Raw genomic sequence first — 144,179 nt, 5'->3', positions numbered from 1 at the left:
CCTCCCGCCTGTTGTCTCTCTTGCTGGTTCAGAATATCAGCTCCTCAGGGCAGGGCCGATCTCTCATGATGTGTATTTATAGCACCTAGCACGGTGGAACTCAGAGGTGACTGGGCACTATTGTAGCAAAAAAGCATTATTATAAAGTAAAGAAATTACATTAGTAGTAGTCGTCGTAATAATAATCTTAAGAACAAAGTACTTTTGGTGCTACATCTCCAAAGTGTCAGAAGGTGGCAGTGGTTCAAAACATTACTCTGGTTTGGCTAGAGAGTGATTTGTTTGACTTCATCAATAATGTATTGGGTTTTTCATAAAGGTCAGGAGCGGTACCCTGCTGTGAAGGTGGAACTCTTGAGAGTTGGAATATAAGCAGTAACCCACATTATACTGCAATTTTATACAAAATCTGGTGACCTCGTTGTTGTTGCTCTCACAGGAGGAGGAATCTGGCTTGGTCCCCCCCAGCTATTTTATGTACAATATTGGCTCGCTCATTTCACTCTGGACTCCAATTAAACGGGACACCAAGGACCAGATTTTCACAATCATCAATAGATAAATATGGTGTCCAGAGTGGCCTATAAACTCAGCAACGTTAGGAAATACTTTTTTCTGACTTAGCTAATTATTCTTCAGAATTGTATCCAATATCTTCAGTATATGTACCCAGATTCTCTCCTCCAACTTTGCCAGCTGTCGTCCTCTGCTTTCCCCAGACAAATACATCCCATACACCGGTTTTTATTTATTGTATTTCTATTTAAAGCACATCCAGCTCTTGTCTTATGTTTGAGCTCCACTATTTCAGTTTCTGCTATCCAGGAGCAATGACAGAAAGCAGAATCTTTTCAGCAGGCTTTCCCTTTAAACACTCAAGGATGTGGAACAATAGATAGAGCTTAGTGAATATCTTCATCAACAAGTCCATCTCTGACTTGCGGCGCTCTCTAAGCCATCTGGACCTATTATCCAAATTGCATACATGAAAACCAATGGATGCGAGGAGGGCTTGGCTCCACATTCCTGATTTTAATGTGCGGTCTGGGCAGACTACACCATGGTAGTGCTGTAACTGAATACAATAAATTGGAGCAAAACAGAATGAAAACAACCATTTCACAGTGGAGACTTGAATTTATTCAGCAGGCAGCTCTGCAAAGGATCCAAAAGAAGCAAGTGATGACAGAGGAATTTCATCTAAGGAGTCTTATGCATTTTTATTATTTAAGCACTTTTAACATGCTTCCCTTCAGTGACTGTGGGAGAGATTTTCTGCGATGGGAGGTAAGAGCACTCGTCCAACACGAGTGTTCCTAAATCCCTTACCCTTCTGAAAATCCTTTCCCCTCACACATTAATAGAGTAAGACATGAGATAGGAAAGGGGTCTATTTATTGTTTATTGACACCACTTATTACAGCAAAATGCTGGTGCCAAAATAAGTAAAAAGAATGTAAAATAAACGATCCAACTACTGGAGATGTATACAACTAGGCTGGAATAAGAACTGGAATATTACACGATGGCAGAGTTTCCCAAACTGTGGGTCGGGACCCCCCAGGGCTGGCATTTAGACTTGCTGGGGGCTGAAGCTGAAGCCTGAGCCCCACCGCCTGGGGATGAAAACAAATCCCATGGGCTTCAGCCAAGGGATGAAGCCCTTGGGTTTTGGCTTTGGCCACCCAACCTGGGGTAGTGGGGCTTGGGCTTTGGGTCCTCCCACCTGGTGGCAAGCTCAGGCTTCGGTCCCCACTCCTGGGGTCATGTAGTGATTGTTGTTGTCAGAAGGGGGTTGCGATGCAATGAAGTTTGAGAATCCCTTCATGATGGGAACCAGCTCTACTCTGCAATGGCCATCTAGTGAATAAAATCATGAATAGAGCGGAGAAAGTGATTAAGGAAGTGTTATTTACCCCTTCACATAACACAAGAATGAGGGGTCACCCAATGAAATAGGCGGCAGGTTTAAAACAAACAAAAGGAAGTATTTCTTCACACAATGCACAGTCAACCTGTGGAACTCATTTCTGGGGTTGTTGTGAAGGCCAAAACCATAACGAGGTTCAAAAAAGAATGAGCTAAGTTCATGGAGGACACATTCATCAATGACTATTAGCCAATATGGTCAGAGATGCAACCCCATGCTTTAGGTGTCCCTAGCCTCTGAATGCCAGAAGCTGGGACTGGACGACCATGTCCCAGGTAAATCGTCCTGCTCTGTTCATTCCCTCTGAAGCATCTGGCACCTGTCAGAAGACAGGATACTGGGCCAGATGGTCCATTGGTCTGACCCAGTATGGACATTCTTATGTTCCTAAAATATAGGTTGATCCACCTACATCACTCTGGGCTATGAAAAATTCACAATCCTGAGTGCTGTAGCTATGCTGACCTGGCCCCTACTGCAAATGCAGCTACATCAACAGAAGAATGCTTCCACTGACCTAGCTACCGTCGTTTGGCTACATGGTGTTCATACACTGACAGAAGAACCCCTTGCTGAGCACGCGCTGCTGGGTTATGCCAGCTTAGCTAAGGCACCGTGGCTAAGCCCCAATAGTGCCCATAGTATAGACATGGCCTCAGTCGCCATAGTGTGGTAGCACAGAGTCTGTAACGTACATGTGCCTATATTCCAGATGTGTTATATATTGTAAAGTTTACATATACTTTGTTCAAATTTGTGACTGGAAAAAATATCCCATTCTATCCTTAAATACTTTTCATCAACACCGATACGAAAAGAAATACAAAACATACCGTCTGGTCATTAGGTTCCTTTAGATTACCCTGACAGCACAATATAAAGGGGTTTTAGAGTGAGTAGGAATAGACACATAGACGCTAAGTCCAGAAAGAACCACTGTGATCTAGTCTGACCTGCTTCAAAACACAGGCCAGAGACCTCCGCTGAAATAATTCCCGTTTGAACTAGAGCAGATCTTTAGAAAAATACATCAAATCTTGATAGAAAAATGGCCAGTGGAGAATCCGCCACAACCCTTGGCAAGTTGTTCCAATGGTTATTTAACCTCAGTGTCACATCAGTCCCATTATATTAAAACAAAGCAAAAACAAACCCCAACATCCCAGAACACGTATTGGCAAGAGTTCGGACATTCTCAGCAAATGCTCTCCCTGAACATTTCTTTTCATCCATCCATACCTACGTTATAAATATCAGTTCACAGGGCTGGTTCTCTGCAGTGGCTGGAGTCAGACATTGTTTGGTGAAAACAACTGCATGATTATATATTTGGCAGAGGCAGAGAAGTGGGATTGACAATTGATTTCACATCCTTTCAGGGACATCACCATTTTGTTTCTTCATGAAATCTGGAGATCCTCACTATTTTTCCACAGATCGGCTTGTGAATGTTATTGCCCACATGAAACATCATGAGTTTGCAATTGTGTCTGTACAAAATTGCATGTGGACATTCTGTGGCATCAATCATTGCCTTCTAACCTAATAATATTGGGGTGGGGGGGATGTGTGTGTGTGTGTATTATGTCCAACAAATTCAATGATATGCTTTGAAATACAGGCTAAATGAAAGGGGAGCTTTAAAGTGAATATAATATTCAAACCCAGTGTCCCTACTGCTTAATTTTAAAAATATGTCATCCAGAGAAAGCAATTATTAGTGAAGAGAGGAGTCATTCAAACAGGCAGTTAATTTGCATGCATGCAGAAGAAACTGGAAGGCGAAACTGGAAGGCCGGGTCACTTCGCCTTCAGACTGATGTGTTGAATCACAGCACGCAGAGCCAGAACACATCTCCTTGGCTTCACTTGGCTGGGGCAGCTATCTCTACAAATATCCGATGAGTGCCTTTGAGTGTGGAGTGCCGCTGAACCGAGCTCAAGAGGTAAAATCCCTCCCTAAACAATCCGGTTTGCAAGCGAGGGCTCCCCGTACTGTACTCCAGCAAGTGATGCCACAGCCCTGCCCTCCAAGCCCAGTGTGCAGGCTGGGGCAGAGAAGGTGAGTCATGGAAGGCCATGCACCCAAAGGGAAGTGGAGATGGAGGCAACATAGGGACTTCCCTAACACAACCGCAGCAATTTGGCCTGGCTTTTCCATGGAGACTGAAACCCCTCATGCCATCTACTGCTCCGCACATCCATCTAAGCGCCTGACATGAGCCAACCCTAAATGAATTGATCTTTATTTAGCTGTTTATGGGGCACTCATTACTTATGTAATGAAACATCCCAGTAAAATAAAGCAGCCATTCAAAATCCCCCTGAAAACAAACCATAATGAAGATCACCTTTGAATTCCCCTAATTTGCTTGTGGCGTCAGCACAATGGGAGAGAATAATTGCAGTTATTAAAAGAAATTGCTACAGGCAAAATATGACCCATTTTGTAACACAAAGCCATGCAAAGAGAAAAGGGAAAAAAAGAGAGCCACCCAGTGAGACTTCCCCCCTCCACACGCGTTCCCCCCACCCTTTTATTCTTAGTAATGAGAGACTTCCCCTGTCTCTTTTCTCAAGCACTGCTGTTGAGGTGAAAAAGCAAAGCTTTTGCCATCAGCATAGTCAGAGTGCGTAATCTGCATTTGGCACAGCTTTCTCTAGCGAAACAACAGGAAAGTGTTTTTTTTTTTCCCTCTCAGCTTGCCTCAAGCAGATGCAAAACTGCCCCTCCTTATGTATTGGAAAGAGAAGTCACTCTTGCTTACGGCCCAGATTTTTAAAGGTATTTAGGCATTGCAATACCTATGTTTCATTTTCTAAAGGGATTTGGGCACCGAGGAGCCAACAGCTCATTTACAGTCAATGTATTTCAGGCTCCTAAAGATGAAGACAGGTGCCTAGTGGCTTTTGCCTAACTTGTATTGAAATTAATGAGACGTGGGCACCTAATCTGCTTAAATGCTTTTGAAAATCCCACTAGATGCCTATTTACTTGTGTAAATGTCTAAATACATTTGAAAATCTAGCCTTGAGACACCTGAGAAATCATACTCAGAATCTAAATTTAAGCTGGGATTTCTCAAAAGGAGCCCAAAGGAATTAAGAGTCGAATTGGAGGGGGGGGGGACTTTTTAATTCACTGCCAGAACTGAAACATTGAAATAATTTTATTTTCAAAGTCAAAAAAGGCTCATTCCTTTGTGTGTTGTGTCATTACAGGGGTTTTGAAAATGTTTATTTAAAAAAAAAAAAAAGACCGAGGGAAAATTCTGAAACAAAATAGCCTTCTGAAATGAAAAGTCAGACAGTTTGTGTTGGCACATCCAAAATGAAACAATTTCAACCGTTCCAAAAAATAAAGTACAAATATTATTTTTATTTGACCAAACCAATTGACTGAATTTAACCCAAATTTCTTAATTGTTTCAGTCAACCTGCATCTGCATTTTTTGGTGAAAAAAGGTTTTGCACACAAAAAACAAACCACTGACCAGCACTAATTAGGAGCACAAAGTCCACTGAAATTCAGTAGTTAACTGCTAATTCCTTTAAACTCCTTTGAAGACCCCAAATTAAACACACAAAGAAAATGGCTTTGTACCAGCCACATCAGTGTCACCGTTATGGAACAGCTGAACATGAGGGTTCTGTACCACTAACTATGAACAAAGTGGAATTGGCTTCTTTCTTTCCTAGAAAAACAAAACAAAGGATTGGTGCAATTAGAGGGTGTGCATCAGTGAAGAGTATGTAAGTAGCAGTGTATTCTCCCAAGTCTGCATAAATGGAATAGATCAGATGGAATCAGTCAGAACCGGCTGAGTTCCCGCTGGAATTAATGACAGCACTAACCGGTTTCAGCTAGTTTCTGTACCCCACATTGGCCTGCCTGTTGGAATGAAATGTATTCTGCTAGCATGAAGGTTTCTTCCTCAGACTACTTTCTATTAGAGAAAAGGAAGAGGAACTGTGATAATGTCTGAGATGCTGTTTAAATTCATTTTACGCTACAGGGCCAAGCCAAGACAACACAGATCTCAGCTGACTGTTTACAGGACACCATTTCTTGGCAAAAATGATTGCCAGGCACCAATTATATCACAAGGTTAGCCGGGAATTGGGTGTGTCCGTCCCCCTGCCCTCCTCCAACACACACACACCAGAGTGGACAGATTGCATCTAGTTGTTCTGAGCAAAAAAACAGAGATGATAGAATGATATAAATGTAGAGCTGGAAGGGACCTTGAGCGAACATCTAGTCCTGCCCCTCATGCTGAGGCAGGATAAAGTATACCTAGACCACCCCTGACAGGTGTTTAACCTGTTTTTAAAGGCTGCCAATGTCCGGGGGATTCCGCAACCTTGTTAGGTAACCTGTCTACACTCAGCTTGGGGCATGCAGGATGTAAATCCATATATTGCTAATAAACAATATGCACAAAAATCCTCTTATGGAGATGAGCATATAGGGCCAAAACTTTTTCATTAGCCTGGTGTGAATCCAGAGGAGATCTATGGAACACCCCAGGCTTTACACCAGTTTAATTAGAGCAGAATTTAGCCTACAGCCTGCGTCCAGTATCTTAAGCCATTTTCTAAGGTGAATAAAGCATGTTGCATGGTTAGTTTGATCAATCCTTACTGAGGGAAACAAAAAACCACAACAACTTATAGTCATTGTAATTTCCCCTGCTGTTTACCTTCATATTCGGGTCGTTCCTTCAGATCTTAAAAGCAGATGCCATTTCACTACCTGAAGAATTCTCAATAAAGGGGCTATACTTAAAGGTGAACTGAATTTCTTTTAAAAATAAATATATATAAGACTAAATCTCGAACAGGATATTTGTGTAGATTTAATAATTAGAAAGCTGTTTCACCACACAATCGTTGTAAGTTTTTTTTCCCTCCTTTACTTACATCACTTGCTAACGTTCTGTGGTTTCTCCGAAGGTTAGTGATATTACAGAGAGCCCTAGGTCGGTATTTGTGATGTTGTCATGGCTGAAGACACACCCTGAGTGCCTGAACTCAGATCTTACCAGGTACAGTAGCACCTCAGCGGTATGAACGCCAGAGTTACAAACTGACCAGTCAACCACACACCTCATTTGGAACGGGAAGTACACAATCAGGCAGCAGCAGAAGCAAAAAAGCATATCCAGCACTGTATGGTGTTAAACATAAACTACTAAAAAAACAAAGGGAAATCAACATTTTTCTTCTGCATAATAAAGTGTTAAAGCTGTATTAAGTCAATGTTCAGTTGTACCCTTTTGAAAGAACAACATTTTGTTCAGAATTACGAACATTTCAGAGTTATGAACAACCTCAATTCCTGAGGTGTTCATAATTCTGTAGTTCTACTGTAATTCTTTGCAACTGACCTTTCAATATTGTTTGCCTGGCTTGCCATTTTCTTACTTCAGTTTTACAGTAGGGTGACTCCATTGAGCAGACAGATAATGGTGACGCCAACTCATGGTAATACACTGACTAGATGCCAACTCATGGTTTTATTGACCTCCATGTCATCCCCCATTTGTCATCTGTTAATCTCTCCTCATATGGAAGCTATTTCATACCTTTAATCATTTTGTTGCCTTTCTCTGCACCTTAGCTCAGCAAGGGGTTCTTCTATCAGTGTATGAACACCATGTAGCCAAACAACGGTAGCTAGGTCAGTGGAAGCATTCTTCTATTGATGTAGCTGTATTTGCAGTGGGGGCTAGGTCAGCATAGCTGCAGTGCTCAGGATTGTGAATTTTTCATAGCCTGGAGTGATATTGGTGGATCAACCTATATTTTAGGAACATAAGAATGTCCATACTGGGTCAGACCAATGGACCATCTGGCCCAGTATCCTGTCTTCTGACAGGTGCCAGATGCTTCAGAGGGAATAAACAGAGCAGGATGATTTACCTGACAAACCATCCATGGTCATCCAGTCCCAGCTTCTGGCAGTCAGAGGCTAGGGTCACCTAAAGCATGGGGTTGCATCACTGACCATATTGGCTAATAGTCATTGATGAACGTGTCCTCCATGAACTTAGCTCATTCTTTTTTGAACCTCGTTATGGTTTTGACAGGTTTCAGAGTAGCAGCCATATTAGTCTGTATCCACAAAAAGAAAAGGAATACTTGTAGCACCTTAGAGACTAACAAATGTATTTGAGCATAAGCTTTTGTGAGCTACAGCTCACTTTCATCGGATGCATGCAGTGGAAAATACAGTGGGGAGATTTATATACACAGAGAACATGAAACAATGGGTGTTACCATACACACTGTAACAAAAGTGATCAAGTAAGGTGAGCTATTACCAGCAGGAGAGCGGGGGAGCGGGGGGGAACCTTTTGTAGTGATAATCAAGGTGGGCCATTTCCAGCAGGAAACAAGAACATCTGAGGAACAGCGGGGAGGGGTGGGAATAAATGTGGGGAACTAGTTTTACTTTGTATACTGACCCATACACTCGCAGTCTTTATTCAAGCCTAAGTTAATTGTATCCAGTTTGCAAATTAATTCCAATTCTGCAGTCTGTCATTGGAGTCTGTTTTTGAAGTATTTTTATTGAACAATTGCCACTTTTAGGTCTGTAATTGGGTGACCAAAAAGATTGAAGTGTTCTCCGACTGGGTTTTGAATGTTATAATTCTTGATGTCTGATTTGTGTCCATTTATTCTTTTATGTAGTGTGACAGGGTCGGGCCAGATGGCTCCAGGAGAGTAATAGAAGGCACATATATTAGCCCCAGGTTAAGTAGGTCCCTTTTCCCTGGGTAAGGTAATAGGGAAGGTTCCAGAACAATCAGGAACCTTCTGGATACAATTAAGACAGGCTGATTAGAACACCTGCAGCCAATCAAGAAGCTGCTAGAATTAATTAAGGCAGGCTAATCAGGACACCTGGGTTTAAAAAGGAGCTCACTTCAGTTTGTGGTGCGCGTGTAAGGAGCTGGGAGCAAGAGGCGCTAGGAGCTGAGAGTGAGAACACATACTGCTGGAAGACTGAGGAGTACAAGCATTATCAGACACTAGGAGGAAGGTCCTATGGTGAGCATAAAGAACGTTTTGGGAGGAGCCCATGGGGAAGTAGCCCAGGGAGTTGTAGCTGTCACACAGCTGTTCTAGGAGGCACTCTCGACAGCTGCATTACACAGAGCCCTGGGCTGGAACCCGGAGTAGAGGGTGGGCCCGGGTTCCCCCTAAACCTCCCAGCTCCTGGTCAGACACAGGAGGAGTTGACCTGGACTGTGGGTTCACGAAAACAGCCAAACTGAGGGCTACCATGAAGCTCCAAGGTGAGCAAATCTGCCAAAAAGCGCAATACCCACCAAGGTAGAGGAGGAACTTTGTCACAGTAGAAACTATCCAGGTTGGCCAATGTACATGGCAGAGCGGCATTGCTGGTGCATGATGGCATATATCACACAGGTTGACTGTGCATTGTGTGAAGAAATATTTCCTTTTGTTTGTTTTAAACCTGCTGCCTATTTCACTGAGTGACCCCTCATTCTTGTGTTATGTGAAAGGGTAAATAACACTTCCTTATTCACTTTCTCCACACTATTCATGATTTTATTGACCTCCATGTCATCCCGCATTAGTCATCTGTTAATCTCTCCTCATATGGAAGCTATTTCATACCTCTAATCATTTTGTTGCCTTTCTCTGTACCTTTTCCATTTCTAATAACTTTTTTGAGATGGGGCAACCAGGACAGGCCATGGTACTTAAAGTCTGGGCATATCATGTATTTATATACTGGTATTATGATATGTTTGGTCATATTTTCTACCCCTTTCCTAATGGTTCCTAACATTGTGTTAGCGTTTTCAACTGCCACTGCACTCTGAGCAGACATTTTCAAAGAACTATCCACAATGACTTCAAGATCTTTCTTGAGTAGTAACAGCTAATGTAGACTCCATTTTGTATGTATGGTTAGGATTATGTTTTCCTCTGCGCACTACTTTGCATTTATCATCATTGAATTTCATCTGCCATTTTGTTGCCCATTCAGCTAGTTTTGTGAGATCCCTTTGTAACTCTTACCAACCTGCTTTGGACGTGACTATCTTGAGTAATTTTGTATCATCTGCATACTTTACCACCTCACTATTTACCCCTTTTTCCCAGATCATTATGAATGTGGAACAGCACTGGTTCCAGTACAGATCTGTGGGGGACCCTTCTATTTACCTCTCTCCACACTGAAAACTGATTGTTTAGTCCTACCCTTTATTTCCTATCTTTTCACTAGTTACTGATCCATGAGAGGACTTTCCCTCTTATCCCATGACTGACTATTGCTTAATAGCCTTTCGTAGGGTATCTTATCAAAGGTTTTCTGAAAGTCCAAGTACTCTGTATCCACTGGATCACCCTTGTCCACAGGATTGTTGACCTCTCAAAGAATTCTAATAGATGGGTGAGGCATGATTTCCTTTTACAAAAGCCGGTTGAGCTTTTTTAAAAAAAAGCAGCATTACCTTAGCTATCTTCTAGTCATCTAGTACAAAAGGCTGATGTAAGGGATAGCTTACATACCGTTGGTTGTTCTTTAATTTCATATTTGAGTTCCTTCAGAACTCTTGGGTAAATACTATCTGATCCTGGTGACTTATTACTGTGTAATTTTATTAATTCGTTCCAAAACTTCCTCGATTGGCACTTAGATTAGGAACAGTTCCTCAGATTTGTCATCTAAAAAGAATGGCTCGGGTGTGGGAATCTCCCTCAAATCTTCTGCAGTGGAGACCAATGCAAATGTTTCATTTAGTTTCTCTACAATGACATTATCATCTTCGAGAGCTCCTTTAGCATATCGATCATCTAGCGGCCCCACTGATTGTTTGGAAGACTTCCTCCTTCTGATGTAATTTAAAAAATGTTTTTATATTTTTCTCTCCCTCTTGCTAGTTCCTAGTGTAAATCAGGCCTAAGAAATACTTTCTGGGCCTGATCCTGCCTCCTTTGAAGTCAGTGGCAAAACTCCCATGGATTTCAGATGGGAGCAGGATTAGCACCATTTCTGATATGAAATAGGTGCTTAATTGTAGTGTTCATATCAGAGGATTTGTGTTCTAATCAAGAATGGGCAAACTCATGTTGTCGTATAGTGGAAACCTCTGAGATCTCTACAAAGTTAGACTCAAGCCCAAATGCGATTGGGTTCATGTTCTGTTCTGGAGAATAGGTGGGATGAAAGGAGCAGAGCTGGGTCACGGGGGGAAGGGGAATCCAACTAAAAGGATGAATGGAAAATAAGCAGAGAAGAGTGAAAAACTAATAGACTGCAGGAGAAGCAGCTGGGCTGGGAGGTCAATTCTAATCCCATTTGATTTTGGGGCAGGTGGGACAGTATGTGTCTATCCTTAGGGCTGGGTGAGCACAACACTCTTGCAAGTCAATAGTTCCTAACCCAGCCCCTGGGGGCAGCCCAGCACAGGAAAAAAGTACGGTGTCTCATTGGGGTTCCCTCTGCATGAACTTCCATGCTCAATTGCCCCCACACCTCTTCCCTGCAAGCCATCCTCTAGTAGTGTCTACAGCTGGCCGCTGCCAGCAAAAGGCAACTTCCCAGCCCAGGTCCTAGTGTGCCTGCTGCTCCATCTCCCCACTGCCCCCAGCTCCCAGACTATTAGTTCCCCCATCGCCCTCTGGTTCTTTATTCAGTTCCTGTGACCTCAGGATTTCCTTTCCTTCCCCTGTGCCTTGCGGGTCATGGCTGCTCTATAAACTGGTTAACTAGGCCCTCTCTCGGCCTCCACCAGGGTGGAGGGAAGCTAACTAGTAATGAGCCAGCAAGTTCATTACAATAAGCTGAGAAGACTCATTAAATCATCCATTCTTTAGAAGTTCCCTGGTTGCTGATTCTAATGCCAATTCCCTTGCTTCAAAAACAAACAAATAAAGGAAAGAAAGAAATTTGATTCTTTTTCTATTTGTTCAGATTTATCTTTTAAAAAATCAATCTCGGTGACATTTGAAAGAAAAGAATCCAAACTTTGGGAGCAAATTAGCAAACTTCTAACCAGTTTCATCCAATCTAACATAGATTTCTTTTTTTCTCACTCTCTGTTAAACTAAGTTTCCAAATTGAGGATGGGGGAGGGAAATCAATGTTTTCTGGAGTCATCATTGAAAATGTCTGACTATAATCAAAATATATAGTAAGTGAGAAATGAATCTTAAAATCTAGCCTTTTTATTGGCAAATTTATGGTGACTTTCTTTCTGGTCAATACAGAAAATGTTAGTTGATAATGTAAGGAAGATTAAATTGCTGTATGATGAAGAAACTATAAATTGTGTTACACTGAGAAATGAAAGAGAGATGTAACCGACCTCTATTTATTTCAGATGACAAATCTGCAAATTAGGTGTGTGTGTGTATGTGTTTTGAATAACAGATTTTTTTCCATTCAAATATATGAGAATATTGAGACTTGTTAAGGATGTTTTTTGCCACATTGCTTTGGCATTGGTGAGGCCTCATCTGGAGTACTGTGTCCAGTTTTGGGCCCCACACTACAAGAAGGAGGTGGAAAAATTGGAAAGAGTCCAGCGGAGGGCAACAAAAATGATTAGGGGACTGGAACACACGATTTATGAGGAGAAGCTGAGGGAACTGGGATTATTTATTCTGCAGAAGAGAAGAAGGAAGGGGAATTTGATAGCTGCTTTCAACTACCTGAAAGGGGGTTCCAAAGAGGAAGGATCTAGACAGTTCTCAGTGGTACCAGATGGCAGAACAAAGAGTAATGGTTTCAAGTTGCAGTGGCGGAGGTTTAAGTTGGATATGACCTTCTGGGGTCCCTTCCAACCCTGATATTCTATGATTCTGTGTGGCATCTCATGACATTCTCTGCACTCAGAGGGCCTGATCCAAAGCCACTGAAGGTAACTGGAATTTTTCCATTGACTTCAATGGGCCTTGGATCAGGTGCTAAAAATGTAGAAATAGAACAAGAATAATTAATAGTTATACATGCTCTTCTGATAGTCCAGATTCTGATTGAGGACATACAAATCCACATACTTTATGGGTCCATGAACAAGTAAAATCCCATCCTTAACCAAAACCTTGCATATGCATTTTTGAGAACAGTACATTCATATAAATATTATACCAAAAGCTAGAACCATGACACTGCTCTCTCAAATGCTCTGCACAAGAATGAGTGTGGAAAGATGACACTACAGGTATCAGCAGCAATCTGAGGTTAAGCAATATAAATTCTTGCGAAAATGGTGAACCTTTTCATACCTGATTACCTAAAGTGGATTTAAGAGCCCAAGTTTAGACCTCTAGGGTTGAACATTTTGGTCAGCTGTCTTCAGGGAGAGCCAGATGTTAGTAATCTATTTAAGAACCCAGCATTCATTTTGGGTGACATTCCCATACAAGGAAATCATGCTGGGTTAGCATAAACAAGATATATCATAGAATCATAGAATATCAGGGTTGGAAGGGACCCCAGAAGGTCATCTAGTCCAACCCCCTGCTCAAAGCAGGACCAATTCCCAGTTAAATCATCCCAGCCAGGGCTTTGTCAAGCCTGACCTTAAAAACCTCTAAGGAAGGAGATTCTACCACCTCCCTAGGTAACGCATTCCAGTGTTTCACCACCCTCCTAGTGAAAAAGTTTTTCCTAATATCCAACCTAAACCTTCCCCACTGCAACTTGAGACCATTACTCCTCGTTCTGTCATCTGCTACCACTGAGAACAGTCTAGAGCCATCCTCTTTGGAACCCCCTTTCAGGTAGTTGAAAGCAGCTATCAAAATATATGATTGTGAATGAATCAGTTCGTGCTGAAAATGTAAGTTTGATAATAGGCATCATCTTAAAAATAAGACTTAGGAGCCTACATCTTATTGAAAGTCAGTGGCTCCTAAATGACTGTAATTTTTGAAAGTGGGATTTAGGGCTTCTCTACATTGAGTAGAAATCACCCCCCCACACACACTAATAGGTTGTGCATTAATTGGTCCATGCAGACCCTGCTGGTGTGCACTAAAGGCTCCCCAGAGTGCTCTAACATAGTGCAGTTTCAAAGAGCACAGTGTTAAGATGCACTAAGAAACTTCTTAGTCTACACAGACCAATTAACGTGTGACACATTAGTGCACTTTAGAAATCACACTCCCGTAGTGTGCATTGCTGCATTGCTTATGCTCCTAAGTCCCTTGGGTAGCATTTCAAAAGCACCTAACATTTATATTTAGATGGAGAGTCATCTGTTATAGCCACACTTTATATTAAAGTCTCATTCACAAATAATTTATTAAGCGTTAATAAAGAGTGAATAGATGTTTTAATACATGGGTATTCAAGTGTTATGCTGCCCAACAAATCAATGGAGTGCTTAAAACCAGGGTGAATAACCATCTATAACCACCTCAAACTGATGAGTTAATAACTAGTGCTGGTAGGAATGCATAGTGACATGTGATGGTGGTGTTTGTAGCATGTGTTGTTGAATACGCTGTCTGATCACAACCAAACTGTACTTGAGACAGATCAATTTTGATCAGTTTTTGACAGGAAGGTCTCTGAGGTCCAGGGTGGAGTCTCGTATCACTTCCAAAAAGAGACAGAGATCGACCTGAGTTAAAACCTGACCTTTTCAATCTGAAAATAGTCATTTCAACACAATTCCATTTGGCAAAAACATTTGAAAGGGTTTGGTTTTGTTCCAATATGAAAAAATTTCACAACAACTTTTGAGGTTTCAACATTTGTTTTTATCATTCTCCAACCAGCAATACTTATAACCTTCTATTCCACACACTGGTGATGACTATATCACGCTATAACATCTATCAGTCATTTACTACCTTTTACAATCTAGTGATGTACCACTTTGTTTGCTTATCTGAATATATCTAAGCAATCCACCTCATCATTAAAATAATTTCACTCCCCAAGTTGCATCCGATGAAGTGAGCTGTCGCTCATGAAAGCTTATGCTCAAATAAATTTGTTAGTCTCTAAGGTGCCACAAGTCCTCCTTTTCTTCAAACTAAATCTAATACTCTAAACAGCTGAATTTAAATTCGGGGGGGGGGGGGGGGGGAAATACATTGTGACTGGTTATTAAGAGGTCTTAAGATGTGAAAAGAAAGGTAGAAAATTGATTTGTGTAAAATGAGAACCCCCTAAAAACTTGAACTGAACCTACCACTGTTCTGAGGTTTGACAAAGTTTCAGTTCACTTCTAGTCTTAATACATTTTTGCACACCCCCTTTCTGCTGCTGAGACCCCAGTGGTCTCAGAGCCCTGGCTCCAGTCCAAGCCCGAATGTCTGCATTGCAACTTCATAGCCCTGTGGCCCAAATCTCGCATGCTTGAGTCAGCTCATCCAGGTCTGCCACAGCCCTGCCATGGGTCTCTTATTGCAGTTTAGCCATACCCTGGGTTTCCAGTCTGGCTGAAACCAAGAACTGGAAATCTTACGAGACTTTTGGCTAAGGAGGGGAGACATGTGGAAGTTTCATAGAATCATAGAATATCAGGGTTGGAAGGGACCTCAGGAGATCATCTAGTCCAACCCCCTGCTCAAAGCAGGACCAATCCCCAATTTTTTGCCCCAGATCCCTAAATGGCCCCCTCAAGGATTGAACTCACACCCCTGGGTTTAGCAGGCCAATGCTCAAACCATTGAGCTATCCCTTCCCCCAAGTTTAGTGTGAGTCTCACTATATCTGGTGTTTTACTTAAATCTTCAGCCTCCGGAGTCATGGGATTGGGTGATAATCACAGCTTGTTTTTTCTTTAAGCACATTTCTAGCCCTCATGGTGAAGAGGAAACCTCAAGGTGATCTCTAAAGACTGAGCATACAAAGAACCCAACATTTCTTAGTGGTTTAAATCACATAGTTTTATAGCCAACCTCTTCATCTGTGGGGACCTGTTTGATGTTTGGATGCTTGGGGTTGGCATTACTGAGCAGAGGAGAAAGCAGAGAGATCCAGAGAGCAACAGGCTGCTGCCTTGAGCATTCAAAAGACTCTCCCGCCCCCATCTCCCTGCTTGTCTCCAAACCGATGGTAGGCACTGGCCTGCATTCCCTGCCTCTAGAGGCCCATCCCTGCTGTGGATGACACTGAGACACCTATCTGAAGCCGCTTCAACTCTCTCTCAGCCCTGCCTGGACCCCTTTCTCCTAACTGGGAGAGTATGGGAGCAGAGGAGAGGCAGGAGCCAGGCTGGGCATGCAGGGGCATCCCATCCACTGTCCTCCCACTCCCCCCGCAGTCCTCCACTGAAGCTGTTTCTTCTTCTCTTTCTCTCCTTAGAGCCAGGTGAAGAAAGGGGTGGCAAGGAGCAGCACATCAACCTTGCTCTGCTAAAAGCCAAGGGGAGCCAATCTTGCCCCCAAGCTTCCTCTCCTTTTTGCTGGCTGGGGTGAGCTGCAGTCCCCAAAAGATTGGTAGTTTTGCTTTTCATTTCAATGGAGCCTGCATTTCACCCATTGCCTTTTAGACCCGGATGCTACTTAATTTGGTAAGCTTGAGCAGCCCAACTGACATCAAAGGCTGTCCCCAAAGTGCTTACAGTTAAGCAGGCAGGTATTTCCAGGATTGGCGGCTTAATTTACTGACCTCTCCCCAATTAGGGCTCCCTGGCACACTCTCTTTACTTCACATGCTCCTGCATCATGACATCCCAGTCACGAGTGTGATCCTATGCACGCAAACAGTAGATATACTGGCATCTTCCTCTTGCCCAGCTGCTCTGCTCTGATGCATGGATTTCTTTCTGTTTTTCTTCCCCCCCCGCCCCCCCGCCAAGGAAAAAAACACCACAAAGCAGTAAAACAGGAGAAATCACATAAATGAAATGTGATCTTTTTGCTTCCTTTTCACCGGGCTGCCAAGATAATGATATATTCACAGTTTTTACTTGATGTGTGAAATTTCCAGCATGGATGTGAATCAAATCATTTTATGCTATTTACCCTTTCAAAAGAATTTAAGCATGTTTTTAATAGATGGAGACAATTGTAAAAGGGAGATAGGGACAAAATTATCTGCACTTCAATGGACAGCTCAAGGTGAGAGAGATTGTGGGCATCTTAGTGTGTACAATCTTGCAGAAATAGTTTTACCTAGGTCCCCATTTTGTGCCTAAACTAATTTAAGGAAGGAATTTATACATATATATATATATGCTGTCAATTATTCACAGTTAACTCATGTGATAAACTAAAAAAAAAATCACAATTAAAAAAATAAATCACAATTAATCACAGTTTTAATCACACTGTAAAGCAATAGAATACCAAGTGAAATGTATTAACTATTTTTGGATGTTTTTCTACATTTTCAAATATATTTATTTCAATTACATCACAGAATACAAAGTGTACAGGGCTCACTTTACATTATTATTTTTGATTATTAATATTTGCACTCTAAACATGATAAACAAAAGAAATAGTATTTTTTAGTTCACCTCATACAAGTACTGTATATATTTATCTCTGTATCATGGAACTCCAATTTACAAATGAAATGTAGATTTTTTTTGTTACATAACTGCACTGAAAAACAAAACAATGTAAAACTTTAGAGCCTACAAGTCCACTCAGTCCTACTTTTTGTTCAGACAATCAGGAAGACAAACTAGTTGTCTAATTAGGCAGGACCTAATGCTGCCAGTTTATTATTTACAATGTAACCTGAAAGTGAGAACTCGTGTTTGCATGGTACTTTTGTAGCCTGCATTGCCAGGTATTAACGTGCCATATATGCTAAACTTTCATATGCCCCTTCATGCTTTCGGCCATCATTCCAGAGGACATGCTTCCATGCTGATGATGCTCATTAAAAAAATAATGTGTTAATTAAATATGTAACTGAACTCCTTGGGGGAGAACTGTATGTCTCCCACTCTGTTTTACCCACATTCTGCCATATATTTCATGTTAGAGCAGTCTTGGATGATGATCCAGCTCATGTTGTTTGCTTTAAGAAAACTTTCACTGCAGATTTGAGAAAACTCAAAGAAGGTACAAATGTGAGATTTATAAAGATACCTACTGCACTCAACCCAAAGTTAAGAATCTGAAGTGTCTTCCAAAATCTGAGAGGGACGAGGTGTGGAACATGCTTTCAGAAGTCTTAAAAGAGCAACACTCCAATCTGGAAACTACAGAACCCAAACCACCAAAAAAGAAAATCAACCTTCTGCTGGTGGCATGTGACTCAGATTATGAAAATGAACATGTGACAGTCCGCACTGCTTTGGATCATTATTGAGCAGAACATGTCATCAGCGTGGACACATGTCCTCTGGAATGCTGGTTGAAACATGAAAGGACATATGAATCTTTAGGGCATTTGGCACATAAATATCTTGTGACACTGGCTACAACAGTGTCATGAGAACACCTGTTCTCACTTTCAGGTAACATTGTAAACAAGAGGTGAGCAGCATTATCTTCTGCAAAGGTAAACAAATTTGCTTGTCCAAGCGATTGGCTGACCAAGAAGTAGGACTGAGTGGACTTGTAGGCCCTAAAGTTTTACATTGTTTTATTTTTGAATGCAGACTTTTTTACATAATTCTACATTTTTAAATTCAACTTTCAAAATAAAGAGATTGCATTACAGTACTTTCAATGGGGCAATTGAAAAATACTCTTTCTTTTGTATTTTACAGTGCAAATATTTGTAATCAAAAATAAATATAATGTGAACACTGTACACATTGTATTCTGTGTTGTAATTGAAATCAATAAATTTGAAAATGTAGAAAACATAAAAAATATTAAATAAATGATATTCTATTAGTGTTTCATAGTGTAATTAGTCATGCAATAACATTTTTAATCGCTTGACAGCCCTAATATATATATTATATTGTGTGTAAGAGCATAGCCATTTATATTCAGCTAAAGTCTGCTGTCAGATGGGCACAAACAATTCCCTAGACCTGCTAAAATATGTTGACCAATCCTTCGTTTGGCAAAAAATGTAGCTTTAATGTCGCTGAAACATGTCGCAAATTTGTATCTATTCTGCCATAATGCTTTTTTTATTTTTAAATGCCCTTTAAAAATCAGAAAAGATCAACATATTCCACTATCACATTTTCAAAATGAAATGTTCTGCTTTCTTTGGTTCAAAATGATTTTCTATTTAGAAATGTCCCTTAATTTGATTGATTTAATTATTTTAAATTCAATAACAATGAAATACATGAAATGGAAATGAAATATTTCTTTTCTGGTTGAACAAAATGTTTTGTTCCACCTAAAATTACTCTTTAAAAAAAACGAATTCACCTAAAATTTAAAAATATTTTTTCCCAAATGATTTTTTATTCAACTTTTCTAGGCTGCCAATGAACTAAAAAATGGTTATCATCCCTGCCCTATTTTTATTGTCTTCCAAGGAAACTCCATCTACAATTAGTATCTGAGAGCAAAATTTGTCATTTGGGTTAATCAGTGTGATCTTAATTAGCTATCATAAGTGGGCTTTTCAAATAAATTGGCCTTAAAGCTCCCACCAAAGTCAACGGGAATTCTACCAGCTAGATCAGTGCTGAGTACTCTTGAAAATTCCACCCTACATTCCATTGTAGGTCACTTTTTCCAGCCTCACCAAGCAATAGTTTTCCATTCTCTTCGGGCCAGCTCCTCAGCTGGCACAAGGTGGTGTAGCTCCATTGAGTTCAGCAGAGCTATACTGATCTACACCAGCAGAGCATCTGATCCATAATTCCCAATTCCAAGTAAGAAGACATTGAGCTAACGTCTACTCAGTTACACCACTCTAAAACCAGAGCAGCTTAACCGAATTCAGGAGCAGTGCTTCACACTGACACTGGTATAATAGGATAAAAGATCCAATGGGCCTAACGTGTATCCCAGTTAGACACCTGCAACCCAGCTGAGAACAATGAGAGTTGCACTGATGTAGTGGAGAGGTGGTTGCGGTTCCATGTTTTTCTGAGTGTGTGGTTGGGGATTAGAGTGCAAAAATGTTATCCCATGGGTTGAAAATGTGATTTATTATAATGTGGCCAGATCCTCAACTGGTGTAAATTGCTCTAGCTACTTTGACATCAGTAGAGCTACACCGGTTTACATCAACTGACAATCTGACTATACGTACAAGGAGGTAAGAGCTTTGAGGCAGGGACCGTCTGCTTGTTCTGTGTGTATAGTGCCTAGCACAATGGCTTCCTGGTTGCTGATTGTGGCTCGTAGGTTACAATAACACATACAGTAATAAAGAGACACGGTTAAGAATGTTGTGGGAAGCTTTTCCTTTTGCAGAATCCCAATAGAATCTCCTAGGGATGAAACCAAAAGGGTTCCATACAAATTGCACTAGGAACCTATAGAATTTAACAGAGAAAGTTATCCTCTGTGCAGGATTTATAAATCTTCCAATAGAATTCTATAGAAGGGTTATACCGTACTTTCTTTTTAAATCCTAAAAACAGGAGAAGATTTTTATATTACAGTCCATAGGACTTCCCCAGAAAATATTAATCTTTTGTGAAATTAAAATCTAATCCATATTTTTTGAAAAGTGTATTGTTTCCTATAGCATTAATGTAGGGTTGGTTTTGGTTTTTGCATCGGCTGTGCATGTAACTATATATATAACAGCATACTGGACATATTTTTATTTTTCCAGAAAAATCTTGTAGCACAGCTGCAAAGATCCAAAGCCATTTCCCCATATCTGAATGATCCTGAACTAGCAATTACATTAGATTATCATAGAATCATAGAATCATAGAATATCAGGGTTGGAAGGGACCCCAGAAGGTCATCTAGTCCAACCCCCTGCTCAAAGCAGGACCAATTCCCAGTTAAATCATCCCAGCCAGGGCTTTGTCAAGCCTGACCTTAAAAACCTCTAAGGAAGGAGATTCTACCACCTCCCTAGGTAACGCATTCCAGTGTTTCACCACCCTCTTAGTGAAAAAGTTTTTCCTAATATCCAATCTAAACCTCCCCCACTGCAACTTGAGACCATTACTCCTCGTTCTGTCATCTGCTACCATTGAGAACAGTCTAGAGCCATCCTCTTTGGAACCCCCTTTCAGGTAGTTGAAAGCAGCTATCAAATCCCTCCTCATTCTTCTCTTCTGCAGGCTAAACAATCCCAGCTCCCTCAGCCTCTCCTCATAACTCATGTGTTCCAGTCCCCTAATCATTTTTGTTGCCCTTCGCTGGACTCTCTCCAATTTATCCACATCCTTCTTGAAGTGTGGGGCCCAAAACTGGACACAGTACTCCAGATGAAGCCTCACCAATGTCAAATAGAGGGGAACGATCACGTCCCTCGATCTGCTCGCTATGCCCCTACTTATACATCCCAAAATGCCATTGGCCTTCTTGGCAACAAGGGCACACTGCTGACTCATATCCAGCTTCTCGTCCACTGTCACCCCTAGGTCCTTTTCCGCAGAACTGCTGCCAAGCCATTCGGTCCCTAGTCTGTAGCGGTGCATTGGATTCTTCCATCCTAAGTGCAGGACCCTGCACTTATCCTTATTGAATGTCATCAGATTTCTTTTGGCCCAATCCTCCAATTTGTCTAGGTCCTTCTGTATCCTATCCCTCCCCTCCAGCGTTTCTACCACTCCTCCCAGTTTAGTATCATCCGCAAATTTGCTGAGAGTGCAATCCACACCATCCTCCAGATCATTTATGAAGATATTGAACAAAACTGGCCCCAGGACCGACCCTTGGGGTACTCCACTTGATACCAGCTGCCAACTAGATATGGAGCCATTGATCACTACCCGTTGAGCCCGACAATCTAGCCAGCTTTCTACCCACCTTGTAGTGCATTCATCCAGCCCATACTTCCTTAACTTGCTGACAAGAATACTGTGGGAGACCGTGTCAAAAGCTTTGCTAAAGTCAAGAAACAATACATCCACTGCTTTCCCTTCATCCACAGAACCAGTAATCTCATCATAAAAGGCAATTAGATTAGTCAGGCATGACCTTCCCTTGGTGAATCCATGCTGGCTGTTCCTGATCACTTTCCTCTCATGCAAGTGCTTCAGTGCATTATATAGAGCAAAGCAGCTCTAGAAAGAAATTTACAGACACCGGCATCCAGACCAAGGTCATCTAGCCTTGTAAGTAACACTGCAGCTGGGCAGATGTTTTTGTCTGCCTAAGAAAGGCCAAATTCTTTCTCGCTATCTCGTGTCCTCGCTTCCAGCTTATGGTGGCTAAGTGCACAAGATGGCTGTGGGTTATGTAAAGTCCAGTTCTCTCATAAAAAAGTTATTATATTCTCCAATGAATGTATCTATCAGATTGGATCCATTATGGGAATAAAAAATTAAGTTTTAGTTTTTTAACCATTCCCCAGAATTCAATAGAAAATGGCTAGGCAGCCAGTGTGTTAAGATCAAAACCTATCACACTCACCAATACTGTCGCATTGCTTTGCAATTCCCCATCTTTCTGTTTCCATCTTTTGTCTTATATTTAGGGCTTGCCTACATGGTGGGGTAATGTGTACTAGTGTGTTGTGCATTAATTGGTCAGAGCATATTCGAGTGGTACACTTTAACATAGTGATGTTTGAAACACTTAAACTACACTAGAGAATCTTTAGTGTGCATCAATAGGGCCTACATAGACCAATTAATGTGTGACACATTAGTACACTTTGGAAATCACATCCTCGTAGAGCCCATTAACTCACTGTGTAGACAAGCCCTTACTGTTTAAACTCCTTGGGGCTACAATCATCCTTTGTTCTTTGCTTGCATAGCACCCAAGGCAATGGGGTCCTAACCCATCACTGGGATCCTACTACAGTACAAATAAATAATAAAAAATGTAAAATTTTGTATGTTTTTTTAAAAAAACCTATAGGAAGTATTTCATAGAATCATAGAATCATAGAATATCAGGGTTGGAAGGGACCCCTGAAGGTCATCTAGTCCAACCCCCTGCTCAAAGCAGGACCTATTCCCAGTTAAATCATCCCAGCCAGGGCTTTGTCAAGCCTGACCTTAAAAGGCAGACCTTAAAAGAGGCCATTTCATTGCCTCTTAAATACTATAGATTTTATTCTGATTTCTATAGAATCCTAAAACATTCTATAAAATCATATAGATTTCATTAATGTTGATAGGACTTCTCCATAAGGGATTGGTTTAATGAGGACAACTTTGTAATTAACTGGTGATTTAGCCCTAATTGAATAACTCCTCACCAAGGCTATTGGAGCCTAAAAAGAATAATTGAAATAGCTTTTCAGTTTTCTATACAAATTTATCAATGACCTTTCCAATGCTGATATTTGATGATTATTTCTGTTTTTAACAAGACCGAGGTGAGTTTCATGACATGCTGCTGAACCTTGTAAGTGGCTTCCAGTCATGCATACAGTAGCGGCACAAGTTAAATCTGTACCTGTCATGAGACCTTGCAAAGCTGAATGTCATGTGTTAAAGAGAGTTTCAGCATTGGTGGCCCATTATTTCTCATGGAGATAATATATTGTTGCAGTGTGACATGAGACCAATCAGAAGTTACATTCTGTCACCAGTGCATGTTTTTCTATTATCTCATTCTACAGAGATGAATCTGGAGGATGACAGAATATTGTTCATCTCATTTGTAAGACTTATTTTACATTTCACATAGATCTATGATGTATTCCATAGGGTGCTCTATGAAAGGTGATTTTTTTGAGGGGGGTGCCTTTCAACTTATGCAGACTTTCAGTCTGAGACCAGTGGTAGACATGGTTGAACCTCACAAGGTTTGGAGGATGTGCTTGGATAATCAGCCAAAAGTTCAGTTGCTTATGGGTTCCTCCAAACCTATTGGGGATGGTAGAAGTTTTTCCATTGAGTTTAATGAGCTTTGGATCAGGCTATATATGAACAGCTGAGGTTTTGCCTCCTCCATTTTTCCATATCCCAACCTTAACTGACTCCCTCTCCCTCCCACCTATTTAACTCAGATTTTTCTCGTTTCCATTAAACTCCTCTTCCCCTTCTTCCCAAATCCCCAAACATTTATTCTTCATTTCTGTCCATAGACAACTAACCGAGCAACTTGGTCTGCAGCCCAGTGACATAATTTGACACTTTCCTAATATTTTCTTGCCAAAACCTTTTCTCTCTCAAAGCTCATGCATAGTGATTCTGAGATGAGTCCTGGCTGTGTGCCCTCCTCACCACCTACCTCTCTCACACCAGCACAGAGCTTGGGACCATCCATCCTGAATACCTTAGTGTGGTGTTTCCTCCTTCAGAAGGTTGTTGTTGTTTCTCTTCCATTCTCTGCAACTGGGAAGATTCAACACAGCCAGAAGAGAGGTGAAAGATTGGCTTGTATGGCAGTGAGTGATAATGGCTGTCCCAGTACCTTCCTAGCAATACTCCAGATGTTGTGCCAAAAGTGGTTCCCTCGTTAATATTGGCGTGATTTACAGAAGTACTGAGATCTAAAAGCTGCTTGTAAATTTTTTGTCCAGAAAAAAATAAATTGATAAAAATGGCTTTTCAACCAATTTTTTTTTTCATTTTAGTTACAATTTTCGAGATTCGAAAACCAAACACTTATTGGTAACTGATTTTACCAAAACCCCACATTATATCTGACAACCAACATTTTTCAAGTTTTCATTTTTCGTTGAGTGGGAAGGGGAAATATGGCATTAAAAACCCCAAGAAAAATATTTGGCACTTTTGACAAGCCCTACAAAGTACCCACCGAATTCACTGAGAACCTGTGGTTTGTTCCAGTATAGAATTCCTTGTGTCCTTCTGGAACAGAATGGGACATAAATGCATCAAGAAAAGACTCCTTATAAGATTTTTCCCAAGGAAGGATAGGCTTGTATAAATGCATTCGTTATTTAAAATTATCCTCAGACACAAAGCAGTTTATATGGTTTTGTTCCAAGTTTCTGCACTGCTCTTTCCTCTTGCTTTTGTCGAATGCTTGGTTCAGCTGTTGTGCTTTTTTGTTGCTTCTCATTTTTAATTAACTTTGCTATCTTTTTTTCAAAAATCTGTCCTTTAATCTCTAAAACCTTCTTATTAGGATGGTGACAGCCTCCAAAGAAGATATAAACTAAGCAATGCATCATAGGTGTGAAAGATCCCTAGACAATTAGACACTGAAAGCAAATTAAAATAAATAACATTGACAAGAAAAAAAGTCTTCATTATTATATCTTTGAGGGAAGCGGCAAGTGAAATGTATTACCAACAAGGGATACAATCTGTTATCAATGTGAAGAAACTTAATTTTGTCTCCTCGGGTGTGTCTACACTGCACACTCAGCCCAGGCTCTTACTCAGGTTTGAGCCCATGCCCCCTTTCCATTCACACACAAATCAGTCTAACATGAGTCAGCAAGCGCTAAGGACACAATTCCTAGCCCCCTGTTAGGGGAGTGGATCAGAGCCAAATTCTGCTGAGACTTGGGGCCAAGGCCTGTCATTTTGTAGTGTGGCCTCAGACCTGAGTCAGAAGGTCTGCGTAGTGCAGTATGGATGCATTAGCATGGCTGTGAGACCCAAGTCCAGCAACTGTAAACCCAGGTTTACAATGCAGTGTGGATGCTCAGACATGGCCTTGGAAACAGAGTCCATGGGCTTAATGTGCATTGTAGACATACCCTAATTTTAAATTGGGTATCAGATCATTATCTGATTCATACCTGGAGTCTACTAACAGAAGTTACTGAGATGGTTCTTGAATTTTTAAGGCTTAGTGAATTCATATTACTCAGTGGTGCATACATGAACTGCAAACCAATTTGGGCACAATACAAATAATAGCACCATGGAAACTTACTGCTTCTGTTCCTTCCAGTATGTGGGAGGAAGATTCCAAAGGCCTGAATTTAATGATTTAATATTTAATGGTGAAATTCACCCGATGGGAATTAGCATGATACCTACACACCACACAAGTTCTACATGTAGATTTAAGTGATGTCTAGGCCTTATGCTAGTACAGGGAACATATGTGAACATCCCCTGGTTTTTGTAGAAATAAGTGCTTATTCATGCAGTCCCTCAATCTGAACACACAAATGCACTTTTGTGTAAACAAATGAGATGCTTTTTTAGGTTTTTGGAAAAGTTTAGGACCCAAATTTCATCCTGAAGCTGTCAGACAAGGATGGAGATTGTGGCTATTTCCATATAACACAGTCCTGAAGCTTCTCAGACTCGTTGTAGTTATTAGTGCAAGATCATGTGGTTAGATTAATAGGAGCAATTTAGGTTGATGATCTTACTTCATTGCTTTCATTAGAATGGAGTCGTGGGTGTCGGTGTGCTTTTCATCTACAGCAAACTGGGAAATTTTTCCACATTTGCTGACTTAATGGATGATTTGACTTAAAACTACATTCCACAGTAGTAGAGCACCCTAGAGATATGTTGGGTTGTCATAATATATAAAGCTTCTTCCAGTTCCATTGCACACAGTTTTGCACTGTTCATTGCAGAGCTTGAAACAAGAAAAGACTCTTTTCTTGTCTCATTGCTCCCAGGATGATGCTTAATAACTGGAGAATGAAATATTGAACAGGCATCCCAGAGTTCTGTTACATATTTGTTTTTCTCTAAGAAACAGAGAGGAAAATGTCTACTTACAAAGTCATGTCAGATCAGTATTATGAATGATCTTTATAGAAGACCTTGGGTGTTAATAGTTTACTTGTACAGGTATGAGCTTTTGGAAAGAGAGATGTGCATTTTCTGTGCAATATTAATCAATAAGACATCCTAACCTATGAAGTAGCATATTCGGACAAGTGGGTGAAATCCTGGTCCTAAAGAAATCAATGGGAGCTTTGCTGCTAAGTTGCCTGATTTCAGACACTGGGCCAAATTCAAAGCTGGGGTAAACAAGTACAACTCCATTTATGTCAATGTAGTTGCCCACTTTTACACCGGGACCCATTTGGCTGTATCAAAGTAATAACTCATCTATCAACACCAGGTCAGATTCTGCCCGCCCTCCACTACGTGGTACCTTACTCCCTGAACAGTTCCATTTTCTGAGTGCAACCATTTGTGAAGTAAGGGATTTCTCAAAGAGTGGCAGAATCTGGCCCCTGGTTTGTCCACTGTACAAACTTGGCATAGAAGCAACCTCCATTTGTGTGTAGTGGACAGGCATAGTTTGGCGCCACCTGCTGTTGTGTGTGAGAAGGGCTTCAGCCTGAGTTGCTCCTCTGCTAATGCTGCATTTAACACCTTCAAGCCAGCACCTGCTGCCTTACACACCCTCTGCTACTGCTAACACCCACCATACTTCACACAGAGAGGCAGCTTTAATCTTCACACCTTCATGTTGCAATATACTTGGAGTACTATCCAAACTAATGAGCAAGTGTGTAACCCTGGCCCTCCAACCTGGGGTGCCCTTAGCTGCTATAGCAGCCAGCCTAGACTGCTCACAAACAACCTCTAGTGTGCAATTCACTCCCAGCTATTTCCAAACATCAGCTGCAGCCTCACCTTGGTTAACCCAGCCGGGGTTATACAGCAGGATGACCCCAACACACCCTCAGTCTTAAATTTTCCCCCAGATAGGTATGTCTTGCATTGCCCAGAATACTGCCCAGGACACTGCCCAGGTCTTGTACTGGATAATACACATTTATATTAAAAATAACAGACTTTCATAGAAATAATATGCACACAATTTGCCACCCCCAATGGAATTTTCCAGACATGTCAATTTAAGCACACTGGATTAGTTTTTAAAAGTTTACCTACAAAGAGGTAGATTTAAGTTAGCATAAGTAATGAGGCATAAAAGCCAGAAATGATTACAAGAAAAGTAAACATAAGTTAAGCACCAGTTGTATTTTAACTATGTGAAAATCAGAATGTTTTCATGCTTTTAGCAGTTTTACTGGCAAAACTTCTTGGGTCAGGACCCCTTCTCCTAGAAGCCAATACTATAGGCAGAGAGAGAGAGAGAGAGAGAGTCCCCTTCTTGAAAAAAAAAAACATTTCCAGCTGAGATCGAGGAGCCAAAGATTTTATGCTGAAGGATGTTCCCTGCTGGTTTTGTTTTTTTTTACCTGTTTGAACTTCCATTGTCTTCTCTTCCTACTTTGTGACTCTGTTTAATGCTTAAATGCTAATTAAGCAGATCACACATTCTCTTGTTTAGAACAGACCTGTTTGTCAACTTCTGTTTGAGCAGAGCTGTGGTTTGGAACATGTTTTAATAACATCATACAGGGAAATTGTATAACGTCACATACAATGTTGCCACACTTATTTTATCAGGAAAATACTGACCAGTAAAACGTGAGTTTTCAGATGATACCTTACAAGGCACACCTTATACAAAGATTATTACAATAGTGTGGAGGGTGCAAACACAGGGGTACATTCTGTCACATATGCAAAAGCAAAACTAAATCCATAAATCACATATGTGTATAAATTCAAATCTTGGAGAGGGACGGCCTCTGTGCACAGAATAGGTGCATTGGGGTAGCAGCATGCATGTTTTCCCATATTCTAACACCTAAGTGCCCTCTCCTGGACAGATTGCCTGAAGGGAAAACATAGGTTATAATCCGGGCCCATTCAGTCTTTGGCTTCCCTGAAGACCACGAACCAGTGCAGATCACAAGAAACCCCCGCACCTGGCAGCTCATTAGGAGTTGAGGCCATCCATCTGTTTCACATTAGCCACCGTATAGGCACTATGTAGTACCTTTTCTTCATTACTTCATATCTGGGGTTGATTTGTGCCATCAGTCTCAAAGTTTTAGTGCATATTATCATTCCCCAATGCAACAGGACTCGACTGTGATAAAACTGTGATTCCTTAGGAGAAAAAAGAACAGTGAAATATTCATGTCAAATGATATTTAATCTCTAAAAAAGCTGAGACCTGCAAGGTCTGGTGCAGATGAAAAAACAGATTTGTGAAAGACTTTCAAGGAGCTAACGAGGAACTTAGAATTCCGATGCAATTTCTTTCCTCAAGCCAATTCCTCTCTAAAAGAAGAAAAAAAGAAAATCAGGGCTGGAGAAGAACAGTTAGAAACATTGTCAGTTGTTATCAAGCAGTCCTATAGGAGGATTAGAACCAAACCAAAACCTGACATGTAGCACTTCTGGATCCACAGATACCAAGTTAATGGGGCCATGTCAGAATGGAGATGTGTGCAGAGGTGGTATGATATAGTAGACAGAGTACTGGACTGGAGTTCAGGAGATATTCCCAGCTCTACCAGTGACCTACTGGGTGACCTTGGGTAAGTCACTTCACTTCTCTGTGCCTGTGTTTCTCCTTCACCCTTTCATAGGTTGCAAAGCCAGAAGGGATCATTGTGATAATCTAGCCTGACCTCCTGCATAACACAGGCCAAAGATTTTCCCCAAAATAATTCCTAGAGCAGGTATTTTAGAAAAATATCCAATCTTGATTTTAAAATTGACACTGGTGGAGAGTCCACCAAAACCCTTGGGAAATTGTTCCAATAGTTAATTACTCTCACCGTTAAAAATGTACACCTTATTTCCAGTCTGAAAATGTCCAACTTCAACTTCCAGCCATTTCGTCATGTTATACTTTTCTCTGCTTGACTGAAGAGCCCATTATCAAAAATTTGTTCCCCACGTAGGTACTTATAGAGTATAATCAAGTGACCCTTTAACTTTCTCTTTAAACTAAATAGATTGAGCTCTTTGTATCTATCACTCAAAGGCAGGTTTTCTAATCCTTCAGTCATTCTTGTGGCTCTTTTCTGAACCTTCTCCAATTTATTATCAGCCTTCCTGAATTGTGGGCACCAGAACTGGACACAGTTTTCCAGCAGTGGTTGCAAAAGTTCCAGATACAGACGTGAAATACTCTATTCCTACCTGAGAGCCCCCTGTTTATTATGCATCAGCTATTTTGGCTGCAGCATCATACTGGGAGTTCATGTTCAACTGATTATCCACCCCCATCAACCAGGGACCAATTGTCAAAGGTATTTGGGCACCTAAAGATGCAGCTAGACATCTAGTGGAATTTTCAGAAGGTCCTGGCCCCTAACTCCTTATTGGCATCTGGACACTTGTGAAAATCCCCTAGGCATCTCCTTACATCATTAGGGGCCTAAATACCTTTGAAAATGTGGCCCTATGAGCTTTGAGTTTAGGATTGTCTGTTACTATATTTTTGTACAATTCTGGCACAATGGGGCCCTGGTCTTAGTTGGGGCCTCTGGGTACTTTCGTCATGTAAATAATAACATAGAACCAGTATGGAAATCTGAGAATCTATAAAAGCCGTCACCAATTTCTAGAACAAGAAGCAGTCCTTCTGGCGTATCAAGCTTTGACTGTAAGCAGTAATGTTGAGAATCTTGCAAGAAAGTCTTGCCTCGTGAGATTGACAGCTAATTCTACAGCCTGAAATGGTACAGATGAGCCCCCATTTTACCATTCACCTGACTAAGGGAAGCACAATTTTGTCCCTACCGTTGCAAAAACTTATCAAATTCCCATTGAAGTCAATGAGTTCCACTGAATTCCATTGTAGAAGGATCAGACCTTTGTAGTTAGGTGCAAGGTCCTTGTATCCTCATAACACACTAGCTTCCCATGAAAGGAATAAACATTTCAGCACAATGATGAGGCATTTTAAGTAGTAGGGGATTATCAAAGATTAACCCCTTTATTGCTCAGGGTGTCTAAGAAAAATATTAAAAACCCTGAGGCTGGTACATCAACCACTGAAAAGCTGTGTGTTCCTCTTAGTCAAAACCAACATCTCTCTTTTTCGTTGCCCTCCTGCATTCTTGATTAATCTTAAGGTGTTATGAACACCTGGTCATATGATCACAAAATTGAAATCCAAATGCAAACTTGAAATACAATCTTTTTGAAAAATGGCAATTTTTGCATACTTCGGCTGTAATTTTAAATAAACTTAAAATGGGAGATGTTCGTTGCTGGCTCATAATGATCTCAGTAAGTTAAATATGCAGAAATAACAATGTTCCATGGAGAAGCATAAAAACCCACTGATTACTGTTCTCAGTATATAAAAACCTTTCCCAAAGGGCCAAGAGCTGTAGGATATGTGTAGATTTAACCTTTATACAAGGCAGCAAGAAAACTGAGTGTCATTTGCATTTCATATCTGTAACTTAAACCATTTCATATATTGATGACAAAGCAGTAGAAAAAGGATGAGACAGGTTCAAGCGTCAGTATTAGGTACGGATTTCAGAGTTGTAGGTTTATTACATAGTGTGTGCATGTGTGTGTGTGTGCACAATTTCCTAAGTTTGTAAAAATGCAAACTGAAAAAAAGAGAAATTTGATCCTGTGGCATCATATTGAGACCCACATGGATCATCAGCAGAGTTGGAATTTTTAGATCCATCACACACAGACTTCTGCCACTTGAGGTAATGGAGTAACTGATAGCAGTAGTAGGTTGTCAAGTATCAGAGGGGTAGCCGTGTTAGTCTGGATCTGTAAAAGCGGCAAAGAGTCCTGTGACACCTTATAGACTAACAGACATATTGGTGCATAAGCTTTCACTTCTTCAGATGCATGTAGTGGAAATTTCCGAATTTCTAACCTCGTTATCCCTAGCCTGATTCTTTGCTTGCATATTTATACCTGCCTCTGGAAAGTTCCACTACATGCATCTGAAGAAGTGGATATTCACCCACAAAAGCTTATGCTCCAATATGTCTGTTAGTCTATAAGGTGCCACAGGACTCTTTGCCGCTTTTACAGTAGTAGGTTGTTATCCTCTATGTGGACCAGCATTACAGGAGAGATGAGACACACACGCTTTTCCAGTAGATTCCACAGATATTTGCTGACACACAGCAATGGTGAAAGATAGAAATCTTGGGGTCCATTCGAGGCTCTGGAGAGCAGAGTATTCTAGTAGTTGCAGAACATTCTGCCACTGTTCCTTCCTAACCTATTTCTTCTCCCCACCCAGTTTCTTGTCCCAGTCTCCACCCTTCCAGGATGCTCATATCAGTTACAATCTCCTTGGCCAGCCAGCCATAGTCTCCAATTTTTCCTCCACCCTGGCTCTCAGTCCATGTCTCCCTCCCCAGGTGCCTCATTCCAATCTTCTCCCCTCTTCCCCGGTCTCTGGGCAAGGAGACTGGGACAAAGAGCAAGGTGGGGAAGAGACAGAGACAATGGCCCTGCATGGGGAGACTAATCCTGCAAGTAGGGGCAAATGACTGAAACTGGGTGAGGAGCCCAGGGAGTGGGAAACTGGAATGGGTTGGCACAGCCAATCGTAGTGTCCCATCCCTTGATACTCCTCATCCAATTTGTCTTCCCATCCATGGGTTGGTGGGCTTCCGCCCCTCCTGCTAAAGCCACTTTCATAAGCTGCCAGGAGACTGAGCCAGAGTCTTCAGCATTAACAGATCTGGCATTGTCCCTTTAATGACTCTTCAGTGTCAGCTGATAGGTGACTATCTCGAACCACCTCCTCCTTCTTGCCAGTAGTCCAGGCAAACTCCAGCCCAATAACAAGGATTAATAAGTTACGACAGAGAAGCTTGATATTCAGCACAGCATTGTTATTTGGGCCACCTATAATATCTGTCATGTGTGTGTATACTGAGGTTTAGTGTGGGTAGATGTATATGTATGGTACAGTGACATTTCTTTCTAACCACATGAGCCTTTTGTTCTCATTTTGCTTACCCGTCACTTCCTTTAAATGATTCCATTGATGCAGCTGTAGCCTAATATGACATGAAAGTACAGCCAGAATGTCACCTCATCCACTGCAGAGTCATAGAATCATAGAATATCAGGGTTGGAAGGGACCTCAGGAGGTCATCTAGTCCAACCCCCTGCTCAAAGCAGGACCAATCCCCAACTAAATCATCCCAGCCAGGGCTTTGTCAAGCCTCACCTTAAAAACTTCTAAGGAAGGAGATTCCACCACCTCCCTAGGTAACCCACTCCAGTGCTTCACCACCTTCCTAGTAAAAAAGTTTTTCCTAATATACAACCTAAATCTCCCCCACTGCAACTTGAGACCATTACTCCTTGTTCTGTCATCTGCTACCACTGAGAACAGTCTAGATCCATCCTCTTTGGAACCCCCTTTCAGGTAGTTGAAAGCAGCTATCAAATCCCCCCTCATTCTTCTCTTCTGCAGGCTAAACAACCCCAGTTCCCTCAGCCTCTCCTCATAAGTCATGTGTTCCAGTCCCCTAATCATTTTTGTTGCCTTCCGCTGAATGTTTTCCAATTTTTCCACATCCTTCTTGTAGTCTAGGGCCCAAAACTGGACACAGTACTCCAGATGAGGCCTCACCAATGTGGAATAGAGGGGAATGATCACGTCCCTCGATCTGCTGGCAATGCCCCTACTTATACATCCCAAAATGCCTTTGGCCTTCTTGGAAACAAGGGCACACTGTTGACTCATATCCAGCTTCTCGTCCACTGTAACCTCTAGGTCCTTTTCTGCAGAACTGCTGCCGAGCCATTCAGTCCCTAGTCTGTAGCAATGCATGGGATTCTTCTGTCCTAAGTGCAGGACTCTGCATTTGTCCTTGTTGAAGCTCAGATTTCTTTTGGCCCAATCCTCTAATTTGTCTAGGTCCTTCTGTATCCTATCCCTACCCTCCAGCATATCTACCTCTCCTTCCAGTTTATTGTTATCTGCAAACTTGCTGAGGGTGCAATCCACAGCATCCTCCAGATGATTTATGAAGGTATTGAACAAAACCGGCCCAAGGACCGACCCTTGGGGCACTCCACTTGATACTGGCTGCCAACTAGACATGGAGCCATTGATCACTACCCGTTGAGCCCGACAATCTGGCCAGTTTTCTATCCACCTTTATAGTCCATTCATCCACCTATACCTCTTTAACTTGCTTTCAAGAATACTGTGGGAGACTGTGTCAAAAGCTTTGCTAAAGTCAAGGAACAACATGGCCACTGCTTTCCCCTCTTTCACAGAGTCAGTTATCTCATCATAGAAGGCAATTAGATTAATCAGGCATGACTTGCCCTTGGTGAATCCATGCTGACTGTTCCTGATCACTTTCCTCTCCTCTAAGTGCTTCAGAATGGATTCCTTGAGGACCTGCTCCATGATTTTTCCAGGGACTGAGGTGAGGCTGACTGGCCTGTAGTTCCCAGGATCCTCCTTCTTCCCTTTTTTAAAGATGGGCACTACATTAGCCTTTTTCCAGTCATCCGGGACCTCCCCCGATTGCCATGAGTTTTCAAAGATAATGGCCAATGGCTCTGCAATCACATCCGCCAACTCCTTTAGCACTCGCGGATGCAGTGCATCCAGCCCCATGGATTTGTGCACGTCCAGCTTTTCTAAATAGTCCCAAACCACTTCTTTCTCCACAGAGGGCTGGTCACCTCCTCCCCATGCTGTGCTGTCCAGTGCAGTAGTCTGGGAGCTGACCTTGTTCTTGAAGACAGAGGTAAAAAAAGCATTGAGTACATTATCTTTTTCCATATCCTATGTCACTAGGTTGCCTCCCTCATTCAGTAAGGGGCCCACACTTTCCTTGACTTTCTTCTTGTTGCCAACATACCTGAAGAAACCCTTCTTGTTACTCTTAATATCTCTTGCTAGCTGCAACTCCATGTGTGATTTGGTCTTCCAGTTTTCACTCCTGCATGCCTGAGCAATATTTTTACACTCATCCCTGGTCATTTGTCCAATCTTCCACTTCTTGGAAGCTTCTTTTTTGTGTTTAAGATCAGCAAGGATTTCACTGTTAAGCCAAGCTGGTCACCTGCCATATTTACTATTCCTTCTACACATCAGGATGGTTTGTCCCTGTAACCTCAATAAACTCTCCTGGACTCCTTTCCCCCACATGTTATTCTCCCAGGGAATCATGCCCATCAGTTCCCTGAGGGAGTCAAAGTCTGCTTTTCTGAAGTCCAGGATCTGTATTATGCTGCTCTCCTTTCTTCCCTGTGTCAGGATCCTGAATTCGACCAACTCATGGTCACTGCCTCCCGGGTTCCCCAACACTTTTGCTTCCCCTACTAATTCTTCCCGGTTTGTGAGCAGCCGGTCAAGAAGAGCTCTGCCCCTAGTTGGTTCCTCCAGCACTTGCACCAGAAAATTGTCCCCTACCCTTTCCAAAAACTTCCTGGATTGTCTGTGCACTGCTGCATTGCTCTCCCAGCAGATATCAGGGTGATTGAAGTCTCCCATGAGAACCAGGGCCTGTGAGCTAGTAACTTCCTTTAGTTGCCGGATGAAAGCCTCGTCCACCTCATCCCCTGGTCCGGTGGTCTATAGCAGACTCCCACCACGATATCACCCTTGTTGCTCACACTTCTAAACTTAGTCCAGAGACACTCAGGTTTTTCTGCAGTTTCATACCGGAGCTCTGAGCAGTCATACTGCTCCCTTACATACAATGCAACTCCCCCAACCTTTTCTGCCCTGCCTGTCCTTCCTGAACAGTTTATATCCATCCATGACAGTACTCCAGTCATGTGAGTTATCCCACCAAGTCTCTGTTATTCCAATCACATCATAATTCCTTGACTGTGCCAGGCCTTCCAGTTCTCCCTGCTTGTTTCCCAGGCTTCTTGCATTTGTGTATAGGCACTTGAGATAACTCGCTGATCATCTCTTTTTCTCAGTGTGAGGCAGGAGCCCTCCCCTCTCACACTCTCCTGCTCGTGCTTCCTCATGGTATCCCACTTCGCCACTTACCTCAGGGCTTTGGTGTCCTTCCCCTGGTGAACCTAGTTTAAAGCTCTCCTCACTAGGTTAGCCAGTGCTTGCGAAGATGCTCTTTCCTCTCTTCGTTAGGTGGAGCCCGTCTCTGCCTAGCACTCCTCCTTCTTGGAACACCATCCCATGGTCAAAGAATCCAAAGCCTTCTCTCCAACACCAGCTGCGTAGCCATTTGTTGACTTCCACAATTCGGCGGTCTCTACCCAGACCTTTTCCTTCCACAGGAAGGATGGACAAGAACGCCACTTGCTCCTCAAACTCCTTTATTCTTCTTCCCAGAGCCACCTAGTCTGCAGTGATCCACTCAAGGTCACTCTCGGCAGTATCATTGGTGCCCATGTGGAGAAGCAGGAAGGGGTAGTGATCCGAGGGCTTGATGAGTCTCAGCAGTCTGTCTGTCACATCGTGAATCCTAGCTCCTGGCAAGTAGCAGACTTCTTGGTTTTCCCGGTTGGGGCGGCAGATAGATGACTCAGTCCCCCTGAGGACAGAGTCCCCGAGCACCACCACCCGCCTCCTTCTCTTGGGAGCGGTGGTCGTGGAATCCCCAACCCTAGGACAGTGCATCTCATGCCTTCCAACTGGCGGAGTCTCCTTCTGTTCCCTTCCCTCAGGCAGTGGGAATGGCACTGCAGAAGCATTCTTGGACTCTTCTGACCTGGCGAGGTATTCTACTAATGGTTGGACGTTTAGCACCAGTTAGTATTGTAGGCAAACAATTTTAAGTGTCTTTTTTTTGTCCCTGTCTGATTTTTATTTATGTATTTATTTATTTTAGGAGACGAATGTCATTTTCTTTAAAAGAAAGAAAGAAAGAAAGAAAGAAAGAAAGAAAGAAAGAAAGAAAGAAAGAAAGAAAGAAAGAAAGAAAGAAAGAAAGAAACGCAGTTAATGTTAGAACTGAAGCAGAAAAGTACGTGTCAGCCGAATTCTTTTTATGATGGCTATTACCTACATAAAACACGGCAATGTTAAAATAACATTGAGGGGCTAATCGAAAGTGACAAAAGTGAGCAAAAATAGGATTGAGACTGTCCTTAGCTCACCCTATTGTATCTGCAAGGTCCCCGAATATCATTAATGCTGGCAATATTGACTCCTGCTATAGTTAACTTTGAATCCCAGCCTCCTTTAGTACTCCAGCATTATTTCCCTCTTGTTCAGTTGCTCATAACTTTAGCAGATAAATTCTTTCAGGGCTCAAATATTACATGTTTAATCTCAGCCCAAAGGTGGTTTAAAAAAATGGGGCCAGAATTTCAAAACAGCTCAGGTCTTGTTCAGGCACTTAAAGGATATAGTCATATTTCCAATGACCTCCGTGCCCAGCAGCTCTTCTGGGTGAAAAAAAATGGAAACATATGGGCAGAATGTTGAAAAAAGCCTAAGGATCGGATTTTTAAGGGTATTTAGGTTTTTAAAGATGCCGACAGGCATCCAGTGACATTTTTTAAAGCATATAGCCACCTAACTCCCATTTGTGACTCTCACTAGGTGCCTATCTGCATCTTTAAACATCTAAATACCTTCAAAATCTGGTCCTAAGTGACTTGGATTCACAAGTTCTTTGACTTTTAATGAGACTTCTGGATGAGATATTCCATAGAGTTTATGGGACTTAGCAATAGAATTGGGTGACATTTTTTGACTGAAACTTTTTTTTGGTTTAAAAATGCAGATTTGTGGCCATTGAAACATTTCACAAATTTGTGTTGATTTGGACAAATTGTTTGGGTTTAAAAAAAAAACAAATTAAGATTAAAAACATTGAGAAAGTTGATGTCTCATGTTGACATTTTTTAAACAAAACTTTTAACTTTGTCAGTTTGAAACTTTTTATTTCAAAATTTCCTTTAATTTTATTTTAATTTTAAAACATTCAAAAATGCTCAAAATCAAAACAGAATCTTCATCTTGGGTCAAACAAAATGTTTCATTCGACCCACAACGACCCTTTTTATTTTAAATTTTAAGTCACCCATTGAAAAAAAATAAACATTTTCAGTTCAATCTGATCTTTTTTTTTGAATTTCCAAAGAACTGTACAATCCATTATTTGCCCAACCCTACTTAACAGCACAAGTCCCACTAAAAGTCAGTCAGTCTTCTGCTTTTATCGCACCTGTGTGCTTTAGAAAATCCCACCTAATTATGGCCAAGTGCCATTTTGAACCTCCAATCGCAAGATTTGGATGTCCTGTTAAAGAAGCCCACATCTAAAAATATCTAGGCCTAGTTATCCATGTCCATTAAATACAAATCCAGGAAGATGCAGCTCAATCCCAACATAACACAAGTCTAGGTTGGATATTAGGAAAAACTTTTTCACTAGGAGGGTGGTGAAACACTGGAATGGGTTACCTAGGGAGGTGGTGGAATCTCCTTCCTTAGAAGTTTTTAAGGTCAGGCTTGACGAAGCCCTGGCTGGGATGATTTAGTTGGGGATTGGTCCTGCTTTGAGCAGGGGGTTGGACTAGATGACCTCCTGAGGTCCCTTCCAACCCTGATATTCTATGATTCTATGATTCTATGACTGTCCAGTTCCAGTGGGACATTACAAATGACAATCATAGCCCTAAGTAAATGTCAGGAGATTTCATTTCCAGCTGCAATTGGGGAAATCAGCTGTGTAGAAATATGGCTGATATTTTTAATTGCAAACAGCATAACAAGCCCCACCCATTTTACATTTTCTTGCCATTTTAATTACAATAACTTAGGGAACATAGATTGCACAGCTGGACAATGCTGATTGCTTCTGTAAGTCATTTCAGGTTACAAATATATTCCATAATAGCTAATTACACTAATAAAGTACATAAGTTCATAAAAGCCAATTTTATCAGTCACTAAAAGAATTAAATTCCTACTTGTTAGCAGCCAATGCTGGTGCCGTGGGAGGAATCAGATGCTGAAAGCAGCAAACCCAAGCCAAATGAGGATCAACTTGCCATTTAAAAACAATTCCTCCAATTATTGACCCACCAACCCTCCCCACTGGAATCCCAACTCAGAACCATTTCTTTTTCCTTACTGCCCACCTCTGTCTTGCCTGCTCTCTGTGCTCTTTCTCTGTCCCCCCACCTCCATTTTTGCTTATTAATATCCAGTCAGCTCTGATTTGCTGGCCATGAGATATTATTGACCTTCCTGCTGACACCAGCGTTGCCACCTACCGAAGAGGTCAGAGATATCCAGGACCTTGCAGCTCAGCATCCCAGTGGAGAGGAAATTCATAGAATCATAGAATATCAGGGTTGGAAGGGACCTCAGGAGGTCATCTAGTCCAACCCCCTGCTCAAAGTAGGACCGATCCCCAACTAAATCATGCCAGCCAGGGCTTTGTCAAGCCTCACCTTAAAAACTTCTAAGGAAGGAGATTCCACCACCTCCCTAGGTAACGCATTCCAGTGTTTCACCACCCTCCTAATGAAAAAGTTTTTCCTAATATCCAACCTAAATCTCCCCCACTGCAACTTGAGACCATTACTCCTTGTTCTGTCATCTGCTACCACTGAGAACAGTCTAGATCCATCCTCTTTGGAACCCCCTTTCAGGTAGTTGAAAGCAGCTATCAAATCCCCCCTCATTCTTCTCTTCCATAGACTAAACATCCTCAGTTCCCTCATGATGCACTCTACTTCGCAGAGCCATTTATTCACCCCTGGAGCATCTAGCCAGCTCCTCTGGCCTTTGAGGGTATTTAAGGGAGGCAAACTAGGGCTCCTCCCACCCCCTGTCCCTCTCTTCTCCCTCCATCTCTACTTGCTTTCAATGGGCGCCTCACGTGAGCTGCCCCTGCTCCCTCCCCACAGCTGGAGTCACAGTCTGAGCAGGGCCAAGCAGGGAGTAAGGGAGGCTTTCTTCTTGCTCCTTTTTTCTCCCCGTCCCTGCACTGCATGGCTTAGTGGAACACATGTGGGAAGGGTATGTGGACCCAGGAAGTATTAACTGTTCCACAGATCCCTTTCTCAGGGTTCTGGGGACAGCTACAGTCACAACCCTTGGAGAGTTGTGCTACCAGGGAATCAGGAGGGGTTGATGTGACCGTGGCCAGGTGTAGAGGAATGAGGTGTCCACACAGGATGTGCTCAGTTGGGGTTCATGCCTGGGGATCCATGAAACATGGGGGCAGGTCCCATGGTAAGCCCTGTCTTCTCGATGGCCTGCTGTGAGACAATCTCTGGGTGGAAATGCCGGGGGAGATGTCCATGGAAAATGTCCCTTCCAGTGGCTGCACTAACCATTGGTGGGGAGGAACAACGATCTGGTTCTATGTCACCAAGTCATTTCCGACACTTCAAGCGGACAATGTTATTCTCCATGAACGAGACAATGAAATATTGGCTACCCCTGAATATTTAAAACCTTGAGCTTTAAATAGTAAATTAGGGCAGATGTGCCTGGGTGAGTGCTGTGCTTCAAAGCATTCTTTGCACTAGTTCTGTGCTTTCAGTAGGAACAGTTGGTCCAATATCTAGCCTAAGATACAGTGCGCTATTGTTTTTCTTTAAGAGAATATGTAACCAGAGGTTTATACTTCTAAAATGCACTCCGCTGAATACTTAACCTTGCACTTCAACTCAAAATTTGTTTTATTTTACTGTGATTTTGATGGGAACATAGTTAGGTCATAGAAATTATCCTACTGGATCAGACTCAGGGTCTGTCCAGGCCACAATCCTGCCTCTGGCTGTATCTACACTACAGAGCCTTCTTATAGTGCCTTGTGTAGATAGACTCATAGATTTTAAGGCCAGAATGGTGATCATCTAGCCTGACCTCCTGCACATTGCAGGCCACAGAACCTGAGGTGCCCACTCCTGTAAGAGGTCCATAACCTCTGACTGAGTTACTGAAGTCCTCAAATCATGATTTAAAGGGCTTCACGGTACAGAGAATCTACCCTTTACACTAATTTAAACATTCAAGTGACCCATGCCCCATGCTCAGAGATGCATCATATACCAACAGAAGTCTTTCTGTTGTTGTAGGAGCCCACCTTCCCGAACAATGTTAGCAAGGCCGACAGAAGTCCTCTTCTGTTTCCATAGCTGCAGCTATGCCAGGATTTTTCCACACCCTTGCTGACGCAGCTATGCAAATAGAAGCTTTACATGTTGACCAAGGGCCAGATGCTCAAAAGGAGTTAGGCGCCTAAGTCACTATTTTAGGTGCCGGAGTCCCAGTTTTGGCTCCACCATGATGCACAAAACTCCTGTTTAACCCCTGTAGGCGCCTAAATTAATTCATCACTCAATTTTTCTGAGTACAAATTCCCTAGGTGCCTCTGTTTCTGCCTCTGGGTGTGTGTATGCTGCCTTCCTGTGAATGTCCAGATACCTATCTCCCACTTAGGCCACAGGACAATTCCCAAAGCAGTGGAAGATAGGCATTTGGCTACCTAAGTCATGTGGAGGGCCTGCTCTAGTAGACGTGTTCAGAGACCGCCTACTGAATCAGCTCCTATTCAAAACCCAACTGGAGGAGCAGGACGTGGAGGTGGTCGTGTCCGCTGTATAACATTAACCCAGTGGTTAGCACTCTGGGATGTGGGTGACCCAGGTGAAATCCCCCCCACCCTGCCAGAAGGGGTGAATGAATTTGAACAGGGCTCTCCCATCTCTGAGGTGAATGCTCTAACCACTGAGATAAAAATTATCATTTGGCCATCTCTTCCTCCTCTTCCAGCAGTTTCTTTCTAAAATCACATGTGGCGCCTAGCTCTAAAGAGGGTACTGGGTTCAGCTTCCCAAGTCAAGACAGGCACTTCCCTATAGCCCAGAATAAGGTGTCTATCTATCGGAAAGGGGCAGGGCTTAGCACTCACCCATCTGGTCAGCCTCTCCCATTAGTTAGCTTACACAATGCCCTACCTAGGCTGCTAGCTTTTATGAATGGCTGTCTATGGCATCTATCTCTCTCCATTCATTGTACAGGCACCTCACTCTGGCTTTGTGAATCAGAGGGATTTTCCAGGCGCCTAAAAGTTAGGCAATGTAATGCTCAGTATCACAACACCTAAATCTTCCTGAGCATTCAGCCCATAGCCACTGACAGTGGCCAGTCCCAGATGCTTCGGGGAAGATATAAGAAACCTTCTAGTCAGCAGCTGTGAGATGATCTGCCCCCGGGAAGGTCTCTCCCTCATCCCAATAGTTAAAGACTAAAACATCAGGTTTTATATCCCTTCAGATATACGGAGGCTGGATTTTTGGAAGTGCTCAGCTCTCTCTAGGCCAGCACTGAGCACTCTGAAAATCCCACCCTTTGTCTAGGGGTCTTAATTGACCCTTCATTTTGGGGGCATTTTTTTACTTCATATGCCAATAACTATTATGCTGAGCAACCATCAGTGAGCAGCTGCACCGTTTCCATACGAATAAAGCTCTTGCTCTCTCTTTCCCCTTGCTATTCTGTTGCCAGTTGAATCAAGCCCTGCTTTGAAATCAGGGGAGTACATGCCATCAGTCAAGGAGCCTGGATGCTCTCCCTGAGCAACGTTTCAATTCACCATAGCCTGGGCTCTGAGAGAGAGATGCCTTTGTGGTGTTCCTCCCTCCACTCCCCCCGAGTTGGGTCATACCATCTCTGCAAAGTGGAAGTGGAAAGAACACCCCGTGAGGTTTTGGACTTCTAAGTCCCAGTGGCAGAGACCTACTCAGATAGTTCTCACCCTAGCACTCAAAAAAAGGCACAATTTCTTTGCCACTCCAGTTTTCCCACCAGTGGAAGTTCGAGTGGCTTTGCAGGAGCTATTTCTGAGTAATGCCGGTACACGAGAAAGATCCATACCGCTCTCTGTAACATGGCCTGATCTGCGCCCACTTTGAGGTGTTTTACACTGCCATAACAGTGTAGAGGATCTTAGTGCAGCTGAGAGTCAGGACCTCAGATTCGGGGCCAGATTTTCCAGCGCTCAGTCCCCATTTAGGCACCTAAAGGATGTGGGCCGATTTTCAAAAGGCTTCATGTTCCATTGAAAACAATGGAAGCTCCCGGCTGCTGAATTCTTTGGGAAATTTGGCCCTCTCTCTTTTTCTGCCGCAGTTCCTCCTGTCTTTTACTTTACATTTTTGGTTAAATTAACCATCATTTTAGTAGCTATTTCTTCTAACAAAAATCAGTTTAAAAATTATGGTATTTCCCTTCAACCTTGGAACTTTCAGATTGCTAGGGCTTTTTAACAGTAAAGGCCATTCTCTTAGTCTTACTTTGTGACATCAAGTTGTCCAGATGGCATCTTCCTAGTTTGTTGTTAATTATTCTTTTGCACTACATTGAAAACAGGCACCTGCTTTACTTGATATATTCTTCTTTGTGGTTACAGCTGACCACGCAATGCATAGCAAATGGTTTATCTCACAATGCCAGTGTCAGCTTATGGAAGTTCTTAGGCAGGGCATGATTGTCTCAGATTTGAATGATCTGACAATTTTTTTGATGCTGTAGGATTAGTCCACATAGCATCCTATGTGAATAATCAGTGTCCGAGCTGTGTTGATTAGGTGGAAATGGTTGTAAGTCACATGAGTGGGGGTTTTTTTTTGTTCCCTGATTGAACGAGTATTCCAGCATGTCCAGTGCAAACATCCACCTGCTTCTGTGTACTATTATTTATCCATGAATCCTTACAGCTCGTTTGGACATATGTTTGTTGCCAGCATTCATGCCAGTAAACACTGACTGCAGTTAGAATATCTTTACATTTCATTGACATTTTCCTTTAAATCTCTGTGGGCACATTAGAAATAAAGCCATTTGATGCATTGCAGTTTGGTTAGCAAGAAATTTCACATTTAATTTTAAAGCTTTCTAAGACTGGCCAAAGAAACTGAAGTCTCATATGGATTTGTTTAAGGAAATTCAGGGATAAACAGTTTGTAATTCAATAAATATTTTGACCAGAGGTCATTTTCTCCACAACTTCACTTCACCAAGAGTAATTTTTTATTCAGGAAACTGCTTAAAAATTAAAGAGATTTCCAAGAACCCTTTTAAAAATATTTCATATATATTAACTGCATTAGGGCAAGAAATAAGCTGGTGGCAACTGGCAAATTCACCCTCTTATACACCAAACAATTACTGAAGTATGAAAAGCATACACAGAAAATCACATTCCCTAAAGCTAGGTAGGATATTAGATTTGGCCACTTATAAGTAAGCCATCAACTAGCTTCTGGCTATACCATTTGGGAGTTATGCTATCTTCCAAGATGAAATTTACATTTTTCTTAATGCAGTATGATGTGTTCAATTTAAATCAAGATGTGCTTGATAAAAATGATGCCCCTACTTAGTGACACAAATATTTAATGGGTTGCAAGATTTTATTTTGAGTGTTTTAAATGTAAAGACAGTGAAGAATGTCTTTCATTTTTTAAGGCTACAAATTCTTCACCATGGTAATAAGAAAATCAGATCATTGCAAATCTCTCAAACTGATGGCTCAGGCTCTACATCTGTCTATTGTGGGGTTTTGTTAAAAAGCTGGGATTTTTTTTTTTAAGTTTAAATTCAGCAGAGATACAGCAGAGAATATAAGCATGGACTTAACCAAGAAAATGAGACCTGATCCAAAGAAAATGGTAATCTTTCTATTGAGATCAATGGCCATTTCATCAAGCCCATGAAATCCATAAGCATGTGCTTAAGTGCTTTGCTGTATTGGGGCCTTAATTGGGAGTTGTCACTGATCACCACCATTCCAGATGAGGCCCTGTGACAGGAATGTGGGACTCCTGTAGATGCCTTTCCCTATTCTCAGCTCTTTTTCACCTATCCAATAAAAAATGCCCCGAGGCAATCTTTGAATTCCCACATCCCTGGGACTGCTTCAGTCCCCAGGGTAAGCTAGTGCAGCCCTGCGTGTGCACAAAGCAGTGCTGGGGGGCTGTAACATCAGCTCTACATGATGGGTCTTAAACAATGGTTGTTTCAACCCTTTCTCTCATCCTGGGGTTCAAACTAAAATGTCCCCCATCCTATTCCCTTCCAAGGGTAGGAAGTAAGAAACTGACCCCCTGTAGACTGCCTGGAGTATTGGTGCTATTATTTCTCAATTCAGTGAACAGACCAAACTTCATACATATGCTTAAACGTACTGGGCACTTTGTCCATGTGATCACAAAGCCATTCAGTGGCCCACAGCAAAACACACAGCAGAGCCAAATGAGACTGAAAGGGAAACATGAGATGGCCCAGGAATCACTGGATGAAATTCTAGGGTCTGTGTTAGGCAAGAGATCAGATTAGATGATCACAATGGTCCCCAGTGACTTTAAAATATAGGAAAAATGATCCATCTTTCTCTTTCCTCTCTCTGGAATATGGCACCTGTTAATTTTTTGCACTCAAACAGGGTAGGCTCAGAACTCTTCTATTTTGTGTCTAGGATGAATCAAAAGCAATCTTTGCTCTTTTTTAAAAAATATTACACATTCCATCCAAAGTTTTTGGGGCATGTGCCTGGCTGCCATCTGCTAGTGTTGGATAGAAAGGGTAGGAGGAATAAATATTTTATCATGAATTCAATTAATGGCTTTTTAGACAGATGAGAAATGAAATCTCGTTATAAAGCTATGAAACACAGCAGATGTAGTAGGTAATGAGCAAGCCCTTGCACTTAAGGGACTGCAGTTCAATTCCATTATCTGCCAATCAGGTCACTAATCACCGAACAAAGCTCCTGGAACTGGGAAAGGAAGGCAGTCCAAAAACAAAAAGTGATTGCCCTTTAAATTAAAAGTAGGCAAAACAAGTATGTGAAGCTGGTAAGTGGCCATGGAGTTGACAGCTCATCTAAGAGAAGAGACAAGATTCCAAGAGCTTCTTTGAAGGAATAATACAGGATTACAAACACATCAAAGGCACAACCTGTCAGAAAGGAGAGCACCAAGATAACCAAAAATAGTCTCAGAAGTTCATTTTTTTCTAAAAACAGCCATGAAATAACCTAGCCTAATATATGTGGCAGGCAGTTAGTTGAGCACATTAGCAACAGAAAGACTTCCACAACATGAAAGTAGGAAAGAGAAGGCTGGATCTCATCTGGTTGAGTCATTGTTGTCCCATAGCCTTTAGTGGGACTGCATTGATCTGAAGATCTGGTCCAGAAAGTGTAGTAATATCCTGCCCATGAATCTTTACTTTCTAATAAGCAAAAAGATCATGTATTACATGTGGGAAACATGCCTTCTTATACATGGACTGTATATGGAAAACACCAAAACTCACACACTTCTAGTATATATGAAAAAAACACAGTCACGTATATGTACTGCACATGGAAATTTACACTCACATACATTAAATGTATATAGAAAATATGCACTCATTCACAGGCATGTATTGCATATGAAAAGAAGGCACGTGTAGTGTTTATGAAAAACATACATTATTTCTATTGATGACAAAGGTGTGATCTGCTGATCTGCACCCCAAAAGGCTCTCCAGCAGCAGCATTCCTTTAGCTTGTGCATTTTTGATTCAGTATCACTTCCACGCAGAAATCTTTCCCAGCGGCATCCCCTCCCACACTCAAGTACCAGGTTTCGTTTTTCAGCAGACCTCACCTTTCCCATATGCAAGCTTCAAAGCAACTGGGGCATGGGATAGAGAGAAAGCTTGTATTGATATTGATCTCAAAGGCCCAAAGAGTTAAAGGTGTTTATAAACTCTTTCCCAGTCCTACATTAAACAGGGACAGATAGGTTTGGGGTTATTTTTAAACAGAGCCCTCGGTTTTACTTGGTTACTTGGCAAACATTCCAAAACATCCATTCAAATGCAAAGTTTATTGGTTAAACACAAAAGAGAAGAAGAAATTAAAACAAATGTCTATACTGAAATTGTGGTTGAGTGATTATGCAGGATGGACTGAGTCAGACCTTATCAAAATGTCTCTCCTTTTGGAGTCAAAATATCAGAGTCTCTTGTATTCAGAACAACTTTCTTTGAGGAGAACGAAATGTTAATTTTTCTCTCAGTCCTGATGTCACTTATCCTGTTCTGAATAAATGAAGACACAAGAGGGAGGACAGACAGGACAGAAAAGATAGGTGAAATACAGCTTTTGTTGATGTTTTTGGAAGATTGGATCACTTGTTAGTTGCAAGTGGATGCTTTAGCTGGCAAGTCAACCACAACACCTAGTGTTTGGACCCTGGTTAGTTACAATTTGATCGAGTCTGTCATCTGGTTGGAAGCTTTCTCCTCAGACAAGGCCAGTTTGGATGAATGGCCGGGGTAGGGACCGTCGAATCGTGGAAGTCAATGAATGGCTACGCAGGTGGTGTCGGAGAGAAGGCTTTGGATTCTTTGACCATGGGATGGTGTTCCATGAAGGAGGAGTGCTGGGCAGAGATGGGCTCCACCTAATGAAGAGAGGGAAGAGCATCTTTGCGAGCAGGCTGGCTAACCTAGTGAGGAGAGCTTTAAACTAGGTTCACCAGGGGAAGGAGACCAAAGCCCTGAGGTAAGTGGGGAAGCAGGATACCGGGAGGAAGCACAGGCAGGAACGTCTGTGAGGGGAGGGCTTCTACCTCATACTGAGAATGAGGGGCGATCAGCAGGTTATCTCAAGTGCCTATATACAAATGCACAAAGCCTTGGAAACAAGCAGGGAGAAGTAGAGGTCCTGGTGAAGGCAAGGAATTATGATGTGATTGGAATAACAGAGACTTGGTGGGATAACTCACATGACTGGAGTACTGTCATGGATGGTTATAAACCATTCAGGAAGGACAGGCAGGGCAGAAAAGGTGGGGGCGTAGCACTGTACGTAAGGGAGCAGTATGACTGCTCAGAGCTCCAGTATGAAACTGCAGAAAAACCTGAGTGTCTCTGGATTAAGCTTAGAAGTGTGAGCAACAAGAGTGATGTAGTGGTGGGAGTCTGCTATAGACCACCGGACCCGGGGGATGAGGTGGATGAAGCTTTCTTCCGGCAACTCGCAAAAGCTACTAGATCACACACCCTGGTTCTCATGGGAGACTTTAATCATCCTGTTATCTGCTGGGAGAGCACTACAGCGGTGCACAGACAATCCAGGAAGTTTTTGGAAAATGTAGGGGACAATTTCCTGGTGCAAGTGCTGGAGGAGCCAACTAGGGGGAGAGCTCTTCTTGACCTGCTGCTCACAAACCGGGAAGAATTAGTAGGGGAAGCAAAAGTGGATGGGAATCTGGGAGGTAGTGACCATGAGTTGCTCGAGTTCAGGATCCTGACACAGGGAAGAAAGGTAAGCAGCAGAATACGGACCCTGGACTTCAGGAAAGCAGACTTCGACTCCCTCAGGGAACTGATGGGTAGGATCCCCTGGGGGAATAACATGAGGGGGAAAGGAGTCCAGGAGAGCTGGCTGTATTTCAAAGAATCCCTATTGAGGTTACAGGGACAAACCATCCTGATGTGTCGAAAGAATAGTAAATATGGCAGATGACCAGCTCGGCTTAACAGTGAAATTCTTGCAGATCTTAAACATAAAAAAGAAGCTTACAAGAAGTGGAAGATTGGACAAATGACCAGGGATGAGTATAAAAATGTTGCTCGGGCATGTAGGAATGAAATCAGGAGGGCCAAATTGCACCTGGAGCTGCAGCTAGCAAGAGATGTTAAGAGTAACAAGAAGGGTTTCTTCAGGTATGTTGGCAACAAGAAGAAAGTCAAGGAAAGTGTGGGCCCCTTACTGAATGAGGGAGGCAACCTAGTGACAGAGGATGTGGAAAAAGCTAATGTACTCAATGCTTTTTTTGCCTCTGTCTTCACGAACAAGGTCAGCTCCCAGACTGCTGCGCTGGGCAACACAGCATGGGGAGTAGGTGGCCAGCCCCCTGTGGAGAAAGAGGTGGTTAGGGCTACTTAGAAAAGCTGGATGTGCACAAGTCCACGGGGCCGGATGCGTTGCATACGAGAGTGCTAAAGGAGTTGGCGGCTGTGATTGCAGAGCCATTGGCCATTATCTTTGAAAACTCATGGCGATCGGGGGAAGTCCCGGATGACTGGAAAAAGGCTAATGTAGTGCCCATCTTTAAAAAAGGGAAGAAGGAGGATCCTGGGAACTACAGGCCAGTCAGCCTCACCTCAGTCCCCAGAAAAATCATGGAGCAGGTCCTCAAGGAATCCATTCTGAAGCACTTAGAGGAGAGGAAAGTGATCAGGAACAGTCAGCATGGATTCACCAAGGGAAGGTCATGCCTGACTAATCTAATCGCCTTCTATGATGAGATTACTGGTTCTGTGGATGAAGGGAAAGCAGTGGATGTATTGTTTCTTGACTTTAGCAAAGCTTTTGACACGGTCTCCCACAGTATTCTTGTCAGCAAGTTAAAGAAGTATGGGCTGGATGAATGCACTATAAGGTGGGTAGACAGTTGGCTAGATAGTCGGGCTCAACGGGTAGTGATCAATGGCTCCATTCTAGATGGCAGCTGGTATCAAGTGGAGTGCCCCAAGGGTCGGTCCTGGGGCTGGTTTTGTTCAATATCTTCATAAATGATCTGGAGGATGGTGTGGATTGCACTCTCAGCAAATTTGCGGATGATACTAAACTAGGAGGAGTGGTAGATACGGTGGTAGGTAGGGATAGGATACAGAGGGACCTAGACAAATTGGAGGATTGGGCCAAAAGAAATCTGATGAGGTTCAACAAGGATAAGTGCAGGATGTACTTAGGATGGAAGAATCCAATGCACCGCTACAATCTAGGGACCGAATAGCTAGGCAGTAGTTCTGCGGAAAAGGACCTAGGGGTGACAGTGGACGAGAAGCTGGATATGAGTCAACAGTGTGCCCTTGTTGCCAAGAAGGCCAATGGCATTTTGGGCTGTATAAGTAGGGGCATAGCCAACAGATCGAGGGACGTGATCATTCCCCTCTATTCGACATTGGTGACAAAGCCCTGGCTGGGATGATTTAACTGGGGATTGGTCCTGCTTTGAGCAGTGGGTTGGACTAGATGACCTCCTGAGGTCCCTTCCAACCCTGATATTCTATGATTTGAATGCAGTACAGTTGATTTCAAGATTTGAAGAAAAGCCAAGAGAGTGAGGAGAAAAGCAATGCTGGGGCAGAAAATAACATAACAAGGGAAGGGAATACAATCTAAGCCCTAGGGAATAAAGAATATTGTGTGCCTTTGTGGTGCTGCTCATTAGATCTCCCCACTGGTGGGCTGAGGATGGAATATCATAGTATTGTGATGATTTTCAGCACTCACAAGTGAAAACATAGTTCTTTGAACAAGAGCAAGACCAGCCAGCCTTCTCTTCAGGAAGAAAGTCCATGAGATGAGTCGAGATGAGTTGCAGTGATGGCAGATTGAAGGATGAACTGCGGAAAGATGAAAATGAGGCAAGATGAACTGGGATGCAAGGTGGGACGGGGCATGAGAAAGACAGCTGAACTGAACTGATCATGTGTTTTTTGAAGTATCTTTTGAAGATGCCAAAAAAGGGGGAAAGTGGGTGATATAGTCCATCCTCCTCACTATTTTGTCCACCAATTAGTGCTACTATCCGTCACACTAATTTTGGTCTATTCACTTTTGGTAATACATCTTCTGTTTTTACCAAGCAGAATTTCAACAGTCCTTGGATTTTATCAGCATGCCCTTTTTGGTTTAGACTAATCCAGTTTCTCTGTCTTGTTCTCCAACACTTATAACATTCAACATCGGAAACAGCTTGGCCTAATTTTCATGCTTATTGTTAATATCTTATGAACTTTCACATCTCACAATAGGGGTACATTCTATAGGCCCAGTGGTTACAACAGGCCTCAGTGTTCTGATTCGTTCAGGTCATGCTGAGCCTGCCTTCCATCTCTGTGGAGAGACAAGGTGGGTGAGGTAAATAACTTTTATTGGACCAACTTGCGTTGATGAGAGACACAAGACTGAAGGAAAGCTCTATGTAATCTCAAAAGCTTGTCTCTCTCCCCAACACAAGTTGGTCCAGTAAAAGACCTTACCGCTCTAATATACTGGGACCCACACGGCTACAGAAACACCACATACCATCTCTGTACTAACTCTGTGCTCCTCTAACATCCTCAGTTATTAACAGCACCACACAAACAGGCCATTACCATATATTTTGGTGACAACAAAACTTAAAAGGAGACAGGTTATCATTAACCAAGAGAGGCTTTCATCTGAACATTCCCAGTGAAAGGCTATTGAGTGATTCCTCTCACAAAATTTGAGAGACAGCACTATTGACAAATCAAAGGAATGTTTCCTACTGTGCTCATAGCAGCAGACATAACTTTAGGAGCCTAACTGCAGGTCTTATTTGTGAAAATCTTGGCCTTACTCTCTGTGTGGGTGTAGTGCTCCACCTGTCCAATGGGGATAATGCAATATACTATTTCCTTTGGCAGCCATGTGCATTAGACCAGGGTTCTCAAACTAGGTCCGCTGCTTGTTCAGGGAAAGCCCCTGGCGGGGTGGGTCAGTTTGTTTACCTGCCGCGTCTGCAGGTTCAGCCGATCGCAGCTCCCACTGGCCACGGTTCACCGCTCCAGGCTAATGGGGGCTGCAGGAAGGGCGGCCAGCACATCCCTTGGCCCGCGCTGCTTCCCACAGCCCCAATTGGCCTGGAGCGGCAAATCGCGGCCAGTGGGAGCAGAGATCGGCTGAACCTGCGGACGTGGCAGGTAAACAAAATGGCCCAGCCCACCAGGGGCTTTCCCTGAACGAGTGGTGGCCCTAGTTTGAGAACCACTTCATTAGACTATAAGCTCTCTGAGGCAGGGATTGCATTTTAGTTTGTGTATGGACAGCTTCTAGCACAATGGGCAGGACCCATGAGCGCTCTTATAATTCAAACAATAAATAATTGATAACAATTTGCAAGTGTCCTTGGTTGCCTGAATATCAAACCTAACAATGCAGTAGACAAGTTCTTAAGCCTTTAAGCCTATGTACAAAATTACAGAAAGGATGGTTTATTATTTCAAATGGATAGAGCCTTAGACAGTGGGGAAAATCCCACATATTTCTGTCTGTCCTATAACAAAGGCTATGAAAGTCATAAATCTAGTTTTAAATCTAGCCATAAATCCTCATGTTTACATGTATTCAGAGCCCACAAAAGGTGACTCCACATGAATCTCCAGCTAAATATATTTATATACCATGATCAAACCTTTTTCTATGTTACAATCACTCTGCAGTTTATGAATTCAAGTCTTTGCCAATGCAAATAAAAGAAAACCTTGTTATTACAAAACTGGAATTGGAAATAGAGAAATGATGGAATAAAGCTCTGAGACAAATTAAAGACTTGATAAAAGTCTCTCATTCTAGATGAACAGCACAGCAAAAGCAGTGAGATTGGAAGTCATTGTATGTGGGCTACACTTTCTCAGGAAGTTTTAACTAATTGTCCTTTGCAAGTCCCAGTCAAACACATACACATAAAAGATCACATTAAAGAGGAAGTGGGACTATTTTTCCATGCAGTTGCTTTGGGTTTTGTCTTCACTGCTGTCATAAATATAAAGGGAAGGGTAAACCCCTTTAAAATCCCTCCTGGCCAGAGGAAAAACCCTTTCACCTGTAAAGGGTTAAGAAGCTAGGATAACCTCGCTGGCACCTGACCACAATGATCAATGAGAAGACAAGATATTTTCAAAGCTGGAGGGAGGGGAAAAAAAAGGGTCTGAGTCTGTCTGGGTGATGCTTTTGACAGGGACAGAACAGGAATGGAGTCTTAGAACTTAGTAAGTAATCTAGCTAGATATGCGTTAGATTATGATTTCTTAAAATGGCTGAGAAATTAAGCTGTGCTGAAAGAAATGGATATTCCTGTCTTTGTGTCTTTTTGTAACTTAAGGTTTTGCCTAGAGGGATTCTCTATGTTTTGAATCTAATTACCCTGTAAGGTATTTACCATCCTTATTTTACAGAGGTGATTATTTTTACTTCTATTAAAATTCCTCTTTTCAGAAACTGAATACTTTTTCATTGTTCTTAAGATCCAAGGGTTTGGGTCTGTGGTCACCTATGCAAATTGGTGAGGATTTTTACCAAACCTTCCCCAGGAAGTGGGGTGCAAGGGTTGGGAGGATTTTGGGGGGGGAAACGTTTCCAAACAACTCTTTCCCAGAAACCCAGTTAGATGTTTGGTGGTGGCAGCGAAAGTCCAAGGGCAAAGGGTAAAATAGTTTGTACCTTGAGGAAGTTTTAACCTAAGCTGGTAAAAGTAAGCTTAGTAGGTTTTCATGCAGGTCCCCACATCTGTACCCTAGAGTTCAGAGTGGTGAAGGAACCTTGACAACTGCTCCCATTAAATTAGGCACTTGCACAGGTCACATTCTCTTCATCTCCTAAATATCCTGGCACATGTCTGACAATCCCATGCCCCAAAGCCAAGGAGTTCTGCCTTAAAGGAGGCAGTGCAGCCCTCTCCTAGAAGGGCTGAAGAATTCTGTGATATATTTTGCTCTGCATCTCTAACCAGCTCCTTGAGCCCATTTGGCTCATGGAGTGCACAGCATATGAGATCACTCAATGTTTTGAAGACACCTGGAGAAATGCAAAGTAGAATATGTATGTGGCTTTCAGTTCCAGCCTCTATCTGCCCCTCCTGGGTCCCAACAATAGCCTCTCTTTGTTACCCTGAAGTCCATGGAAATGTCTTTGTTGCTCCAGCCCCCTGCTCCAATTTTCTCTCATCTCCCACAGCCTCTTACAGCTTTCCCAGCCACTTTGATCCTCTCTTCAGCCTCCACCTCCTTTCTGATCCTTTGGTGCTCATTGGACTGGCTCATCATAGAATCATAGAATCATAGAATATCAAGGTTGGAAGGGACCCCAGAAGGTCATCTAGTCCAACCCCCTGCTCAAAGCAGGACCAATTCCCAGTTAAATCATCCCAGCCAGGGCTTTGTCAAGCCTCACCTTAAAAACTTCTAAGGAACGAGATTCCACCACCTCCCTAGGCAACGCATTCCAGTGTTTCACCATCCTCTTAGTGAAAAAGTTTTTCCTAATATCCAACCTAAACCTCCCCCACTGCAACTTGAGACCATTACTCCTTGTTCTGTCCTCTTCTACCACTGAGAATAGTCTAGAACCATCCTCTCTGGAACCACCTCTCAGGTAGTTGAAAGCAGCTATCAAATCCCCCCTCATTCTTCTCTTCTGCAGACTAAACAATCCCAGTTCCCTCAGCCTCTCCTCATAAGTCATGTGTTCCAGACCCCTAATCATTTTTGTTGCCCTTCGCTGGACTCTCTCCAATTTTTCCACATCCTTCTTGCAGTGTGGGGCCCAAAACTGGACATAGTACTCCAGATGAGGCCTCACCAATGTCGAATAGAGGGGGACGATCACGCCCCTCGATCTGCTCGCTATGCCCCTACTTATACATCCCAAAATGCCATTGGCCTTCTTGGCAACAAGGGCACACTGCTGACTCATATCCAGCTTCTCGTCCACTGTCACCCCTAGGTCCTTTTCCGCAGAACTGCTGCCTAGCCATTCGGTCCCTAGTCTGTAGCTGTGCATTGGATTCTTCCGTCCTAAGTGCAGGACCCTGCACTTATCCTTATTGAACCTCATCAGATTCCTTTTGGCCCAATCTTCCAATTTCTCTAGGTCCTTCTGTATCCTATCCCTCCCCTCCAGCATATCTACCACTCCTCCCAGTTTAGTATCATCCGCAAATTTGCTGAGAGTGCAATCCACACCATCCTCCAGATCATTTATGAAGATATTGAACAAAACCGGCCCAAGGACCGACCCTTGGGGCACTCCACTTGATACCGGCTGCCAACTAGACATGGAGCCATTGATCACTACCCGTTGAGCCCGACAATCTAGCCAGCTTTCCACCACCTTATAGTGCATTCATCCAGCCCATACTTCCTTAACTTGCTGACAAGAATACTATGGGAGACCATGTCAAAAGCTTTGCTAAAGTCAAGAAACATCATCTCTTCACGCTGGTCTGGGCTACTTTCTCAGCTACTCCAGGCTGCTGTCCATTTTTTACTTCTGACCCTGATCCCTCTCCATTCCCTTTCCTCAGCTCTCCCCACAACCTTGTTCACACCTAGATGTCTAACTCCAATTCAAATCTATGGAAGTTAGGTGTCTAGGTGTCTGTCTCCATGCTTAGGTGCCTACATAGCTTTAAAAATTGGCCACAGTTAACATGTCCATGGTCACACAGGAAGTGTGTGGCAGAGCAAAGTTAGAGGACCTGGACATCCTGGTGCTCTAATAATTCCATCCTTCCCCCCACAGTAGCTTCTGGTAAATTTAGCACGAAAATGCACTTGTCACAAAACACAGGCTCATCTGTCAGCTGGCTATGTAAGACATTTTGTTTGCATTTGAGATTGGTGAGGTGCACACAGAGACTTTATAAGGTTTGCTTAGTACAGAGAAGTATAATTGAAATCATCGAAAAATAAGAACGAGTTTGAAAAGTATGGCAAACTGACCCCCTGGATTGTGCATGCTTACAACCTTGGGCTGGTACAATATAAATCAATCCTCCAGTTTTGACATACTTACAACCTTGTGAATGCTCACAACCTAACAGAGCCCATTAGACACAAAGATGGAAGAAACAGTCAGTGGAGTACACCCCAACATTTTGGGCTGATGCCTACTCAGTCACTTCCCATGGCCCACTTGTGAACATTCTTGCATCAGGTTTTATACTCCCCTTTCCACACACTTACCTGTCCATGGCCCTATTTGCTTAGGTCTCAGTCCCTTATCCATATGTGGCTTTTCAGTCTCCCATATTTAGGGTTCCAAATGCTGACACACGCTATTTGTTTCAATATTGCATTAATACATATCCCAGTGTTTCCAGTATGTGAATGCTGTTAAACATATGGTTCTATGTGCTAAAAATCGGTCAGGTTTTGTACTGCTGTGATGTTCTTGTTTATTAAAAGCTACCTATTGCAAAATATTGCTAAATCGTATAACCTTAGGTTAAGCAGCCATGTTAGTTCCTTTGCGATTTAGGCTACCTATCACAACAACTAACAAGGTTACTAGGCCTCAGCTGATTGCCAAGCCTACATCAGTTATTATACAAATTCTTATGTTTCTCTACTAGCATCACAGCTGTAGTATCTTCTATTTGACTACCTCAAAGCATTTCAATATGTCTTAGCATGTAATATAAAATTTAATCTTTCACCCTAGGATCACATTAGGGGTTACAGGTCAACACCACCAAAGGTTCTTCTTCAAAGCTGCCTAAGGCATTTGGACACCCAAATATCACTGAAATCAATGAGAACTGGTTATCCAATTCCTCCATGTGGCTTTGAAATTCTCACCCATGTGTGTTTGGGTTCCACCAAGCCAATAATACTGTATTGCAGAGTTTGGAGGTAACTGTATTTCATTCAGGAGAGATAGGGCACTTGGCACATGATGTACTGGAGCTACATATGAAATAAACTATTAAATGTGAAGGTGTTGAACAGTACCATAAAGGGCAGTGAAATATACAGAGCCAATCCAGGAGCCACCTCAAGGTATATTTACAAAGGCTGGGCAAAGTCTCTGGTGTCTCTAGTGTGTAGGAAGAACACCAGATATTAATAAAGTATCAGTAGAAGAGCTCCAGGCTCTTCACTTAGATTGGTCAAATATTGAGTAAGACCCATTGACCATTTTTCCTATAGTAAGAGGGGCTCCTTTATGGGGTGTAATTGGAATTCTATTTCCAGTTGAATATCTGATGTTGGATCAGGAGGGGAGGACAATGCAGAATGGAAATTTGCCTTTTCAGAAACAATTTATCTGTACAGTGAAAGCAACCAACTAACAAACAATCGGAGTTTGGACATTTCTATGGCAGTTGTAAGATCAACAGCCAACCTCGTCACCTAGATGTGTTTCATAATTACTGGGTTGAAATCCTAAACTGGGAATTGGAACCTGGTATATTTTTCTTTCCTAAACATTTAATTTCTTTGGAAATAAATTGAGAAAAGGAGAAGTTTAAATGTAACAAAAATCCTCTTCACCGCAGTGTAAATCCCCAAGTGGCAGCAAGTTGGCCATAAGCCCTTCAGAACGGACACATGCCATCTGTAAGATACTTAACCTCTGTTGGGCTAACATTTGGACGATGGATAAGGAAGGAATCAAGTGGTGGTGAACAAACTCTGTCCTGTTTATGGAGCAGAATAAAGATGGAAAGGACTTTGCCTGTGGGGAACTTATGTGCCATTGCTATGAAAATAACCTGTTGACAGCTAGTTGGACACTAGCCATGCAAAGTTAAAAGGATTACAGCCAACTGTCCCCTTAATTGCTTGGCCATCATGTACTATAGCATGTCTATTTAGTTGGAATGTATACAAAATTAAAACAAAACAAAGTTTGTGCTGTAGGTCAAGGCATTGGGAAAGCATTAAGTTTTATTTCTTCTTAAGAAGGTCCACAAGCTACGAGCACTTCTTTTTGACAGGGATCTGCAACAGGAATCTTGGCTTCTCAGTAATATGGATTTCCCATTCTTAGCCCTGCTTGGCTGCCAGATAACAGATGTTTAACAAGTTGTGACATTTTTACTAACAGAGTAGAGGTAGTTGATGCAGGACTGAATCAGGGACTCCGACAAATACAATTTGGGGTGAAAAGGAGAAAATATTTCTCTGGAAGGTTGAGATAAACAACTAAATAAATAAAGCAGCTGTTTTTGCCACTCAGGGGTTTGGTATGTTAGAACAAGTCCCGGAGAGATGACACTGGGCATAGAACAAGTGAAGTGGTCAAAAGTGTATTTATCACGTGGATGTCACTTCTATATGTGTGGATGTGGAGAGTGTGTGTGCATCTCCATCTCAAGGTCAATATAAATATCTAGACTGATATGAAATATATTTCCCAAAGCAAAACAAAAAATCATTAAAATAAACAAGTAAATACAGTTGGTCAATTAAAAATATATATATTTAAATTTTTTGGCAGAAATTCAAATGCTAAAGAATTTTGCTTTGGAAATGCCCTGGTGTCTCATGGGAGTCGTAGTTAAAGTGCTTCATGGTCCCATTCTCCTTTAGGGGCCGAGCTTCACAGTTAGGGTGCGGGGACGTGCATCGTGGGAGATGTATTTTGGGCAAAGAGTCCTACCATACAGGAGAATAATAACAGAGACAACCAAACTACAAATTGCATGATTCTGTTTGGTTGTTTGTTTTCTTCTATGAAAAATCAAAATTTTCTTTAGAAAGCAAATACTTGTTGTGAAAAATATTAGCTGACAATATAATTTTCTATCAGCAAACAGTTTCACTGGAAAATTTTAAAAAAGCCTTATAATTAAGGTGATGAAATCACAAAAATATACTTATCACATCTCCAGCATCTAGGGACAAAATTAGAGAGGCCATGGCACAAAACAGAATTAAACTAGCTAGGGATATAAAAGGTAGCAAGAAATTATTTTACAAATGTATTAGCAGCAAGAGGCAGACCAAGGAGACAATAACCCCTTACTGAACATGGTGGAAAATACAACACAGCAATGGCCAAAGTATTAAATGCCTTTTCGTTTCAGTATTCACCAAAAAAAAAGTTTAGCAGTGATTGCACGACTGGCTTCGTGAATATCAGTGTAAACGGGGTAGGTTCTGGTGCTAAAATAAGGAAAGAACAAGTTAAGAATTACTTAGACTAGTTAGATGTCTTCAAGTCAGCAGAGCCTGAAAAAATACATCCTAGAATACTCAAGGAACTGGCTGAAGAGATCTCTGAGCCATTAGCTTTGAGAACTCATGGATGGGAGAGATCCCAGAGGGCTGGAAAAGAGCCAATATAGTTCCTATGTGTAAAATGGGGAATAAGGACAACCCAGGGAATTATAGACCAGACAGTTTAACTTAGGTACCCAGAAAAGTAATGGTGTAAATAATCAAACATTCAATTTGAAAGCAACTAGAAGGTAATAAAATGATATGTCATCTTGTATTTGTCGAGAATAAATTACATACTGCCCACCTCTGTCTTGCCTGCTCTCTGTGCTCTTTCTCTGTCCCCCCACCTCCATTTTTGCTTATTAATATCCAGTCAGCTCTGATTTGCTGGCCATGAGATATTATTGACCTTCCTGCTGACACCAGCGTTGCCACCTACCGAAGAGGTCAGAGATATCCAGGACCTTGCAGCTCAGCATCCCAGTGGAGAGGAAATTCATAGAATCATAGAATATCAGGGTTGGAAGGGACCTCAGGAGGTCATCTAGTACAACCCCCTGCTCAAAGCAGGACCGATCCCCAACTAAATCATCCCAGCCAGGGCTTTGTCAAGCCTCACCTTAAAAACTTCTAAGGAACGAGATTCCACCACCTCCCTAGGCAATGCATTCCAGTGTTTCACCACCCTCCTAGTGAAAAAGTTTTTTCCTAATATCCAACCTAAACCTCCCCCACTGCAACTTGAGACCATTATTCCTTGTCCTGTCCTCTTCTACCACTGAGAATAGTCTAGAACCATCCTCTCTGGAACCACCTCTCAGGTAGTTGAAAGCAGCTATCAAATCCCCCCTCATTCTTCTCTTCTGCAGACTAAACAATCCCAGTTCCCTCAGCCTCTCCTCATAAGTCATGTGTTCCAGACCCCTAATCATTTTTGTTGCCCTTCGCTGGACTCTCTCCAATTTTTCCACATCCTTCTTGCAGTGTGGGGCCCAAAACTGGACACAGTACTCCAGATGAGGCCTCACCAATGTCGAATAGAGGGGGACGATCACGTCCCTCGATCTGCTCGCTATGCCCCTACTTATACATCCCAAAATGCCATTGGCCTTCTTGGCAACAAGGGCACACTGCTGACTCATATCCAGCTTCTCGTCCACTGTCACCCCTAGGTCCTTTTCCGCAGAACTGCTGCCTAGCCATTCGGTCCCTAGTCTGTAGCTGTGCATTGGGTTCTTCCGTCCTAAGTGCAGGACCCTGCACTTATCCTTATTGAACCTCATCAGATTTCTTTTGGCCCAATCCTCCAATTTATCTAGGTCCCTCTGTATCCTATCCCTACCCTCCAGCATATCTACCACTTCTCCCAGTTTAGTATCATCCACAAATTTGCTGAGAGTGCAATCCACACCATCCTCCAGATCATTTATGAAGATATTGAACAAAACCGGCCCCAGGACCGACCCCTGGGGCACTCCACTTGACACCGGCTGCCAACTAGACATGGAGCCATTGATCACTACCCGTTGAGCCGACAATCTAGCCAACTTTCTACCCACCTTATAGTGCATTCATCCAGCCCGTACTTCTTTAACTTGCTTTAATTTGCAATGGGACTGAAGCTACCAACTGGGTTAAGAACTACTCATGCCCTCAGTAAAGACGGTCACTACTTCACTAGTGTGTGAAGACAAAGGAAGCATGCAATGTCGTTAGGGAACTCGTTGCCAGAGGAGATCTGCATGAGTCCAAATCTGACTGTTGCAAGAATTACCTTCTTGCAAGAATCCTTGCTACACTTAGAGAGGCTGAAACAGGAGGGCTGGGAGGTGGGAGTAACATAAAATCAAATACACGAGTCTGTGATGGTGGGATCAGAAGCAGTGAGTGTTGGCCTCTCTCTTCTTCCATTGAGGTCAATGGTAAAACTCCCAATGACTTCCATATGGAAGCAGAGTTAAGTCACCTTTGAAAATCCCACTCTGTGTCTCTAAACCAAGGGATGGGCATTGGCCTCACATGCTTAAAAAGCACAGCACTCCCTGTAAACTGATTTCTGATTCAATTCACATGGTTTCTCACTCTCTCTTTATCTTGAGTTTTGAGTTTCTGGGATGACATGGGCCCTAACTTCAAAGTAAAGCTCTGTTGTAACCACCAATTTTTGCCTTGCTTCAGGTGGAAACCATTACAAAAACAATGAGTTTTAAAACTCAGAGTCATCAATCAATTCAGGTTCCCTTGGATACTCAAGTTCCGTGAAGCACAGTGGTAGGGAACTTCTAACCACCTCCCAAGACACTCACCAAAATGAACTTTATGTACCATGCAGATGGCTTAAATGATTGCCACAGGACCAAGTGAGATGCAATCAAGTGAGTAATTCTGTCGCCTCTAATATAGCTACCATTTTAATGCAAATTGGCTAAGAAGCCTGAGTGGCAGTATTTTTCAAGGGCCAAATTCTTCACTGGTGTAAACAGGCACAATGTAGTGACTCCAGAAGAGATTTGTCCCTTTGCCCCAGCAGAGAATTTAGCCCCTCTTCACCCTCTGATACTCTCTATAGCACCAACTCATGATAGCACTTCTCTGTTGGTGCCTGTGCCTTCCTCACTTTGCCATGGCATCCTGTGAGTTGCATCCGTGGCAATGGCTACTCTCTAGCGCTATTCCAGTTGTGCACTTCTAAATCGCCAAACTCGGGAGTTATTAAAAACTGATCTAATCCCCTGAGAGCGCCTGCAGGACTTGATGTTTGAACACTTGGAAGCAGAACATTCCTCTTCCGCTGAGTTTTCAAATTCTAAAGCTTTCCAAACACAAAAACCAAGGGCTGGCAATCAGTGATTGATGAAAGCATTTTGCCTCTGGCTAATCCAGTTTACAGAAGGGATGGTTGCTTTGTGATTCCCGCTATCTCCATGGATTGTTGCACTAGCTCTCTATTCTGGCAGAGTGTGACACTGGAGTTGTATTTTCAGCGGGTGATAAGGGCATTCCCCCTCCACACACAATTGTTGACAGATCGCTACAATAAATTTCCCGCCGTGTATTTTAAAGACTCCCACTGGCTCTGTAAATGAAGTCATAATGCACTGTCCCATGAGAGAGGAGTTTATTCTGCAGAGGCACAGAAAGAATCAATCGGGTGGGATGTATTTCTTGCATAATGGCATCGCTGATTCAATTTTTTTCCTCCATAGAAAACTTAAAAGTCCTAGCAGCATCATAATCGGAAATATCCGGACTAGGTGTCTTCTCATAAACACTTCTATAACTCAAGTTGTGTTATTTTACTTAGCAATATAGGGGACAAGCCAGCATGTTTTTTTAACACTTCCTATGACTTTCCATGTCGGTGCTAGGATACGGGTGTCAAATCACTCGGGATGGAATGGTCTGAGCATAGGATTGGCAGCCTGGAATTCCGAGGGGCCAGTACTCGCTTTGTCACTGGGAGCTCAGTTATGGTTCTCAGAGACAGTGCTGTGTTTGGCCAAGCGGGAGGATGCCTAAGCAATGGCTTTTGGAGAAATTGTCCCTGCATGAGGCAGAGGTGGGCCATGTGGCCAGATTTTCACCTAAAGATGCAGACAGGCACCTAGTGGGTTTTTCAAAAGCACCTCAGTGAGTTAGGTGCCTAACTTGCATTTAAATCGTTGGGAGGGAGAAGTCTAATCCCACTAAGAGCCTGTCTGCACCTTTAAGCATCTAAATACCTTTGAGAATGGGTTCATAGAATCATAGAATCATAGAATATCAGGGTTGGAAGGGACCCCAGAAGGTCATCTAGTCCAACCCCCTGCTCAAAGCAGGACCAATTCCCAGTTAAATCATCCCAGCCAGGGCTTTGTCAAGCCTGACCTTAAAAACCTCTAAGGAAGGAGATTCTACCACCTCCCTAGGTAACGCATTCCAGTGTTTCACCACCCTCTTAGTGAAAAAGTTTTTCCTAATATCCAATCTAAACCTCCCCCACTGCAACTTGAGACCATTACTCCTCGTTCTGTCATCTGCTACCATTGAGAACAGTCTAGAGCCATCCTCTTTGGAACCCCCTTTCAGGTAGTTGAAAGCAGCTATCAAATCCCCCCTCATTCTTCTCTTCTGCAGGCTAAACAATCCCAGCTCCCTCAGCCTCTCCTCATAACTCATGTGTTCCAATCCCCTAATCATTTTTGTTGCCCTTCGCTGGACTCTCTCCAATTTATCCACATCCTTCTTGAAGTGTGGGGCCCAAAACTGGACACAGTACTCCAGATGAGGCCTCACCAATGTCGAATAGAGGGGGACGATCACGTCCCTCGATCTGCTCGCTATGCCCCTACTTATACATCCCAAAATGCCATTGGCCTTCTTGGCAACAAGGGCACACTGCTGACTCATATCCAGCTTCTCGTCCACTGTCACCGCTAGGTCCTTTTCTGCAGAACTGCTGCCTAGCCATTCGGTCCCTAGTCTGTAGCTGTGCATTGGGTTCTTCCGTCCTAAGTGCAGGACCCTGCACTTATCCTTATTGAACCTCATCAGATTCCTTTTGGCCCAATCTTCCAATTGGTCTAGGTCCTTCTGTATCCTATCCCTCCCCTCCAGCGTATCTACCACTCCTCCCAGTTTAGTATCATCCGCAAATTTGCTGAGAGTGCAATCCACACCATCCTCCAGATCATTTATGAAGATATTGAATAAAACCGGCCCCAGGACCGACCCTTGGGGCACTCCACTTGATACCGGCTGCCAACTAGACATGGAGCCATTGATCACTACCCGTTGAGCCCGACAATTTAGCCAGCTTTCTACCCACCTTATAGTGCAATATAGTTCCAATGCCTCCAGGGCCTGTAGGAGCAACACACTCACTGGCAGCCATTGCTATAGTACAGCATCTACTCCAGTGGCAGCCTCTGATTTCTAGCCATGCCCTATGCCTGCCTTGACATAACCTTCCGCAATGCTGAGAGCTGCCAGATGGGTAAGCGGCAGCCAGTTATGGGCAGGCGGCTGCAGAAATCCCCATTATCATAGAGTCATAGAAATTTAGGCCTGGGGTACACAGAATCCCCGGACTTTTAGTTGGATCTTCCATCAGGTTTTTATTTGGAACATCTGAAGTGGCTCACGATTCAAGCCAGCAAGTGCTGGTGTCCCCTCCGTTGCCCTGTAGCATTGATACGTGGATCCAGAAAGGCTTCCTGGATTTGAGATGGGATTGAGGACTTGGTATATTGGCAGGTCCAGAGTGGCCAGGATCTTGTTGTACTTAGCCCACTGGACCACAGTACTTACCATGATGTGGAACAAGTTCCACAGAAATGATATAAGATCCATCACTTGGGATATTTAAAATTAGACTGAACAATGAATTACAAAATGTTCTGTGAAGAACAATCTTGCACTGGTAGAAAGGTGAACTGGGTGGCCTTTAGGCCTTTTCCATCTCTTACTCCCATAATTAAGCAGAACATGTTGTTTATTATTATGATTCAAACATAATCATGCTGTGGGTTTGATTTGCAGCCTTTAACTGTGTAATGGCAATGCACCAAGAAAGGCTTTTTCTGTGCTTTCACCACCACGTCCACATCAGGAGGCAGAAAAGCAAGTGGCATATGCAGGATTCTGGGCTATATAATTATCTTTTCAATTCTTGTCACTTCTTTGAGCTGAGTTTTAATGCAGCTGCTTTAAAGTTGAAAAAAATACATTCTCTCCATTCCAGAGAGATGCAGTAGCCCATTAGATAACATGTTATTTCCCTAATATTACACATTACATTATATATATATATATATATATATATATATATATATATATATATATATATATATATTACACATTACATTATATATATAGATATATATATGAATGTGTTAATTGTTTATATTCAAAACTATGGGAAAGAGGAGAAGGGCAGAAATAGCAGTCTGCATTTTCATTGATAGTTGATATTTCAATTACCATATTACCCAGGGCGAAGTCTAGGACTGAGGTTTCAATATGTGTGTAGGCTATTGGTTGTTTGAACAATTCCTTCATGCTTTGTTCCACTTGCTAATAAACATACATTGTTTTAGGAAGAGCATGGGTCATTGTAATCCCTGGTCACAGGATCCCAAAGAGAGGATCAAATGCATGCCCAAACCCATGTGGGCATGCATGGTAATGAGCAGTAGGGCTAGATGGGGGGCTGTATCCAGTTCCCAGTCCAAGGGTATGAGAACCCCAGACAGATAAGGGCACGAGACTGAACAGTGTAAATTGGCTTCGCTCCAATGATTTACTGGAGTAATCCTGGGGACACACTCAGAGAGACCAGAAATGGGAAACAGGTGTGGCTAGCCCCATAACTGTGACATTTTCAAAGCGATTCCTTCTGCAACATCCTGTTTGATGACCCGGCTTGTATTAGTTCTGCCAAAGCATGAGCATTGTCAGCAGCATTCTGGATATCATCAAGAAACAAAGAGTGGGCCTTCCCCTTAGATGTCCTCTGTACCTCGGGTAGAACTGACCGACAGCACTGGCTCATATGAATGACCTTGATGTGGGTGGTGCGGTTATTACCATAGCAATGCATTCGCTGTCCTTAATGAAAATTTCACACTTCGATATTTTATCATCAATGCAGCATTCTTGTCTGTCCAGAGCAAGATACCATGGCCTCCATTCTTATACCTATCTATGCCCAGATGAGTGTTGTGCTTTTTGCTTAACCTCTCCAGCCTCGGGCAGAAGACTAGAGTCATATATTCATTCAGGCACCCAAATGAATGAATGGCCTGATGTTCATAATAACTGAGCATCTCTCAGCTCCCCCAGATTAAGTGTAGGGTGTGTTGAAAATGTTTCTCCGTGCTCCTGACAGCAGAAGTGCTGATGTTAAGAGCTGAGCCAGGGCTAGAAATAAAAACTTCCTCTTTTCATCACGCACCAGGGGTCTAACAGCTAGCCTACTGCCGTGCAATCATTCATCAGCCATGCATATATCAGAGTGAAAATGTATGGCTCTGTCTACTTCTCCTTGAACGTCTCTCTCTGATCAATAAGCTATCAGACATATGAGGCGCAGCGATCACGGAGAAGAATTTTCTCCTTAGGAGGCAATACCAGAGCTTGATAGTCTCTCTAAGATTCCATACAATATCCTTGATGATTGGACGTGAAGGCAAATTGAAGATAAATATATCTCCTACAAATTCACACCGTTGTTGGATAATATTTTAAATATGTTGCTTTACAAAACAAAACCCCAATGACTTGCTGGACGCTAAGGCCAAAATTTTCAAAAGTGCCTAACGATGTTGGGTGCTCAGTTTGAGACACTTGAAAGGGGCTTGATTTTCAGAGTGGGTGATCAGCATTTTCTGAAAATCCAGACTCTTTTAGTGAGTGCAATGTAGTTGTAGCTGTGTCAGCCCCAAGGTATTAGAGCGACTTTAGAGATATTAGAGAGTTGAGGTCATATTTTTTACTGGGCCAACTTCTGTTGGTGAAAGAGACAAACTTTCGAGCCACACAGAACTCTTCTTCAGCTCTGGGAACTGAAGGTACTCCAAATGTCACAGTGAAATGCAAGGCTCTTTAGAAGCATCTAAAGTGGGCAACCAAACATTGAGACACCCAAACTCAATGTTCATTTTGGCCTGCTTTGTTTTCCCATCTTATGTGGGCAATGAGTTCCTGCTTGGAGGAGGTGGGCATGCGAGGGGATGAAGATTTCCCATTAGTGACGTGTAAGTAGCTGTGGAATCTGCAGAGGTGAGCTAGCACAAACAGGATGAATTCTCCTGTCTCAGGCTGCGATTGCTGTCTTTCAGCACACACTCTTTCAGGCTGGCAAGCAGCAGCAGAAGTAGGAAAAATATCAAACAAAGAGGCAGAGCCAAATATTTGATTCGGTTCATTACACTCAAGATGACTCATCGGGGCTGTGGTACTCAGAGGACCAGCAATTTGCCTCTCTGTTTTATGTGCCCTTACCAACAGATGTGTAAAGTGTGGCACAGATTATCCTGTCACTCAGGAAAGTGCTCCTTGGCGAGCGGATGCTGAGTGATGATTGTGAGACTCTCACTGATGGGGAATCCGTTGTACCAGAGGAGATGGAGAGAAAACAGAATAGAGTTTATGCAAGCATCAGAAAGCAGTTTGGGGCCACACAGCAGCTCCAAGAGCCATCAAAGCGTATGTGGGGAGCGCAAAAAAATAATGGAGAAAGGCGCTATTGTATGTTGTATGAGGCCTAATGTCTCCTGGCCACAAGGGGGCAACACACTGTGAAACAGAGGAGGCTCCTGGCCACACCCCCATCCATATGCTGGAGTACTCCAAGGTCTTAATCCAAAGACCCGCAAAGTGAATGGAAAGGCTCCCACGGACTCCAATAGGCTTCGGATCAGGGCCCCAGGGCACCGTCAGCTGTCTGCTGACAGGTGAACAATGCTGTGGGGCAAAATGCGCCTGGCACACTATCTCCCACACTAACTCCCAAAGACCAAGACACAGCCCTGAGATTCATTTGCTTTTGGTCTGAGTGAAAATTAAGTGTGATTTTTATTTTATCCTTTACCCAAGTGTAGAGAAAATTGCCTTTCCATGATTTCAGGAGAATCCATTAATTTATATGTGCATGTCCCCTTCCCTCCTGAACGAAACCAAGGTGCTTTACTAATCGATACACAGCCGGCAAGACACAGGGCTTGATTCATCCCATTTGTGGTACCTTTGACTCAGGGCTTCTTCATCTCCTCTAAACACCATCTTCCTCGAAGATTCTTCAAAAGGAGGTCCCCTTTAAAGTACCATGAGGGTCCAGAGGAACCCCTTGGCTAGAGCTCACAAAGAGGGAGTTGGGGTGGTCCAGTTACTAGTGCACCAGACTTTGCCATAATATGGTGTGTGACGTTGGTCAAGTTACTTCTCTCTGTCCCTGTGTTTCCCCTCCACCCCTTTGTCTATTTGGATTGTAAAATCTTCATGACACGATTATCTCATGCTACATATTTGTATAGCACCCAGCACACAGGACCTCCGGTCTTAATTAGGGTTTCTAGGAGTTACTGTAATGATCATCCAAGTTTGACTGAAATTCTGTGCAGAACCACATATTACCTTTATTTTATGAAAAGATATCCTAAATCCCATTCAAATGAGGGAAAGATATTTATTTATGTGCAGGAGCCAGGATTTAAATTTAGGGTAAATGACAGTCGTTCAGATAATACACTACTACTGTGCAAAATTATGTGCTGAGATACCGCCATTAGTCTTTTACTAATCTGCAATATGCAGAAACTGTGAATTTAATGAGCTTCATAATTATTTTGTTCTCGAAAATCCTCACTTTTAGGTAATGACATTATTTCAAATGATAATTTTTACACCGTGTCCTTAGTCAATCATGTCAATTTCCAGCATGTGTGCCTAAAGTAAACTAGTAAAATCAGGAAAGAGAGATTTATCTCAAGGACTCTGCACCTTAAATAGCCAGTCAAATATTAAACATCACTATCAATAACAGGTGGACCGTATTATAAGCTTCATCATAACTAGAATTTTATGAGTGAAATGACATCTTGCTGAAAAGATGTCAAAAATTTCATTTAGTCCTTTTTATAGTGGAGACCATCAATCTGTCTTCATGTCCATTGGAGAGAAAATAATTGTCTTTTCTTTTTGGCAATGGTATTTCATTATATGCAGTAGGATAAATAACATGAGTTCGAATTAAAATAAGATGAGAATGTACCTGTATTTGTTTTCTTAGGTTTTCCTTTCTTTTTGTTTAATTTCACATTGAAAAAGGCGCGGGTCTAATTAAATTAAGACCAGTTCTGTTTTGAATGCACATCTTACAGTCAAACCAGCAAAATGATTTTAGTTTTCAAAGTTATGATATTCCAATTGATCTTCCAGACATTGGGATTATGATCTGATTATGAAGATATATGCATTTATCAAAAGCCAGAGCCATCTGTCTCAAGTCTATGTAATGTCATTACAGATTCATCATTTATCCAGTCGGAGTGTGTGACATGGGACCCAAGTACCTAGCAGTTCTAAACTCATTATCACTTCGCACTGCATATGGATGGACATGAGGCTGTCGACTTCCACTAATCTACTTTTGAAGTACAAATCATCATCCTGGGCTAATCCTCCAAACTCCTGAATAACCAGGCAGTGCTGATAGCTACACTACAGTACAGGCACCGGCCTTTCCATCGGGAAACCTACAGCATCTTGCCAGCCAGCAGACAGATTACGCCCTGCAGCTGCTGAGTGGAAGCATATTGATATGTAGCATGCAAAGGGCACTGCACAGGAGCAAGGGTTAACCGTCTGACTTGGGAAATGAGCAGGGTTTAATGTACATAATCTGGAAGCTTTCTAACTCAGAAAGACAATCACAAGCCCTGCAAGGCCCACTTTATTTCGAGATTAGAGGCTGCATCAGGCCAGGCACAAATCTGAGGGCATTTATCCTCGGGCTTGTCAGAGTAATTTACAGCGGCTGATTACTTTACAATGGTAGTGCGGAGACGTAGCTAGCTGCACAATAATATTTGAGAAGGGCTAGATTAAATAACCAATCACCACCCTTTATGCTTTGTTTATGTGCTGTACCCTTTTCCCCTTCCCTTTCATCCGTCTGGTTAAAATCGCACGATCTCGGTGAGCAGACCCTCAGCGAGTGTAAATTGGCTTCACTCCAATGATTTACTGGAGTAATCCTGATTTACATCAGGTGAGGCTCTGGCCCTATACCTTCTCCTATGAGGCTGTGCACATTCTGGGAGCTACTTAAAGCAAATAAATTATTAATAATAGCAACCCAGTGAGGCAGCTAGGCTGCTCATTATTATTATTAATAATAAATATTGAATCCGTTTCACTTGCAGGATCAGGCCCGGGTGAATACTGCATAAATATTAGTAGAAGCTTTGACATTAATTAATTTTGACTGTGACCATGCCCACTGTGGTCTATTCCTTAAATATTGTAGTAAGCAAATTTACAGGCAGAAATAATTGCCAAAATGTGCGACTCTTGAAGAATATTTGAAGAAAGTGATTTTTTTGGGGGGGGGAATGAATATTCACTTTGGCACCCTCATCCTCGGAGGTATGCTCATCCTGTGAGAGAAGCACAGAAAGGTTGTGTGATCTGTCTATCAAATGAAATATTTCAGATTGTACTTTTTGCAGATCTGAAGCAACAATAGAGAGACAAGGTGGATGAGGTATTATCTTTTATTGGACCAATTTCTCTTGGTGAGAGAGAGAAGCTTTCTAGCCACACAGAGCTCTCCTTCAGGTCTGAGAAACTTGCTCATGCCTGGTCTACACTACAAAATTATGTCAACCTAACTTACGTTGGCATACAGGCGATGCAGCTATTAAATCACTTGTGTGTGCGCACACTTGGCTCTTTGTGTCAGCAGTGCATGTCCTCACCAGGAGTGCTTGTATCGATCAAATCGGGGGTGTCAAACTCAATTTATGTTAGGGCCAGTACCAGTCCTCAAATCCTCCCAGCGGGCCAATCATGTCACTGAAGATGGTGTTCAGAAAAGTATAATGTATAATGTATAATGTATTTTTTACTTCGAATTTCTTAGAAATAATAAAACTGTCATACAACTTTATACAGTTCTTTGCCTGCCAGAGAGCTTTTAGTGTTTGCCAGACACCTGGCAACGCTTCCGTTCTGTCAGTTTGTTGACGTTTGGCCAGTGACTGAGCAGTTGAAACCTTCAGGAAGCAGCAAGGTGGGCATCGGATAGCTGTGTTCGGTATTTTGACTTGTTTATAGTCATTGTGGAAAAAAGTGAAGCCGCCTCCACAGCTGACTCTGCCCGGCAACTCATGATGCTGCCTCCATGACTGACTCTGCCCGGCGACTAGTGATGATATCTCGCTCCCTCTCCCCCAGCCAATGGGAGCTGTGGGGGGCGGCACTTGCAGCGGACAGAGCCAGCAGCGTGGCTGCATGGGTCTCTCCTCCACGGGCCGCAGTGGGGAGGCTCTCAGGCTGCAGATGGCCCGCGGGCCGGGGCAGCTCTACCAATTTTGCCGCCCCACGCAGTCGCCGCCAAATTGCCACCGCCGCAACAGCGGCCGAGCCCCCGCCCCCAGAAGAGCGGCAGAGCTGCAGCCGAATTGCCGCCGCGGGACACGGCCTGCCGCCCCTTTCTCATTGCCGCCCCACGCACCTGCTTGGAAACCCCCTGGATAAAACTGTCAGTGTGGGACATTGTGGGATGGCTCCCGAAAGCCAGTAACGATCAGTGTAAGCAATGAAGTGTCTACACTGACGCTACGTTGGCCTCGCTACATTGACCTTGACTCTACACCGCTCATGGAGGTGGAGTTATTAAGTCGGCATAGCTGGCATAAGCTGCCTTGCGTTGACCTAACTATAGAGTAGAACAGGCAATAGAGAGGCAATTATGTCAGCCACCACAGTAATTATATCAGCTGTTCACGACCACACTATCCTCCTTCTGCTGGCGGTGCGCATCCTCACCAGGAGCGCTTGCATCAACTTTAGTGGGGCCTTGGGGAGGGCTGACCAAGGCGGCGGGGCTCTGGCGGTCAGCCACATGTGAGTCTGAACGCTCCAGCTGTCAGCACGGAGTGGTGGGGCTCCAGTGGTCAGTCCAGGGTGGTGGGGCTCCAGCAGTCAGTCCAGGGTGGTGGAGCTCCAGTGGTCAGCCCAGAGTGGGGCTGACAGCTGGGCAAAGGGGTTCCAGCAGTAAGCCCCGTGGTGACAGGGCCGACAGCTTGGGGTGTCAAAGGCAGCAACAGGTAATGTAAGAAGCACAGTGGCTACAGAGACACTGCATCAACCTAACTACATCGACCTAAGTGCTACACTTCTTATGGAGGTGGAGTTATTAGGTAGATGTAGTGGGTGACTTACATCGGTGGGAACTACATTTTATTGTAGACGCTTACAGAGTTAGACATCTGATGTAAGTGCCTCACGTCAACCTAACTCTGTAGTGTAGACCAGGCCTTAGAGTAAGTTTCCCCCAGGTGAAGAAGAGCTCAGTGAAAGCTTGTCTTACTCACCAACAGAAGTTGGTCCAAAGAAAGATATCACCTCCCGCACCTTGTCTCTCTGATATCCAGGGACGACATGGCTACAACAACACTGCATGAAGCACTATTAGTCATTTGCAATGAGGGGGGGCTGTCGCTGCTTTGTAGTACCCCTGTTCACTACTGGCACTCCCTGCCTCAGTTTCCCTCCTGAAAGTTGGTTGCCTCAGCTCTCCACACCAATCTATGGTGTAGCTTGGCTTAGCCCACCAGCCAAGTCACAACAAACATAGCCCCTTCCAGGGTGCAAAGAGTCCAAACTGAAAACTCCCAAACAAAAGGTCACAGTGCCCTTCAGCTGGCTCTCCGGGCCCTGCTTCCAGTCCCTTCGGCGCTCTGTGCCTTGTGTCCTATCTGGTTGTTATAGAGCCATGGATCCACAGCCTGGATCCCCTGGTGTACCCTTTTCCTTGCACACCCCGGCTCAGGGCCTACCATAGGAGCAAGTGAGACAGACAGACAGATAGCCTGCTCCCTGTGATTCCAACTCCAGATTGATCTCACTCGCATACCTTGATAAGGCCCAGGTGTCCATTAAGGTATCACCAGATGCTCCTTAGTTCTGCCCCTTCAGGCTGGGAAGCAGCTAATTAATTATGGCACAGATATGACTGGCCCTATCTACCCTTAAAGGGGCCAGTTATGTTGTGACATGCAAGGAATCCATAGGTCACTAGGAGACAGGGTTTATGCCAAGCTTTGCTACTAATCAGTTGTGTGACCTTGTGTGATTCGATTTGCCACACTGTCTCAGTTTTCCCATCTGTAAAATGGAGCTAATGGCCTGCCTTTGTAAAGAGTTCTGTGATGAATGGACAAAAAGTTCTATACAGGAAGTTATTATTAATTATTATTATTAACTGACTCTTAGAAACCATGATGATTTATGATTCAATGGACAATTCATGAACAGAAAACAGGGCAAAGTCTAACAAACAGATTGCTGTCATTCATGGTATTACTAGTGCTCTTCAGGATGAAGAGTAACATGGACTTCTCAGAACTTTTATGACCTGTGACTTAACAGATATCATAAATGAAAGGGCCTAAACAGGTGAACACCCAGGTGCTGCAGAAAGTGGCCATGTTGCATCACTAGGTTGCGCTCTTCCCTCCTTGTTAGTATAAGCCTAAGGTCCAGGTCACAATATGGGGTCTTGTGTTATAGAAGAAACTGGATAAAATTTTCAACAGCACCTATATGACTTAGGTGCCTAAGTTGAACTGACTTTCAGTGGGACTTAGGTTCCTAAGTCACTTCAGACCTTTTGCAATTTGTAATGTACTTTCTTTTAGGTGAGATGTAAAAACAAGTCACTACCCACTTGTGGCCATTAAATGCCCCATGACATTTTTCACAAGAGTGAGGTTAACCATAACATGGCATTCACGTTCCAACTTGTATAACTATATTTCCTCTGCTTTTCCAAATCAATGCGATTTTTTTTAACCTCCTGCACTAAACTGCTGTACAGTGTGGTTCTAAATTGTCAAACATTTGCCCTCTTTCACCCCAAATGTAGCTACATTTTACTGGCTGATAAACTTATCCTGTGTATAGTTTGTATATCAGCTCATTGACTTTGCAAAGTGATTCCCAATTCATCTGGGTGAACGGCCCTAGATATGTTGCAGAATTATTTATTTAGGTAAAAAATGTGGTCCAAGTTTTGCCCATCTGTACATTGGTCCTAATGAGTTTCTCCTTCGGTTAAACCTTGCAATGAACCCTTTGTGTGACTTGCTGAGTTTTTCTGTTCCTTCTGATAGTTATAGCTGGTACATACTAAAATTAAGCCACACAAGCACATCTCCAAAATAAGTGTTTGAGGCAAATTGTAACATCTCCTTGTCACTTTATGGATATCTGTGTTGTCACTCAATTTATGTTCTAATACTACATTATTACCTATTACCATAGTTGTAAAAAACCTTAATTTTCTTGCCAATGAAAATGAAGAAAGACAGGGGTTTTGACATAAATACCATGAAAAGAACCATATTAATGTGACAGACTATTGCTTCTGTATGGCAGACTGTGAAATCTTATGTGAGCATTATAGAAAGATCAGTTAACAAACTGTGTGTTCATCCTTCTCTTGTGACTTGGAGGTACAGGCTCTATGTTAGTGGTTGGAGAGACAGGGAAATTGGAAAGAGGCCAGTGATTGTCATCACAAAAAGAAATGTTTCCCAGAGCAGAACACATTTGAAGGGGCTCTGAGCCAAGATTTTCAGAAATAGGGTGCTAAAATCTGATGTTTTAGGGCTGCTTAGGCACCTCATTAAGTAATCCTGGGTTAGATTTTCAAAAGCATCTACGTGATTTACGATCACAGGTGCTGAGTCAATGGGACTTGTGCTCCTACGTCACGTAAATCTGACTAAAACGTACACCTTGATCTTCATAATGAAGATGGACCTCTCCTACTGGGAAAGGTCCAGCTATCTCTGTGTATTAGGATACACATCTAACTGTGGGTGAAACCCATGTCCCACCATTATCTCCAACTCAGACAGTGAATAAACTTGTTCTGCATGTTTGATCAAGTATTTCAAGGATAAACAAAAGAAGTACTAGTGGCACCTTAGAGACTAACCAATTTATTTGAGCATAAGCTCAAGGATGTTCATGAACAAGCAACTAATAGATTAAGACGCAGAGAAGGCATCAAGGAGGCTGTAAACTGTTTCCCATTGGTCAACTGTTGCTGGATCTTTGTTATTTTATTTTTCTGTGACTTAGTCTGATAGCATTGTTGCCAGTGCCATGTGTTCTCATACATTCTGAGTCAGCTGCAGGGAGAGTATCTTTATTGGCATCTTTCATAGCACTGCTAGCAAGAGGCTGCTGTGTTTTGCTCTGGGACTGTATTCTGCAGTAGCAGAGGGATAGCCCTGGTGTTCAACAGCTGTCTACTCCTTTTCCAGCTCCATTTATTGTGGGTCTGATTTTGATCATTCTTACACTAGTTGTAAATCAGCATGATCCCCATTGACTTCAGGAGAATCATTGGTATTTTACACCAGTGAAAATAAGATTAGAAGTGGGTCCTATGATCTTATGCAAGGATTTGCCCCTTTTTACCCTGTCACTCTGTCTGCTAATGCTTCAGGAGAGGGCTTGGGAACAGTTTGCTCAGTACTGCCACTCCAACACTTCAAAAATCACAAGTCAGGTCTGACAAGATCATGAGATTGGCTTAAAAATCATAAGACTTACAAATAATATATCTAGGATTCTTTTTATTTGCCTTTTTGTGGTAGAATGTTTTGGGGCCCTGTTTTCAAGCTGATCATTGCAACTACAAGGACAGAAATTTCCTTTTTTTAAAAAAATGAAAGCCAAAATGTTCAGGTAATTATCCAGTTCCATTAGCTGAGGCTCGAACAAAGCCATCCAATTGCGTGAGACAAGAGCTGGATATACTGTAGCCTTCCATTACTCTAAGTGTACAAAATGAACAGCAGAAATTGGCCCTCCTGAGAGTGTTGGGGAAATAATTTTGTAACAACAGCTTTGTTTTTCCAATTTTCAAGCAGAGTCCTCAGTTTGCACCACTTATTATTATTTGTACTGTGGTATCCACCCAGAGGCTGCAGCTGCGATCAGAACTCCCTTATGCTGGGCATTGTTCGTATGCAGAGTAAGAGCCCATCCCCTACCATGAGAAGTTTACAATCTGAGGTGACAAAGGGTGGAAACAGAAGCACAGGAAGAGAAAGGTCACGCAGAAGATCACAGAGAGGACTAGAAGCTAGATCTTCTAATTCTGAATCCAGGGCCCAATTCATTGGACCACATGGTGCTTGTGATAAATGCCTTTTCATCTGTGTTAGGTAGGTCTACCCCCTGCATAGTAGTACAGGACTTAGATTATCCACATTTCTCCAATCAGTGGGTATGTGGCTGGGTGCTATTCTGTTTCATGCATCCTCATTCACAATGGGATGCCACAAAGGCAGCAGACTTTGAGAAAGCTAAGAAATACAGATCCGTGAGTGGCCGTGTTGTTATGTTGGGACTCGTGGCTGTTGTGCATTGGGGAATTGGGCCCTGACAGTGATTTATTTGTCAATGCACTGCCCTGACAGCCAGATCAGTGAGCGAGCAAACAAGAAATAAAAGACCACAGGGGGAAAGAAGGTTGGGTTTGAAATTGTTCTCAGAATTTTTAATAAAAAAATCAATTGCTAAGCAAGGAATTATTGTGTAGTGTCCAGGGCTAGGCACATCGAGCTGAGCTGAGAATCAAAGTCGTTTATCTTCACGTCAGCGATTGGGAACAGAAACAGGAGAACAATATTTTTTACTTGAAAATTCTAGGCCGATCGGGTTGTTAATTTGATTTCACCACTAACAACAGAGTGTGCCTCAGTTACCAGCACTATCGGTTTGCAATTCCAATTTGCACATAGCAGCGTGGCCTACTTCTCAGAAAAGTTTCATTTCACAAACCTCCTCCTACAAGCGATGAAAACAACTAAAAAATAATAGACAGCTGTGGGTAAGAAAGATGGTCCTTGTGGAAAGACACTGGGTTGGGCCTCAAAAAAAAATGTGTTCAGTTCTTGTCTCTGCTGCATTGCACCAAGCACTTTAGCTCAGATCCACAAACAACTGAGGCTCTTAACTCCCATTGATGTCAATGGATGTAGTGTTGTAGCATTGTCACTCTCAAGATATTAGAGAGGCAAAGTGAGTGAGGTAATCTTTTATTGGACCAACTTTTGTTGGTGAGAGAGACAAGCTTTTGAACTACACAGAGCTCTTCCTAAGGTAGCCTGAAGAAGAGCTCTCTGTAGCTTGACAATTTGTCTCGCTCACCAACAGAAGTTGGTCCAATAAAAGATATTACCACACCCACCAGGTCTCTCCAATTGATTATTCTAGACGTTAGGAGCTTCAATATCCTTGTGCATAGGCACCGACTTCCCCACTTTCCCCTGGGTGCTCGACCCCCCACTCTGCCCCCGGCCCCACCCCACGCCACCCCTTCCATGAGGCCCCCCTGTATTTTTCAATTCACCTCATACAAGTACTGTAGTGCAATATCTTTATTGTGAAAGTGCAACTTACAAATGTAGAATTAGTTATTATTATTAATTATTATTATAATTTACATAACTGCACTCAAAAACAAAATAATGTAAAACTTTAGAGCCTACAAGTCGACACATGAAGGGGCATACAAATGTTTAACATATCTGGCATGTAAATATCTTGCAATGCTGGCTACAACAGTGCCATTTGAACATGTGTTTCAGGTGACATTGTAAATAAGAAGTGGGCAGCATTATCTCCTGTAAATGTAAAGAGATTTGTTTGTCTTCATGACTGGCTGAACAAGAAGTAGAACTGAGTGGACTTGTATGAGGTGAATTGAAAAATGCTAGTTCTTTTTTACAGTACAAATATTTGTAATCAAAAACAAATAATATAAAGTGAGCACTATACACTTTGTACACTGTGTTGCAACTGAAATCAGTATATTTGAAAATGTAGAAAAACATCCAAAAATATGTATCATAAATTTAAATTGGTATTCTACTATTGTTTAACAGTGCGATTAAAACTGTGCTTAATTGCACCTTTTAAAAAATCTAGTTAATTTGTTTTGAGTTAATCATATGTATTAACTGCAATTAATTGACAGTCCTACTGCTAAATCAAAGAGCCCTTCAGTATCAAAAGTGTCCTCAAGTAGGTGCTTTTAGACCTGATGAAATCACTTCTTAACCTTCACATTGACAAGCTAAAAACTGAACTTCTGAAGTTCTAGTCACATCCTCATTATTGAACACAAGGGCCCCTGAACATCCTAGGCACACACTTCCACATGCACAGTCCAAAGAAATGTGCTGTGCACTAAACCAGGAGCACCACAAAGCTGCCCCCGCGTGCCCTGCAGCATAGACAGCACAGAAGTTGAACTTGGGACAGCCATAGTAGCACGCAGAAAGAGGGAGCTGCCAAAGATACAGCAATCCTGCTGTCATTTACACTTGGTGTATATCTGGGGTGACTCCACTGAAGTCAGCGAGGTGCCTTGAGAATTACGCCAGTGTAACGGAGAGCAGGTTTAGGACCAATATGTCCAGGAGATGGAATCCAGCCAACACATATAGCGGAAGTGCAAGGAGAGCATAAACGAAAGCTGTCACAGCCAGCTGTTAAGTATATTGTGTTGTGTGCGCGTGCTATTGTTACTATGGCAACAGGGGACTGCTGGGAGGGCCCCGGTGCTTATAAAGGGAAGCTGATGGGACTGTCAGGCGGGAAATCTCTGGTGCGACAGAACAATACTGGCCTTCAGACAGGATCATGGGAGGGGCTGGATGTCCAGAGGAAGCACAATGGTGTCCTCTTGCCATACTGTGCATACAGTGCTGTGTTGGCAGGGAGGGGGAAAGGGAACAGGGGCGCCCGGTACTCCCCATCAGCCACTCCTCTGTGGAGAAGGGGCATGTTGAGCCCTGTCTATTCTAACATGGGACATGGCTTCTCTTTCCAATACAGCTATTGTTAACCTCCCCCTGTGGTTATGGGCATTGGTCACTATATCTCCCACAGCAGTTGTAGCCAAGTCCTTGCTGTCACATAAAGTCTGCTAGGTGACAGCTTTGCCACTTGTCCCAGCTGAACTATTCCTGTCCCAAATCCTTCCTGCTTCTCCGTCACCTTGGCTTTTGTGCTGTTAGTAGAACCAGCCTGTGACTTGACCAGTCACGCACCTTTTCAGTGGATTCTGTGTATGTTCTTGTTGAGGTTCCCTGACAAAACATGCCCATAATGTGCTCTCTGGATTCCACCAGTTGCTACCTGCGCACTGGTTGTGTCCACTGTTCCAGTGGGATGGCTGAAAGTAGGTTACACAAACCTGTGTCTGATTATTGTACTGCAATTTTTTTCCTGTATATCATTTCTCTTCCTGTTATTGTTTGTTTGGTTTGTTTATTTGTTTTTTTTTTTTTTGCACACAGGTAGATGATCAGGACAAGGTAGGGGGTTGGTTGGCAGCAGGTGAGATAAGAGAGAGGTCTCCACATCACAGTCAAGAAATAATTGAGTCTCTTCCCTGTTCATTTTTATATTCTCCTCCTTCAATTCAATGGTTCTCTTTTCTCACGTTACAGCAGAGGTGCTGAATGCAAATAAAGACATGTTAGGCTAATGCCAGGAAATCATTTTAATATAATATATATCAGCATGAAATAATTAACCTACTCTGGTACTTATTCCAGGTACCTAATCAGTCAAACTAATATATTACCATTAGGTATTTTTCAGGAGCTTATGGATACTTAAAAAGCCATAGTTCCAATATATAGTCTAACTAGAGGGGTGGCATCGTCATTAAAATTTGGAATCAAGAATGTTTTGCACATACAAAAACTTTATTTGAACCTTCTAACTTACGAACAAGACTACATATTCTTATGTACCAGGATGATTTAACTGGGAATTGGTCCTGCTTTGAGCAGGGGGTTGGACTAGATGACCTTCTGGGGTCCCTTCCAACCCTGATATTCTATGATTCTATGAGTAGATGGAACTCCTTACATTAACTATCTACTGCAACTGGTCAAAAACATTGTCAAAACTTTTGTTTGTTAAAGAAAAATGGCTTTTTTCACTAAAGATAGTCATTTCATTTGAAATTTTTCAGTTTTTCAACAATTTTTTTTTCATTTGGGAATACTGAAAAAAATGACAATGTTTTACCAAAAACTTGAAATGTTTGAGTTTTAGCAGGGAAACGTGAGATTTCACTTTTTGATCAAACTCTAGAAAAGTTTCTTTCCAGTTCTTCCCCCCCCCCCCATATCATTTTGACTATCTTTTATCTACACAGGCACACATATCTCCTTTATGCAGCACTCAACCCCATATCAATAATCAAAAACCTCAGATATACAATACGCCAACTCCCTTGAACAACAGATTCAATTGCCAACAGAGCTGACTCAGTTTTGATCTTTCTGGGGAACTGTAGATACATTGGAAACCATGCAGTTTTCTCTATATGGGCCTTTCTTATTAAACCTTAAATGTGATTCTATTCTGAAAAGTTGTGATGTAAAAATGGCACCTTCCTACTCAACAGACCACATCCATGTGTGTATTCAGAGGCATATCCACTCACTTTAGTGCTAAAAGTAAGGGTTTATTTTTTACGCTTTGTACTCCTTCCTAGTAGCTTTTCAGAGGCAAAACAGCTAAGAGGGAGTGAACTGGTTTTCATTCTTCTAGTGCAAGGATCTTGTCAATTCTTCACTAAATTCCAATCATTCCAGCATTGCCAACCCCAAGCGCTGAAAAGTCATGAGTCAGGCCCCCCAAATCATGCAGTTCTTTTTAATCGCCTTCTAGTTTTTGAATCTTTTGAGTGCACTTAGTTTACATTTCAGGCTTTTTTGTCCCCAAGGGGCTAGAAATTTACTTATAATTACTTGATTCCAGGAGCTGGGGGTTAAAAAAAAAATCACAAGACTGGTGATACCATTGTAAGAGTTAGCAACACTGCATGCATATCTGTGCAACTCCCCTAAAGCAAATGGGAATGCACAGGTGTCACTGACTCCTAGACCTTCCAAAGCATTTAGGGAATTGTACTGCTGCATGGTTGAAATATACCTGCTCCATGCATCTGAAGTGAGTTCTAGCTCACGAAAGCTTATGCCCAAATAAATTCGTTAGTCTCTAAGGTGCCACAAGGACTCCTCGTTTTTATTTATATCAGTGATATTGCCACTGTTAGACAATTGCAACAAATCTTTTACAAAGCATGTCATGTAAGGTGGCAATGGAAAAGTTATGGTTTGGTAAATATGATTATCCTGTTTATATGCATGTATCGTTCTTGTATCTGAAGTTATGAATATTGGCTATATACATGTATCACCATTGTGTTTGTTCCTGGGGTAACACCCACAAGGTAGTTTACATCCAGTCTAGCCAGCACATTGTGAATGGACTTTTCAAGCTTGATTGGCTGTTAAGGGCACTTCACTCTCACAATGGGCCATAAAAGAAACTCATTCCACTCAGATATCTCTTCCTGCTGATGCCTCAGCCTCCAAGGGGCCAATGGCTGCCTCCTGGGAGTCAGCAAGCCATGTAAGGACATTTGATATTCTTATGTGACCCTGGACTCCATCCTGTGCCAGTAACTTTCCACAAACAGAGGCTGTGAGCTGTGCTTTGATCCACTAAATTTCCAGGCACATGGCAAAGGGTATAAAAGACTCCTGAAATGACTCCATTTTGCCTCTTTCCTGCTCTGATTCTCTGGACTATGGATTTACCACTAAAAGGAGCATATTGGACTATGGACAGAGGGCCTTCCAATCTTTTGGAAGTTACCTTAGACTTTACAAACCAGCAATCTATAACATCATTGCTACAAACCTGATATAAGACCATTGTCATGCTTGTATATATTACAACATACAATAATGGCATACATTTTATACACATTGAATGGATCTATTAACCATTTGAGCTCTCTTTCTTCTTTTATTTTATTAATAAACCTTTAGATTTTAGTTACTAAAGGATTGGCAGCAGCATGATTATTGGGTAAGATCTGAGTTATATATTGACCTGGCTCTCTGGTTGATCTCTTGAGATTTGAAGCACCCCTATATGTGATGAAATTGGTTTTCAGTAACCACTCATCACAGAGTTCAGTGTCTGGGTGGTGAGACAAGAGCTGGGATGCCTAAGGAGACTGCGTCTTTCACTTCTGGTTAACTAGTGTGGTGAGACAGAACTTTACTTTTGTTACTGGCTAATGCTAGAATAACCACCAGTTTTTGGGTGGGTCTGCCCCATTTCTCAGTGGTTTTCCTGAATCCGGTATTCTCAGCTGTGTCTCACTGAGACATGGTGACATTTGCTATAGTCAGCAGGATCTACAGAATCAGGTCAATTAAGTTTTGGATCAGAACCCCATGCTATTCAACATTTAATTTTGATATTAAGAGTGTAAAAGGGTTAAAGATTAGTTACAAATGAGTGAGGCAGATCATATGAGGGTCTTGACAGAAAACCCCTTTAAGAGCTGTGCTTACAAAAGGGGTTATCCTTTAAGAAGTAAGCCCCAGGTCCAGAACTAAAGAAATCTGCTAACGACCAGTGATCAGAAAGCCGGAGATCCACCTTCACCTGTCCCAGATGCAATTTCAGCAGAAGCATTAGAATGCACAAGCTGGCAGACAGGCAGCAGTGGGAGCATGAAAAAGAAATGATAGAACTTCGATTAAGGGAGAAACAAGAACTTGCTGAGTTGAAAAAAGCTGCTCACCAAAGATGAATGCTGCAGGTAGAAGCTGAAGAAAAAGCTGCCAGACTCAGCTCCAACTCCTGGAAGAGCAAAAGAATGGCATGCCGACAGGTATATCTACCCAGCAATAAAAGATCCATGGTACGGCCACAGCTGGCCCGGGTTGGCTGACTTGAGCTCTCGGGGTTTTGGCTGTGGGGTTTTAATATTGCAGTATATCAGGCTCCTTTGCAAAAACCACACACACACACACACACACAGAATGATCAAGACCCCAGAGAAGTCAACAGGAAAACCAGGCATGGGCGACCTCAGTAGCTGACCTGGCTTAGGTGCCTAGCTCCAGAAGAAGATTCATGGCTGAGGATCCCAAGAGAAGAGAGGCACCTAGGTCAGCCAGTTAGGCACCTAAGCCCCTCTCCTTTCCCCATTCCTAACTCATTTCCTTGCCATGTCCTACTGGGTAGCTCAGATGGCTCCCCACTCAGCTTGCTGGCTTCTGAGGATCCCGTTCTGAGGCATCTAACTCTCCGCACACACTGTATGGGGAGCCTGGGTGCCTACCTCGAGGTTGAGGATTCTCCTAGACAGCAGGCTGCCTAGTGTTTAGGTTTTGCAGTGCTGAGCACAGCAGTGCCTATGTACCTTGGAGCATCTGAGCTGAGGGCCTACCCTGAAGACATTGGCAGCTGCACACGCGTATCCGAGGGCTTAATTTGGCCTGCAGAAACTTTATTACTGGCAACGTTATGCAATAAGGAAAGACCCAATCTTGACCTACAGAGCCAAAGTTCAGTGTGTAATGCTGATTAATTAGGCTCCAAGTGAGGTGATGGATTCTCCATCACTTGAAATCTTCATATCAAGACTGGATATCTTTCTAAAATTAGGCTGGAGCTCAACCAAACATTGTTGAGCTCGATGCAGTAATCACACGGTGGAAGTCTACGGCCTGGGCCATGCATCAGGCCACACTAGATGGTCAAAATGGTTCCTTCTAGCTTTAAATTTTATTAATCTCTGACGCCATTTTTACAGTCAGCTTCCCTGGCACCACATTTCCAAAAGTAAGGTTGTTTCTACTCCCTGAGGAAGACACTCCCATGGTATGTTTTTCAACATGAAGGATTTGATCTTCCATCCTTAGTTCTAATGTCCTCTCTCCTCCCCAAATTGCACTGTGTGTTGTGAGCTGATTGGACAGTCAGTGTTTTGAAAACATTCTGGGAGAAATCCTGGTCCCATTAAAGTCGGTGAGAGTTTTGCCATTGATTTAAATGGGGCAGGATTTTACCCTCTGTATTTAGTAGTGCTGCATGTATAAACACTGTAAAGCAAACTTTTTGATCTGGAAGCTGTTATTTAAAGGTGAGATTATTTGTGTTTATATCCAGGCAGACATGCCAAAACTGTGGGGGAAAAAATGTAGAAATTGGGCTTGTTTTTGGCTTAATTGGCTTATGGGTTGCTTGTTCGCTAGTTTTTGGCTTGTACTTTGTTGCTTGTTTGGCTTGTACCTTGTCGCTTCTTTTTTTTTTTTTTTTTTGATCAGCAAGAGGGGTAAGAGGGGGCGAGCAGGGGCAAGTGGGGGGGAGAGTCAGGGGTGTACAGTGGGCCCACCACAGTCCCAGACTGCACACCAGGGGGATCTGGTCATGTAGAGTGTTGGGGTTCTTAGGGATTGGCTTGTTTGGGCCTTGTTTTGAAATGGGATTAGCTTGATATTTGGCTTATTGTGAAAGTCTGGGGGCTTATTTACCACGTGAAAGTTGGCAACCGTGTATCCAGTTCACACCAAAATAATGCATTTGACCAAAAGAGTTAAATTAAATTTTAACAGGATAGACTCTACTGTGAATCAGTCAAAGTTGCGAGCCTTCATTCCTATTCTGCACAGGAACTAAAAAGCCAGTGATTTGAACAGATGTGATCTTGACAGGATTCCACTCTTTCTAGAATCTCACGTCACGCTCTCATAAGCCAGCTGGGAGAATAGAGGAGCAGACTTCATGATATTCCTCTAGCGTTCTTGTATTTAGCAAGTGGGATGTGCAGTCCTTGTGTCACATTTCTATTTTTTTCTTTAAATAGCAAGCTGTTTATATTTTTTTTTTTTTAAAAAAAGCCTTAAAGGTATAAAGCATTAAATAGCTTCTGCCCAGAGGATCAATGAGCAATCTGTCTCCTCAGTCAGCCCAACAGATAAACAGAACAAAGTGTAATCCCACTGAGAAGAAATATGGAAATACTCCATTTAGAGGTGACATAACTAACTACAATGCTCGTCCCTCAAGGCACTGATTAATTTAGAGGCGCTTTCACACTATATTTCAGGATTTTAATTAAGATGAGAACAGTTGAATGTGTGTCCACGTGATTATATATATTTCAGGAGAACCTAGTGGTTCCAACCAAAACTGGGGGCACCATTCTTCTTCTTAGCCAATGCAGAGTTTGCTAAGCCAAGTGTGACAGCCCTACCTATGAAGCACAGACGCCCCTCAGACCACCATCCAGTCAGGTCTGAGAGCAGTTGTCAGTGATGTGTGACTGAAGTGGGACAGTTGCCCCACACCAGGAAGACGAAGGGTTAAAGCATGCCAGAGGGAGCCTGCGCGGAACCTTCCAGTTAGAGGGGGGCTCACTAAGTGAGATAATCGGGAGGTGGCTTGTTGCAGCGGCCCATCAGGGCCAGCAGGGGCCATATATAAAAGGCTGCTCAACAGAGCAGAGGGAGTCTCTCCTTGGCCTGTGAGGGAGAAGGACTGGTTGCCTGGGAGCACCATGGCTAGAGCAGTGCTGGGCAGGGTAGCAGAGCAGAAGGAGCTTCTGGCTGACCACTGCGAGACTGAGGCCCTGGAGGAAGGGCAGAGTAGGTGTTAGGGCTGCCCCCACTTGCTCTGAGGGAAGTGGCCAACACAGACTGCAGTTTGCCCCTAGAGCAAGGGACTAGACTGGTGACTGCAGCAGGCCACTGAGGCAAGTGGCTGCACTATAGACTGCCGGTTCCCCGAAATGGGGGGAGACAGCAGAGCAGGGCACAGCTGGAGGGCTCTGTCCAGAAGAGGATGCTGCGGTCCAGAGAGCGATGCAAGTCACAGAGTTGTGGAGACAGGAATGCGGGAGTAATGGCGAGCGAGACACCACTGGAGGAGGGCGACCTGCAGAAGGACTTGAGCTAATTCCAGAATGGCCAGCAGGAGGTGCCATGGCAGTGAGTTGCACTCTGCTGTAGTGACATTATCTGTCTTTGCTACAGCTGCATGGAGGATCTTCTCATGGGCCCCAGTTGCAAAGGCTGGTTGCACATTGACTCTGGCTAACTCGAAACCAGTTCAGAAAGGCCCATGTGCTGCATGGCAAACCAAAGCCAGGTACACACATGGTCGGGTCATTTACAATAGATGGGTTTTTGATGTCAGCTGCAGACCTTTCTTCACACCACACCGACGTGACAGAGTAAGGTGGGTAGGGCGAATGGGCCCACGACAGTTGCCTCGAGAATGACTGCACTTTGGGGAGGCCAAAGAGATCTGTGTAAGCAATGTGTTAGGTGCTGTACAAACACATAACAAGACACAGCTCCTGGTCCAAAGAGCTTTATGTCTCAATAGAAATTACAGCCAAAGTTTGGGAAGGGAACCAGAGGCACAAAGGGAAGGGACTTGCTCAAGATCACTCAGTAGACTGGTGGCCAAGCCAAGAGTAGAAATCAGGTCTCCAGAATCCTAGTCTCATGCCCTAGCCCCTGGACCACATGAGTGATAAAACCTCATGGGAAAATGTAAGAATGTCATGGAGTCAGAGTTTAGGGCCAGAAGGGGCCCCCAGATTATCCAATCTGACCTGTGTATAGCACAGGACACTAACCCCCAGCCAGCACCCCAACAGTACCCCAACAAATCAAATTAAACCAAAGTATTACAGCTCCCAGGATACTAAACTCTGTGTGCCACAGGCAGAGAATAGGACAGGGCACCAATGCCTGAGGCCCCTGTAATAGCAGGGAACTGATTGCCAGAGACTCCTGGCAAGTGATCCATGACTCATATTGCAGAGGAAGGCCAACCCCTCCCCCCACACACACACACACACAACACCAAAACAAGCAAACAAAAATAAAAAGTCCCTGCAAATCTGACTTGTGGGAAAATTCCCTCCCAACCACAAAAATGGCAATCGGACCCTTAGCACGTGAGCAAGAATTGCCAGCCAAGCTGATGAAGTGAGCTATAGCTCACGAAAGCGTATGCTCAAATAAATTGGTTAATCTCTAAGGTGCCACAAGTACTCCTTTTTCTTTTTGCGAATTCTCAGTACCACCTAGAACACCAGCCCCACCTGTCCAGTGGCCCACTTCCAGTGTTACCATCTCTGATGCACCAGGGGAAGGAGACCAACTTCCCTCCCCTTGAAAAGTAGCCAGTTTGTAATCAAAATGGTGCTGTACTTGGAATACAATGATATTTCTATTGGTCTGATTGTTGAATCCCTGGTAGGGAATTGGCTCAATGGCATTACAGAAGCACCATTTTCACATAATCTTGGTACAGTGAGGAAATGCCTGCATCCCCCCTTCCGCTCTGTATAAAGCAATTTCCTGCTGAAACTTCAGACACTAAATAAAGCCAATCAAGTCTTGATTGCACGTTGAAAAGCGGAAGCACTAAGATGAGGTCATTTCTGTGAGATTCCATTTGGGAACTCAAGGCAAAAGGCAGTCGCTTCACTCATGTCAGGTATGTCACATGTGTAGCCACCTTAACTGTTTCATATAAAGGTTTTTTGTTTGTTAATAAGCAAAGCAGAGTAGAGAAAAATCCCAAATGGTTGTTTTTTATGTTTCTTTGTTTTCTAATAACTAATGCATGGGATCAATAGTAATAATAACAAGTAGTACATATTTGAAGTCAATCTCATAAGTGCTTTTTCAGGGGAGCTTTTCCAGATTTACACTGATATAAAATTACAACCACACCCACAGGGCTGCTCACAAACCCAGAGACATTAAAACCTCCAAGCAGTTACCAGGAGAACTGTCTGAATAGTTGATTTTTCAGCTTGATGGGGGACACACGCTCATTTTGGGCAGCTCAAATGAGAACTTTTCAATTTTGGGGGGCAACCCAAAAAGTAAATCAAAACAAAAAAGGTTCAGTTGGTACCAAATGTTTTATTTGACCTGAGACGAAACATTCACTTTTGATTTGAGGATTTTTTTTTTTTTTTTACATTTTAAATATTTGAAAAATAAAACGGAAGGAACTTTCAAAACAAAAAGTCCTTTCAAGTGGGCTTGAAACACTGAAATGAATGACTTGGAATTGCCACTATGAATGACAGTTTATAGTCACTGGGATAGGGAAAATGAGTGAGAATGACTCTGGAGCAGGGACTTTAACCTGAACCACCAGGCTACAATGACTATTTAATGATTTATAAAAAGTGGAACAGCTTCAACAGGAGAGACTTAGAGAGCCCTGATGCTGGATAGTCCATAGTCCAGTGGTTAGGGCATTTGCATGTACAGAAGGAATCCCAAGTTCAAATTCCTTCTCCATACCAGGCTGTGGGGGAAATCAATTCTGTGTTCCCCACATCCCAGGTAAATACCCCAGTCTCTGGGCTGAAAGTTTCAAGGAGGGCACCTCCTCTACTGGCAATTTTATGAATGGCATCTAGGTCCTGAAAACAAAATGTTTTTGGCCAAAACTGCTCAGCAGATTTGTGTCAGATTTATAAATACTTTCAGGTTGACCAAAACTGCATTTTTTGGGGTAAAGAAACTATGAATCCAAAACATTTGCCCAGCTATCATGAGGTGCCTTTCCCCTTTTTGTGGTACTCCCTTCACTTTCGTCTTTAACGAATTCCACATCCTTGCCTCTGCTAAAGTACAGTACTGAAAAAGGAACTCAGTGTTAAGGAGCCACTTCATGTGATACCCACCGTATTTCATTTTAAACTAAGGTAGATTATTGTTGTAGAAAAACAGCCTCTGTTTTCTTTAAACAGGGTCTTATAACCATCTCCTAGGGTTAGACCCTTTTAAAATAGAAACCTTCCCATTACAGAACAGGTAGATGCAATTACTTTGCATGAATGTGAAGAGGGAAAATAAGATTTACACTCTGCACCTAGACAAGACATATTAAAGAAGCCTAATTTTTCAAGGAGTTATGTCTTGACTCTGTATGGTTCAGAAAGGAAAAAGGTTTTAAAAATTCTAAAATTCCTAATCCTTTTTATGTGTTACCACTGTAAGCTGTCAAAGTTTCAAAGTTGTAGAGACTACTTCTTTAAGCCTTTGTCATTATAAATTACATTCACTCAATTAGAGAACTGAAACAATCCCATGTGATTTAGGTAGCCAATCATCTCTAACATGGCTTGATCTTTGAACATCAAATGTTCACAGCAAACTGGGCAAATCCATGTTTGGTTTGTTCAATCACAAAAAAAATAAATAATTAAAACAACTCCATTTTAGGAAGCTGCAATCTCCTAGTGATCAGAAAATAAAAGAGTAGGCTGGAGTTTTCAAAAGTGCCTGCTTGTTATGAATTCTTCCATTTATGTGGGCTCCGTTTAAGACACCTAAGAGCTCTAAAATAACTCGATGCTTCTGAAAATCTTGCCCTAAATTCCTTGAGTACATTGTTTTCTGGGAAAGATTCGCCCTGTTCTCAGAACTTTGATTAAAAGCACTGTTAGTTTATAGTTGGGGTACACCATGTGGATTAGGACCTGAGTCCCGCTGATGGGGCATTAGTGTGAAGAGCTGTTACAGTGGCCCATAACAGAGTGAGGTCAGACTAGCTGGCAGAATGGTCACTTCTGTCCTTAAAATTTATGAATACTAGAAAAGCATGAGATTTGAGGTCTCATTCTGATCTCTAGGAAGCTGGTAAATTTCTTCCTAGAAGGCAGCACAAGCATCTAATAAAGAAACATGTTTTACCGTTTTGGAAGCCTTAAGGACAATTTACTGCCTCGAAAATGAAGACGGCTTCAGCTTTGCAGTCACTTAATATTTCTCTTTGTTAGTCAGTGTGGAAGCAGGCTTATTGTTCGGATTGTAATCAAGGAGAAAAATTGACTGCTGCCTTTGCCAGCCACACTCAGAAGCCCTTCAGACATGATACAGTGTAATCCAAATGTGTCCCTCATTAAAATGCTTCTCTTTTATTAGCCTTAATGTGGATCATATTTATAGAGGTAGGGGGTCTTGCCTGATGGCAGCATGATTCCTGAGGCCATCAGAAAAGACAGAAAGAGAAAGCAGCTTCTCAGTGAAAAAGAGGTCTGAGCAACTAGCCTTATAAAACCCTAGGCTTCTAACATGCTAACTTGAGTTGACAGTAGATTTCTAGTTTATACGGCTTTAAGCTTAAATATCTGTCAGGAAATTATATAAATTATATAAATCTGATTGCTCCTGTCAGAGCCAAATAGGCTTTGGCTTTTCAGACTTCAGACTTCCCAGAAATTATGTCACTTATCCTTTAGAGAAGAAAGTGGTATGTTGCAAGACACCTCCGGCATCTCATTACAGACCCTAATGCAGTTAATGCTGTTTTGCAGCAATGCTGGACATCTGAGATTGGACCAAGGGCAGCAGAAGTTACACTGGGTTCAAGATAGAGGAGAAGAGTTTGATTCTTGAATTAGCTACTGCTGTATTTTAGAGGGATGAAAAAACAGGGAAGGCCCCAATTCATAGAATATCAGGATTGGAAGGTCATCTAGTCTAAAGCCTTGCTCAAAGCAGGACTAATCCCCAATTTTTGCCCCAGGTCCCTAAATGGCCCCTCAAGGATTGAATTCACAACCATGGGTTTAGCAGGCCAATGCTCAAGCCACTGAGCTATCCCTCCCCCTTCCCAAGCTAGAGGGATTCTGCAAGAGGATCTAGACGGAGACCCCTATGCCTGTGGTGAGCCCCATTGACTTTATTATAATACTACCTAGCCCTACAAAGAAGGCCAATATCATATCCCCATTTTACAGATAGGGAAACTGGGGCACAGAGGGGTGAAAATAGGGGATCTTGCAAAATCTGACCCTAAACACAGTCCCATGGCAACTATGGCCAAACCAATAACACTTGCATTTTCAAGTAATAGCTAGAGTTGGTTGGGAAAATGATAAGTTTTTTGTGCAAAACATTTCAAAAGAAACAAACAACTGAGGGGATTTTTCAACATTTTTTCGCTGAAAATTTTCCATCTCTCACCAAATAAACAATTTTTTTCATGATTTTTAATGAAAAAAAATCAATTTGCACTTTTTTGGCTTACCCCAGCCTCTTTCCCTCCCTTTTATCCAGGGGAGAAAGGTTTGTGCATGTGATTTCCCCAAAAGTGTTTGCATCATTCCAAAAGCCATTTTTCATTGAAAAAAATTAAAAAAGCTTCTTAATGAAAAAGTTTTGACCAATTCTACTAATAAATAGAGCAGGTTGGGACTTCGCCATTGGAATGATATTGCAACAGAAAAACATTTCCATACATTTGAAATTTTCCATGGGAACATTTCAGTCTTGCCTGAAAATTTCATCAGGAAAATCAAAATTAAACCTTCCAACCTCTGAGGGCTTCCCATTTCCCCAGCTGCCCAGCTGGTGGGCCGCTGGGCTGCCAGTCTTCCTGGGATCCCCAGCAGCCTGGCTCCCAGGGCTTTTGCTGCTCAGTAGGCCAGCTCCCAGGGGTGATGGGTGGCGGGGTGATGGGTGGCCAGTGGATGGGCTTCCAGGCTAACTGGCTCTCTGCACTCCCAAGGGTGGTCAGGCACCCCTGGAACAAACTGAAAACTTCCTTTTTAGTTCTCCCCAAATGGAATTTGTTTGAGATTTTAGCTCTTGCAAGGGAAAAAAAATCAAAATTTTGACCTTTATTTTATTAGACTTTATTACACTGTTTTTCTGAAATTTGTCACATAAGCTAAATTCTGTTTTCTGGCCAGCTCTACCACTAAACATGGCCTCGGGATAGAGCACTGGACTCTCACTCAGCTCTGCCCCTTATGTGCTAGGTGACCTTGAGCAAGTTACTTCCCTGCTCTGTCTTAGTTTCCCAATCTGTAAAATGGGGATAATCATGCTGTAAAATGATATCTCTGGATACAAAGTGCTAATACTATTCTGAATGTAGTCAGCAGGAGTGAAATTCTGCAGCAGGGCCTCATGGTGTCTTCTGCACCCTGGAGATCAGACTTGAATTTCTGCTGCAACTTTATTTACATATTAAAACGGCGAGTTGTTATTGAAAGCAGTAGGACAACACAGTACAGAGCCCCTATGTTATTTCTTTTGGCATTCAAATCATTTTCTGTTTTTTTCCACATCTTTAGCTTTCATGGTTTTTGTCCTGATAACACATAATTGTATGTGCGGGGAAGTGAAGGATTTAGCAGCTGGGTAAGTTGGGGTTTTTGGCAACCGAGAGAACAAGGGAGTTGGTATGGGATTTTGAAATAAATATATTGGGGCATGATTCTGGGAAAATGAACAACCATAAAATTAACAAAGTTGACATTTAAATAACCATCATTAGGTTTCAGAGTCAACATTACATAGCGATAACTGGGACAACTGACTCCCCTTTGAGACCTTTTATTTCAGGCTTCCTGCAGACTCAGGAAGGCATTGATTTACATTTCATTCATGACTTTGGATAAAATTTTCAAAAACATCTCAGCGATTTAGGAGCCTAAGACCCATAGAAAGTCTTTACCATTTAGGTTTTCTGGCAACCATAATTAGAAACAAACATAACAAAAAAAAAACATTAAAAGATGTTAAAGTTGCAAAGTCAAGCAATGAAAAATTAAGAAATGCCACAATCAAGGAAACCTGTACAACCTTAATTCCCCCCCACCCTGCCCCCAAGGTGTATGTATTATCTATAGTCTTTAACTGCATAACAACATGCTATTTCTTTCCACAGGGTCACAAAATATTAGCAAAATATTTGCCCACCTTGCTACTTTTTGGTGAAATGTTTTATCAAGGAACATCGGCTTGTTAATTATTTTGTTTAAAATCTGTGCTTAAGACTTACTTCTTTGCCCGCTGTATCTGATTACAATAATAATAAACCACAATAAGAGCAAAGGATCAACATGTGAGAGCATGGTCCTTTGAAGAAACAAATAAATAATGAGACTAATAATATGAATAACTACTCTAATAAAGTATGTTCCTGGGACTGGAAGTAAATGTAAGCTTGTATCGCATGCTGTGTTTTTTAAGCATAGTTTTCCATCTTCAAGTAATGACTCTGGGATAAAATAAAACTGCTAATTTTACTCTCTCAGTTGCTGTGTCTACTGAAGACTATATTTTGCTATGTTTCAGAACTACTATGTGGGAAACATACTGCCCCCATGGAGCTTTGAAGTGCTCAGAAATGTTATTGTCCCTCAATGAAGAGCTACATCCCATGAATTCTCCACATGCTGGCACAGCAGCTGCTAAAGCCTATTCAGTCATTATTCAGTTCTTCTTTAAGATGAGATGAAAATGCCTAAAGTTTTCCATATGGTTCCAATAAAGCCAGTTATTTTAATATGTAAACAGAGTGGCAAATGTATTAATAAAAGGAGGCCTACAAACAGTGGCCTTTGCTTTCACATAGCGGCAATAAGTAAGATTACACATAGGCAGAAAACAATTTGAGATTTAATCTCAAAGCTTCTTTAGTCTTTTAAACAGGTTCTCAGGAACGGTTAAAACAGACTTTTAATCTCACTGTTACTAGTGCATTCTAGGGTATGTAAATGGTGGTTCCATGATTGTTATCTGCATCTAATTTCCATGGTTTAATTTAGGTCTAAAAATAATAGTTCCAGAGCCATAACAGCTCTTAAATATTTCCCCATTAAGTAAAAAGCCAATTTCTGATCTCATTCCAGGGGCAATTAAATTCAAAAGGCAATTATGGTTTCAGAAATCCCCGACGGCAGGAAATGTTCAGCCTAATATCCATTAGCACATTAAAATAAAACATTTTTAGGATTATTAGGAAAATATGGTCTAGCTCTGTAGCCAAAGACTCCTGAGGACAGGGCTATGAAGAAGGGTATACAGTGACGCCATGTAAGGCACATTTCTGGATCAAGCCTCACATAGGTCTGGCCAGGCAAACCACTAACTAAGGACTTCATTAAGACACTAACTAAATTCATTGCCAGCGTTCAGTACTGAGGGCAAGTAGGCTGGCCAATCGTTTGGTTGAAACTAGGTTTAGACAAAGATAAGCACCCAAAACTGCTGAGCCTTCCCAACTGGCTTGTCATAAATATAAAGGGAAGGGTAAACCCCTTTGAAATCCCTCCTGGCCAGGGGAAAGCTCCTCTCACATGTAAAGGGTTAAGAAGCTAAAGGTAACCTCGCTGGCACCTGACCAAAATGACCAATGAGGAGACAAGATACTTTCAAAAGCTGGGAGGAGGGAGAGAAACAAAGGGTCTGTGTGTCTGTCTATATACTGGTTTCTGCCGGGGATAGACCAGGAATGGAGTCTTAGAACTTTTAGTAGGTAATCTAGCTAGGTATGTGTTAGATTATGATTTCTTTAAATGGCTGAGAAAAGAATTGTGCTGAATAGAATAACTATTTTTATCTGTGTATCTTTTTTGTAACTTAAGGTTTTGCATAGAGGGGTTCTCTATGTTTTGAATCTAATTACCCTATAAGGTATCTACCATCCTGATTTTACAGGGGGGATTTCTTTATTTCTATTTACTTCTATTTCTATTAAAAGTCTTCTTGTAAGAAAACTGAATGCTTTTTCATTGTTCTTAGATCCAAGGGTCTGGGTCTGTAGTCACCTAGGCAAATTGGTGAGGCTTTTTACCACACCCTGTCCAGAAAGTGGGGTGCAAGGTTTTGGGAAGTATTTTGCGGGGAAAGACGCGTCCAAACAGCTCTTCCCCAGTAACCAGTATTTGTTTGGTGGTGGTAGCGGCCAATCCAAGGACAAAGGGTGGAATATTTTGTACCTTGGGGAAGTTTTGACCTAAGCTGGTAAAGATAAGCTTAGGAGGTTTTTCATGCAGGTCCCCACATCTGTACCCTAGAGTTCAGAGTGGGGGAGGAACCTTGACATGGCTAGACCCCCTGAGCTGGGATTCTTGTGAGAACAGGCTTTCTTGCAAGATTTCCAGTACTTCCTGCTACTAGTCAGGTCAGTGATCCTGTGAAATATGCCCCAGTCATAGCATTTCAACACCTCAACTTCAGGCCCTGGCAGGAATCCGGAAGTGCAGATGCAAACCAAAATGAATGATAATTTAAAAGAATGACAATAATCATCCACGATGCTAACAGGTTTGGATTATGTCAAAATTTTGGTTTAAACTATTATTACAGCACAGCCAAAGGGTTGCAATTAAAATCAAGGCCCCATTGTAACCAGCACTACACAAACATTTAGGGAGAGGCATTCCCTGCCCAGATTGTTGACAGTTTAAATAGACAGGGCAGCCTAAATGTCAGGAGATGAAGTGACTTGCCCAAGGTCATCTAGCAAGTGAGTGGTAGAGATGGAAACAGAAGCCAGGCTTCCCATGTCCCAGGCTGGTAGCCTACCCATTGGACCACACAGCCTCAGAAAAATCAGAGCTGGAATTGAATTGCTCTTGTGAACAGTTCTGGGATAGGCAATGTTAAGAAACTGGATCCTCTAACCAGACAGGAGATGAAGAACAGGCTGCACCTCAAGCATCCTCATGCAACCTTCACTCCTAGACCTCCAATCTATCCCGGAAGGCACACCTCTAGGGGTGGGAGCACAGCCTCCAGGACAATCCTTTCCTTGAGGTCTCATGCAGAAAATGCCAAATGAAGGGGCAATTGTTAATGCCAGTAGTTGATAGTGCTTCTCTTCCTGCTAGCCCCTGGACTGAGACCACCAACACATTTCCCATATGTCAAGCTGCTGTCCCAGACGAAAGTCTTTCAGCTATTGCTAACATGGCCTGGCTTTGATGTATTGACTCAGACTCTGTTATTACTAATCTCCTAAGCCAGTCCTCTTTTAACAAGTTTTTAACAACTGCTAGCATGCAGCTTTAGGCACTGATCAAAGCCATGCTCTGACTGTCTGGCTGAGCTTTTAAGGTGATGTCCCAGTCCCAGACCAATAATGCCCAGTTTCCAGCAGTGAGCAGCATGTCTCTTGTGATAGAAAATAGACAAGAATGAACTGAAAACCACTACATGCTGGTCTAATTACCAGCACGATAGCTACCCCTTGCCCTGAATGGTATGACTCTTTTGCAGCACCCCGTAATGGCCCAGTTATCTATTCTATCCTTCCCTGGAGTGTATTATAAATTACCCCTATTGGCAAATGATCTCATTATATTTCTTTCTCCTGGCACAGTGGTATATAGACTAATTCTTTCATATTTTGTTATTAAAAACCCTATTGTTAATACACTAAGCCACAACAGACTGTGCATGAGGAAACTGTTGGGTGTGCTGTGGGGATAAAGACATTGGCTGAATGCACCACAGACATGCACCATTGCCCAAGTAACGCACACCATGTTGTGACTTAGTTCTTAAGCACAAACGCACAGAAATCACTTGAATGAAGCGATAATGCTGCACCTCAAGAATAACATGGTTGACAGATCATAGAACTGGAAGGGACCTTGAGAGGTCAACTAGTCCAGTCTCCTGCACTCATGGCAGGACTAAGTATTATCTAGACCATCCCTGACACATGTTTGTCTAACCTGCTCTTAAAAAATCTCCAATGACGGAGATTCCACAACCTCCCTAGGCAATTTATTTCAGGGTTTAACCACCCTGACAGTTAGGAAGTTTTTCCTAATGTCCAACCTAACCTGTCCTTGCTGCAATTTAAGCTCATTGCTTCTTGCCCTATCCTCGGAGGTTAAGAAGAACAATTCTCCCTTCTCCTTGTAACAACCTTTTATGTAATTGAAAACTGTTATGTCCCCGCTCAGTCTTCTCTTTTCCAGACTAAAGAAAACCAAGTTTTTCAATCTTCCCTCATAGCTCATGTTTTCTAGACCTTTAATCATTGCCAATGATGCTACATCTTCTCTGATAAGACTTTCATCCACTGAGCAGATCTGATAGTCCAGTGAGGTTATTATGCATCATTTTTAGCATCAGAAATCAATGGTACAATTGTTGTCTTCAGTGCAATTTGATTCAGCTGAAGCTCACTGTGTAGGAGAATAGGGATGTGCATTATCAAATGTCAAAGGGGAACAGAAATAATTGTCTTACCAGGGTCTCTCTTATAATGTCAGTTGGTCTGTGAGCAGTTTCCCTATTTCAATATTTTGGGTGTCTTGCTAGTATGCAAGATAGCAATAGCCACAGCCAGGCTAATCAAGGTTAAGGATGGAGTTACTTTTCTCACACAGCTCTGCCAGCTCACCTCACATTTGATCTTCTGGGATGGTGAACTAGAAGTTCAAGCTCCACCTCCTATTCCCCAAATATCATGTAAAGCCACCTTTGCCTCTGTTCACAAAAAGACAAGAAAGACACTCAGCCGTGCTCTCCCCTGCTTCTCGGTGACAAGACCTCCAGCCACCCCTTCACCTTCCCAGCTGCAGGAAGACCGAGCTGTTAAAACCTCAGGCTTTCTTCTGACATCTCTTACAGTGCATTTATTTCATAGTGAATGCATATTGAGAAATGAGCAATTGTGGGCGGCACAAAATGAACAGAATTGAATATAAAAGTGAACAAGGGACCTGCTTAACTGAATAAAAAATCCTCATGTTTTTTAATTCACCCACTGTTGCTACCAAATTTCTCATGTGCTGTACCAGAGTGTTGTGAAATTCAGGGGGCCTGTCCTCAGAACTGAGGTTCGTCTTTCCATGGACCCCTGGTATAGAAAGAACGGGTCAACTTATTTTCTGGAATACAGTGGGGTTGCACCAGTCAAAGGGGAACTGCCAAGCCTCTTATTGATCTGGCTAGTCTAAAAAACTTCTGCCCTGCATTCAAGCAGTAGTGAGTGTCTACAGCACGTGAGTCATGCTAATATCTTGTAACAATGAAATTAATACATGGGGCTTGGTGCGGACACACAACCCCTTCCTAGACTTCCTGGGGGTAGGAAGAGAACTAAAAGTTGTGACAATCTGAAGAAATAAGGATAGTGTGATGCTAGACTGGCACCTTGTGTTAAGCACCATGTAATCTGGAAACCATTTGCAGTGAACATCATCAACTTCATTGGTCCTACAAATTTATTAATGTTACATGTCCCTAAGTGCCAGTAGATGGTGCTCTATTAACTAACTACTTGCACTCAGATATATACAAATGACATCTATTTTATATATAAAACCCATCACATCTGCTAGTGTGCACTGAGTAAAGGGTAGTACGTGCTTGCCCAATGAGTCAGTTTGGTCCCTGCTACCCCAGGCATCATGAGGGAAATAATCTATGTCAATCCTAGAGCAGGCACAGGTTAACTCCCCCTCATCACTGGCTTAGCTGTGCTGGCTGCTGCATTGGGTCAAGCTCCCTGCACCTTTCCACCCACATGTGCATGTAAGGGGGTAATGCCCCCACCCACCATTTCTTCCTCGTCTGCAGGTAGCCCGCATGGAGAAGGAAGGGAGCTGGTGCCTTATGCCCCTTTCCTCCCCCGTGCAGTTGCCCAGGAGGACTATGATTGAGCCCTGAGGGAAAAATTCTGCCATTTGAGGTTCCAAGAGGAACTGGCAAGAGGCAATTAAAAGGTGGGACATTATTTAGGGTCACACTCGCTGTGTTCTAAACACTCCCCCAAACCTAAAGAAAGATGGTCCCTGCTCTGAGGAGCAACCAGTCTAAGAACAAAGTGACTTTTGCTAGGACGGATGGGATCAGGCAGGCCCCAATATCAACTGGTGACCTCCAACCACCAAATTCTAATAAGCCTCAAACCAGCCACCAAATCACTCTACCTCATGATCTTTTACTGGACTGACTTCCGTTAGTGGAAGGGATATTGTTTTGAGCTTCACTGAGCTCTTCTTCAGGTCTGGAGAAGGTAACCAGAGTGTCCATGCTAATTACAAGGTAAGACAGATAGTTTTCAGCATAGGGGTTCACACAGGTTGTAGAATGAAGTGGTTCATTAACCCTCCAGAGGTTTAGCAGATAGTCATAACAACTGTAATATAACAATTTGTAATACAGCTCTCTGACTGCTAACCTTGTGAGATTAGGGGGGGTAATTACACAATTTACAACCCCCAGCATGCATAAATCATGAGACTGGCTTCAAAATCATAAGATCTTTAAAATAATAAATTTGGGGTAAATTTGCTGTCTGGCTTGTGATCCTTTGAGGTGGAGGAGGAGGTCATGTTTCCAAACTTCTCTTGCAATCATGAGAAACATACTTTCTTTTTCAAATGAAAGCTGAGATCCTCACATAATCACAAGACTCCAGGAGCTGGAGCTGTAGGTAAAATGACAACAACTGTGAGACTCATGATAATGGCCTTGAAGATTGAGTGTAAGTCTGTAATAATCCCAACCTCTTACAGAGCACTTTGGAAAGGAGATTGGTATCATTATCCTATTTAACAGATGGGGAACTTGAGGCAAGGAGCAACAAAGTGCCTTCCCCAATAGCACTCAGGTCTCCCTATCCTAGTTTAGTGATCTGTCACTTAGTTGTCAACACTGCAGTTTAAGTCACTGAGAGCTGTAGATCTCCTTTTGATTTATTAGCTAACATGAAAAACTAAGAACATTCTTATTTTGCATCCTCAATGTGTGTTTGTGGGTGAGTGATTATCTCTGTCCGACATACAAATGGGTGGGACTCTGTGTTCAATTTTCTTGGAGGCTGTGTGAGAGTTCAGGGCCTTAAAAATAAGTTAGACAGCATGTGATGGCCCTCGCTCGGGGTGGGATGGTAGGGGAGGGCCAGCTAGTGGTTAGGTCTTAGCCTGGTGATGTGCTGGGGGATTGTTGGTATGGGAGCCTGGGCCTTCCCATTCACCAGGCACTGACCCAGGACCCTTTGAGGGCTGTCAATGCTCTGACCGGTGGGAATGGTTAAGGCAGCCCTGCCTGGGCCACTTCCTACCACCTCCCTTCAATTGTCCCCAAGTTGCCATCTGGGGTAAGGTAGCTTGAAGGTTGTCTGCTTACTGCAAGGCACCTCCTGGCATCAGCGTGGCAGCTACCTCCAGCATTAGTAAGGGGAGAATTACAAATAAGGAAAAGGGGAAAAACCCCTACTGAATATGCATCAAACATAGTGGCATTGGCATACCATATTATAAAAGTTGCTTCCAAGCTTAGGAACAGAAGTAGAAAGAGATGTTGTTCTTGGGAAGTGTCAGAATGAGGGCTGCTGGTGATTAGGAAGGTGATGGTGATGAGGAAGATGATGGCTCGCATTTCAGGTTGTTCTTCAAGGGATGGTGTGAATATATGGTTGTGCGAATGTACATTCTGTAGTATCTCTATTTACCTTACTGAGTTGGGGTGTTTGAGACAGTGCTAATTGTATTAATAAACTATTTGTAACTATAAAATAGTTCCTATAGTGCGAGTGTTGCAATTATGCACATTGGAGTTCCCAACTATATAATAATTTGAATAATACTTGTCCTGATCTCGAGACAAGAACATGTAAACCCTCAAAGTGATAACTGGGAATTCATTAAGTAATTAATATAATTAATACATAATGTGACGGGGTCAGGCCAGATGGCTACAGGAGAGTGATCATATTGGGATCCTATTGGGCAAAGCCCGCCCGCTGCTGAAGGATCCCTCCCCAGCCTAAGAGGGGGATCCACGGGACCTGGAAACCAACTAAATATGGGGGACAACTGATGAAATAACAGGGACAGGAGTGTAGTCAAAGGGTCAAACGAAGGGAACCGGACGGGGACACCGAGCAGAGAACCCCAGACAGCGCCCACTGCTCCTCAAAGGCATCAAGAGAGTCAGTGGACGCTGCCCAGAGGAACTCTGCCCGGATACATGAACAGACGGAGGATCGGAAATAGGCCCCAAAGTCACAGAAGACTCCATTGTCAACGTCCTCACTCTGGTTTTATAGATGACCATTTTAGCCAGGGCCAGGAGGAGGCTGACCAGGAGGTCCCATGACTTTGTGGGGCCATGAATAGGGAGCGCATAAATAAGGTGAGGGGAAAAGTGCAACCAAAAGCATAATAAAATATTTGTGAGGAGCCGGAATAGAGGCTGCAGCCGGGCACACTCCAAGTGTATGTGTGCCAGGGTTTCCCTCACACCGCAAAAGGGGCAGGTGTCTGGGATAGGGGTGAACCACGCCAAGTACATGCCCGTGCTCATGGCTCCATGAAGGAGCCGCCAACTGATATCCCCGGCGGGCCTCGAGACCAAGGTGGAATATAAGCTGACCCACCAGGGCTCCTCACCCTCCAGAGGTGGCAGGAGGTCCTGCCGTTTTGTATCAGGGTGGGACGCGAGGGTGAGGACGTGAAGGGTGTGGAGCACAAACATGTATAGATGTTTCCTTGGCATGGTCTGGAAGCAGACTGGCTGCAGCTCGTGCAGCTGGCTCACAGTGAAGGGGTGGGGGGGTCGGTTGGGTCCATGGGGCAGGGGCTCAATGAAAAGGTCCAGCGGGCCTGGGGTGGAGGGTGGGCGGGGCATGCCCTTGAGCAGGACCTGGTTGAGGTAAACCAGAGCAGCAGGCAGCAAAGCGGCCCTCACCTCCTGAAGTACGCGCCGGGGAGTATGAGGTCTGGAGAGCTCCATGCGCTGAGCGAGCTTCAGGGGAATCCAACCAGTCTCCCCGGTCATACTCCAGGAGGTCTCCAACCCTTGTGACTTCTGCCAGGACCAACCTCTGGCTACAGGAGAGTGATAGAAAGCAGATATATTAGCCCCAGGTTAAGTAGGTCCCTTTTCCTTGGGTAAGGTAACAGAGAAAGTTCCAGAACCATCAGGAACTTTCTGAAAACAATTAAGGCAGACAGTCTGATTAAGAACACCTGCAGCCAATTATCCTATTATCAGAGGAAGGTCCTCTGGTGAAAATAAAGAAGGTGTTGGGAGGAGGCCATGGGGAAGTAGTCCAGGGAGTTGTAGCTGTCACAGAACCCACTGTAGACAGCTTCGATCCACAGGGCCCTGGGCTGGAACCCGGAGTAGAGGGCGGACCCGGGTTCCCCCCATCCCTGCAACTCCCTACTTGATACCGGAGGAGTTGACCTGGAGTGTGGGTTCCACCGGAGGGGAAGGTCTCTGGCCTGTTCCCCGATCCACTAGGTGGATCAGCAGAGACTGCATGGATTGTTCTTCTTCCTTTTCCCCATGCTGGCCAGTGATGAGGCTAACTGAGTGAATGGCAGATTTGAGCCACAAATGTGGTCAAACTGAGGGCTGCCATGAGCCTCTGAGGTGAGCAAATCCACCAATAAGTGCAGGACCCACCAAGGCAGAGGAGGAACTTTGTCACAATAATCTATAGATCAGACTACAGATTTGGCACCGCAGATGGGACCCCCAAGGGGCGCACAGGGACAGACTCTCTACACAGGATAGGAAACTAAGTAAAAATCTCAGTTGAAATCTAACTAATGTCTCAGTCAGAATTTGATGGTGGTCAGAAACACTGCAACTCACCAGAAACTCTTTTTCCTTGGCCATTTCTCTTTTCTGTTTGTTTGGGGTTTTTTTGCTCTAGTATGCTACTTCTGTTTTTCTTCACTGATCAACTTTGTAACAGAGGGAGGGATATGCCCTCCAGGGAGAAATAGCAGACAGACACAAACATGCATATTTCAAACAAGGGAGTGTTTGAGGTCTGGACCATCAGAGTAACTTAGCATGTCTTGTGGTGACCACCTGTCTCCCACCATTAAGTCTCCATGGAAATTGTAACTGGGCAAGGATCCCACATTGCATTCCAAGGGCATCCTCATTGGGTATTATTTACTAGTCATTGGGGTTTCAAATCTTTATACATATGTTAAGAGGTCTTTCTAAGTAGAACGGTGTTGTAATATTGAGGTACCTGAAGTTGATATTGCAGTAGCATTGGCGCCCGGTGACCCACACTCTGAGGTGGCAAGAGAGTTGATTTATGTTTTAATTGTACTGCCAAAAAGGCTGCAGTAGTACAGTCCTAGCAGCGTTCTGGGCTATGCCAGATTCGTCTACTGCCAGCTTCTAGACTGCTCGGGAGGTCCAGACTGAGTAACTGTCTCTCAATCAGCTAAGAGCACATTAGTCAACGAGAGCAGAGAGAGGGAGCATACCCCTCTCCCTGCTTTTTCTTGGGACTTTTTAAAGTAATTGTTGACACAGATTAAGGGGTTAATTATTTAAGCAGAGATGCCTCTCCATAGGTATAGTGTTAAGTGCGGATTGTGTAGATTTAGAATGAAGCTAGCTAGTAAAATTTAATTGAGCTCATTTGGAGTAGGAGTTGGAGATGAATTGAGTAGAGTCAACCGAAAGTTCTGGGAACCCAGCTGTGGTCAACCAAAACAGCATGAAAATACATTAAAGATCATGGAGGAGGTTTCGTACGAATACAACATAGCAAGGCTATTTTTAATCACCCTAACCTGTGGGGTTTGATCATATGATCATGTGTTCAATGTAATATTTAATATGTCATATGTTATAGTTGGGGAAAGTACAGAAAACTAGATTTACAAGTATCACAGACAGCTAATGCTTCTCAGGAGCTAATGCTTGTCAGGAGGGGGTAATCAGACGGAATGGAGAAATGAGAAGCAACAAGACTGTCTAAACACAGCTGTAAGAATAAACCCAATTTACAAAGCAGGGCATTAACAATCCAGGATACTAAATCCAACAGCGCCTAGCACACGGGGCCCTGGTCCATGGCTGAGACTCCTAGGTGCTACAACAATACAAATAGATAACAAACAATAATAATCACTGTAACAGGTTCCCCCCAGAACTAGGGTACCACTGAGACCACCTGACCCACCCTTCCGGGTTCCCTTTACACTGTACTGCTGTGACCAGCCAGTCAAGCCCTATCCCAGGCTCCAGTCTGCACCTTCACCAACCCACATATAGGGAGGGACACACCCAGCCGCAGAAACATACAGATGCTGCAATCAGCTGTGCATGGGAAGGCTTCCACAAAGGAACTTCCCAGCCACATAGGCACCTACCCCCCTCTGGAGGGCAAACTAAAAATTATACTGTCTTGCGCTGCACAGGGAACTGTACAGCATAAGCTCATGAAATTCGCCCCCTCCCTCAGTGCGGAGAAAGATATGCAACAGCTTTCTGCCTCAAGTTCTGATTTCCACACACTGATTAAGACAAACAAAAACAAGCTTATTAACTACAAAAGATAGATTTTAAGTGATTATAAGGGATAGCAAACAGATCAGAGCAGATTACCTAGCAAATAAAAAAAATGCAATCTAAGCGTAATATACTAAGTAGCAAATTCTCACCCTAAATGATGGTTTAAGCTGATTACAGAATTGGATATGAGTCAGCAGTGTGCCCTTGTTGCCAAGAAGGCCAATGGCATTTTGGGATGTATAAATAGGGGCATAGCGAGCAGATCGAGGGACGTGATCATCCCCCTCTATTCGACATTGGTGAGGCCTCATCTGGAGTACTGTGTCCAGTTTGGGGCCCCACACTACAAGAAGGATGTGGATAAATTGGAGAGAGTCCAGCGAAGGGCAACAAAAATGATTAGGGGTCTGGAACACATGACTTATGAGGAGAGGCTGAGGGAACTGGGATTGTTTAGTCTGCAGAAGAGAAGAATGAGGGGGGATTTGATAGCTGCTTTCAACTACCTGAGAGGTGGTTCCAGAGAGGATTGTTCTAGACTATTCTCAGTGATAGAAGAGGACAGGACAAGGAGTAGTGGTCTCAAGTTGCAGTGGGGCAGGTTTAGGTTGAATATTAGGAAAAACTTTTTCACTAGGAGGGTGGTGAAACACTGGAATGCGTTACCTAGGGAGGTGGTAGAATCTCCTTCCTTAGAAGTTTTTAAGATCAGGTTTGACAAAGCCCTGGCTGGGATGATTTAATTAGGGATTGGTCCTGCTTTGAGCAGGGGGGTGGACTTGATGACCTCCTGAGGTCCCTTCCAACCCTCATATTCTATGATTCTATGATCCTATGATTCCTAAGGGGCCAGCTGCTTGCAGCTTAAAACCCCAGGTACTTCTTTCACAGGCTAGAAATCCCTCTAGCCTGGGTCCAGCCCTTCCCCCCAGTTCAGTCCTTGTTCCTCAGGTGTTTTCAAGAGTCTGCTTTGGGCAGGGAGTCAGTGAAGAACCACGATGATGTCACTCCCCTCCCTTAAATAGCTTTTGCATAGGGCAGGAACACTTTATCTCCAAGCTTGGTTCCTACACCTTTCAGTGGAAAAATACTGTTATTCCAAGACGGAGTCCAGTGCCAGATGACTTGGTCACATGACCCCACAGCGTCATAGCAGCCAGGAGTCAGGCTGCTTGTAGCCTCCTCAGGAAGGCTCCCCAGTTAGAGATAAACTTCTAACGCCTATTGTTTTCTCAAATGGCCCTTCCCAGCCAGCCATCTAGACTGATTGCATTCTGCCTAGTGGGCGTTCCCCAGGTGTAAATGTATTTGTCATACAGATACACAGTAAATATTCCTAACTTCAGACACAAATATGATGCATGCATACAAATAGGATAATCACATTCAGTAAATCAAAACCTTTTCAATGATATCTCACATGCCTTTTCTTGCATAAAATACATCATAATTATGCCATACTCATATCCTAATAATATTACTATGAAGAATATGGGGTTCAATGCCACAAGCACCCCTCTTTTTACTTGTAAACTGAGCATACTGGTTCTGAAAATCAGTGCAAGATAGTAAAACACGGAACCTCACAATGCCGCTTTCCCAGTCATTTTTCTTAGTAGACCCCATGTTGTGAACACAATGTCACACAAACAACCACATCAGTTGCCATATGTTATCTAATTACATAAAGGCTGCTGTATGCAATGAATATGCTGCAAATTAACAGCATTCCTTGTTCCTGGGTTGAAAATGAGAAATTAATTTGGTGAACGTCAAATTCGGTTCATGTCATGGATGTTCTTGGTGTCATGATCCATCAGGAAAGATTAAACAGAGGGGTCCTGCTAACTAGATTCATTTTTTAGTCACCAGCTGGGACACAAATTCTTTCATTTGGTGAATTCACCACAGCTGGGTCACGGTAGATTGCTAAGATTAGATCTGTGTGTTATGGGTATGTTTGCATTTCCTGTTCCCAATCAGCTTAGAATTGAATAAAGGTTGTGTAGTTACCAGACAAAACAAGTGTTAGGCACCTGTTGTTGGCAAAAGGAACAATAACTGTGCAACCCAGCAAATCAAAACCAAAGCAAAGATGTTAACTCTGGGTGTCTCCAATGTAGCCATTTCTTAATGTGAAGTGGGACAGGCTCATAAATGATTCAATAGAAGATATGGCGCTCACGAAACCTTATGCTCTAATAAATTGGTTAGTCTCTAAGGTGCCACAAGTACTCCTTTTCTTTTTATAATTTAAGTACTGTACCTGGAATGCAGGGACAAGGGCTGGAGTCAGCAGCATAGGCCAGACCCCCCTCAAGATCTGTAATAAACTTCTTACAGAATAATCTGTGGTCAAACAAATATGCAGGTTGTCATGCTTCATACACCAGAGGCATTCTAAGTGGCTTGCCACTGGCTCCCCATTGGATGGTAATGCTGTCCAAATTTCTCATCAGTTTACACTTTTACTCCATAACTGTATGATTGCTATGGCTTCTGCTGTAAAAAAATATTCTTAACAGAAAATATCTGACAGGAACTTTATGCTTCCTTGACAATTTTTTTATTGGGCTGAATCCTGGAGTGTAACTGACGTAGGTCTGGACAAGCTGTTCTGAGCTGAAGAACTGCTTTGGAAAAACTTCAGGTACTATACCTCGGCAATGAGATGCTTACAGGCCAGAGAAAAGGACTGGAATTTTGTTCCCCAAAGGCCTGACTCATCTCTGGGGATTCATTGCCACCCCTGTAGCATCAAGATGGCGGGAAAAAGGCTGCCAAATATATATAAATTCCCCCATTAAGTTTAAAATATGGCTTTATCTTAAAAAATGTTTGGTTTGGGATTTGTATGGTCCCCATTACTGTAGCAGCTAAGTGCCTCACAGTCTTTGATATGTTTCAGAGTAGCAGCCGTATTAGTCTGTATTCGCAAAAAGAAAAGGAGTACTTGTGGCACCTTAGAGACTAACAAATTTATTAGAGCATAAGCTTTCGTGGGCTACAGCATGGCTATAGAATGGAACATCTAGTAAGAAGATATATATACACACACATACAGAGAAGTTGGAAGTTTCCATACAAACTGTGAGAAGCTAATTAGTTAAGATGAGCTATTATCAGCAGGAGAAAAAAACTTGTGTAGTGATAATCAAGATGGCCCATTTACACAGTTGACAAGAAGGTGTGAGGATACTTAACATAGGGAAATAGATTCAATATGTGTAATGACCCCAGCCACTCCCAGTCTCTATTCAAACCCAAGATAATGGTATCTAGTTTGCATATTAATTCAAGCTCAGCAGTTTCTCCTTGGAGTCTGTTTTTGAAGCTTTTCTGTTGCAAAATTGCCACCCTTAAATCTTTTACTTAGTGGCCAGATAGGTTGAAGTGTTCGCCTACCGGTTTTTGAATGTTATGATTCCTGATGTCAGATTTGTGTCCATTTATTCTTTTGCATAGAGACTGTCCGGTTTGGCCAATGTACATGGCAGAGTGGCTTTGCTGGCACATGATGGCATATATCACATTGGTAGATGTAAAAAGAAAAGGAGTACTTGTGGCACCTTAGAGACTAACCAATTTATTTGAGCATAAGCTTTCATGACCTACAGCTCACTTCATCGGATTCTGATGAAGTGAGCTGTAGCTCACGAAAGCTTATGCTCAAATAAATTGGTTAGTCTCTAAGGTGCCACAAGTACTTCTTTTCTTTTTGCGAATACAGACTAACACGGCTGTTACTCTGAAACCTGTCATTGGTAGATGTGCAGGTGAACGAGCCCCTGATGGCGTGGCTGATGTGATTAGGCCCTATGATGGTGTCACTTGAATAAATATGTGGACAGAGTTAGCATTGGCCTTTGTTGCAAGGATAGGTCCCTGGGTTAGTGTTTTTGTTGTGTGGTGTGTAGTTGCTGGTGAGTATTTGCTTCAGGTTGGGGGTCTGTCTGTAAGTGAGGACTGGCCTGTCTCCCAAGATCTGTGAGAGTGAGGGATCATTTTTCAGGATAGGTTGTAGATCCTTGATGATGCGCTGGAGAGGTTTTAGTTGGGGGCTGAAGGTGACAGATAGCGGCGTTCTGTTATTTTCTTTGTTGGGCTTGTCCTATAGTAGGTGACTTCTGGGCACTCTTCTGGCCCCTCATACTGACACCCCCATGGACCTCCCCCTTACAGCCCCTCCCCCGCACAGAAATCTGGCACTAAGTGACTGGCCCAAAGTCACGCAGCAGGAATTGAAAGTCCAGTCCCAGATTATCACCCTGACTACTGCATCATCTTTTATTTCTTATATGTTGGCAACACATCCCAGAAATGTGGGAGGGAGAACCAGTTAAATAAAAATCATCTGACTCCCCCCAGTAAACAACCAGAAATTCACTTTTAGAGCCTCCGAACAGAGAATGAACAATTGACTCACTTAAGGGAGACATCATCCCAGTCACATGGTGCATTAGCTGCTTCAGGTTGAACAGCAGATCCATTGGGGCAATAAATTCCCCAGTCATTGCAGCAGGAAAAAAAAAATCCACCAGTGAAACTAGCCACAGATTGCTATTTCCATCCTCAACTGCTGTGCAGCATTGGTGTGTTCTGTAAACACATCTGGTGTGCCACCTCTGATGCAATGCTGCCCATCCCTGATTGCCCTTCATCTCAAGAGATATTGAGGTTGATGTGGAAATCTTTTAAAACCAACCTCACCCAGTAGCAGGGATTTCTTCTAAAGACATACCTGTGGGATTGGGAATGTGCTGGCTGACTGAAAGGAAATGGTCTCAAGATGCCAGTTTATGGTCTAGGAGAGAAATCCAGGCTATTAATCTAGGCCTGAGACCAGTTTCAAGGCAGGATGGGCTGGAACTTTGTAGTGATAAGAACATAAGAATGGCCACACTGGGTCAGACCAAAGGTCCATCTAGCCCAGTATCCTGTCTTCCAGCAGTGGCCAATGCCAGGTTCTCCAGAGGGAATGAACAGAACAAGCAATCCTTAAGTAATGGATTAAACTGTGGCCACACACATTCAGTTAGCCTCTCTCTCACTAGTTCAGAGAGTAAAGCAAGCTGGGAGTTGTTGTCTGTAAAGCAGTCAGTCCTTGTCTGTGCAGGTATTGTCCAGGCTCTGGCAAGGCCTTTTGGGCAAGGGGCTGGGTATAAGGAGCTTCTTTCCCTCAAAACAGCATGGGAATTGAAGGGAACTGGAGATCTTGAGGCACCTTGACTAGAAATGTGAGGTCCTTTGTTTGGCCTGTCACACAATGCACGTGCGAGATTAGTCTAACTGCTTTATAACTTCTAGGAAAATGGCCATGACTATAGTGATCCCTTAAACACAGTCCGTCAATAGCAGCAGCACCGGGGCAGTAACCTACCTGACACCTGTTTACAACAGCAGAAGAGGTTAAATGAGCTGTTACATTCACAGTTTCTTGGTATTTTCATCATCTTCCTTCATTTCAACAGCACAAGCGCCGCTGAAGGTTGGAGGCAAGACTTCCAAAAATAAGAACCTGACGCTGAGCTCCTAAATCCTTATATAGGTCTGATTTCCAGAAATACCAAGCACCTGCAGCTCCCATTGACCTCATTGAGAGCTGTTGGGCATCCAGCACTGTTGAAAATCAGGCCATTTTTTCAATGTCTCAAACATGCCTAAGTAACCTAGGAGCCTAAGTCCCATCTTCAGAAGTAACGTGGGCTCTTTGGGGCCACATCTGTAAATTTATTTAGGTGCCAAAAGATGCAGATAGTTTCTGGGGCCTTCAAAAACACTGGTGCCTATCGCCCATTGAAATCAATCGCCCAGTGGTTAGGGTGCTCGCCTGAGAGATGTCAGATACCTATTCAAATCCCTTCTTCCCTTTAAGTTGAAGGGGAACTTGAACCAGATGACTGCAACATCTGAGGTACCCTAACCACTGGGCTAGAAGCAACTGCCTCGTCCCTCTGGGCCATTTTATGTAATTTCAGCTATAGGAGCCTCTGATCTTGTAGGTGAGGCCTGAGCAGTTATCAGGGCGGGCCCAGAAGGTGAATTAAGTGGAGAAACACCTCTGTCCTCCCCATTTGTGCATTGTTCTGTGGCTTGGGGGTCCAGCTGCCTGGTCTGGTGTTCCAGTGTGCATGCACAGAGGCTGAAACCTAGGCGCTTAGGAAACTTTTACTGCAAAAATGAAGGCAGAAAACAACTTTAGGGGCAGATTTTCAAAAGTGCTCAGCATCCAACAGCTCCAGTCAAAAATAACGGGGCCTAAGCTCTGTTAGCTCGGTTTTAAATCTGGCCTTGACATCCTAGTTTTCATGCTTTCTCTGCTCTACTCATTTTTCCAGATAACGTTAGTGCAGAGAGGCAACATTCCCACTGCTATCTTGTTGGCAACTGCAGGTTAAAAGCAGTGATAAATATTTATAAGGTCTCCATTGCTCTTAGAAAATAATGTGGAACTTTTCAATAAAGCAAGAACCAGCATAATTGAAGCTATGTGCTTAATCAAAGATATTGTGCAGGCCAGCATTCCATACAGATGTCTCTTCCTGCCCCCCATGAGTATCCTGGCCCAGTGGAAATTAGCAGCGATTAAAGTAAAGGTTAATTAAAACTTACAAGCAGAATTTACAACAGTTAGTAGTCATCCAGGGGTTCCTTAGTTGTATGAAAAGTGTCATTTACAAGGAAAAATATGTAGGAGTATTAATTTAAGGAAAAAAAACACAGAACAATCAACATCAGTTTTTTACTCAATATTTAGCTCTTGGTATAAAGATATGTAACAGCAGGCAAAGGGCCTAATCCAGCAAAGACTCACACGTGAGTAACTTTAGACTGAAGTGTGCAGGTTAGAGTCATGGACCGTAATTAGTATTCTAGGCTGGTCAGAGGGCAGAAAAAATATTCATCTAATGAATGTTTTCATTAATTTGCACTCAGCTTTCCTTAAAAATACACCACATTTTCCTCCAGTGAACATCCCCGCCAGTGTGTTTTCTCCTTCTCTGGACCACATATTGTGAAAGAGAACAGCCTGCAACTGATGCCACCTACAGGAGCTCCTCCTTTATTTTAATTGTGAGGGGCTCAGCAACTAGTACCTCCCACTGTTCTCTTCGGACTCACACAATTACTGTATAAGGAAATTAACTGTCAATTCTGCATCAAGCCAATGGGAACTGATGGATGCTGTGTAATTATGAGAAGGTAGCACCTCTGCAACACTTTGGAGGCTAAGTGCTATGATTAAAATGTCCCATTTATGCAGAGTGTCTTAAAGAGCCATTTTGGAGAAACTGGAAAAGATATATGATATTTGATCAGACATGAAAGCCCTGCGTTCTTCCCTCACATTCCTTTCTTTGAGCCAGTAGTTGCCCCCCTGCACTGTCCCATGCAGGAGAGCTAGAGGTCTGAGGCATTATGGGTAGCAGCACAGTGGTGGGCTAAGGAGACTCTGGAAAGTCACGGTTTCCCATCTTTTTCACGTGTGTGGGACATAGCCAGGCAGGGGTGGAGAATGCCAACATCCGTAGCTCTTCCCCGCAATGTGCTGGGTAGCAGAACTTCAATGACATGCCAAGAGACGTATGCTGCACGAGGTATAGGGCTGATGAAACATAGACCCCCTGGAGCAGTATGGGAACTTTGAGGCAGATAGTGACTTTCTGCATCACAGTCTGCTTCCCAGGCCACTCCTGGTGCACTGCAGCAATCTATTGCCCATCCCTAGGGCCTGTGGCAAAGTCTTGATTGAACCCTCTGCTTTATTTCATCTTTTTTTCATGAAAGGGTAGCTTTACAGAGCCTTCCTGTGATTTGAGCTACACTGTATTTACATAAGGGGACTTTATCATGAGAGGAAACAGTCTGTAGTATTTTCAGTTTGAATAGTTACACTGTATGTTCTGCTCTGCTGCACCTCTGGACTTGTTAGTGGAAAAGCACACAATGTCAATAAAATCACAATAAAACCATCAAAAATATGTTCCAGACTGTAGCCCAGATCCTGAAAGTTGTTCTGCCTTGCCAGACTCCCGCAGCCACACAGAGCTTCAGCAATTTCACTGGGGCACTGAGCCGGTCTGAGGATTTGTCTCTACTGAGGAGCCTGCAAGATCGGGACCCAGGTCACTATTTAGACAGGGGCCCATGAAGATGGTCCATTGAACAGACTGAAAGGTGGGCAGGAAGGAAAACACAGAATGACAAAGGAAAACAGCAATGTTATAAAGACAGAGAAATCTGGCAAACCAGAGGGATTTATGTTTTCATTTGCTATCGCGGTGTCTTTCTTTACTTGGCAAGAGGTTGGAAATCAACTACATGTTCAAGTGAAATACTGAATGGATCACGTGTTTCTATAGTGACTATAAGATCATGTCCATTTTAAAATACTCCAGAATACGAAATGCTGAGATAAAACCTACCTTCTGATTTCCACGTGTGTTCAACTGGAGTCAATAGGAGCAAGATCTGTATACCAGAGAGCAGAACGAAGAGTTTTCATTCAGCTTACCCATATCTGTTTCTGCTGAGATAATTCTTACTTCCCACATTCCGCAGTGACAGGCCCTGTAGCCAGTCTATTGGCTGAGAAGTTTGTTAAACACAAGTGGCATTTTGGGACCACTTGTCCCAAGCATCAAGCCACAGCCCATGTGATTTGACTCACAGAAAGATTGGCTGAGGCTTGAGGTGTGCAATTGGCTACAGAGCTGGTCATGCAGGTTAGAAGTAACCAGAAGCTATTAGCATACAATGGCTTTTTGGTGGGCTCAGTGTAGTTCCTAGGGGAAGCGTCTGCATCACAAAGAAGCTACCCCAACAACTGGCAAATCACAGCAGAAAGACAAAGGACCAAATGGGGACAGTGGATCACCCTAGGTGTGATTGAGGCACCTTGTGTAGAGCTCGGGCAAATATCCGTCATTTTGTGGAGTAATGGAAGAAATCAGGGCCCAACTCCCCACTGAATCATAGAATCATAGAATACCAGGGTTAGAAGGGACCTCAGGAGGTCATCTAGTGCTCAAAGCAGGACCAATCCCCAACTAAATCTGCCTTCCCCCTTGGGTATATAACATAACCCACACTAGGAAATTGTGAATCTTCACCCTCCACCTACTACCTAGTTCATATAAGACACTTCTGAGCCTGACTGCTTCCAGCCAATGACCTTTGCCTGAGTGCTGAGGTGGTACCAGCTAATGGTCCTGTGTTCAAACCCTGCTGTTGAGCTGAGCAGGCCAGTTACAATTTGTCTGAAAGAGCCAGAGTTTAATGACCCATCTGGGCAGGCTGCAATGCCAGTGATTTGAGAGGGCTGAAGATACGTTCTCAGAGATAATGATGGGGGAAAAAAGCCTTTTTTTCTTTGTAGCTGATTCCCTGGCTGAGTTAATTTGTTCCTGAGGAATGAGTGTGTTCCATGGCTGCCGGATGTATGATGCTCTTTTAAGGTTAAATGTCAGGGTGCCTGGAGCTCTTGTGCAGGCATCTTTTAATTAAAGAAAGAAAGAAAGAAAGCACAGAAATGGCACTCCATACAGGTCTCTGGCTCAACCAGCTGAGCTAATGCGACACACATAGCCATCTGCAGCTGTGTAACAGCATGGGAGAGTTTTACACCCACTCTGTGCAGGTGTAAATGGCTACACAAGGCATAGGTGCTCTGGGGCTGGAGCACCCATGGGGAAAAAATGGTGGGTGCTCAGCAACCACTGGCAGCCCCGCGGATCAGCGCTTCCCCCTCCCCCTCAGCGTCTCCCACCCCCCAGCAGGACATGCCAATCAGCTCCTCCCACTCCCTCTAGCCACCTCCCATAGATGCTGGAACTAGGGGTGACTTGAAGTGGTTTCCATTATATACAGTTTAGCTCAATGGATCTCAGCACCCTCACTATAAAAATTGTTTCAGCACCCCTGCCGCCTTCTGCCTGCTGTGATCAGCCGTTCAGGGGCATGCAGGAGGCCCTGGGGGGGAGGGGCAGGGGCAGGGGCAGGAAGAGGTGGGGGCAGGAGTAGAGTGGGGGCTGGAAGAGGTATGGCGGAGGTGGCGTGGGGGCGGGGCTTGGGGCATAGCGGGGGTTGAGCACCCCCCCGGGATCTGAGTAAGTCAGCCCCTGGTGACACAAGGTGCAGAAGGATCAAGCCCATCGGACCAGTGCACACTCTCCACAATAGAAGCAGGCATTGTTTTCCTGCCTCACCTGAATGTATAGAGATTTTAGGATGTGATAGAGCAGGGACTCCGAGTGTTTGAGGGGCAATTATCTTAGTTTAAGATCTAAATTGTACTCACCAGTGCTGACTACCTCCCATTCAACTAGGCACACTCTAATCCATAGTAGTGAGCCTGGAGTCTGACATAGCTCAACTCAAGAATAGGCAATGCACAGCTGAATTGCAGGCTGGCAGCACAGAGGCCCAGCAGAGGGCTCAGGTGAGGAATAACAAGCCCTGTCCTACCAGTGTCTGGGAAACACCGTCCTAAGGAACATGTGAGTAACGTGGCTTCCACTGCCAAATATCTTAAGTGGAGCATAACTAAAGAGACTGTTCTAATTGAATTTAGGTGCTTTAGAAAATCTCCCCCAGAAGGAATTTAAGAGACTAAATCCCACTGAATTCTATGGGACTTGAGCTCCTAAATCCTTTAAGTGCTTTTGAAAATATCACCCTTTAAGACTCAAGAAGCACCTGTATAACTTAACTTCTACTCCCTTGTTCCTCAGTTTTAAAGCCAGTGAATCCTCCTAAAAAAATTTTAAAAACAAACAATTTTTTTTTTTGCTAAGGCTCCCCAGCGGGTTGCCTTAGACATGTGATGGTTTTGTACATTCAGTCTTATTGTGATGTGTACGTGTGTGTATAGCATGCTGTGTTAAAGTGACAAGTCTGAAGGAGTTTGTAGCAGACAAAGTGTAGCAGCCAGTGGGCAGAATATGACACTGCTGGGAAGGGGTTAATCAGGTGACTTGTTACTCCTCCCAGATACAAGGGGAGTGGGAGTTGTTCTCCAGGGAGAGAGGATACAGCATGTGGGCTGAGCAGTATTTAGTGAGGAATGCCACCAGCATCTAAGGCTAGGTAGAAGACTTCAGCTGACCTCCATGTTATGTTACTGTTCATTCCTTTATTAATGAAGCCAGAACCCCAGGAATGGCCTGAATTTTTGACTTTGATGCAACATGTGGATTGTGTTTCAGAGCAGGTTGGAACAGATAATAACTTTTGCTTTTTGCTATTCTCACTTAGCTTATGTTGCAAAGGAATTGTGTTTTCCTGTATTTCTATTTATTACCCATCAAAAACATTGCTTGAGAACAAAAAGGTAAACCTGTGATAAATGGAGGAAGCTGACAAGCTGGATATCTGCTTTTCCACCTATCACTCTCACCTCACATCTCACTTTTCCTTAAGTGTCATTCATAGTACATAGTAAATGAGCCTTTCCAGCTGCTCTAAACTACCTTTGCAATGGGGAGGTAGCATACACTTTGGATGCCTGGGCTATAAGTGCCTCTTTCTCTCTCTCTCTGAATACATATTTTCTCAACATTTGGATGCTATGTTAAATAATTGTGAAGGAACTGATCATATTTATTATTTAGAGGTTGGGTTTAAGACATGCTGGAAGAACTGGATAATGCCTAATTCAGGTCACGGCGGGAGGAGGGGAGAGCATCACTGCAATGCTGAATATATCTAGGTTCAAGATCGGTTTGGGTCCTTTTCTAATCAGCCCCCCCAGTCCCACGTGGCTTTGGGTATCTGCACTTATTCAATTCGGCAATATAAATTCCATGGATAACTAGTAGATTCCACTCTACAGTTGTATGAATCCAGCACACTTAACCCACGTTTTGCTCATTGCAAAACAAGTAGCAATAAATCCATTAAACATTCATTTCTGCGGCGGTACTGTTCTTACAGACCAATTCCTGATCCCTGATTTGGGCTCACCAGGTGCTACCATAATACACAAAACAACCACTGCTGAAACCAGGTGTTTTGGTATTTGGTTATACATTCTAAACAACAGGACTGTCTTCATTGGGGGAGCATTTCCTTTCCAACAATGGACTTCACCTCCTACTTTTGGTTATTTAATTATTAATTATTATTATTATTAGCAGTACAAAAGCATCAAGAGGCCCCAACCAAGAATGATGCCCCTTTGTGTTAGGCTCTGTACACACAGTTTGAGACAGTCCCTGCCCCCCCCAAGAGTTTACAATCCAAACAGATACATGCTTTTTGAAAAGTAAAGGTTTTTAAAGTAGGACTGGGGAATAAAGTCAGTGGACAATTAGAGACCATAATAAAGAGGACATTTCCCCTCTATGGAATATATAGGAATGCCCAGAGAGAAGACTGCTTTGTTGTATCACCATGGGTTTTGGTTTTATTGTTCAGATGATGGAACAAGCTGCTCTAATCTCATGAGGACAAATCGTAATATCAACAATCATGAGGAGACATATCTTACTTCTCTAACTGCCCCATGTATTTCCTGGCAGAGTCATGTGCTGCTTCTTAATCTGAGTAAGAGTGAAAGAACCTAGTTCATAACCATTTCCCGAAAGAACTGTGGAGATCTCAATTTGCTTGATCAGAGAGGTTTGCATGAACCTCTTCATGTTTTCCTGGTTTCAGTTTGTGTGAGGATCACCCTTCGCCATCCCTTGATTCAAATAAACCCCAATTAAAAATCAGCTGCCATTGTTGTGTTTTGCCTAGTCTTGGATGCGACCTGACAAAACCACCCACTTTTGTATGATTTCCATCTAGAGCCACCCAGTTTCTCAGACTCAGCCCTGGCTTGACCAGAACTGGGAGTAGGTTTTCCCAAAAGTTCATGAAACCATGTCCTGAGATAGATAGAATCCCATCTGCTTTGGAGGGGATTCTCTTCCAAATGGGGTGCACATTTTACGTGACTTAAATGTTGTCACTTGCTGGAAAAATTCTTTTTGGACATGCATATGCTGGTGCAATGGTGACAATGTTGAGCACAGTTAGGCTGATTATATTGCTTAGGATAGCACCTAATATCTCAGCCCCTTTTCAGTATTTTTAAAAGTAACAGCATGAGTTTGATTAGTTTTGAAATATCCTGGGAAGATGACTGATTTGCAGGCACTTCATCCTCTGCCTTTCCTTAAACTGTCAAACTTTTTCTTCGCCCCACTTAGAATTTCACTTCAAAGTAAAACACAGTTTTACTGATACAGAAAATGAAAATGAAACTCGCTTCCTACTGGCACATGTAATGGCCTGATTTCCAATCTTTTCATCTCAAATGCAGGCAAATTTACACTTCCTATCATATCACTTCACCCTCATACAGTGCAGCAGCGGGAATGCCTCTGTATGAAGACAGCAGAAGATACACACACTCCTTTGAACACATTTCAACCTGGCCAGATTAAAGACCTGTGATCCTAGGAGAGGTTCATTATGAAACTAATGTATCCTCAAGATGACTGTTAGCAGGTCTATTCAGGGATATCGTGTTACAACAACGTATGGAAGACAAGAGATCAACATTTTAGGAAGTCTCATGAATGAATCTTTGCTTAAATGTCCCCATGTTTATTCATACATTGATTCACTGACTCCCCAACCACATCAATTATTTTGTCTATTATTTTAGTGTACGTGTATTGCGCCAGAGCAGTCCCTGTGACATGAAGCCAGATCTGAGGAACGCTGAGGTGGTGTAAAACAAATATATCCAGCTTCAAGCCATCTCCCCTGAGCATTCTTACAGCCCCCCGAGGGGTTTCACAAGCCAGAAGAAGTTAGAGCAACCGAGAGGCCCCTGCAATCTGTAGCTGCCCCCAGGTCAGAACAGGGGATTAGAAGGTGGTACAATGGCAATGTTGAAGCAAACTCTGGTTCATGTGGGGGAGAGTGCTGTAAAGATTTACAGACGTGAGTCTTTCAGCTACTCATTTATGTACCCATCTATCTCTGTGCTCATAAAAAGGGCTGCTCTCAACTGCTGAATGAAAAATATGCTACTTTGACTTACATCAGATACGTAAGGATTTGAAAGTAAGCATCAGTGTTTGAAAATATTTGGATTATGTTCCTGCACTTAACTGCTGCATAGATGCACTAGGGGAAAAGCAGTCATTGTTTTTTTCCTTATTAAGTAAGATTTCCTTTTCAGTCAGGAAAGCCAAACTAAATGGGTTAAATATTGGTGCATTACATTTACATTAACTTGACAGTTTGGGTGGTTTACTGCAGTGCATTTTGTTGTTACAAAGGGTGTGCTACCTCTGTATTTGGCACTAGTTGACAGCTACTGGAATACTGTGTCCAATTCTGGTATCCACAGTTCAAGAAGAAGGTTGATAAATTGGAGAGGGTTTAGAGAAGAACCATGAGAACGATTACAGGATTGGAAAGCATGCCTGATAGTGACAGATTGAGTCCCTAGATACTAGTTAGCTTAACAGAGAAATGGTGACTTGATCACAGTACCTACGTGGAGAAAAGAAATTTGATTATAGAAGGCTCTTCAATCTAGCAGACAGAGGTGTAACAAGATCCAATGACTGGAAGTGGAAGCTAGAAAAAGTCAGACAGGAAATAAGTCCTAATTTTTAACAGTGAGAGAAAATTAGCCATTGGAACAAATTACTAAGGGTTGTGGTAGATTCTCCCTTTCTAGACATTTTTAAATCAAGATTGGATTTTTTCTATCTATATCAGGGATCAGCAACCTTTGGCACGTGGCACGTCAGGATCCGTTGGCGGGCCAAGAGGGTTTGTTTACCTGCAGTGTCCACAGGTTTGGCCAATCGCAGCTCCCACTGGTTGCGGTTCACCAATCCAGGCCAATGGGGGCTGCGGGAAGCGGCTCGGGCCGAGGGATGTGCTGGCTGTTGCTTCCCGCAGCCCCCGTTGGCCTGGAACAGTAAACCGCGGCCACTCGGAGCAGCAATCAGGTGAACCTGCAAACTCTGCATGTAAACAAACCACCCCGGCCCACCAGAGGATTTTCCTGATGGGCCGTGTGACAAAGGTTGCCGATCCCTGATCTATATACTGTAGTTTAAAGAGGAATTAATTAAGGGAAGTCCTATTGTGATATGCAGGAGGTCAGATGAGATAATCACAATGGTGACCTTAAAAATCTATGACTTAGATGCAATTACTATTATTAGGTTTGGGGGCTTTGTTCTGTTGTAATTTATACAACCCTCTATCGCCTATAATTTTAGAATACTGCAAGTAAAACTTCATACAATTTTAAATATGTATCCAGTAATTACAGAGGTATCCATCATTAACACATTAAGCAGATTATTAGCAGCCATACACTTAGTGATGGGTGATTTCCAAAAGTCCAGAATCTGGCCTTGGTTCCAAAAAGCCTCCAAGAATTGAAGGCCAGATTTTCAAAACTGCTAAGCTCCCAAAAGCTTCTGTGCAGGTACCTAAATATATGTGTTGCATACTTTTGAAAATCAGGCCCTGAGCATTTGAGCTAAATCTTATCCAAATTCCCCTAAACTCTCACCTGCCAACAATGTCAAGGATTAAAAAGGATGTTGCAAAGTCAAGCACTCTGAAGTCAGGAAGTTCAGAATGAACATTGCCCATACAATCTTCATTCAGTCTCCTTGTGTATATGCATTATGATAAAGTCTTTAATTACAGATCCCATATTCTATCTTTTTACATCAGACCCCAAGTTAATTCAGCACACAGGACAGATGTGCTCTGGGAATGGATCAGGGCTGCGTAGTGAAGGAGTCTGTGGTCTCTAGGACATTTGTCACACAAATTGGAAGGTGTGTGCTATTTGAAAGCCCTGGGATTGAGTGGGCTTGGGTCCCCCCAAAACTAAAGGCCCTCCCACCCAGCTAAGGGGAGGAGCCGTGAGTCCAGGCTTCAGCTGATTTCCTGACAACAAATGAGAAAAAACAGGAGTGGGAGTGAGGTAAGAGGAAAAGACTAAGGGATCCAGAGCAGGACACTGAGCAGAGAACCCCAGATAGATGCCTTTTGAGGAGCTGTGGGCACTAACAAGCCAGTGGACATCGCCCAGAGAAGTGTTCGGATAAAGCAACAGAAATAGGCCCCACAGTCATAGAGCACCCTCTGCCATCCAGCTTTCTCTTCCTGGTATGATAGATGGGTGACTTTGCCAGCGCAAGGAGGAGGTTGACGAGACGGCATCACAACTTTGCGGGGCCATGGAGGTGGTGAGTGCAAAGTGCAGCCAGAACCTCACTAGGAGACAATAGGAGGTTCAAGGTGAGCCAGAAGACGAGCTGGAACCTGACACATTCGGAGTAGATGTGCACCAGGGTCTCTCTCGCACTGCAAAAGGGACAGGTGTTGGGGGAGTTTGTGAACCATGCTAGGTACACACCAGTGCTCATGGCTCCATGGAGGAGCTGCTAGATGATATCCCCAGTGGGTTGTGCAATGAATTAGGCAGGGGACTGCAGGAAGATAAAGGGTAGTCTCATGTTTAAGGCAGTTGAATGCCACCCTGGAGAACTGGATTCTATCCCTGCCTCTACCACTGAGTTCCCATGTGATGCTGGCCAAGTCACTTACACCAAACTTCTCATTAGTGGTCACTTCTGCATGCTATTAAAAGCTGTTTTATAATGCATATGCACAAAGAGGCTGAATGAAGGTTGCACAGGCAACAATCATTCTGGCATTTCCTAACTTGAGAGTGGTTAATTATACAACTTTTTAATCCTTAATTATGTATTCCCTACTTCTGAATGGTTCAGTTTATTGATGAAAGCAAACGTAACTAATGTTAAACAAAGTTGTGTATGCAAATCGCACATAACCCAATATAGTCAGGTTGTAATGCAGTGTGAAAGGTAAGGGGTATAGTACTGTATCCATTTTTCTCAGGTTCGGTTTCAGGATCTCACTATAAAATCAGTGTGTAAAGTAAATTACATGTTTAACTAGGTTAACATCCTTCAGCTTTTAGGTACTATATTTCCTTGGTGGGGTAAACCTTAACGAGCAAGCTGGCTTCCATTCAGTTGGGTCATTCCAATGTTTCCTTTCAGGGGCCATGTCTTGTGTCCGTAAATTAAGAATTGTTTTCCTTGCTCTAAATAAAACGAGTTACAGGGGGAGTTTTCCAAAGGTGCCTAAGGGGTTTAGGATCATTACTCCCACTGAAAGTCAATGGAACATGCGCTCCAAAATCTCTTAAGTGATTTAAAAAAAACCTCAACAGCAATTATGTATATGTACTTTTCTCTGATTAGTAACAATTCCATACAGTACATTAGCATCAATGAGATTTTAGTGACGGACTGGTCCCCACTGTATGGTGCAGTGTCCTCCCAAAGTATCCATATTAGTTAGAGCAGACTGTGCAAAAAAAGATGTCCCGCCTGTTGATACTTGTACATAAATTTGACATGATCCCAAGGCTTTTGTTCTATCCAGCAGAGGTGGAGAAAATACAATCTGCAAATTGTAAACAGCTGTCCTTGTCTTACATAATTACAAATAGAGAAAGCAGCAACCCACTTACATGCTTCATTCTGTATTTTGAGGGTTAGATAATATATGGGGAAAACCTTTATTCCAAATCCTTTTACTCCATGCACAATATCCTTTGTGTTAGCTGTAATTAGAATCAAGCAATAGCTCATGTTTCCCCCCTGAATATTCACTCAGATAGAAATCGGAATTTGCTTTGGTTGTGGTACTGTTCCCTTTGCGCTCCCTTTCCACGGATATTGTGGTGAGCAAGTTTTCTGGCTGGAATGTTATTGGAAACAGCAGATTTTAAACTAATGTTGGAGAATACTGACAAAGTGAATATTAAGCTCATGAAGATGACTGACAGCAGATACCTGATTTCAAGAGTTGCCTGCATTATAGTCCCAATTCAGGAAAGCATCCTCATTCTGAAAACAACTAAAGCACATTCTGAACATTAAGCATGTGCTTAAGTCCCATTCAAGTCATGGCTGTAGTGTTTTCCTGAATGAGGACTAGAAGCGGGGAAGAGAAGCCGGACCCTGTGATGATGTGTCCAATCAAAACTAACCAGTGTAGTTTTCATTTCTAATACCTACTACTCATAATGAACTGTCTGCAAACAACCTACTGCTCAGGAAATAGTCCCAGAAATAGCCATACAAATTACTTGTGAAAAGCTTCAAATGAATACAACTAAGAAAACTGTAAACTGTTTCCACACAAATCATGAAGAGGAGGTTGAATTCTTTGCATAAATTATTTCCGACAAATAATTTGTTCAGTTCTAGCGATAATAGAGCTACACAGCCAAAAGATGGCTTTTTGTTGTTTGAATAATTATCTGTGCAAGCAAGTCTGTCGGTTAGCCGTAAAATACTTCTCAATAAAATGTCTTATTTGAGCATATCTGTATTCACCAGCAAAAATCTTCATTACCTGTCAGTTCAGGTTGTTACTCAACATGAAAGTTAAAATGAATTCACCACAACTGTTACAGTAAAAATTAAGCATGAAAAGCCTGGAAGTTAACAGGCAAGGGAAAGTAGATAAATATTCCCAGTTCAAGCAATCTCATAGAATACCAGGGTTGCAAGGGACCTCAGGAGGTCATCTAGTCTAATCCCCTGCTTAAAGCAGGACTAATCCCCATTTTTTTGCCCACATCCCTAAATGGCCCCCTCAAGATTGAACTCCTAACCCTGGGTTTAGCAGGCCAATGCTCAAACCACTGAGCTACCCCTCCCCCATGTCTCAGAGCTATTGAACATCTGTAAGAGTGTAAAGTATTGTTACCCCTTTTTGACCTAAGCAGTTAGCCAATTTCCAGTGTTTCTGTTAGGAGGAGAAATTGATGTCTAAATTTGTATTTCGTTAATGCAACCCTGTTTATTTACACTGTACAAAGTCCTGTTTCCCTGAACACATTAGGACTCAAAAAGCAGGATATAGTTTCTTTGCTCATTGTTCCAAGCCTACTTCAGCCAGCACTCCGCCCCAAAGTTCTTAACATTTTCTCAGGCTCACACTACCAGGGCCTCTCTGTCTGTGTGTGGGGCTTCTTTGCTCCTTCTCTCACCAGACTGATACACATGACTCCACCAATCAGTGCACCAGCCCCCGTGTTTGCTGCATCAGTCTCCAGGGACACCTGCTGGGCCACACGGTTTTGCCTCTACTCAAAGCTTGCCTCAGTTCTGCATTTTGGGTGGAGGCTGCTATTGTTTCAGATATCTGGTTCCATAAAGGAGATTGATTGTTTCTTACATTTATCCCGTATGACCAGCTACGGTTCAACTCACTAATGTCAATGAGGTCTCACCCAACCTCTCAGCTTAACCGTTTAAAATTGTCTATTCTAAAACAACCATACAAAGATATCCCTCAATTCTACTTCCTGAATTGCAACTCAGAGGGGTAAATTTCCTATGCGGAAATTTTCAAAGGCATACAAGGCAGTTAGGAGTCCAACTTCCATTGAAACTGATGGGCTTTAGATGCCTAATTTCCATTTGTGTCTTTGAAAAATCTTCCCCTATACTTTTAGAAGTTGTGTAAATAGTAGACTACAAATGAAAACACAACATGCTACAGCCACTGGTAACCTACGGCTATTAGTTTCCACCAGGAATATTGAATAGAGATTGACAAAAAAATTATCAAAAGGGTTTAATGATAAAAATGGATTTTTGTAGAAACTGAATCTTTACAAGAAAATTTCCATTTTTTTAAAATTTGTGTTGAAAGACTGAAACCAAAAATAATTTCACTTTTCATCAACTAAAACTTGACACATTTGCAGTTTGTGTGGGGTTTTTTGGGGTGGGGGTGGGGGAGTGGGTAGGTTTATAAATATTTGAAAAAAAACCAAAATATTTTGTTTTCTTCTATTTACCCCCCCACACACACACACACACAAAATAAAATACATTTGAGTGGCTCAAATACTGGATCCCTTCTTTATAGCTTTAGCTAGGAAAAAAGCAGTCACAAGTTAGCATTATTAAGGTATCAAAAATCCTTCAGCTCTAAACGTTCAGATTCTTAGGTGGTGTAATTCAATCAAGGCCCACTGGCTTCCAAGAGAGCTGCTGGTGGGTGCTCAGCACTTTTGAAAAAAAAGGCCACCCTCTATTTTAGGCACCAGAATAAGGGTTTAGGGGACTTTTTGAAAAAAATTGGACCTGGTATCAATTGGGGTAGCTCCATTGAAGTCAAAGACTCCATTAAAGTCAATAGGGCAATTACCTGAGCTGAGGATCTACTTCTAGATTGTATCCAAATATAAAATCAGAGAATAACAGGGTTGGAAGGGACCTCAGGAGGTCATCTAGTCCAACCCGCTGCTCAAAGGAGGACCAATCCCCAATTTTTGCCCCAGATCCCAAACAGCCCCCCTCAAAGATTGAGCTCACAACCCTGGGCTCGGCAGGCCAATGCTCAAACCACTGAGCTATCCCTCCTTCCTTTATCATGAAGAGCTGAAGTTAACTGAAGGGTGATTTAGTTGGGGATTGGCCCTGCTTTGAGCAGGGGGTTGGACTAGATGACCTCCTGAGGTCTCTTCCAACCCTAATCTTCTATGATTCGTCTATGATTCTATGTAACCTGGGATCTCAGGATTTAAAATCATGAGCCTTTCCTGCCTGAGGTAAAAGACCCAGCTCTGTTGGCTCAAAACCAGCAGCAGACTGTGGGGAGAGGGGAGGAGCTCCATCAAGTCCCCTCCAGACCCTGCTCCAAGTTCCTTATAAAGTCTTTCTGCCCCCCCTCCCCAGCAGATACCCAAGGCAGAGGGCATTCTTCAAGCAAACAAAAGAGAAGTCCTCTCCTCTCTTCCTTCCCTTACAAGAGAGGAGTTTGTAGGAAAACAGAAGTAAGGGTTACCTGGATATCAGGTGGTCTTCCCCAGTCAGCCCTTTGGGCTTCAGCTAAAAACAGGGTCTATTTCCAGCCCTTCCTCTTGGGGCTTACTGCTCTGAGGCTGGGTCACACAGTTTTGGGAGCAGTGAGGTCTGCTGCTGTCTCCCTCGCAGCGAGCCGGTCTCCGCTGTCTGAGAGGGGCAGGCTTCTCCCCATTCTTCCCCTACCCACTCTCCCCACCCCGCCCCAGGTAGAGCAAACCTTGCAGCTGTGCCTCGTTCGTGTTGACCAGGCCCAGAGGAGATCATCTATCTCCTCTCTGCCAGAGTGACAGCATGTCCCTTCACACAGCCTCAAACCTCTGTGTCGCTCCGCTGCTAGAGGGAGACAGAGCCACACTGAGTAAGCGGGGTTGTTAGAGCTAGGCGGCTTCATGAGAATCTGCTGATTCATCCAAATTGAAACCCTCTGCTGAGGTGGCATGATTTCCCTGACGGTCCCTCGGAACCCAGCACACCTGCCTTGCTCTTTGGCAGTCCCCCCTCAAGCACCCAAGCACCCCCGCAGCTTGCCTGACAGGCTGCCATGCAGCACCCCACTTGGGATCTGAGGCTTCCAGGCTCCTTTCGCAGTTTGCCAGGCAGGCTGATGGGGAAGCTGGGAGGCTCCAAAGTCACAACTTGTCTGCAGCCCACAATCCATAGCTCTAGGGCAGCCCAGCTGGTGGACTGCCCCTCAGCTGGGGACCCCAGGGCTTCCAGGGTCCATGGCTCTGGGGTAGTCCCTTTCAGGAAGAATTTTGAAATGTTTGGTTTTCATCCACATCAGAATGAAACCAAAGACTGAAATATCAAAATCCTTCAGAAAACCAAATGACCTTTCTCTGCACAGCGCTTTAGGTTACAGTGGCTGTGATTGTGCAGTGAACCACTGTTTCAGGAAGAATGCTGTCAGCAGATGGATGTGATATCTTCCATTCAGTCATCTTTTGCACATTACAAAGGCAAACAAGCACATGATTGGGTGTCTGTGTGTGAGTGAGAGATTTCATTGATTATTCAGAATCTTTTAATCATCTGCAAATGGAAGTAGGTCATAAAACATCACAGTCACGTTGCCATAACGTTCAAAACCAGACAGAACATTGCAGTACATTACATTGCAAAATGTATAAGACCTGTACCTTCACTTCTATTGATTCTCTACCCTGTCATCTTACAACCCTGCATCATTTAGCCCTCCACTATTTCTTTCCGAATAGCAAAATATCTTTATTATTAAGTAGATGACAGGAGCTTTAACATCTTTTAAGAAGGGAATGAAATTAGTGGGAAAGGGAATTGGATAATGGGTGTATTATTCATAGGGACGCATACCTAATTTATACAGTGCTGCTGCTATGGCATCTGAAATTGCTATAACTCCAATTAAGCCAGTTTAAGTAATAGCAGGGACTATTCTACTGTGTCGGAATATTAATTTCACGGTCTGTTTTATATCCTAAAAAGTAAAATGTATTCCTAATTCATCTAGTCATTTTACAATAATTATGGACTAAATTTTCCAAAAGGCAAACCTGCACCCACAGGTTTACTGTGTACAAAGTCTCAGGCATAGGCTGGCATACAAAGTACAAAGATGTGGCTGCAGGTACAACATGAGTTTTAATAGTAATATCTAGCACTTTTCACCTAGGGAGGTGGTGGAATCCCCTTCCTCAGAAGTTTTTAAGGTCAGGCTTGACAAAGCCCTGGCTGGGATAATTTAGTTGGGATCGGTCCTGCTCTGGGCAAGGGGTTGGAGTAGATGACCTCCTGAGGTCCCTTCCAACTCTGATATTCTATGATTCTATGATATCCTTCCGAAGGAGGCCAGTGTCATAACCCCTCTTTTTACATATGGGGAAACTGAGGCACAGAGAAGGGAAGTGACTTGCCCAAGGTCACCCAACAGGCCAGTGGCAGATCAGGGACTAGTACCTGCTCTCCTGAGTCCCAGTCCAGAAAGCACTGTGTAGCTTGTGATGATTTGGGGAATATGTTTATGTACAACTTACAAATTCTGTTTCATAATGGAGACTCTACTGATCGGTGTCAGACTAAAGACTCCCTTTTGAATGTGCGGCTTGTTTGCCTTCTCTGCTGACTTTGTATCTTTGTCATGGGATGAAATTCCATGATGTGGTGACACAAGGCTAACAATAGAGGGTTATTAAACCTTGATAGTCTTCTATTCAAATTGAAACACTCTTGGACAAAGTGGTCAGTCCAAGATCCCAGTCTATCCTGTGGACTAGTTCACTAAACAATGGATCACCTGGTGGGAGACTGTGATTGCATGATGAGGCTTGACTAGGCATCACCCAACTAAGGGGACTGGCCATTATATTCTCCCTCTCTCCAGAATGGCTGGTGAGAAGAGACTCCATGATCCAGAAAAGAAGGCATGTGCCAAGGTCCAGAAGGAGCGGAGAAGATCCTGGACTTCTTAGAGAGCCCCAATCTCAAAGAGCACTTCAGAGTGCTGAGAAAATGGAGATAGATAGGTATTTATTATTTTGGCTAGATCTGTATTTCTTTTGTGCAGCGTAATATAAAGAGGAATTGCGTTAGACTCCCTTTTGCAGCATTTGCATGTTATATACTCCAACTATCATGCATCTCTGGAGAGGTGACCCGCAAGCCAGTGCCTACAGGGTTGGTGCTCTGGGAAAGGGTGGGCTTAAGTTATCGGGGTGTCTTAAAGGGGCCTCAGCACTGGTCCTGAGGCCTAGGGTAGCTGTATCATGGGGTAGCCTGGCTCTAGAGCAGTCCCTGCAGGCGCTACTCCCCCTCCTATGCAGGTGGGTAGGGAGTGGCATGGCAGGAGTGAGGACTGGGCAGAGTATTAGCTATCTCTGCCCTGCAGCATGCTAGCCACTGGAGAGGACCTAGGACATAGTAGGAGATAATCTGCTACTGGTATAGACCTTCTCCTGGAATATTGGGGGAGAAATTGTCACGTGGAGTGACAACACCCTTCCATGTCTGCTCATGGGACCATATCCCACCAGCCCCTGAGGGCATCAGATGACGCACCACGAAGGTAATTTAAGGCCCAAGGTCAGGGTCATAATGGGCTCCCTCTTGCGCCTTAATATGCAGGTTACCACAGTGGTGGGCAGCAGGATCCTAACCGTGTACATACAGACTGGCTTCCTGGCACGTCCTCCAAACTCTTCCCCCCTGCAATCATGCTCCTCCCTCCAACTTCCATGTAGGATGCTACAGTGTGGAATGCCTTCCTCCATCTTTGTGGTGAAGTCTGGAAACTGCACCTTTTCTTCTCTGACAAAGATCTAGCCATAGTGGCCCATACTTCTGTCACTTCAAGGATAAATTACTGCAGTCTCTACTTGCCAGGGTTGAATGACACCTCCACAAGGTGAATGAAGTTGGTGCAGCTGGCCTCAGAACAAGCAAAGGCAGACATGATCACATCCTAGGACTGCCAGCTCTCCAGGATTGGCCTGGAGTCTCCAGGAATTAAAGATTAATCTTTAATTAAAGATTATATCATGTGATGAAATCACCAGGAATACAACCAACCAAAATTGGCTGGCAAATGCCACTGACTCTGTTCCTTTCAGAACACACTTTTATTACAGGCTTTGTTGATTAGAACCAGGCCTTTCACAAAATAGGAACCTCAAAACCACCTCGCCATAGCCACCATCCACCTCTTCCCAAGCCATTTACCTTTCACAATGATGATACAGCTGGAGAGACACATGTTAGAGTGTTCTTTGTGTTGGATGCTGTCTCTGGACTTGATTACACAGAGCACATTTTGATTCCTGCTTGTCTGTGTTCAGATCAAAGTGTATAAATGGCCCTTCGTGGTAGACACTTTCCCATCTACAATCCCCATTCGTAAAAATATCCTGACCCAGCACACAAAGTCAGGCACTTCTGTACTCAGGGGAACAGAGAAGTTGTCCAAACTTCCTATACTCCAGGAAAATTTTGCTCAGCACTTCTGTACAAAGGAGACAGGTGCCTTCACCAAGACTTTCAGGAGCAACTAGTGGTTTTGGGCCCCGACTGGAGATACCATAAAGATCCCCTGATTTTTAGAGGGTGGATGCTCAGCACTTTTTGAAAAATCTTTAAGGTGTTTCCAAGCTGGGCTCCCAAAAAACAGTCACCCAAGCTCACTAGTCTCTGAAAATCTTGACTCTTGTAGATAATGTAGATAGGCAGACAGTTATATGAAAGGTTGGCTTTCCTCTCACTAAACCAGGTTTCATCAGTGTGAAATGGGTGCGACTTCAGACGAGTAATGTCCCCTTCTCACCCGTATGAAGCAGAAGAGACCACGTTTCAGAATCTGGGGAAATGGGAATGTTCTTCATGTGGAAAAGAATTTTTGAAAAGGGGTGAAACGCAGTGCATTGGAAAAGCATGTTATAAGGAAATTGATCAAATATTACATTAGACCAGTACTTATTTCCACTGATTGACTGCTATAGAGTGCACATCCTATTACCTTCTATAGGCTTGATCCTGCCAAGATACTTACAGTTAACCATATGCATACATTTTTGCAGCGTGGAAGCTGGTGTTACTGAAGAGAGGCAAATTTTAAATGTAACAGGGAGCAGTAAGTAACTCTTCATGTATCTAATGATCCCAACTGCTTTAAATCACATTCAACTCAAGTAGGAGCTAAGACAGCCACTATCTGTATCGTTATTATTCACACACTTCTTAAGACATTTGCACCTCCTTTTCCAATTCATAAGCTCCTTGCTAAGTAATATGCAAGTAATTTTCTTTTACTTCCCAGGTTCTTATTCTTAATGCTATCTCTAACAGACCATTTCTCTCTGTTTCGTAGATAGCAAAGGATACAGGATAAAGAGATAGCTCCTGAGTATAGTTACGATGACATTTTTGAAAGCTTAAAACTTGCTCTGTTGACTATATCACAGCAATAAAATGTGGCCTCTGAATAGAATTTAATGATATCAGCAGGCACGGGGAGGACTACAGCTGAGGATAAGTGAATTGTATGAGTTAACTTAATAATGTGCCTTTTACAACTGGTAAAAAATAGGACTTAATTAAATGTAAAGGGATCTCATTGTCTGGATCTTTTGAAATTCAGAAACCTTTTGTTTGATTTTTGCTTTTACAGTTCAGGTCATGTTGAACCTTCATAGCAAAGCATTGGGACCAAGGATAGCCGCTTATTGAAACAGGCAGCTCGCTCCAGTACCTGCTGAATTATAATTCTCAGGGGTTATCCCAGCCCACAAAAAGAAGGCTGGAGAGGCTTTTTAAAGATGATGGGCAAACTCTGCATAACTCTGGCACCTACACAGATAGCCTGGAATACACGACAAGAGGGTATTTCTCAGGAAATTTCTCGCACATCTGGTCACGGCTAGATATTCTGCAAGGACACCCATTCTCATGGCATTTTAGCACAGAATCATAGAAAATTAGGGTGGGAAGGGGCCTCAGGAGGTCACCTAATCCCACCCCCTGCTCAAAGTAGAACCAACCCTGACTAAATCATCCCAGCCAGGGGTTTGTCAAGCTGGGCCTTAAATACCTCTAAGGATGGAGATTCCACCACCTCCCTGGGTAACCAGTGCTTCACCACCCTCCTCGTGAAATGAGGGGAAAGCAGTGGACGTGTTGTTCCTTGACTTTAGCAAAGCTTTTGACACAGTCTCCCACAGTATCCTTGCCGGCAAGTTAAAGAAGTATGGGCTCGATGAATGGACTATAAGGTGGATAGAAAGTTGGCTAGATTGTCGGGCTCAAAGGGTAGTGATCAATGGCTCCATATCTAGTTGGCAGCCGGTATCGAGTGGAGTGCCCCAAGGGTCGGTCCTTGGGCCGGTTTTGTTCAATATCTTCATAAATGATCTGGAGGATGGTGTGGATTGCACCCGCAGCAAGTTTGCAGATGACACTAAACTGGGAGGAGAGGTAGATATGCTGGAGGGTAGGGATAGGATACAGAGGGCCCTAGACAAATTAGAGGATTGGGCCAAAAGAAATCTGATGAGGTTCAACAAGGACAAGAGCAGAGTCCTGCACTTAGGATGGAAGAATCCCATGCACTGCTACAGACTAGGGACCGAATGGCTCGGCAGCAGTTCTGCAGAAAAGGACCTAGGGGTTACAGTGGACGAGAAGCTGGATATGAGTCAACAGTGTGCCCTTGTTTCCAAGAAGGCCAATGGCATTTTGGGATGCATGTGTAGGGGCATTGCCAGCAGATCGACGGACGTGATCATTCCCCTCTATTCCACATTGGTGAGGCCTCATCTGGAGTACTGTGTCCAGTTTTGGGCCCCACACTGCATGAAGGAGGTGGAAAAGTTGGAAAGAGTCCAGCGGAGGGCAACAAAAATGATTAGGGGACTGAAACACATGACTTATGAGGAGAGGCTGAGGGAATTGGGATTGTTTAGTCTGCAGAAGAGAAAAATGAGGGGGGATGTGATAACTCCTTTCAACTACCTGAAAGGGAGTTCCAAAGAGGATGGATATAGACTGTTCTCAGTGGTAGCTGATGACAGAACAAGGAGTAATGGTCTCAAGTTTCAGTGGGGGAGGTTTAGGTTGGATATTAGGAAAAACTTTTTCAATAGGAGGGTGGTGAAACACTGGAATGGGTTACCTAGGGAGGTGGTGGAATCTCCTTCCTTAGGAATTTTTAAGGTCAGGCTTGACAAAGACCTGGCTGGGATGATTTAGTTGGGGATTGGTCCTGCTTTGAGCAGGGGGCTGGACTAGATGACCTACTGAGGTCCCTTCCAACCCTGATATTCTATGATTCTATGATTCTATGGAATAGTGTTTCCTAATATCCAACCTAGACCTCCCCTACTGCAACTTGAGACCATTGCTTCTTGTTCTGTCATCTGCCACCACTGAGAACAGCCTAGATCCATCCTCTTTGGTGCTCCCCTTCAGGGAGTTGAAGGCTGCTATCAAATCCCCCCTCACTCTTCTCTTCGGCAGACTAAATAATCCCACTTCCCTCAGCCTCTCTTCTCAAGCATATTCAGCTCCAGTCATGCTAAGGAGACAGAAGGGGAAAAGTTCACCCCGACATTTCAGACCTGAACAGAAATCTTCTGTCTGAGTTCAGATCTAGATATGGGTAAATGTAATGGGTAAATATATTCTGTCTTTTTTCAAACCAGTCTATTCCACCTCTACCACATTCTGCATAATGAGACAGCCCCTCAACCATTTTTGAAATATTTCAATGGAGCTATATGGATTTATATCAGCTCTAAATCTGCTCCATTGTTCCCAGAATGTATGGCCTTGGGCAGTATAGATTTGTGCAACTTGCTATCATTTCGCAAATCCCCTGAGCCCTTTTCTGCACAGCCCATCATGTTCCCTATTACTCCTGCAGGTTATGAATACACTCTGGCCCCAACAGCCTTGTCAGGGCTCCTCTTAGCCTCATGGTTTCTTGTTTCCCTGGATGATGGCTTAAATGTCTCTACTCAGCCTGCTGAAATAGTTCTATAATTACATGTAAAAAATAAATCAATAACTTCTATAAATAAAAGCCAAAATCTTTAGCTGTGGGGCCTCTAAAGCAGGTGCCTGAGGGCTCGATCCTGTGCCAGTGAATTTAATGAGAGTTTTGTTACTGAATTCTACTGGAGCAGGAGCAGCCCAAAATACTTACAACTAGACTGTGCCTTGGACTCCATGTTTCTGCGGAGGAGCAAAAAAACTCCCCTAATTCCTCTATGCGAGTTACCTGGATTTTGAGTCCAGTCACAACAGAGTGAGAAGTGACACATGCCCACTTATACCTCCTCCCTGGAGCAGGTGGGAAGTGAGTAAATGGAGAATGAATGGAGTCTTGCTCCACCCCTTTCCCTCCCACTTTCCATCCAGTACAGCTGAACCAGGGAGGTGGTGGAATCTCCTTCCTTAGATATTTTTAAGGTCAGGCTTGACAAAGCCCTGGCTGGGATGATTTAGTTGGGGATTGGTCCTGCTTTGAGCAGGGGGTTGGACTAGATGACCTCCTGAAGTCCCTTCCAACCCTGATATTCTATGATATTCTATGAACCAGTGTGTGTGTGTGTGTCCGGGGGAGATGGTGCGTGTGTCATAACTTTCTGTGGGTACAGGCCATCTGTGGGTACATTAGCCTCTCAGAACAAGGGGCAATCAGAGCGGCATGTCTCAGTCACAACGCCTTCCTGGGCCTCCTTCTCTTTACACAAAATCCCTTGCTCAGGACTGTGTCTGAAGGCACAATCTAACCCTGGACACTAGATCTAATGGGCCCTTCTGGCCTTAAACTCTATGAATCCTTATTTGCCGAGGGAAGATTTCCAAAGGAATAAATAAGAATTACTCACCCAACTCTCATTGATTATCACTGTGAATTAGCTACCTAACAGCCCTTTATAATGTTGAATACCTCTCCCAGTAAATGAAAAGAGACTGATTTCCAGAGTTGTTCTGTTGTCTTCAAGCAGATCTAACTGGTGTTTTGCACTTGCCTGTCTGTGGATTTAGGCACCTAATCTGATGTATCCAAATGTTAAAAACTGCAGCCAGTGCTGGGTGCATCTTCTTAGCAGAATGAAGTAGGTGAATTCTTCCAAAAACTTACAGCTTTCTGCACTCTTTTATGAGTATTCAGAGCCCAAGAAGTGTTAAGAGAAAGTAAAGGATGGTTAACTAATGAGGAAAAACGTCTTCGTAAAAAATAGTAGATTTAAATATCTACAAAACCCACATTTTAAATGAACAGACACAGTTACTCAAACTGCCAAGTAATGCAATCATTTCAAACACATGCCAAGAAAGTAGTTATAGTGTACCACACCGCTCTGTACAATATTAAATATATAGAGATGTCAAGAATCAGATGCACACATTCATTTTGGGATGAAGGGATTATAAATAGACATTTAAACTGGCAATAAAACCACTCATTAAGCTTTTTAAATACAAAGTTAGAGTGAAAAGCAGCCAGAAGAATAACTGCTACAAATATCCACAGCTGGCAGGCAGCTGGATTTCAAATGGGTTTACCCAAACACCAAAAAAGCTCTAATTCAGTGCTGTGACTTCAAGAATTACAATTTTTACAAACACCGTCTATTAGCATGATCTACACTGGTGGAGTCTATGCAGGACATACTGTATTAATCAGAAGTATAGCAAGGCAGAGGGGAAGGGTCTGGACTAAATAATCAAAAGGTATCTCCAAAAACATATACCTAATTTCAGAGTCCAGGGACAAGTTCATTTCTGGTGTAATTCTTCAGACTTCAAACTGGAGTGAGACCAAGAAGGAATTTGGCCCAATAAGACTAATTCTTGTAAAATAATGGCAGTAGCTAAGCTCTAATAAGAGCAGAAATCTTGGGTTCAACTCTTTAATTAATTAAGATCCTGATTTTTTTCAAGAATATACAACATTGTGCACCTAAGCCCAGAGCCTTAGTTGGTGTAAGTCATGATAGCGCTACTGATGTCAATAGCGCTATGCTGATTTACACCAGCTGAGCATCTGACAACACTGAATTAGTGTGAACCATGCTGGTTTATGTTTAACACCTTTACATGTTACTGCAAGCTCTTTGGGGCAAGGAATGCATTTTCCTATGTGTTTGTACAGCACCTAGCACAATGAGGCTCGAATCCTCATTGGGGACTTTGGACCTGACCCAAAGTCCAATGAGAGGCTTTGGATTGTCTTCAGTGAGGTTTGGATCAGGCTTTCCATGTGTTCTTGCAGTATGGCTACTAATAAGAATCCAGTGGGATTCATACCAATTGACTGTTAACTATTTAACTGTCATAGGGTCCACTCACCCTGAGGACCTGCCTCACTCCAGGATCCGCAGTGTCCTCTTCATGTCCCATTTAGGGACAGATTCCGATGCCCTCACTCATGTTGATTAGCAAGTTACTCCACAATCGTCCCATTGGCTTCAGTAGGACTGTTCATACAATAAGATGTTACTCAGTTAGAGTGAGTGGATCAAAACCTGGCGCAAAAATGAGTACAGCAGCTAGATACTATATTAACTGCTTTAGCTACATACTTGCTAGTGAAAAGTTCATGTACATTGGCACATATGTGGTCTATGCTTCCAGACATATAACAGCTGCTGTTCAAAGACAGTATTTGCCAATGGTTTTCGCATAGCAGTATCTGAGATGTCATATTCCCTATACTTACAGTAATAAATATCTGTGGGCCCTGAACAGTGACAAGAGCCAGAAAGTATTATTAATTAATAATAATTATTATTGGCTCTGCCACTGGCTTGTTGTGTCACCATGTGTTCCCCTCTCCATGCCTCTGGTTCCTCTCCTACCTCATGTGTATTGAGATTATAAGCTCCTTGGGGAAAGGCTGTTTCTCACTATGCATTTACACAGTGCCTATCACAGTGGGGTTCTAATCATGATTAAACACAAACAAGAAGCTTACAAGAAGTGGAAGATTGGACAAATGACCAGGGAAGAGTATAAAAATATTGCTCGGGCATGCAGGAGTGAAATCAGGAAGGCCAAATCACACCTGGAGCTGCAGCTAGCAAGAGATGTCATGAGTAACAAGAAGGGTTTCTTCAGGTATATTAGCAACAAGAAGAAAGTCAAGGAAAGTGTGGGCCCCTTACTGAATGAGGGAGGCAACCTAGTGAGAGAGGATGTTGAAAAAGCTAATGTACTCAATGCTTTTTTTGCCTCTGTCTTCACGAAGAAGGTCAGCTCCCAGACTATTGCACTGGGCAGCACAGCATGGGGAGGAGGTGACCAGCTCTCTGTGGAGAAAGAAGTGGTTTGGGACTATTTAGAAAAGCTGGACGAGCACAAGTCCATGGGGCCGGATGCGCTGCATCCGAGAGTGCTAAAGGAGATGGTGGATGTGATTGCAGAGCCATTGGCCATTATCTTTGAAAACTCGTGGCGAACGGGAGAAGTCCCGGATGACTGGAAAAAGGCTAATGTAGTGCCCATCTTTAAAAAAGGGAAGGAGGAGGACCCGGGGAACTACAGGCCAGTCAGCCTCACCTCAGTCCCTGGAAAAATCATGGAGCAGGTCCTCAAGGAATCAATTCTGTTCTCAGTGGTAGCAGATGACAGAACAAGGAGTAATGGTCTCAAATTGCAGTGGGTGAGGTTTAGGTTGGATATTAGGAAAAACTTTTTCGCTAGGAGATTGGTGAAACACTGGAATGCGTTACCTAGGGAGGTGGTAGAATCTCCTTCCTTAGAAGTTTTTAAGGTCAGGCTTGACAAAGCCCTGGCTGGGATGATTTAGTTGGGGATTGGTCCTGCTTTGAGCAGGGGGTTGGACTAGATGACCTTCTGAGGTCCCTTCCAACCCTGATATTCTATGATTCTATGATTGAGCCTCTAGGTACTATTGTTAGACAAATACAGCTGATATTCTTGTTAGTCTTTTACATACAGAGCACGGACCCTTGGAAAGTGTTGCAGTGCAGCGTATCCTGGATATTTGCCAATTCTAAGATGACCTCCATAAAGGCCGTGATTTGATCAGCCAAGAAATACTACTAATTGGCCTCTCGCTTCTGCGATTATGGTCTAAATCTCAACCTGACCAGTGTGATGGAAAATCATTCCTCTGATTACTACAACTGCCTTGAGCAACATTACTTTTGGGGTTGTCACTGAAGTTTCATAACTAGTGTAAACAGTTCATATAACAAAACTAGCATTCATTTATCATAATTAAATGCAGTTGGCAGCCTTTCTCCAAAACAGACAGGGTGAAATAATGAGTATAGAAACTGAAATGCCCTTAGCTCCCTCAATAATATGATTCTAGAGAAGGTAAAACCATAACTTATAGATGCAGAAAGTGTTCTTTGTCTACAAAGGGCTTAAAACAAGGTATTATGTCTCATTCCCAGCTATGATACCTATGACACCTGTTACTACAGTATCTGAGTGCCTAATGCTCTTTAAGGCACTTACCCGCACAGCATCTCTGGGAGGTAGGGCAGCTCTAGTATCCCCATTGTGCTGATGGGGAACAGATGCACAGAGATGCTAAGGATCAGATTTTTAAAGGTATTTAGAAGCTTCACTCCATTGATTTTGATGGACGTTAAATGCCTAAATGCTTTTAAAAACCTGGTCCTAACTGATTTGCCTACGGTCATGCAGGAGGTTTGTAACAGAACATAGACCTGAACCCAGGCCTCCTGAGGCTCTGGACAGGGCCCTAAATTCTGGGCCATCCTTCCTCTTTGTACTTCTTAGTCCATATCTCAGTGTTTGTGCCAGGCTTTCTTAGTAGACTCCTTATGAGTACTCCATTTACCTACAATGATATTCATGTAGATAGCAAAGGTGGATCCACACCAAAGCTCCAGTTCCAAAACCACCCTGTCCCCAGCCAAACTCTGGGAAAGTTATCATCAGGATTCAGATCCACCTGTGTGGTTTGGATCATTAATACACAGGCAGTTTATTTAACTTGTGGGATAGAAAGGAATCATTTTAAATGGTTGTCTTTAATCAAAAGGCATATTCATAGATTCTAAGGCCAAAAAGGATGACTGTGATGATCTAGTCTGACCCCCTGTATAACCTAGGCCAGAGAACTTCCCAAGTAATTCCTAGAGCAGATATTTTAGATAAAACATCCAATCTTGTTTTTTAAATAGCTATTAGTGATGAAGAATCCACCATAACCCTTGGCAAGCTGTTCCAATGGTTAATTACTCTCACTGTATTAAGGTTATTTAGGCAACACGTTGGCCAAAACCAAATACAGTGACTAAATTGTGCCTTACATTCGACCACCACAAAGACAGAGGACATAATTGTCAAGAAAAAATTACAACCCTAAAGCATATATACATTTAGAGACTGCATATTCAGGAACTGAAATATCACCTAAGTTAACCCTGAAGGCATGGAACAAATAAAAGAGTTTGAATCTAAACAAGCCTGAAAGGTGTGTTTTCCTTTAATTTTTGGGAAATAAGGACAAGGGTGTAAAGTTCTGTATGTTCACCGGCACGCACACACGCTACTAGCCTGCTCATACTTCAAGTATGCCACAACTCATCCTGTCCATCTCTACAAGTAAGCTACCACAGATAGCTAAGAAAAACAGAAGACTCAAGAAGAAACCAACCCAAGGAAAATCTTTCCAAGACTTCATCCTGGATTGGGGAAGGAAAGTTAACTAAGACCCTACCAAGGGATTGGATCGGAAACTTTTGTAATTATTTTATTGGGACAGGAAGATGATGTTATAACAAAATATTAATGGTTTCTCTGTTAACCAGATGGTTAGATCATGTACTCTTCAAGAGGAGACAACACTTAAACATCGGCAAAGAGAGAAATAGTGGGATTTAACTGGATTAAAGTTTCTTAATATTCAGAAATCGGCTTTTTTTTTAAACAGCTCCATAAATCGATTATCCCAAGTAACTCATTTACTTAAAAGTTTGTTCCATTTCTTATGATTTAGTTAAAATGGCTTACTTTCCCACAATTTTAAACTGTCTAGTTATTTACAGATAATCATTAGGATCTACTTGCCCTTAAACAAATTATTTTGCCCACATATAAACCGTTTTAAGTATCAAATATATTAAAACTGAAATCACAATAATTTGGGGAAACAATCCACTTTGGTCTTAACTTACAAGAGAAAAGCACCTCCCAGAGGCAGTTCTCTCTCCAGGGTACGTCTGTTAAAAGCTCTCTCCACAGGGAGACATGCAGAAGAGATTGTAATGGAGGTAACTAGCTTGTCATTTGTATTGTTTTACTTAATGTTTTCCCCCCTTTCTTAAATAATAAAATAGCCATGGGTAGTAATTCTGATTTTGCTTGTTCACCATCCCTGTGTCCCTTAAGATATGTAAAAGAACACCTGTGATTAAAATAGTAGTAGTCACCTATCCTGAAACACTCTTATGGACAGCCTAGATCAAGAATTCTATCTTTTAATTTTGGTTTTCCCTGAGTTTGCAGTAAGATGAACAAACTAGTAAGAGCTGGCCTGCCATTTATTGTTGTGTTGGACTACATGTTTTTAGAGAAACAAGGTGGGTGAAGTAATATATTTTATTGGACCAACTTCTGTTGGTGAGTGTGATGGGGCTCCACTCACCATGTTGGTGCCTCCTTCTAGATGTCTTGGGGATTAATGCTGCAAGTCAGTACGCCCACTCCTGGTGGTGTGTCACCCACTGTCACTTCTGCTCCTAGACCCATGTCACTCCAAGGACCATGGCATTCTCTTCATGAAAAAGCCCTCCAGCCAGATCATGATCTGCACTACCCCCTTCCGGGGGTGAGATTTGTAGTCCAACCGTCCCACCACTTCCCCAGTGGTGACTGCAGCCAATTGTCCAGCCACTTCCCCATGTCCCCAGCACTCTCTTCACCCTTGCCTCAAGGCCTCAGCCTGCAAATCCCAGCAGCCAGCCAGGAGCTCTTCTTTAGCTCCTCTGGTCCCTGCTAGCAGCACTGCTCTGTCCACAGTGCTAGCTTTCTTCTGCCAGCCAGGCACTCAGTCCTCCCTCCTTGAGCTCCAGGGAATAATTGACCCTGCTCTGCCCTGCAGCTTTTCTTATATGAGCCTGCTGGGCTATGATTGGCTGTTCCTCACAACCCTTCTATTATTGGTTGCTTCCTCCACAGCCTCCCGAGGGCCCCATTAACCTCTTGGATGCCAGTGTGGGGCAGACACCCCATCAGAGTGAGACAGACAAACTTTTGATCCACACAGAGCTCTTCTTCAGGTATGGGAAAGGTACTCCCAGCATCAAAGCCAAATGCAAGATGCGACAGATTATTTAGCATATGTACTCATATATTAAAAGGGCCCATTCAGCTCCAGCAGCCTGTTAATACCCCTGCAGTCCACTGGCCATGGTAGCTTGAAGTTTTACTTCATAGGATTTTTAAAAAAATATTTCAGAACAAAAACAAATTTCGAAATGTCAATATTTCCAGCTAAATGGAATATTTAAGTGTCAACAAGCTCCAGTTCCTAGTCTTCTTGGATGCAGGAAAAAACAAAAACAAAAAAACAAAAAAAAACCCTTGAAAACATGAACCCCAAAGGCTGCAACTCCAGCAGACAAAAAGAACCCAAACATTTTCCTCCAGGGCAGATTGGAAGAGGCCCTGGAGGTTTTCCACCTTCCTCTGTAGCATGGGGCACGGGTCACTTGCTGGAGGATTCTCTGCTCCTTGAAGTCTTTAAACCACGATTTGAGGACTTCAATAGCTCAGACATAGGTGAGAGGTTTTTCGCAGGAGTGGGTGCGTGAGATTCTGTGGCCTGTGTTGTGCAGGAGGTCGGACTAGATGATCATAATGGTCCCTTCTGACCTTAATATCTATGAATCTATTACTTTTAATTTTTTATTTTATTTTAAGCAGATTTCATTTGTGTTTTGGCCCTGACATAATATTTGAATGCTTCAGTTGGCAATATAGTCACATGGGAAATATATGGCAGAGGCAGAAAAAGAATACCCTGATTTATCATCTTCTGGTCCCAAATCTTCCCTCCTCTTAACTTTGAGGAATACTTTGCCACCTAGAAGGCATAAACTAATTAAAGGCTAAAGCATTAATTCTATCACCTCCCTCCCACCAATATTCTCTCCAGCCCTCAGTTAGATGAAACTTGAACAAGCCAAATGAAATAAATTAAACTTGCCAAATGCTCTGTGTTGGTTTTCTTCAAACTTTGCTTGTTTTGTAAATGAGAGCTATGTAAAATAATTCCAGTTTGTATTATATGGAGTATTAACTCAGTTCTTCTGAGTGCTTTGGCTTTCAGCCTTTATGTTGTATGGTTAAAGATGGGATAGTGGTTAGGGTGGACTGGTGTTCTGTGGTATAACAGAAAATCCTGTCTTAGATACCTGGTTGGTGTATCTTGCCCTGCTCATTTGTTCAGGGTATAACCGTTCACCAGATCTGGAGACAGGAAGGCATTTGTCCATCGTTCAGATCAGCAGCAACCTTGGGGTTGTGTGGGATGCCTTTCTATGCAGCATATGGCATGGATCACCTGCTGGGATCATTTGGGTATATTTCACCTACTCAATTCCCTGCCATTGCAGGGGTCTTGGGCATTGGTGGCATCTCTGTGTCTCCTATTCTCTGCCTGTGGTACACAATTTTAAATCCTGGGAACTAGAATGCTTTGGTCCAGCTGAAGTAGTCCGTCTCCACATGCATGTATTTGGGTGGATTTTTATGGCCTGTGATATACAGGAAGTCAGATTAGATATTCTTATGGTCCCTTCTTGCTTTAAACTCTATGAAACTAAATTACTGCTAGTTTTCATCATAGAATTTGTATCTGTAGATGTTCCATTGTAAAGTCCTCCACATACTGTTTATTCCTGATCTTCCCTAAGATATTTCCTTTTTAATAAGTCTTGCAGTCTGTCCCCTACAGATCAAAATTGCTTGGCCCCTGAATGACCAGCTTACTCATTTTTATTTATGGATATGGCACTAAAACTGTTCCCTTTCCTCACATATTAAATATCTATCACACTGAAGAATAAATAAGGGAAAGACACCTGCATTGTTATATCTTCTATATATCGTTTTAATAATATAATTTCTTCTGCAGGATGGGAAATTCAGCACCCATACAAAGCAATGGTTTGATGGAGACCTTCTGAAAGAAGAAGAGAGTTTGAACTCACATGTAAGACTGAGTTGCATTTTTCCTGATAAAAACAAACAAACAAAAAAATGAAGACTGAACATTCTGGTGACAGAAAAGATAGACCTTAACATTCTGTTATATCTTGAGTTACCAGTGCCCATATATCCAGCCAGACATAAAGCAAAGGTAAGCAGTGAAAATAGTGGTCTTTCACCGAGCAGAAGTCAAAATAACATTAGGGGGAAAAAATCTTAGCATTGTCACAGGAGAAATTGCTGCTGTCCAGGTTTGTTGTAAGTGATATTTTCTGTTTCTCTAATGGAGAGCAACGTCTCCTGGCCCAACTGTTGGAAATGAGTGTCCCTCAAGTTAATAATGGAAAGTGGAGATATACAAGCAGAAAACAATCTTCACTTCTTTAAGTAAAAACAAGGAGAATGTCTCCGCTGTGATCCAGATATAACATACTGTACCCGTATTACCATTGCTGTGTAACATGGAAGCTGTGGCAGGCCATTGGAGATGTAGTGTGGTCTGGTGGAGAACTCACTGAACTGGGAGTCAGAAGACCTTGGGTTTATCCCCAGCTCTGCCACTAACCTGTTGTGTGACCTTGAGAAAGTCACTTCCTCTCTGTGCTTCTCACTCCCCTCCCATCTTCTGTTGAATTGGATTGTGAGCTTTTCAGGGCAGCGACTATCTCTTACAGGGTGTTAGTATCAGCCAAGTACAATGGGGTTCTGATCTTGTTTGGGACCTTCCATGCTACCATAATCTTAATAACAATGACATGCTGGAGAGTTGACCACAGGTAATTAAAAATAATCAATCCATCAGAACCCATTTTATTCATCAAAGTGTAATATATAAATCAGGGAAGAAAGCAATTTTATTTTCCCTGTTTAGGCTGGGTGCTTTGTCCTTGAAATGATCTCGAGGGGATCTTGCTGCAGATCTTCATGCCTAGATCTTGTTGAGAGGCCTAATCCATGGAGCAGATCTCTGCATCTGACTCCCACAACCAATGGCACATCCTTCCTCCATTCAGAAGGAGCCTCCAGGGCTGGGTTGCTTTCTGCAATGCTGTGGAGCACTTTGACTTTTTCTGGCCACTGTGGAAATGTCTATATTCACATCAGAGCTCCTTCGCCAGTATTCTTCGCCAAGGAAAAGTATCCTTCGCCAAGAGTATCCTTCGCCAAGGAAATAAAAAAGGAAGCGGAATCTTCAACTAATCAACTTATTGTCTCCACCAAGATTTTGAAAGGCTATGGATACAACTTATTGTTAACACCCTGCCCCAGGAGGTTTTGTGCATATGCACTGTGATGCGTCTTAATTTTTTTTTTTAAATTGCCAGTGATGCTAAATCCACCATGCTCCCTATTAAGTTGTTTCAACAGTTAGTTACCCTCTCTGTTAAAAATATGTGTCTTATTTCGAGTCAAAATTTGTCTAGCTTCAACTTCCAGCCATTGGAAATAGTTAAAGCTGAATGGATATGTTCTGTTTGTGAGTCCCAAGTCCCCAGGACTGCTCCACTATTTCACGTGAATGGGCTCGAAGACTTAAAAGCCTGTTTACAAATGGCAATTTCTGACAAAAACCCCCTCCGAAAACCTCATTCAGGATCCTTATCCTTATTCCTAGTTACAATAGATCCCAGAGTTTCTCTTGGGAAGGAGCACTGTCATGATGGAAGCTGATGGCATTTGGCCTGTGCATTACCCACAAGGGAATTTACTATGGTGACAGGAGTAGTCTATCTCCTGAGTTCTTTGGGATTACACGGTATCTTGAATGCAGTGAAATCAGAAAGGCTACTAAGACACGACCTTGGTACACACTTGCTAAAAGCAGTAGGGTTTCTGGTAAACAAAGAAAAGTCTCAAGGCTTCAAAGGCTCCTGGGCCTGGTCAAAATCAAAGCAAGATTAGAGTCTACAGTAGAACCTCAGAGTTAAAAACACTGTGGGAATGCAGGATGTTTGTAACTCTGAACAAAACATTGTGATTGTTCTTTCAAATGTTTACAATGGAACATTGATATAATACAGCTTTGAAACTTTACTATGTAGAACAAAAATGCTGCTTTAACCATCTTAAGTTTAATGAAACAAGCACAGAAACAGTTTCCTTACCTTGTCAAATTTTTTAAACTTTCCCTTTTTTTAGTGGTTTTTGTTTAATGTCATACTGTACTGTATTTGTTTCTTTGTTTGATCTCTTCTGATGCCTGATTGCGTACTTCTGGTTCCAAGTGAGGTGTGTGGTTGACCAGTCAGTTCATAACTCTGGTGGTTGTAACTGAGCTTCTACCTCATTTACTTCTACCGACAACCCTGATGTTGCCTCTTCTGTTGTGTTTTGAGCTGATATTCAGGCTTTATCAGACATGATCACATTCTGAACATAAAGTTGGATGAACCAAAATTGGAGGAATGATGGTTAGAGCACTAACCCAGGCAGTGAGAGACTCAGGTCACATTCTTGCTTTGCCACACATCTTATGTGACACAGGGCATGTCACAATGGATACACCTACACTGCAACCACTGGGTGTGACTGCAGATTGAATAGACCTACCCAAGCTAGCTTTAATCCAGCTAGCTCGAGTCCTAGACTAGTGAAGATGCAATAGGGCATGCTCCAGGGTGGGGTAGCCCTGTGAGTAATTACCCATGGTTTCTAAGCAGGCTCATATAAACTATGTTGAACCCCATGCTAATGCAACATTGCTTGTCCAGTATCCAAGCTAGCTAGACTAAAGTTAGCTTGGGTATGTGTACTCAAGCTGCAGGCACGGCTCATGATTGCAGAACAACCAGACCTTCGCCTCAGTTCCCCAGTTGCAAAGTGGAGTTAATAGCACTTCCTTATCTCACAGGGACGTCATGAGGATAATTACATTTTAAGAAAGAGTCTGAGGGCTCAGTTGCTACAGTAATGGGCACCAAATAAGAACCTTAGATAGAGAGATTTCCAGGCACCTGGGAAATGGCTTCTTTGCTACATTTTGGGTGGAATTTTCAACGGCCTTCAACAATGACCTAATTCTGCTCCCTACATTGGGCACCCTTGAAAATCCCATGCCCTTTATCTTTACATTTATATTTATTTATACTTCATCTGGATATACACTCAATAGATATAAAGTAAGAAAATATTTATCTAACATGTTTACACCATTCACAAATAAGCATAATCTATTAGCTCTTATATTTTATGGCAGTATGCAGAGGTCCTAGTTAAGTTCATGGCTTCATTGAGCAAGTTGCGAAAAAACACATAGGAGCATATGATTTTTGCTCGGAATTGGCCTCTATTCTCAGATTAATTTTTCTCTGTCACTTCTTTTTCTGTTCATGAGCTGACAGGCAACAGCTCAAGGTTTCAATAAATGTATTAGCCAGATGGTTTCTGGGACTAATTTTTGATCTGTAGTTTGATCAGGAGCAGCCCTTTGAAAATTGAAATTGGAACTGTTGTAATTGGATACATAGATCACATGCTAAATGTTTCCATTCCCTGAGGGTGAAATTCACCCCTGTGCAGAGGGTC

This window comes from Lepidochelys kempii, chromosome 4 (assembly GCF_965140285.1).
Source record: "Lepidochelys kempii isolate rLepKem1 chromosome 4, rLepKem1.hap1, whole genome shotgun sequence".
Taxonomy (NCBI): domain Eukaryota; kingdom Metazoa; phylum Chordata; order Testudines; family Cheloniidae; genus Lepidochelys; species Lepidochelys kempii.
Note: the sequence above shows the minus strand (reverse complement) of the source record.